Raw genomic sequence first — 144,179 nt, 5'->3', positions numbered from 1 at the left:
TTCTTCTCTTCAGTCTTGCTCCAAATTTTCTTAGTTTTCTCTTGAGCTTGCACAGATTGAACTTGAGTATTGATGTTCATTTGTTCCATTAATTTTGCAGTAGACTCAATGCTACTAGCCAATTCAATGGCCTTATCCAATGTCAAATTGTCAACTGTGAGGAGTTTTTCTTGAACCTATTTGTTGCTTGATTTTTCCAAGACTTGATCACAAGTGACTTTGTCTTCAAAAGTTTTAAATACGCACGTAGTAGCTAAAACCCTTAAGTCGCTAATGAAATTCTCGACTGTTTCCCCAGGAATTTGGTGCCTTTTATAAAATTTGTGACGTTCCATAATAACATTTCTTTTCTTTTTGAAATGTAGATTAAGCACTTTAATAGCTGATGCGTATACGTTAATGATGTCACCCTCTCCCATGACAGGTGCAACTGGGAGATGTTTCAAAATGTTCCTACCCTCTGTACCTAGAGAATGTCGTAAAATAGCATATTTTTTCTTTTGAGTAAATACTTCCCCTTCAATGGCTTCTAGATAAGCCTCAAAACCCTCTTTCCATTGTTCCCAATCGCTTTGTTCGCCCTAGGTTGGCAGGGTATGCCCAGACGTGAGTCCCTCGCTCACTTTGCCACTGGATTCAAGATAGCCTGGCTGATGAGGGTTATGAACCTGAAACCGATCCCAGGATGCTTGTTTCTGGTCCAGGGAAGATGTGGCTTGGCAGTTCGGGCTGGACTGTTCCCATGAGGCACTGGGTCAGACTGATTTGCATATGGCCATGTCTGAACTGGGGTGGTGGAGTGAGCTAAAGAATGATGATGGATTAAACCCAGATCAGTTGACTGGGGGTGAGTGTTTGATTTGCTCAAACGCTCTGTCCATCATCCCCTTTGGTATCGCTTTGTTCGCCCTAGGTTGGCAAGGTATGCCCAGGCGAGGGTCCATTGCTCACTTTGCCACTGGATTCAAGATAGCCTGGCTGATGAGGGTTATGAACCCAAAACCGGTCCCAGGATGCTTGTTTCCGGTCCAGGGAAGACATGGCTTGGCAGTTTGGGCTGGACTGTTCCGATGAGGCACAGGGTCAGACTGATTTGCATATGGCCATGTCTGAACTGGGTTTGTGGAGTGAGCTAAAGAATGATGATGGATTAAACCCAGATCAGTTGACTGTGGGTGAGTGTTTGATTTGCTCAAACGCTCTGTCCATCATCCCTTTGGTATCGCTTTGTTCGTCCTAGGTTGGCAGGGTATGCCCAGACGTGGGTCCCTCGCTCACTTTGCCACTGGATTCAAGATAGCCTGGCTGATGAGGGTTATGAACCTGAAACCGATCCCAGGATGCTTGTTTCTGGTCCAGGGAAGACGTGGCTTGGCAGTTCGGGCTGGACTGTTCCCATGAGGCACTGGGTCAGACTGATTTGCATATGGCCATGTCTGAACTGGGGTGGTGGAGTGAGCTAAAGAATGATGATGGATTAAACCCAGATCAGTTGACTGGGGATGAGTGTTTGATTTGCTCAAACGCTCTGTCCATCATCCCCTTTGGTATCGCTTTGTTCGCCCTAGGTTGGCAAGGTATGCCCAGGCGAGGGTCCATTGCTCACTTTGCCACTGGATTCAAGATAGCCTGGCTGATGAGGGTTATGAATCCAAAACCGGTCCCAGGATGCTTGTTTCCGGTCCAGGGAAGACATGGCTTGGCAGTTTGGGCTGGACTGTTCCCATGAGGCACAGGGTCAGACTGATTTGCATATGGCCATGTCTGAACTGGGTTTGTGGAGTGAGCTAAAGAATGATGATGGATTAAACCCAGATCAGTTGACTGTGGGTGAGTGTTTGATTTGCTCAAACGCTCTGTCCATCATCCCTTTGGTATCGCTTTGTTCGTCCTAGGTTGGCAGGGTATGCCCAGACATGGGTCCCTTGCTCACTTTGCCACTGGATTCAAGATAGCCTGGCTGATGAGGGTAATGAACCCGAAACCGGTCCCAGGATGCTTGCTTCCGGTCCAGGGAAGACATGGCTTGGCAGTTTTGGGCTGGACTGTTCCCATGAGGCACAGGGTCAGACTGATTTGCACATGGCCATGTCTGAACTGGGGTGGTGGAGTGAGCTAAAGCATAATGATGGATTAAACCCAGATCAGTTGACTGGGGGTGAGTGTTTGATTTGCTCAAACGCTCTGTCCATCATCCCCTTTGGTATCGCCCCAATCGATTGGAGGCAAGACAGGAGATGTTGAAAATCGAGCAGGAGGATTTAAAGATTGCTGCATTTTATATTGCAAGGATGAGAAAAAGTAATTTAGACACAGAAGCTGAAAGACTATTTTTGTTAATTGTTACTTAAAGGGCGTGCTTTTTTTTGTGTGCACCAAGAACATGTGAAGCGCTGTAAATAGCTGTTGTCAAAAGTGTGCCTATCACCGAGACAACTGGGATGAGAATAGGCAGTTAACGTTGAAAGGCATGGTTGTTGCCGCAATAGAGAATAGGCTAGCAGCAATAAAAGGCAAACGCTGATGTTGCTCAAAGAACATGCAAATAGTTGTAAATTGCTGCCGTCAAAAGTGTGCCTATCACTGAAACAACTATGATGGGACAGGCAAGTAGCATAGAAAGGCATGCCTATCGCCGCAACAGAGGATAGGCTAACAGCAATAAGAGGTGTGGCTTTCGCCACAACAACGCACAGGTACAGAAAGGCACAGTCTAATTCGACCATTCAAAGATGGAGGTCGTACGTCCTGCATGCATACGCCGTGCGCGCATTCCACAGTAGCGAGGGAGGCAGTGTGTAGCAACGTTGCGTTCCAGTGATGTGGAATACGCTGCCGAGTGCCCCAAAACTGCAACTTCCCTAAAATGGCACCACTCACCACGAGTGAGGACTGTACCCGGAACCAGGAGAATCCAAACCTTGGAAGAAGAGGGTGCAGAGATGCGCAGTAGCCGAGTGCAGATGCCGTAGAGTGCCGAAGGCATAGTCCCACTTCGGAAGGGACACCCTGCTGGTGAGTAGGGAAGATCTAGCGGTCCGATTCTTAGTCGTCGCCAATAAAAAGTTGAAGGAACGAAGGAACCAGGTTACCAAACAGGTATGTAGATGGTTTTATTCAAGAGCGTTAGTATACAACCAGCAGGGCCGCAGGGAAGCCAGTAACTGCCACTCTCAAGAAAACTAGGCATGATGCAAGGTCCACAAGATCATTCCATATTCCAATGATCATTCTTGTTCTCTTTTCCAGCTAAAGACCCAACACTATTTTACCTAGGGGCTGCTCTCGTCTAAGTTCTTGGTAGCTCTGTTCTTTTTTAATTGCTTCAATGAGTTTGTGAAGTGTTGATTGTGCCCTTCCTATTGTGGCTTGGAAGGCATTATGCCATCCTTCCCCACTGATGTTGGTGTTGGCTTTTTGAGTCACAGTACTAGCGTACACGTTCCATCAGGGTATTTTAAATTTTGGTTGTCTATGGTGCCCTGACCTATGTAACCTTCCCACACTGGTGTCTTCAAAGTAGTCTAGGAAGAGAGTTAATTTAGTTTCATTAGCTTGATAGAAAGGACTTTCTATAAGTAGGTTATAGTGATTGGCTACTTCAGTTGGTGGGACATAGGCCAGGACTATTACTTTTTTTAATTGATATGCAAAGTTGCTAGTTGTGGAATAATCTATGCTCAGAGTAGATTTCTGTAGGTGCCTCCATATACTCTGATTAAAATGGTAATACCAACCTTGTATTGCAGTATATGGGTATAATTTTAAGATGGATTGAATCATTGTCTGCTCAAAGTCAATTGTTATTCTTTGTTGACTGTAATTTTCTGTGAATTGTTTGACTATTATTAGGAGCTCTATATAAGTGTTGTTCCGTTTATTAGGCAGTAATGCATAAATAAAGGGGATATTTGCATCCTCATATTCGCAGTGGATGGTATACAGCTGGTAGAATGGCTTGGGGAAAACTTTAAATGTGCAATTCATCATCCATGTTTCACAGTTCTTAAGTTTCTGTAAATTTGTATTTGTTACAAAGATGATAGTGCTTTTTTCATGACTTTCATTGTCATAAATAAGGAATTTTTCCTCTGTCTGGGTGATAGTATACGCAGATAGTATTTGGATTTATCCAAATGTTTGGGGGATAGGTGGAGTTTGAGCTGTAGCTCTTTTAGTTTTTGCTATTAGTCTTTTCAAATTGGGGATGGACGGTAGTTGTCCTGTGATATGCTCTGGCACTCTAGTTAAAACATTCTTTAGTATTTGAGTGCTTGTTTGTTGGGAACTTCTTCTTGCTTACCTTATTGTCTCTATGGCATTTCTTACTTCATCTTCAGTTACTTTGGGTGGATGGTTGTGTTCTCTAACATTGACTACATTGGTATCTACTGTAGTGGCTCTCCCATAATAAGCAAAATATTTGCTACATTTCCAATGGGTTTTATTTTCAATAACTTTTTCTTGGTTATAATTGTAACGCATGTAGCAAAGTAGAAGATTACCCTTTCGCGACGTAATAAACATTGCTCCTTCTGCCATTTTTTTGTATATCTGTGAAGATATATAGATATATGTTTAATAATAATGCAATTTTGACTAATAAACATTTTAATATAATTAATATCATAGAAAATATACTTACATTAGTCTTGCTTTACTTTTCTTGATAGTATGTTTTGATGGTCGTTGTTTATTCACTGTTATATTTTCTGTTGGTATGAAAGCAAAATGTTTGTTATTAAAATGTTACATATCATTGATGTTGTTTGTTGTTGCAGTTTGTAGAAGCTGTAAAGAGAAAAGTATTTATTAGTTAAAATTGCACTTTTTTAAATGTATCTTTTATTCAATTTTTCTATTTGTTAGTTAATTTATATGCTTGCTTACTTTGATCTTTTTCGTAGTTGTTTGTTGTCACCATTGTTGGTGCAGTTGTAGTGAAGTGTAAGCTGTGAAACAAAAGAGGATGCAAAGAGAGCCTGCTCGAGCGCAACACAACCTACTATAGGTAATGAATTTTCGCATTATTTCACAAATGGACAAATGAACTTACTAAAAGTCAGCATTCATGTGCGCATTACGGACTCCAAGTCCCATCAAGCATCAGTAGGACTGTGCACTCAGCATACGCCCACTGTGGGGCTTGTAATAAAAGAAACCGGAAACGAAAAGTAATGCGTGTTTCGATTGTCATTTGTGCAGCCCAAGATGAAGGGGCTTGTTAACCCCGAAACGCGTCGGCACCTTTTAATGAAATGTGGAGCAGGAAGGCAGGCCGCAAGTCAGAGCCGGTGGGCAGAACGTTGCCGAGTGCACTCAGAATGCTAAGGGCAATTTGTTGATCTACATATTCCACACGGCGGCCCGGCCGTGCTGAGGGCACCATCACCTGCAGGAAGAGAATTTTACTTCCAGCTGGGCGAGGATGAAGTCTCCAACAATGTGGGATTCCGTGGCACAGCGTTCAATGCAAAGAGAGCCTGCTCGAGCACAACACAACCTACTATAGGTAATGAATAAAGCATTATTTGACAAATAGACAATTGAACTTAGTAAAAGTCAGCATTCATGTGTGCATTACGGACTCCAATTCCCATCAAGCATCAGTAGGACTGTGCACTCAGCATACGCCCACTGTGGGGCTTGTAATAAAAGAAACCGGAAACGAAAAGTAATGTGTGTTTCGATTGTCATTTGTGCAGCCCAAGATGAAGGGGCTTGTTAACCCCGAAACGCATCGGCACCTTTTAATGAAATGTGGAGCAGGAAGGCCGGCCGCAAGTCAGAGCCGGAGGGCAGAACGTTGTCGAGTGCACTCGGAATGCTAAGGGCAATTTGTTGATCTACATATTCCACACGGCGGCCCAGCCATGCTGAGGGCACCATCACCTGCAGGAAGAGATTTTTACTTCCAGCTGGGCGAGGCTGGAGTCTCCAACAATGTGGGATTCCGTGGCACAGCGTTCAATGCAAAGAGAGCCTTCTCGAGCGCAACACAACCTGCTATAGGTAATGAATAAAGCATTATTTGACAAATGACCAATTGAACTTACTAAAAGTCAGCATGCATGTGCGCATTACGGACTCCAAGTCCCATCAAGCGTCGGCACCTTTTAATGAAATGTGGAGCAGGAAGGCAGGCCGCAAGTCAGAGCCGGAGGGCAGAACGTTGTCGAGTGCACTCGGAATGCTAAGGGCAATTTGTTGATCTGTTTATTTAATTAGTTAACGTTTTCCATTGGTTTGTGTTCCTTTAGTTTAAATCTATTGGTCGAGATCGCTTTTTTGAATTTTTTAGCAGTTACCATAGTTAATTATATATAATGTTTATTTAATATATATATTTATGTTATTTATTGTTGTTATTTAAATATATTGGTAAATACATTTTTTTTCATACAATGCATTTTTATCGATGTTTGTGTAATTTATTTGTTATGTATAGGGTGTCGATATTTTTTAATACGATATTTTTTCAGCAATATTTCTGTAGGTCAAGGTTTTAGGAGTCGATATTGTATCAGTGGTCCGTTTAGATTACCATTGTGTCCCTGGAACTTGAACTGGACTAATAAGTAACCTGCCGACACTGCCCACGCTGGATTGCTTAGTGAGTTAGTGACAGGGCTACTGTCCACTTGATATTTCTTCCTCAGTGTAGTGAATTGAACTGAGTCCTTGCACTCGTGTATTAGAAATGCAAATCCTGCAGATCTTGGAAATCTTAGAATTCGTATTATGCTGCTCCTTCCGGGCTGAGAATACAAAGAAACCTTTGTATCATAACTAGAACAGAGGCGAGCTCTAGCTACAAGATAAAAACTATGTTTAAGGGCCAAAGTTCCAGCTCTTCAGTTTAATATGGATGCTTCAATTGCTCCAGATACTTTTCTGAGTAAAACTAACCAGATGATTGAAACCACAAGTTCTTGTCTTGTTACTCCCTTTAAGTCTGTCTGCTGAAATCAAATATACAGCCAGGTGCCAGAATCAGATATGTTGTATTTGAATCTGCAACAGAATGAAAGTATTACCATCAAAAACAACATCCAGAAGCAGGGTTGTGTACTGACCCTTACCTTGTTTATTATCAGGCATACTTGCCATCTGTTATGAAGCAATTGGTCAGTTTCCCATCTAAACTTGGCAGCCTCAATACAAATTGATGGACACAGATGATTATGTCCTCTTGGTACAAACTTAAATTGAGTTTCACCAAGTGGACCATTTCTGTATTGTTGGTCAATTAAATGAATTTCTAATGAGCAAGCAAAAGGGAATAATTACATGTGTGCGGGCATCACTCTTAAATAAAGCTGATGTTCTCAACTAAGAGAAGTAAACACAAAAAAAGTTGATAGCAGTGGCCTGGAGCTTTTATTAAGCTTTTGGTGGAACATAGATTGATCAATTGCGGAGAGTGCCATCTCAAAAGCTTTATTTATTTGTGAAGAGTTGCTGCTGGAATGTTACCAGATAAATTTGCCACCACTTTTTCAGACTAAAATATTCTAAATATAAGGTTGCTCCTCATATTCGCAGTGACTGTCATCTAAATTGTGTTACAGACCAGATGAAATATAGGGACTCCTTATTGCTCCCCATGGCGCGTTTTAAGTTGGGGGATTAACTCTCCTTGAATCCTGAGGGTCCCTGGGGTGCAACTAGTCCATCAGGTACCTCCAGTAATTGCCACGGAGCTGCATTGCAGAGTGTTGTAAAAAGGGGCGTGGCCTCTGAACACCTCTCTTTAATGCAGCTCTCTGGCGCATACTGGAGGTACCTGGTGGGCTAGTTGGCCCCCAGGGACCCTCAGGATTGAAGAGGAATTAATTCCCCCACTTAAAACGTGCCACAGGGCGTGTTTGAAGACATGTCATCTCAGGCCCTGCCCCCTTCCTTCACCATTGTGCAAACGTACCCCCTGGCGAGTTGTAAGGTGGGGAATTAATTCCCCTTCAATACTGAGGGTCCCTGAGGGCCAAAAAGCCCACCAAGTACCTCCAGTATGCGCCAGGGAGCTGCGTTGCAGAGAGGTGTTCAGAGGCCACGCCCCTTTTTTAACACCTCTCTGCAACACAGCTCTGTGGTATTTACTGGAGGTACCTAGTGGGATAATTTGACCCTAGGGACCCTCAGGATTCAAGGGGACTTAATTTTCCAACTTCAAACTGCCACAGAGCGCGTTTACACAGTGGGGAAGGGAGAGGACGGGGCCTGAGGTGAAGTGTGCAAACACACCCTGTGGTGTGTTTTAAGTTGGGGAAATAATTCCCCTTCAATCCTGAGGGCCACTGGGGGCCAACTAGCCCACCAGGTGCTTCCAGTAAGCACCACTGTGCTGCGTTGCAGAGAGGTGGTCCAGGCCATGCCAATTTTTACACCTCTCTGCAACAGCGCTTACTGGAGGTACCGGGTGGCCTAGTTTGACTCTAGGGACTCTCAGGATTCAAGGGGACTTTATCCACCAAATTAAAACGGCCACAGGCCGTGTTTGCACACGTCACCTCAGGCCCCCCCTCCCTTCACCAGTGTGCAAACGTGCCCTGTGGTGCGTTTTAAGAGGTAGTTTTAATCCCCCTGCCCGATTATGTACTAGGGTCTTAGAGAGGAGGCCATGGTAATCACAGGGGTACCGCAACGCATAGTGTTCCCTAGTGTATGTAGGTGTTTTCACTGTATTCTAAGTGTCTTTTAACATAGCACTGGCTCTAGGACTGGTTAGTCAGACTCAGTTACCACCAGTACCCGTCTGAAAAAGTTGAGGGTACAGGATGATTTTGCAACAAGGCTTCTTTCTGCTCCTCTGTTTGTTCTTTCTGCACGTCTTCCTTCTTTCTGCACTTTTCTTCGTCTTTGAGGACTTCTGTTGCTTCTTTCTGCATTTATTTTTTTTCTTTCTGTGCGTTTTTTCTTCTTTCTTCACATGTCCTATCTCTGTAGGCATAGTTAGAAACTAGCATTTAAAAAACCTTAAAAATTCAATTAAAAAACCATAGGTTTCAATCACGTTAAAGATAGAAATTAGCATTTAAAAAACCTTTGAAATTCACAGAAAAAACCATAGGTTTCAGGCACATTATAGTTAGAAATTAGCATTTAAAAAACCTTTCAAATTCAAGGAAAAAAACATAGGTTTCAGGCACGTTATAGTTAGGAATTAGCATTTAAAAAACCTTAGAAATTCACTGAAAAAACCATAGGTTTCAGGGGCGTTGTAGTTAGCTGGCCATTTCACTTGTACAAAACCCTAGAAATTCCCCCGTTATAGTTAGTTCAGCTAACTATAACTCGCGCGCCCGCAATGCACTGCTGATCATGTCACATATTACATCACTCATGACATGGTCAGTGACATCACTCATGACATCACTGATGACATCTCAAATGGCATCACTGATGACATCATCCTTGTGATAGAGTGGCAGACCTCCTCTTACCTTAATATAACCTTTGATACACACATTCAAAAATAGAAACTACAATTTTAAAAACAATGGACATACCAATACCAGTTACAACAACCTATTCAGTAATTCCAGATCTATATACACATACACTCATTCACCAACAGTCCTATACAGTCACTCATACATGTACTCACTCATCATATGTATTCATACACCTATACATACTGTTACACACCGCCACTCATCCATAGAGTTACTCACACACATAGTCACTCATGTTAACAAAGAATCAAACATCCATTTACTTGCATATACAGTTATACACACACTACCACACTTACTTCTACAGAAACTTACACATACTTACTCTTTTAAACAATCACTTATAGAAACAAATACTTATTCGTACAGGAAGTCTTCCAATCGCTCACTCTCACATATACTCACTTATATAAAGCAATACTCACATATACTAGTTAAATATATATGTAGTTACTCATAAAGACACTATTGAGACAGTCATTCACTCACTAACACACCCATACACACGCTCATCCACCTATACAGTCCTGCACACATACTGTCTTCAACACATACAAACAGTGACTCACTCATTCATGCATCTATGCACTAAGTAATACCCCCCACTGAACCATACAGACACTCAGACTCTCATATTGATACTCGAAAAACCAAGTAATAATAACCCATATATACGCTCATGTAGCTTCTCACCAACCCATGCAGTCACTTATACACAAAGTGAGAGACTGATACAGATATTTACATATTTAAACATTACTCACTAACCCACGTATTCACTAAGATACACTTCATCAGTCCGTTATACAATCAATTTTACAAAAAACAAATCATCCATTTAGACACTTATATACCCATTTATTCTTCCATCGACCTTGAGATATACATTTATAAAACATATTAAATTTTCAGAAAAACAAACATTCACTGGATGATGTCATCAGTGATGTCACTGACCATGTCATTAGTGATGTAATATGTGACGTCATCAGCAGTGCATTGCGGGTGTGCAAGTTATAGTTAGCTGGGGGAATTTCTAGGGTTTTGTACAAGTGAAATGTCCATCTAACTACAACGCCCCTGAAACCTATGGTTTTTTCAGTGAATTTCTAAGGTTTTTTAAATGCCAATTCCTAACTATAACGTGCATGAAACCTAGGGTTTTTTCAGTGAATTTCAAAGGTTTTTTAAATGCTAATTCCTATCTATAATTTATCTCTAAAGCTGCCCCAAGTCTAAAATTGAAGTAATATGGGAGTCTGATCTTCAGCATTCCTTGTCTTTAAGGGTCTGCGGTTCAATATGGAGCAAGATACGCCACACTTCGCCTAATACCAGCACAACACAAACACTTTACTTTTTTTAATAATAGGCTATATATTACCCCACTTTCAATGCAAGAGTTAGTTTAATCAAAAATTTTCAAATATGTGTTTGTCTTATAAAACCCTCCCTGGCACATATTTACATAGGTTTTTTCACTGGCCACCAACTGCTGCTTTCTGGTTGCAGGTCCATTTCTAATATTTGTTCTATTAACTTCCCCTGTGAGATCCAACTTATTGTTCTAGGAAGTTCCTCATGCTCTTGGCCAGTACACTCTAAATTAGGTAAATTTCTGGATCTGTCACTTGCTATTGCTTTTCAAGTTATTACATCAAACTGGAAAAATGCCAAGAATATCAATGTTAGTAGCTGGTGGAATCTTCTTTGTTCCCATCTTAGACTTGGTAGAGCATCAGCTACATTTACATTACAGGTGATATATAAAGACCTCTTTGGTCTCCATTTATTGGTTACTTAAACAAAAAGTCTAAACCATCCAATGAATCTACAATGGTTTTCCAGTTCCCATGACTGTTTTTTCTATTTCCTGTTTAATATCATACATAGTTAGTTTGCCATTGATATTGTATGTGACAAGTTGTTATATGATACGACATTACTATATGGAATAAGCCATTATATGATATAAGATTTATTACGTGATACATGTACAGATTTGTAATACATATTGTTTTATTCTTCCTTTTTACTTCTTCTCTCTCCCCCTTTTCCTCTCTCCTCTATCTTCTTCTGTTTATTCCTTCATCTTCTTTTTTTTTCCAAAATACAAAATACAAAAGAATGTGATATCATAAGTGTAGAATTATGATATGATATGAATAAGTTTACTGTACAATTTCCCGTTTGATATTTTATGTATCACTTATTTTTTGCCTTTCTGTTAATATTTTATCTTGTAACTTGGTTTTCCACTCTAATGTAACAGATAAGTCTGTACATTTGCATTTCACATTAATAAAGCATTTATTTAAAGAAAAACATACATTACTTCAATTACCATCATCTCCTAGATCAGGTTGTATGACGGTACAATGCAGGTAAATACATAGCATGCCTTTGCCACGCATTTTTTAGCATGCATGTTTTTATGGTGAATATGCATTTACAATGTATACCAATACCACACATTGTTTTAAGATTTAAAAACAATGTATTTGTAGGGGGAGACACTCCACCCCCCAACTTACCTTAAATGTGTGGTATTGGCATGAATTGTAAATGCTTATTTGCGGGTTAAAATGCGTGCTAAAAATGCATGGTAAAGGCACAACGAGGTAAACACCTCATTGCAAAGGCTGTTTCCTCTGGATCCTAACCTCTGCCACCCTATAGCAAGAAAGCCCTATAAACATAAACAACTGCCTTACTTAATCCATCTTTAGCAGGACGACTGATTACAGCTACATGCATCTTCATTTACCATCCAGTTCCAAAGAGGATCCCAGATCTTTACCCCCTCTGCCTCATCTTCCTCCCTTTGCATTTGAACAAACGTGACTTTATACAGTAAGATGGCAAGTACTGTGCTCTCCACTGATGATATGATGGGGGGCTGGGAGGAGGGTCCGGATTTAGTTATTTCCTTTCTATACAGTGTCTAGCCATAGCCATAGAGAAAAACAATGAGAACATAATATTTGACTTCAAAGTCATCTGGCTGTCACTAGCAATATTAGTTGGGGAGTGGCTTTAATTTGAGTATCCATAAAAATAGCTAAAAACTTCCCAATCTTTGTCCAAAATGGAATTAATGTAGTACATGAAACAAACATGTGCACATAATGCGTCACAGGGTTACCAGACCTTGGACGCTCAGAATTTGGGTGTCTTCCCAACTGTGTAATTTAATCAGGGTTTAGTGTGAATCATAAATTGTTTCAAATAATGAGTTTTTAGCCAACTGGATAATTATGCTTAATGTCCCATTGTAAATGATTAATTGAAATAAACAGTCCTATTGTTATTGTCCAGATTAGTTGCACATTTTCTACTTTCTACATCAATTTCTAATAAGCAAAATAGAGAATATAATAATCTAACTGTAGAACCCTTCTCAATTAGCATTGATGCCATTGTAGGGGCTTCCTTTACATTCATCTCTTTAAGGTAAATTTTCTGCCAAAAATGCCTGAACTATAGATATTTAAAAAGCAAATTGTTTCCATAGGTTAAACCTATCCTGGATAGTATGAAAAGGGCAAAGTTTACCATTTGCAATGATATCCCCCAGTTTCTTTATCCGAGACAGCTGCCATTCCTTAAAGTAGTTATTGTTGAAGACTGATGGTAACTGTTAGAAATTGGGTTTGTTGTTGGCAGAGGTATGCCCCCGTCCAAGTACGGACCACTATTATAGTAAGGGGCAATGTATAAAGTATTTGTGCAACACCTAATAGAGTAGTAGTGAAAATACCACACAAAAATAATCTACACCAAGTTAGAAAAATAGAGCTTACTTTAATGAACACCTCAAGACCGAAACAGAACTTGAGATAAGCATTTTTAAGGATAAAACTGCAAAATAGTGTTTATAAGCAATAAGTGCTTATGTGATTTATCTGGTCACTCTGGACTGGGACAAAGTCAAAAGTTCAGGCTGACTGTGATGGTGCGCAGGCCAGATACAGGAACCCATGAGGTCAGCTGAACAAAAGTACTAGTTGCGTCGACAAAGATGTGTGGTGCAGCCAAGTGATGCTTCAGTGTTCTACAGGAGCAGCACTTCATTCTCACATCCAAGACTGGATTGCCTCTACTTGACAGTGCAAGACTCACAGATGGCAGAGTCCAGGTTCTGTAGCACGGTAGTTGGAAATCTCTGATGTCGCTGAGACTTCAGAACAGGAGCCATCAGACAGGTCCTTTGAGTCACTTTGGTTCCAGGTTGGAGAGATGCAGGGACAATCATTCTCACTCCCAGACAAGAAGGTAGCAGGTCAGCACAGCAAAGTAAGGTCCAGCAGAGTAGCAGTCCAGCAGAGTGGCAGTCCTTGTACAGCACAGCAGTCCTTCTTCCTGGTAGACTATTCACAGGTCCAGAAGTGCAATTAAGTGGTGATGTCTGAGGTCCAGTATATATGATGGTGCCCTGGTTCTGGAAAGTGGGAGAAGCTTCTATACAGTGGCTTTGAAGTGCAGGGAATCCTCTTCCTCCCCTACCCTGGATCCAAGCTGGATGTAGTGATAATACGGAGGTGGTAGGCCTATTGTGAGGACACAGGGCACAGTCTATTCAGGTGCAAGTGTGGCTGTGCTTAGCTCCGCCCCATCAAGTCAGCTAATGGCTGATTAAAGTCCATGAAGTCACACCCATGCTCCCATTGTGTGAGGCTATCTAGAGGGGATGCACAATGCCCAGCTAACACCCAACCCAGAAATGTATTCAGAGACAGGCAGAAGGCACAGAATGGTTAAAGTAAGAACATACCAACTTTCTAAAAGTGGCATTTTCAGACTTGTAAATTAAAAATCCAGCTTTAGCATAAATTGTGGTTTTCAATTGTGAATCCAGACACATCAAACTCTAAATATCTATCTTTTTCCAGTTGGAAGTTATACTTGAAAAATGTAATAAGGTAATCCCAATGTTAACCTATTGGAGAGATATGCCTTGTAGTAGTGAAAAACTCATTTAAGAGCGTTTTGCTACCTGGACATGTAAAACTTAAAGGTACATATGGACAATATATAATGAGACCAAGCTTGTCCCACTGCTTTAAGTCAATTTTTGTCTTATAATAGTTTTGAGGAATGATTGGCCTCAGAGAAGTTGAAAAACGAGCCGCAAAATATGTGGCCACCAGAGTTTGTCTTTCATCAAACCACACAACACTATATTGCAGATTATCTGTGTTTTGCCTTAGTCTTAGCAATGCACTGTCTCAAACTGCATGACATCATTCTCAATCTTGTTAATAGCAGCTTTTGGTTTAGTGGTTAATATAGCAACAGCATCTGCATAGGCTAGTACTTTAGCTGCGTGGCTGGAATAGAAGGATCGTCTATTTTAGTATTTGATAATAGCTTTTGGAAAAAAAGTCCAAAATAAAATGAAAATAAAAGGGTGGAACAGGGACAACCCTGTTGTTTGCCCTATGAGATTAAAATGTCACTGGACTCCAGCCCCATTATCTGGAGCCTGGCTCTAAGATTCACATAGAGAGTCTGTATCTATTTAGTAAATCTTAAACCAAGTCCCATTGTACCCAGGAAACAGCATAAATAATCCCAAGATTCTCTATTGAAAGCTTTTTCTATATCAAACAGGAATATTGAAAGTGACATACTTTGTTTCTCTGCTACATCAAAGAGAGCAGTAGAGCAGATGGTATGATTACTAATTCCTCTTGCAGGCATGAATCAATGCTGCCACAGAGATACCAATTTTGTAATGATCCTACTTCTTGTGGCCATGATTTCAGAAGAAATGTTCACATTATTATTAATCAGGTACATTGGTCTCTGTGACCCAGTGTTATGTGAAGATTTCCCCTTCTTCTTAAAAATCACTGTATTTGACCACGATTGAGGCACTACCAGGATGTGCTGCGCTATACTGAACAGCATAACCGTTTTAGGAAATTCTAGTGGAATTCCATCCATCCCCACAACTTTGTTAATAGGCTGATTTTTAACAGCTACTGTGATTTCATATAAGGTCACTAACCCGTACAAAATTGTTCTTTGTCCATCAGCTAATACTTTAAGGTTTATGCCATCAAGGAAAGAACCACACATAATTTCTCTGGGTTTAATTTCTTCGACATAAAGAGTTAGATAAAAATCCGCAAACTCATTATCAAGTTCCATTTGCCCATATATCATCTACCCCTGTCAATTTGATATAGCAGCAATATTTCTCTTTGCTCCTCTTTGATGCATCATCAGAGCTAAAACTTTCCCAATGCTGTCACTATATTTATAATTCTCTAATGTTTATGCCTGATATTCAAGGGTCACCTTTTCCCCCCAAAAAACTGTCAATCTTAGCTTTCACCACTGCTATTTGTTGAAATGATTTGGTGTTATCACCTACCAGGTGTGATGTTGTGATTACGAGCTCTCTTTCTAATATAGCTAGTCCCTCTCGGTGTACCTGAAACGTGTGTAATTGTTGCTGTTCCCTATTGAAAGATTAGCTCAATGTCTTGCCCCTGATAACGGCTTTAAAAGCCTACCAGACCACTCCAAGTGAAGCGCTATCCCAATTTCATCTAAAGAACTCTAGGATCCATTGAGATACCTCTGGGTGCATCTGGTAATGTACCCCGAAATGGAGCAGCACCTGCAGGAGAGTTCGCTGCTGGAACACAAAAAGGTGATGTGCAAGCAAGTGCTGCAATGTGATTAGCTGGCAGTATAAAGACCAGGTCAGAGGCCAATTCCACTATTGTGAATTGGCCTACAGCATGCATGCATTCTGCTCCAGAAAATAGGAACTGACAAGAATGGAGTCCTATGATCACCCTTGAGTCAGGACAGCTGTCTAGAAGGCATCTTCTTTCTCCCCATTCAAGTTGTGGTCCACGTTCTTTGAACCCCATCTGACTGAATGATCATAAAAGAAACATTTTCCCATTATTTGGAAAAATCCAACCCAGTTTCGGAAAGATCTATAGAGTGTATTTGAAGTGTATCAATTTAACTGGCCAGCTGTGAATCAAATATTGCGATTATTAGTGCTGTATGAGGTAAGACTGGTGGAGATAGTGTCATCAAAGGACGAGCTGGTTAATACAGTTCCATAGGTAAGCCCAGTGAAAACTAATTGAACTAAGATTTTGATTTGCAAGCAAAATAATGGTGAAGAACTAGCTAGTTATATGGAAAGGCTTATGGATGTGTTTGAAAGGTATTTGGATATAGTCCAATGGATATAGCTCAGGAGACTGTTGGTGCTGCTTTTGTGCATGGAATATTAACAAATGTTAAGAATATTTTGACCACCATATGTATTAAGTGGCATATTAAGAAGCTAGCAGAATTGGTTTTAGTTGCCAATCACTGTGTAGATGTGCAGGGAGGAAAGAAAGAGAATGCTTAATGAAAATTAATGTCTTTGAAATTGAGAAATATGCAGCACATGAATTGAAAAGTGAGACAATGAGTGCCACAAGGGAGAATGCAAGGAAGAACAGGTGGCAGAACTGAAAGAGTAAATTGAAGGGGAGGAGCGTCTTGCTTTGCATGTGGTCAACAAAGGCATTGCAGGTGCAATTATCCCAATACTCCTTCCAATGCTCTCGGACCAAACTGGGTATCATCAAATTGCTCAGAATCCTTACACTAAATTTTAGGACAGCCCAAGAGGTTATAACTGTGCTATGAATACCCTAATCCCAGTAGATCAGGAGGGCCTGCATGTGAATTCAGGCATTGATGGCAAATATCCCAGTTGCCCTATTGACAAAGACACAAGTCGCTCGCCATTCAAAACCTCTGAATTCACTTTTTTACATCCCTCTGGAATCTCCATAGACACATTAGGTAATTCAAATCAGGGAGTTTTCCACCATGTGATCGACCCAGTGTAGAGTGCTGTGAAGGACCTGGTTCTAAGGTTGAATCCTTCTTTTCACCAGAAACTCTGTTCTGCTTTTCTCATGTTGACAGTGGCCAATGCAATTTACAACAATGCTAATAGTACAGGAGGCTAGACATTTTTTGTTGTTGCAATAATGATGAGAATATAATGTTTTAATTGACATTAAATTATTAACATTGCTACACTAACACTCTTTGGGTCACATTTACAAGAAAATCATGCAGCGTGGTGGGACAGATACATTTGCTTGCAGAGTTGCTTCATTTGCACAGGAATGCACTGTATGTACAACAATACAACACATTCCTGTATTCAACCCTGCACCAGCACAAAAAAAGCAGCCTAGCTTCAGCACAGGCACTCTTACACCATGGTGCAAGGGTGCCTGCGATGATTGTTGTTGTGCAGGAAGGGACGCCTTCCTGCACAAAAACATTAATCAGTGGTATGTGTGCTGCACAATGCCGTCAATCAATCAGAGCTTTTGTAGAGCGCACTATTCACCTCCGAGGGTCTCAAGGCGCTAAGGGGGGGTGCTGCTACTGCTCGAACAGCCAGGTCTTGAGAAGTCTCCCGAAGGTCAGCAGGTCCTGGGTCTGTCGCAGGTGGATGGGGAGGGTGTTCCATGTCTTGACGGCAAGGTGGGAAAATGATCTGCCACCGCCGGCCGTTCTGTGGGTCAGTGGAGCAAAGAAGGTGAGTCGTTTGTTGAGGTATGCTGGTCCGGCGTTGTGGAGTGCTTTGTGAGCGTGGGTGAGGAGCTTGAAGGTGATCCTCTTGTTGACAGGAAGCCAGTGCAGATCTCCAAGTTGGGCAGTGATGTGGCTGTGGCAGGGGATGTCAAGGATGAGGCGTGCGGAGTCGTTCTGTATACACTTGAGCCTTTTCTGGAGTTTGGCCGTGGTTCCTGCGTAGAGGGTGTTGCCGTAGTCCAGCCTGCTGCTGACGAGGGCCTGGGTGACCGTCCTTCTGGTTCCAGTGGGGATCCATCTGTAGATCTTGCGAAGCATGCGGAGTATGTTGAAGCAGGAGGAGGAGATGGCATTGACTTGCTGGGTCATTGATAGTGATGAGTCCAGGATGAACCCCAGGTTGCGTGCGTGGTCGGTGGGTGTCGGTAGAGCTCCCAGCATGACCGGCCACCAGGAGTCGTCCCAGGCAGTGGTGGTGGAGCCGAGGATGAGGACCTCCATCTTGTCTGAGTTCAGTTTCAGGTGCCTGTTCTTCATCCATTCGGTGACGGCCTTCATTCCCTCATGGAGGTTGGTTTTGGCAGTGACGGGGTCCTTGGTGAGGGAGAGGATCAGCTGGGTGTTGTCAGCGAATCGGCGTATGAGACGATATTGAGGATGTGCGCTCGGACGAGGTTGACGAGCAGTGCCATGTAGACATTAAAAAGGGTTGGGCTGAGGGATGATCTTTGGGTTACGCCGCAGGTGATCTTTGTGGCTTCAGATCGGAATGGGGGGAGGTGGACTCTCTGGGTTCTGCAGGTGAGGAAGGAGGTGCTCCAGTCCAGAGCTTTGTCGCAGATCCCTGCGTCATGGAGGCGTGTGTGTAGGGTGTGGTGGCAGATGGTGTCGAAGGCGGTCGAGAGGTCCAGAATGATGAGGACAGCTGTTTCGCCGCTGTCCAGCAGGGTCCTGATGTCATCGGTGGCGGCAATGAGGGCGCTTTTGGTGCTGTGGTTAATGCGGAATCTGGATTGGGACGAGTCCAGGGTGTTGTTCTCCTCAAGGAAGCGGGTCAGTTGCCTTTTGACAATCTTCTCAATGACTTTTGCAGGGAACGGGAGCAGGGAGATTGGCCAGAAGTTCTTGAGGTCCTTTGGGTCTGCCTTGTGTTTCTTGAGTAGGGCATTGATCTCAGCGTGTTTCCAGCTCTCCTGGAAGGTGGTGATCTCGAAAGAGCTGTTGAGGATCTTCCAGACTTGGGGTGTGATGATGGAGCTTGCTTTGTTGAAGATGTGGTGAGGGCAGGGGTCAGATGGTGAGCCGGAGCGGATGGTGTTCATCATTTTGATGGTGTCGTTGACGTGGCTCCAGGAGAGCAGGAGGCTGTTGTGGCTGGGGGGCGGTGAGTCAGTGGTGTCGGTGGCTTTCGGGGTGGTGTTTAAACTGTCATGGATGTCTGCGATCTTGCGATGAAAGAATTGGCTAGGAAGTCGCAGAGGTCGTGCGACGGCGGGATGTCGTTGAAGCTAGAGCTGGGGTTGACGAGTTCCTTCACGATGTTAAAGAGCTCTTTGCTGTTTTGCACGTTGTTGTTGATGCGTTCCTTGAAGGAGGTCCTTTTGGTGGTTCGAATGAGTTGGTGGTGCTTGCGGCTGGCGTTCTTGAGGGCTGCGTGGTTGGCCGGTGTCTGTTTGTGGTGCCACCTCTTCTTGAGTCTTCGGCAGGTCTGCTTGGATGCCTGGAGGTCGGTGGTGAACCAGCTGGCCCTTCTGTCGGTGCGTCTATTTGAGGGTTTCTTGATCGGGGCGAGAGTGTTTGCGCAGTAGTCAATTCATTGCCTGAGGTTGCGGGCGGCTGTGTCAGTGGAGTCGGTAGGTGGTGATTAGCTGGTCTTCGGTGACCTTGTTCCAGCTGTGGTGGGGGCTTTGTTGCGGGTGGTTGTGCGTGGAGTGTTTCTCGAAGGAGAAGTGGATGCAGTGGTGGTCAGTCCAGTGGAGTTCGGTGGTGTGGCTGAAGGTTACGTGGTTGCTGGTGGAAAAGATGGGGTCGAGCGTGTGTCTGGCAGAGTGGGTGGGTGTCGTGACGAGCTGTTTGAGTTCGAGGATGGCGAGGTTGTCGAGCAGGGTGGTGGAGTTGCTGTCGTTGGCGTTCTCGAGGTGGAAGTTCAGGTCTCCGAGGAGGATGTAGTCTGTTGATGCAAGGGCGTGCGTGCTGACGACCTCAGTGATGGAATCGCTCAACTGTGGCTGGGATCCGAGGGGTCTATAGACGAGGGTTCCTCGGAGGGTGGTGTTGGGATTGATGTGGATCTGGAAGTGCAGGTGTTTGGCGGCGCTGAGGGTGTTCTGTGGACGATGGCGATTCTTCCTCCCGGTCTGTTGATGCGGTCCCTGGGGGGGATCTTGTAACCGTCCGGGATGGCTATGGCAATGTTGGGTGCCGAGGAGGAGTTCATCCAGGTCTCCATCAGGAAGGCGACGTCTGGGGAGGGTGAGTCACGTAGGTCCCAGAGTTCTATGGCGTGCTTGTGGATGGAGCGGGTGTTGAGCAGTATGCATCTAAGATGGTTGCGACTTGCCCTGGTGGGGGGGGGGCAGGATGTGCAGGTGTTCGGTGGCTGGTGAAACTGCAGCTCCAGCAGGAGACGGGTCCGTGGGTGAGCTTCGGGGTGGCCTGAAAGCAGGTGGTTGATCAGCCGTTGTAGAGTTTGTGGAGGATGTTTGCGTCGTAGCGGTGTTGGGCGTAGTGGCACTCTCAGGGGCCAGGGGGTTTGGCACTGGGCGCAGTCCAGGCGCGGACAGACGCAGACGGGTTTGCCTTAGGTGCGCCTTCGGCGCGCGAGCGGCGCGGGCGCGCAGCGGCTGCCATTAAGAAGGGGAGGTGGAAGGGAGGAGCAGCTGGGAGGCTCATGGGAGGACGAATGGGTGAGCAAGGGGGAGGGGCCGTAGGGAACGCAGCCGCGGGAAGAGGCAAATGCCAAAAAATGCAACCAGAGAGCTACAGGGAAGAAAGGAGCGCAGAAAAGGCAGACAGAGTAGAAAAAAGCAGCAGACAAGATGAACGGGCAATTTAGGGAAAAACATAGAGCGCATGCACAGGAGGCACAAACTAGTGGCAGCAGCAGGAGCGGGACACAGGAACAGTCAGGTGGAGCTGTGTGGTGTGGGGAGCAACATGCCTGAAAACAGGGTCAAGGGTGGCTCTCTTCACCGCGCAGCAGCCGCCATTAAGAAGGGGAGGTGGGAACACACATAGAAAGAGCAAAAAACGAGGAGAAATAAAAGTATTTCTCCTCGTTGCGCCACTCTCATGCCTCCCCTGGGGACGCATATGTTTGTGGCACTGCCTCAGATTTACAGATCCTTGTAAATCTGGAGCAGTGTCAAAAAGCAATTGGTGTTGCGTGGGAATGCCCACAACAACACCCAATGCATGCCCCTCTGCCATAGAGAATTGTGTCGAGGAGGACCTTATTTACAAGGTGGCGTTAAGCCACGTAAAGTAGCTTAGCGCCATCTTGTAAATATGGAGCAGGGCACAGCACCACCAGAAGGTTGCAAAAAATGACGCTCCTGTGGCGCATAAATCTGCCCCTTAGAGAACTAAGGGTCATATTTATAAGGAGTTAACACCAGCATAGAGTCAATTTTTTGATGTTACAGCAGCTTTTTTTATTGCCAAATGTACAAGTTGTCACAAAGCCGAGTTTGCAGCATTTTTTCAGCATTAACATGAAATTTTCACTGCGCCATTTCAGTTAGCGTGACTTACCAAAAATTAGATGCAAGGTAGGCATCCACGAAAGAACTCCAGCAAGACATACAATCAGATGTTACAAGGATTTCCTTCTACCTCCTTAAAAAAGAAAGCTGCTGCTAAGTCACATTAGCAGCAGTTTCTTACCACTAAGAATTACCTGCTCTTAAAAATGATACTAACACACTTGCATAATACATTTATGAGGCTTTGGTGCAGGGCAGGGTTCAGTGCCTAAATATCGAGGGACAGAATATAGATTGCCCAATATATCGACTCAAAAATATCAAAGGACAGAATATAGAATGCCTATCTACAAAGAGGTAAGTACTAAAATATAGAGTACAAAATATAGAATGTTAAAATATAGTTAACTAAAATATCGAATTTTTTAAATGTATTAAAAATAATATAAAAGTAATTAAATAATAAACACATTTAAATAAAACATAGTTAAGATCATGTAAAAAAGCTTAAAATGTAAAAATAATAAATGTAATTTTGTTTTTTTAACACATATATTTACTTAATATTATTATAAAATAATTATTAAACTTAATTATGAAATATTTAAATTTAAATGATTACAAATATATTTACATATATATTTACATATATATTGGTGATATTGATACTCTCATCACCATGTTGGAACTCGGTCATGAAACTGATATAAATGTTGATACCAATACCAATCACCAACACCCACACAAGACCATATCTACTGAAGTCAGTCTTACTACCACTCAAACCTTAGAGGGTTTGGACCTCGTCACTGACTCTTCAGTGCATTCGGGTTTCAAACCCAAATCCACATTCTTACCTATGTTGCCCCACGATAACATTGACACTTTCCAAGATGTGGTTAGCAAGACCTTATGTACATACAGACATAAAAAGAACCGTCACTATAAACCCAATCTGTCATTCCAACAAAGATCACTACTTAAGTCACTTGGTGACGATACTAACATCATCATACGTCCAGCTGACAAGGGAGGGAATGTGGTGATCATGGACAGAGAGGATTATATAGCTGAGGCACAGAGACAACTATCTGACACCAGATACTACATACCCATTGATACTGCCACTTACAACAATAGCATCACTACCATCTGTGACATGCTTACTACCTGACAAGACAAGGGTATTTTAGAATGGGAGGAGTATTGTTTTCTAAAGAACGACCACCCCATTCTACCTGTCCTGTATCTGTTACCCAAGGTACACAAAAATCGTACGAAACCACCAGGGCGACCCATTGTGTCATCTAGGGGCTGTGTAACCAAACATTTGTCAAAATATGTTGATCATTTCCTTAGGGGTTTTGTCATCAACTTGCCTAGTTATGTCAGGGATACGAAGGACTTTCTAGGTAAGATTAACAATCTGCAGTTAGATGACAAATTTCTACTCATTACCCTAGACGTACAATCCCTATATACAATCATCGATCATAAACAAGGCCTTGCGGCATGTGAACACTTTCTTAACACCAGGCCCCTACATTATAGGGAACACAGTAAGATGATTTTGGGTATGATCTAATTTTGTCTGGCAAACAACATTTTTCTTTTTGACGGTACCCTTTACAGACAGACTACGGGTACCGCGATGGGTTCCTGCTTTGCGCCAAGTTTCGCGAATTTGTTCATGGGCCAGTGGGAAGAAGAGATATTCACCAATCCTATCCTTATCAAATACTTAGAACAAACAGTAATGTGGTTGAGATATATCGATGATTTGTTTCTTATTTGGAAGGGTACGGAAACTGAAGCCCTGGAATTTATTGACCATCTCAACACTAACAACTATAACATTGTCCTTACTAGTACCATCAGCAATAGTTCGGCTGAGTATCTCGATGTTAAACTCAATATTGAGGGCAAATCTATACTGACCACTCTATACAGAAAAGCCACAGCAGGTAACAGTATCCTACATGCTCTGAGCAACCACCCGGACACTCTTAAGTGGAGCATCCCCTACGGTGAGCTGCTCAGAGCAAAAAGGAACTGCAATACTGAAATAGCCTATCAGCTGGAGAGTGCTTGTATGTTGGAACGCTTCAGAGCCAGAGGTTATCCCAATTGGGTACTGAACAAAGCTAAAGGCAGAGCTGATATGGTAGATAGGGATGCCATCTTTTCCAATGTAACCACTACCACAGCTACAGATGACACTGAGACCAGGATTATTCTGACATATAGTGCTGATTCTCGGAAGATACAAGGTATTCTTAATAAGAATTGGGATATCCTTAAAGCAGATACGATCATTGGTGATCTTATTCCCAATAGACCCAGTGTTACTTACAGAAAGGGGAGAAATTTTAGGGATCATTTATTGCACAATGATGTCACCAGGTACCCCCAGAGACAGGAACATGGCCTGCAAGGATTCTTTCCATGCGGCCATTGTAAGGCCTGTAGAAACAGCCATTTCTGTAAGAAGGTCAATTGTAATGGGGTTTACAAGGAAATCACACAATTTCTCACCTGCAGCTCTACTTTTGTGATCTACGGGATTGAGCGTCCCTGCAGGCTGTGGTACATTGGCAGCACAACCCTCATGGCGAAGAAGCGGGTGTTGGAGCACTACCGTGCCATTACACACTCCGATGATAAATATGCTGTGGCTCGCCATTTTAATGAGAGGCATTTCTCCAATCCTGGTCTCCTGAGATTTTTCATTTTAGAACAAATTCTTAATAATCCCAGGGGTGGTGACAGAGTTTTGAAACTGAGACAGAGAGAATCCAAATACACCGTAGATTTTCAGACTAAACACCCCGGGGGATTAAATCAGGACGAGGAGATGGCGGTACATCTGAAATAATGCTTCACCTCAGATGTTCTTCCTGCCATCCTATGGTTCTAACATATTCTAACATATTCTCTCTACCAATTGGGATCTCATTTGATGTGTTCTTTTATCTATTGTATTTGATTTACTGACATTGTGATCTTGAATGTATTAGGACTAGACTTGTTGTTGTCTGCTCTTCGTCTTCTTCCTCCATGTAAATTAACACATTAGGATCAGAAACAGTAGCACTGTTGTTTGATGATTTGCTAATCTGTTATTTTAATATATTAAGAGCTGTCTTTTGTTTCTTTTCATTTACAGGAGGGAAGGAAGGAGCCCAACCATCAACGAGCACTATCACGGGCATCCTACCCATTCCCCCGCTTTTTCACTTTATATGGATGAAGTTTCCTGTTGTTGGGGTATGGTTATTTGTTATATACACACTGATGTCAACGTTTCCAGCGGACATTCTGTCGTAATTGGGTATTGGCGCATTGGCACTTGCCATGTTTTGTCTTTAAATGCTCCTACAGGTTGGTTTTACTAGTTTGTGCTATTTTAGACATAAAGCACAGGTGACACTTATATTCACTTTTACACTTTTGCGCACACCAGTATACACAGTGACTTTAGCCGTATTTACGTTGACTCCGTCCTGTATACTCTGCAGTGAATTGCCTATACAAGATGTCCGCCCTACTATGCTATACAGTATGTTGTCCCTCCTCTATCCTGAAATCATTGTTCATGCACTTTGTTTCTTGACTAGATCAGGTCTCTATAATTTTCTTGGGGTAATGTGTATTTAAACACTTTTTGCCAATGATTTTAAACAGACAACTCGTTTCTTTCTGGGCTCACCGGCACTTGCCTTTACGTTCAAAATGATGTATGGATTTTGTCCGGTTTTATCTCAGGATCATGCCTGTACATTTACCACGTTCGAACATGTGGGTGCAATACTGTTTACAGTTTATATTCTTGTGGTATTTTACCTGTGCTCACATGTATATACGTTGTGATCCACGAGTGTGTTGCCATTGCAAGATGTCTGCCAGGTTGACTACACGACCAGTGTAACATATTATGTTGTCCCTCTTTACTTTTTACCCCTCGAAAAAACTTTATCCATTGCTCACTCACTGTTGTTTCCTTACGTGATCAAGACTCTGCAACGAGTTGAAACGCGTTGTGAGGAATAAACACCTCTTTTCGACACTTTCCCGGATCCTGTCTTTTTCTTGGTGACTGAGAGCGCATCATTGGATTTTGTGGGGACATTTACGAGCCGGCGTGCTCCGCCGGCATTTGCGCCACCTCTCTTGGGTCAAGCAATCCAGAAGGAGCGATCTTTGTGTTACATATATATAAATAAACCTATTATCTAAATATTAAAATAAATACTTTATAATAATTTAAATAATTAAAGTAATACTTTTTATGTTAATTAATAATTTACACTACATTAAATATAACAAAATTAAAAACTTTACATAGCTAAGGGAATAAAATTAGAATGCATTCCTACTCTTTTCCCCAGGACTGGCGCACGATGGAGTGCCATGTGTCAATGCAGGCACCCTTGCATTATGGTGCAAGGGTGCCTCCTTTGCGGGGCTGATTGATTTCGTGCAGAAATCAATCAATCAATCAATCAGGGGTTTATTTAGCTCAGCTACTCATCTGTGAAGATCTCAAGGTGCTAGGGGGGGGGGGGGGGTTGCTGATCTGCCTGAGTCTGGAGGTTTAGTCAAAGAGCCAGGTCTTGAGGTCCTCCATGAATTTGGGATGGGATGGATGGGCAGAGTGTTCCAGTTGTTCTGGTCTTGTGGATCTGTGGGAAGGAGACCAGGGAGAGTTGGGCAGAGCGAAGTTGTCTGGCGGGTGTGTGGAAATCGAGGTGGTGGTCCAGATATTCTGATCTTGCATTGTGAAGAGCCTTGTAGGTGTGTGTAAGGAGCTTGAAGGTGATTCTCTTGTTGATTGGAAGCCAGTCGAGTTGTTGGAGGTGTTGTGTCATGTGGCTGCGACAGGGGATGTTGAGGACCAGTCTGACTGTGGCATTTTTGGACGTTCTGTAGCTTCCTGAGCTGTTTCAGGGTGACACCGGCATAGAGTGCGTTCCAGTAGTCGAGTCTGATGGTGATGAGTGCATGGGGGACCCTCTTTCTGGATTCGGTGGGGATCCATCTGAATTACTTTTGAAGCAGGCGGAGTGTGTGGAAGCAGGATGAGGATACTGTGTTGATTTGTGGGGTTCATTGTGAGCGTGGAGTCCAGTATGATGCTAAGGTTGCGTGCGTGGTCCGTAGGGGTGGAAGGGGTTCCAACTGCAGCAGGCCTCCAGGAGTTATCCCAGGCTGAGTAGGTGGATCCCAGGATGAGTACTTCAGACTTGTTTGAGTTGAGCATGAAGCAGCTGTCTTTCATCCAGTTAGCGACAGCCTCCATGCCATAGTGAAAGTTGTGAAAGGTGGATTCGTTGGTGAGGGCAATGATCAGCTGGGTGCCATCTGTGTAGGGGACGAATTTGAGCCCATGGTTTCTGATGATGGCTTCAAGGAGAGCCATGTAGACGTTGAAGAGGGTTGGGCTCAGGGGGGAGCCCTGGGGCACTCCACAGCTGATCTCTGTATGTTCTGATAGGAACTGGGGTAGTCTGACTCGCTGTGTTTGGCCACTCAGAAAGGCTTGGATCCAGTCCAGTGCCTTGTCACAGATGCTGGCCTCGTGGAGTCTCGTGATTAGGATGCGGCGGGAGACTGTCTTGAAGATGGTTGAGAGGTCCAGTAGGATGAGGACTGTGGTTTTGCCCCAGTCGAGGAGGGAGCAGATGTCGTCGGTGATGGTGAGGAGTGTGGTCTCGGTACTGTGGTTGCTTCAGTAGCTGGATTGGGAGGTGCCCAGGACGTGGTTCTCTTCGATGAACTTGGAGAGTTGGGTTCGGATGGCCTTCTCGATGACCTTGGCTGGGAAGGAGGGAGAGGGGTCTGAAGTTCTTGAGGTTTGTCGGGTCGGCGGAAGGTTTCTTCAGCAGGGGTTTGATCTCAGCGTGTATCTAGTCATCAAAAGAAGGTGGCGATTTTGATGGAGCAGTTGATGGTGTGGAGAAGCTGGGGGGCAATGGAGGCAGCTGCTCAATGGAAGATGTGGTACTGGCAGGGATTCGATGGTGCTCCTGAGTGGATGCTCTTCATAGTTTAGAGTGTGTCATCTGTGGTGAGTCCAGTTGAGCATGATCTGTTGGGGTGCGGTGTGGTTGCATGTGGTGGTGGCAGACATAGTGGCAGGGTCTTGGGTGTCGAAGCTGTCGCAGATCTACCTGATCTTGCGGTGGAAGAAATTTCTGAGTTTGTTGCAGAGGTCCTGGGAGGGTGGGGAATCTGCAGTATCACTGTTGGACCTGGAGAACTCCTTGATGATGGCAAAGAGTTCTTTGCTGTTGTGAGCATTGGCGTTGATTCTGTCTTGGAAGGCCATTTTCTTTGTGGTTTTGAGGAGAATGTGGTGTGCGTTGATGGCGGATTTGTAGGTTGCGTGTGTTACCTGGGGATTTGTTGTTTCACCATCTCTTCTTGAGTTGTCTGCAGGTGCGAGTGGACTCGGGGAGGGCAGGAATGAAGCAGCTGGCTTTCTTGGAGTGTTTCTCACCTGGTGTCTTCTTGAGGGTTGCCAGATTGTTGGCGCAGTTGGAGATCTATTTGTGAAGGTTGCAAGCTGCGGGGTTGGCGTCTGTTGGTGTTGGCGGAGTGGTTGTGCTGAGGAAGTCAATGAGATGTTCTTTGGTGGCCTTGTTCCATCTCCGACTGGGGGGCGATGAGTATGCAGTGGTATTCAGTGGGTGTGGATGGCACAATCAAAAGTGAGGCATCACTGTTTTTCCACAGTGATGCACCACTTTTCATAAATGAGGCCCTAAATATGCATTTCCCCGTCCCCAAGGACTCTGGCTGGTCATCCTGGCTGTTCGGAGTGTTGGGGAGGGTTGTTGACCGGTGCTGACCTTGGTCCTGGCTGCTCCATTCTGCATTCCAGTGTTTTAATTTTTTTTGCCTTAGAGGGGTATTTGTAAGCACTTTTTGCTGCTACACGCTGAAAAGCGATGTTCGGCTGACTAGCATGAATTGTTTTGCAGCTAATTGGCCGGCCGGCACTTTTTTCACATTAGGTGTATTTTTCTATCGCCTTGATGCTAGAGTAAGGTACATTTTTCCCGGCTGCTAACTGATCCTAACGCCATGTAGCGATGTATTGTAAATACGTCGCAAACAGCGCGTTAGGATTAAACCTGGGCAAAGCACTACGCTACGCTCGCGTAGTTTGCGAAGTTCGCGTTACTTCGCACTACGCGAACTGCACGTAGCACAGTGCGAACACGCGTAGCGTAGTGTTGCGTAGTGCTGCGGTCATTTTTTGCTTGCTCGCGGTCCTCAACGTCAAGTTGGCGACCGCGAGCAAGCAAAATGACATCCCGGCGAGACTTTTTCCTTGTTCGCGATCAGCAACTTCAAGTTGGCGATCGCGAGCATGGAAAATAAACCTCCCGGCGAGATTCCCAACGCCAGGAGGTCAGGTTTCTCATTGCGAGTGGTCGCGTATGCTCGCGACCGCTCGCGATGAGAAACTACCAGTTCGCGTTGAGAAAGCTGAAGCTCGAGTAAAAATCTACTCGAGCAGCAGAAAACTACAGCTCGCACTGTGCAAGATGCCATTTTCAATGATTGCACAGTGCCGGTTGCTTGTCCGCACTGTGCAATCATTGAAAACGACATCTGGCACAGTGCGAACCAGGTACTACGCAGTTCGCGAAGTGCTACGCGTAGCTCGCGTAGTGCGAACTTCACTTTGCGTAGCTTCGCGAAGTGCTACTTCGCGAACTACGCCCAGGCCTAGTTAGGATTTGGCGATCGGCAGCAGAAAAAAACTGCTGCTAAGCAGCATGAAAGCTGCTTAGTGGCAATTCTTGTAAATATACCCCTAATAGTTGCAATGTGCGCGGTGCTGATCACTAGGAAAACTCGGAAGGTTTGTACGGTGAGCCAGTGTCTGTTTGAGAATCTAATACTATACAATCTCTTCATTGCATGAGAGCTATTTTTACCCATTGCATGGTCCTCATTAGAAATGATCTCCAAAATGATTAAGGATGTTTCGCTGTTTTTCAGGTTTTCGGCTGATTCATCCTAAAGACAGCGCCTGTAGGAGAGTGCCTGCGCTAAAATATCGGCACACAATTGGAGTCTGATTCCAACAGAAATAAATGACAGATAAATCCCAAAGCGCAGGCCCTAAACTCATTTTTGAAGGTTCTAGGAGCTCATGAAGATGCAAAAGAAATGTAAAAATTCCATCTCGGACAGGCATGGAGAAAGTGAAGGAGTGATAGAAAACTCCCTGAAGGTTTTCACCACTAAGCACATCTCTCTAGCCTAGGGATAATTTAAACATGCAGTTTCTTCCTTCTACCTGGAATTTATGCCTCGCGATGGTGTTAATTTGGGCTAGTAAATCCGTTTTGCACACACTTTTTTTTCTAACAGCTTAGTTCTGCTGATACGTTCTTCTGAGCAACAGTGCTATTTGTAGCAATGTAAATGCTGTAAGAAGCTAGTCTTTGGTTTCTTAGGTACAAGAATAGCGAGGACATAATGTAACAGTTTCACAGTAAAGTTGCTAAAATGGCTACATTAGCACCTTAACAGTACTGCAGCATCCTAATGCACTCCTAAATGACCTTTTACTGCTTCGGTAAGGTGATAATCATTTTCTCAATAAGAAAAGGCTCCTAATGTTTCCGCCCACTGTTTGAGAGGTCTCTGTGCTGATTTTATATTCCTTCGAAATGATCAGTGCAAAGCTACCTGCTCTATATTTTTTGTTGCCTTGTTTTCTTTCACTGAAAAAAATCAGATGGTATCCCTGTACTAAAGCTTGTGTGAACCAAAACTCTGATGGGGATTTCTGATAAATTGCATTGGTTATTTAGCAGTCTCATCTAAAGATATGTATTATCTAATTGCCGATAAATCTAGATATTGAACCCCACCTCTAGTGTCCTTTTACCATTTATTTTCGCGTGTCACTCATGTCAAATATTTTGATGATACGTCTTCATGTTATTTATTGTATCAATCATTTTTTGAGCGATGGGGGTGTGGCCTGGAAGATGGTCCCCTATCATCTCTCTACGCCGGATTCGCCGGCCCACTTTCTAATCCGGCATTGATCCTCTGCCCACCGTGGAATCCACAACATCAGGGCTTTAAGTGGGCCGGATCTCACAGGTGATGAGCACCGATTGTTATTTATAGGGGAGCTCGAAACGGGCCTCTATCAGGCTCTGTTTTGTGCCCTGGCATTGGCGACCGTTTATTTTCTGGACTGCAGTGACAGCATGCACCTCAATGTGCGCGTGCTAACACTGCTCACTTCTCACTAGTCGAGAACTTACGGCATGACGTCATGCCAGGTGAGCGTTGTAGGGAAGGGAAATCCTTTAAAGAGAGTAATTTTATCTCTGGATTTCACTTCCCTTTTTGAAACACAAGAGCAGCAACGTGATCCTGGTGTCACCAGAGCCTTAAGTGGAAGCTTTTTCAATATTATATTCAAGCCATAGTTGCTTCTTATTTCTCTTATGCAACTAACAACCATTGACAAAGCCAATAGTCGTGACTTTTTTTTTTTTTTAAGTCCTCATACGCCATTATATGTGTCCAGAATCAGCTTTTTCTCTTTCCGCGGCCTCCCTCTCGATAGATTAGCGCCAACAGTTTGCAGATTCTGATCTCGTCCTCCTGATTAGTCAGTTCAGTTTTTCTAACTGGATGACCCTTAAAACTGATCACAGAGATAGATACAACTGTGCAAAGGCATAATCATTGGACAGATAGGTCTCTGTAGTCACAGCTTATCAAGCCAGCCCATACATGGCAACCAGAAATCTTTCTTCCTTTTCCAGGTGGCCCTATCTAGTTTTATTGTATATTTAATCGTGTTTACCCAATCTAAAATAGTCGGGGAGATATTCTTAAGCCAGCATTTTTCAGATTTCTCTGCGAGCAAGTAGAATTAAATAAAAAGACAATTTGCTTACATCTCGAGGTAGCGACTCATAATTCGTAAAAATTCCAAAAAATACCAAAGTTATGCTCACCTGGATGTTGAAACATAGCTTTCATACCCGCCATGACCGATCCCCAAAATGTATGTAGCATTGGGCACCTTAAAAACATGTGGATGTTGTCAGCTTTTTCCTGCTGACACTTCGGGCATCAAGGAATAGGTCCCCTCGAAAATTTGGACAACCTGAGAGGGGACCAGTAAACTCTGTGAAGAGAGAAGAGATGATTCCTCTTTAAATTGGCAGCTGACACTGTAGAGTGTAATAAATCCTAAGATACTTGCCAATTTTCTTCTGGGCTGTGATCCGACAAGCAGTCTCCCCAAAGCTGGAATGGTAAGGTGAAATCCCCGTCCGCCATATCTATCATCATCCAGTAAAAATGCGCTATCTTTTTCTTGTTCCGTGTTCTCATGAGTAGTGCTTTCTTCAGATCGTTTGAGATGCCTGCCACTGTGCCAATTGCCTGACTCCAACTACTTATTTGTAGATATTTAAATTTTTATACTTTGCAGTTCGTAATATTATTCAGCTCTTCCCATGATAGCAGGGAGCCCTCCGGCATTCGTTGCGCCCATCATTCCAACCCCGCCAATTTCAGCGGAGTTGCCAATGCATCTTTAGTCTACTCCGGTGATCCTGGGGATTCCTATATAGGAGCCAAGGCACTGTAGTAACTAATTTTCGAGATCTTTCTGACTTTATACCAAATAGTCGCAATATCTCTTAGTGTCTTTAAGCGGACCTTCTTGAAGAAGCGTGGGTCTCCAAACTTACACAAGAAAGCTTGATCACCTCCTTTTATATCCCATAGCATTACTTTAAACATTTTACCTATGTCTGAGTCATCTGGCTGGTTCAGGAGCATTTTCCATGCCCTTGTTAAGAAAACCCATGCATAGAGAATTAGGTCTGGTGCGCATAGTCCCCCTTTATTTTTCTTCCTTCGTAATTTTTTCCACGAAATTCTTTTGCCCGTAAAGGCCCAAATAAAGGAATTCATTTTGGCTTGTGTTTTCCTGAAAGCCTCCTCCTTAAATGCTAATGGAATATGTTGAAATAGGAATGTGAGTTTAGGTAAAAGCATCATTTTTTCTAGGTTGACTCTACCTATTAATGTCAAAGGGAGAAACGCCCAATTTTTTAGAGAGTCAGCTATTTCTTTATCTATTCTACGTAAGTTTATATCGGGGATATGATCAATGTTTTGTGTGACTCTGATGCCCAAATACCTCATCTCATTTTCAAAATAGGGAGATGAACATTCATGTTCCATACCATGCACTCAGTTTTTCACTGGTTGATCTCGTAACCTGAAATATGTCCAAATTGTGAGGCTATGTTATATATTATTGGGATAGCTGCTGCGGCATCTGACGTGCATATCATCATATCGTTAGCGTAAAGGGATACTTCCTTTTCCCAATTTCTAAACTTAAAGGGAGTTATACTGATTTGCTTTCTAATCCTCTCCGCTAATGGCTCTATGTAGAGATTAAAAAGCAGCAGTGACAAGGGACACCCCTGCCTTGTCCCTCTTTTGATAGTTACAGCCGCCGACAAATTGCCATTTACCAGAATTCTGGCTATGGGCTTTTGATATATTGATAAGATTGTTCTGCAAAAGTTTTCACCCAGATTGCATCTGTCTAAAACCTGAGCTAAGTACTGCCAATTCACACGATCAAATGCCTTTGTGGCATCTAGAGTGATAATGGCCAGAGGCTATTTATGCAATGTCGCTATATCTCTGGCCCCAACCAGATTGAATGTCAAGTCCTGAATGCTCCTGCCTTTGACAAAGCCTTTTTGGTCTTTGTGTAGTACATCTCCTATGACCCCATTTAATCTCTGCTAAAATCTTGGCAACAATCTTATAGTCAAGATTAAGCAGAGAGAGATAGGCCTATATGAATCGCATTGGTTTGGTGACTTAGATGGCTTTAAAATCAAGACCACCGTTGCTTCATTCCATGAGGGGGGCACCTTCCCTCCGTTTTCAAAAATATGGGAAAATAGTTTATGCATCACAGGGACAAGGTCTCCCGTTAGAGCTCTATACAACTCGGCTGGCAGCCCATCCGGTCCGGGTGCCTTGCCCTTTTTTCCAAACTCGAGTTTCATTGCGTGCGCTGCATCGCATTTTGCGATGCAGCGCGCGCAAAGGAATTCATTTTATTTATTTAAATGTGTACTTACCTCCGTTCATCCATATTCCGATGTTTACATTTCCCCACCCTGCCGCTCCCCCGCAACGCCTCACTGCCCACCGAACTCCCTCCACGGACCGCTACTGTTTAAAGGCCATTGGTCAAGCCAGGAGTGGATCAAGTTCTCTTGTGGAATTAAATCTTCCCTATAGACCTGTTCAAAGTGCTTAAAAAACGCTTCTTCAATATCTCTAGAGTTATCCAATAGCTTACCGGAGGACCCATATAATAATTCTCTTATATTGATTTTACTCAGGTCCTGTTTAGGTTTCCAGGCTAGGAGCTTACCACTGGATTCCCCATATTCAAATTGGGCCATATTGCTGGCCTCCCACCTTTTCCTCAACCAGGAGTCTAGCACCCCTGTCAATTCTAGTTTACATGATGATAGAGTCCTGACTTGTTGTAGGTATGATGTTACTTGCTGTAACATATATCTGGATGCAATGACAGAAATAGCAAAATACAAGTCGGGCAGCAAACTATGCTAAACACAGATTTTTAGCTTACGTGTTTTTAATCCACTGCCTTAATTACATTGTCCACACCCCTTTGAGAGACACCCATCCCCAGTGTTTTCATCCCACTTAAAGCCCTGCAAAACCAGGGGACGAGTCAGGGGTACACGCAGGAGGACAGCGTCCACACACTATTTTCACAGGGTGAACACCGTCCACCGTGCCAGGAATTTAGGCCCCACTGAATAATGTGCTGAACTCGTCAAAACACCAGGACACTTTCAGCAGTGCCTGCACTTGTCTGCTTTCCACCTGTAACAAGCAACAACGTGCAGGCTGAGACGGGGCTTTCTTATTGAAGACTCCTGCTGGGTCCATAACAAAGGCCGAATTTGAGGGTTCATCAGGCCTCCTTTTGTTCGAGTCCCTGGGCTGGGAGCAGTCAGGAGCCTCACACATTATGCAAATGGAGTGGAGGGGAAACAAAGGCTCACACTTTGTTAGCACTTCACACATGCTTGAGAGGCTACTTTTCACTTTGTTCAGTCCCTGTTTAGGAGATATGCATGCATTGTAAGAATGTCATATGTGTTGGTCTTTCCCAGTATTTACACAAGACAAATTGCATTTATATAGTGCTTGCTTCCCCTGAGAAGGCGTTGAAATAATTTAAATACGACTATTTTTCCTTGTAAAGCCCTACTCATCCCAATGCAGAGTGTCAGAGCGCTTTTCATCAGACATGCATATTACATATACAATCCAATCCAAAAAGCTTTATTCAACAGTTATGTCATAAAAGCACAATACATAAAAATGGAAATATTTCTTAACGTAGTACATAATGACTAAGAGAAGTTAAAACTTTGTTAAGAATATTTGTAGGCTGGTGCGATCAATAGTAAAACACGTACAATACAGTTAAAAAGACTAAAACGGATAAAAACAGATTCAATTCATGAGACTTGGAAAAACATTGATACCTAAATCAACCTTTGGGTGCTGAAGACATATAAAAATATACTATTCTTTAATGCGATAAGTGTTAAATAAGTAGCCAACTTCATTTACACAGGCGCGCAATATAGCAATAAAGATTCATCAGTTTGCTGGGAGTATGTGTGATCTAATAAACCACATCTATCTCAGAAACTTAGCTATTGCAATGGCAATGCAGGGTGATGTATCTGTGCGCAACATTCACTGCACTTTCTTGTAGCCAGTAACCTGCAAATTGGCGTAAGCCACGCTCGACGCATATGCTGGGCAGACAAACAATATGTGGGCCAGAGACTCTGATTGGGCCTGACAAGAAGGATACGTGCTGTTGCCTGATGCTGCCCATTTTGCTGTGTAAGATCTTATTGGCAGTGAGCCCACCCTAAATTGGAAGTACAACTTCCGAACGTGTGGTTCAAGTATTAGGTCTCAATAATGCTCCAAACTTGGCCGGGGTTTAGCTTCTAAGAACCGTCCCATCAGTGAAGACCTGTCACTGTTTCTGAGTGTATTGTGAAACACTGAGTCCCAATATTTCTCCCATAAACTATCCTTTGGAGGGAATGGGGCACTCAATGGATTTTCCCACAGGGTAGACATGCCAATGCTTACTAGGGAGGCTCTTAGCTCACGCAACCATCTAATTTTGTGGGAGCAGTCCGCCATAATTAAATCTTTGAGACCTGCAGCATATGTTGCCAGTTCTGGCATGCACCAGATACTTCGCGAGTATAGGATGGGACGTAACCTGGATATGTCAGCCAGTGCTTTTTTACCTAGATCGTATAACAAAGGACGCAATGGGGTGCTTTGCAGGAGGCCGGTGATGTTTCGTAAGAACCTATTTTCTGCAACAGTTAGTTGGGAAAGATTCTCGTACCCCCAGAGCTCCACCGCATATAGAGCGGAGCTTACAACTTTCATGCTGCAAATCTGCAGCACCGGACTAACTGGCTTGGTGAGTGAGGTGTTGAACTCAGTTTGTAAGGTGCCTGATAGTTGCCGATGTTTCAATGTGGCCATGTCAATATGGTGATTCCACCTCATGTTGTTTTGCAAAATAACTTCCAAATATGTGAAGGCGCTAACTTGTTCCAGAGGTCGATTATTCATAAGTATGCCTCCTCTGAATGCTCTATGCTGGTTTAAGGTCATGAATTTAGTTTTAGATACGTTAATTTCCAAGCCCCGAAGAAGACAGAATTCCTCAAAAAGTAACAAAGCACGCTGAAGACCGGTAGGGCTTTTTGAAATAATTAGCATGTCATCAGTGAACATTAAAATAGGGATTTTTACACCTGCTAAAACTGGGGCAGCTTTAGGGGCAGACATTAAAAACTAAGCGATCCCATTGATGAAAAGGTAGAATAAAGTAGGGGCCATTACGCAGACTTGGCGCACTCCTTTCTCTATAGGAAAGGGGTTGGTGACGTTTCCCTGAGAGCCCCACTGTATTTGGGCAAAATTACCCTCGTAGAGGCGAGCAATAAGGGGAATGAAATTCTAGTGACATCCCCAAATCCTGCAACACTATCCAAAGTTTACTGCGGGAAACAAGATCTAATGCTGACTTTAGGTCGACAAAGGCAGCATACAAGCTGCCCTTGCCTAAGACCACAGTCCGCCAATGTATTAATATGAACTGGTGCTGGTATGATCCTGGAAACCCGCCTGTAGTGGAGATAGGATGCCCTGCTCGTCTATCCAGTCTTGGACCTTATTTAATACCAACCGTCCCATCAGCTTTTGCATAGAATCTATTAGGCTGATGGGCCTATAGTTGCCCGGAAGGGATTTTCCCATTTTTGGTACACGGGGATGATCTCGGCCCCTTTCCAGGAGTTAGGGACTGGAGCATCTTGGACGATTGCATTTGCCAGTAGCAAGATGTACCAGCCCCATTTGGGCTTGTCGTGGAGGAAGATGTCAGCCGGGATGCCATCTAGGCCTGGTGCTTTTCCCCATTACTGCCCCTAGGGCAGCATAGACATCGGCCAGGACAAAGGCTGTGTATTGATAATACAAATGGGGTGGCTCAAAGAGATCTCCCTCATCTGTGCTACGTGCATATTGGGGTTTAAAATGACTGACCCATTGATCCTGGGCTACGTAATTTTGTGGCTGTAATGGCTGTCCCCCCCTGTTCAATTTGACTATGTTCCAAAACTGTTTGGAACTGTTGCTGGCACATGCCAGTCTAAGATCCTGCAATCTACTTTCATACCATTGCTTCTTGGCCTTTTCCTGGGTCCTCCTGTAGTTTCTCCTGGTTGACCGTACATTACCTGGGTCCCCAGCTTTGATCGCTTCCCCCAGCACTCTACATGCCAATTTACATTCCTCGTTAAACCATTGGCAAGATTTCTTTTGTTGGGTGCTCTTGGCCCTACATTGCTTGAAGAAATAAGGGCGTAAGTGGGCAAAGAATTTATTATGAGTGGCAATTATAACCTTAGGGAAGTCGGGGTTAATAGAACAGGCCTCTAGCTTGGCTAACAGATCAGGCTTCTCTAATATCTTTACCCATTTTAGTCACCGCATATCGTTTGTGGGGGCCAAATCAAGAGTGATAAGTTGAATAACTGGCTGTGTAGGTTCCCTCTGTGCTTGTAGGTCTAGAGTCGAGCATAGGGGGTTATGATCACTCTCTAGGCGGTCCCTCAAGATCATATCCCAAAGGGTGTGCCATAGCTTTAGATTTATTAATAAATAATCTATACGGCTTGTGCTGTGGCCATTGTTGAATGTGTTCGCCCCACGTCTGTCGGAGAGGGTTCTCCCATTTGCCGCCCATAGCCGTTTTTCTCAGACAAATGGATTTAATTTGAATTGCCACATCTGACCATTTCTTAATAGGTGTTAATTCCAATCTTGGGATGCCCCACTGGGCATCTTCCTCTCCTGCTAGATCATGCTCCTCATTTCCAAGGGGCTCAAAGGTTGAATTAAAGTCTCCCACAACCAACACTAGGGAATCACAGGAATGCAGGTCTAGGAGATTGTCGAGCTAAAACTTCTGACTTCTTTCCCCCGATTATTCCAGATAGATCTGGATGGTCTGGCAGGTTATAAAACCTGTTGCTACAGGGAAAGAAGGCCAGAGTTTCTCGGGAGTCTGATTGGAACTGGGAAACACCCTCTACTACATCACTTGCCTCTGGTTCTCGCAAAGGTTCGGGGGAAGAGATCCTGCTAACTGGGTTTTTAAACATGTCTTGTATGCACCCTTTACATGGTTTAGTACTTGAGTCCGGCTGCGTGCAATTCCTGGGTGTCGTATCAGAGAGTGAGGAATCCAAAAGGCCCTCGCATTTGGATAATAAGCTGTCTATTCTATCCATAACACCACACCCAGAATCACCTGGGCCTTTCCCTTTTCCCTTTTTCACCTTCTGTATTTTTTGACCGTCACCCATGCCTCCCTCTCTTTTCCCATTCTAGCCCCAAGGATGACAATTAAAATAATATACGTAACACACTGTCTTAAAGTCTGCAAAGATTGCGCCAATGTTCAGTGGTCAATGTCCTAAATGGACTTTAACGACAATAATTGACCCTTGACTGCAGAACTGCCTGTGCAAGATTGAAAACTGCCAAATGACCACCTGTGCAAGGGTCCAGAAGTGCAGATGTCAAAGGGATTGCCCAGCTCAGCATGCTCTGGGCTCAGACGGGCACAGACGGGTCCGTCCGCGAACGTCCTGCACTGCGGGAGGGCTGAGATGTTTTTATAGCGACTCCAGGCACAGCTGTGGCTCGTTGGCGGCAGGCAGGAAGCCGCAAAGGATGCTGGGACCTGTAGTCCTGGGCCCCAGCAAAACGGCAGGCAGTGTCCAAGCAGAGCGTCCCGCGCTGCGGGAGGGCCGAGATGTTTTTATAGTGCCTCCAGGTGCAGCTGTGGATCGTTGGTGGCAGGCAGGAAGCCACAAAGGATGATGGGATCCGTAGTCCTGGTCCCCAGTGAAATGGCAGGCAGTGTCCAAAGAGAGCGTCAATTTTTTTTATACGTTTGTAAATTAATGTACACGATGTGTTACATAAAACTGTGGGATTACAAGGTGTAGAAGTCACATATCATCTTTCATAGCTCACTGTGCTATTATCCTCGCAAAGTGCTCCAACATACACATGATAGACCTGCCAATCATTTATGTGAAGGCTTAAGATCTGATCTAATGCCACTTCTTGTGATGCCAGTTCCTTTAAAGTCGTGACTTCTGATGCCCCTTTCAGGGATGTCAATTCCTGTGATGCCACTTCCGGTGAAGTCAATTCCTGTGATGTCACGCGCTGTGATGTCACGCAATGTGATGTCGCGCACCTTTTTGCATTTGTCACGGACCTAACTAGGTTAGTTCCCACACTTCTGTTTTTAGGACATGTGTCCAGTGCAAAACATTAAAGCTGTGTGCAGATAATTATGGCTGAAAGGCAGGTGCTTCAACTAGAGGTTTTCAGGGCTGAGTTTGGCAAAAACACATTACATAACTCACAGGCCTGGGAGGCATTGGTGATGCAGTGGAGTGGCAGTCGAGGGCCCAGGTGGAGCCGCTGCATTCACTGGCTGCTGGCTCACGGAGACTGACTCCCGCCCAGAGAGCTCCAGATACAGGAACACTCAGTGGGTCTGTCGGGGCGAGATCAGGTGCCATGATCGAGTCCACGGTGCGGCTGGGCCCCAAATTTGTGTCATTCAGAAGAAAGGAAGACTGCCCTGTCATACCATTGAGGCCATGAGAGAATGAAGAGTAGATTTGGAGAGAGCGGTGTCTCCCTCCCACGTTTCTGTGAATCTGTGCCCCCAGGGAGGTCGGGTGAGATTCTGCCTTTAAGGTGAGGCAGCCGGGGAGCCATGAGGCCATGTGGCTGAATCGGCTGTGACTAACAGAGAGGGGAGAGGCCTATTCATACAGCTAGAGAGGATCCTTGGAGTGGTGGACACCTGTGGTGAGGTGCTGAGAGAGAGCAGCAGAGCAGTGAAGGGCTCAGGTGCATGTCATAAACCTCACCACAGCAAAGTGTGTACATAACATGGGAGAAAGCACCCCCTTTCAGCACCTGCACGAGGCCTAGAAGACAAATTCTACAATTGCCTCTCGGGGAGCCCGAGTGGAGACCTATAATTTAGCACTGACCTAGTTACACAGAGTAACTTGGAGACTAAACGTTTTGGGGGCCCCGGTGGGCTTTTTGAGATGCTTTTTTGTGGCCCTGCCAGTGTGGAAGACTCACGCTGGCAGCAATCATTTACAACCCGGGCCTGCCCAAGTGACTGCCTGTCCTAACTGGCAGCAGAAGACTGTGGGACTGTCATTGGCAGCTCTGGCACCGGAAGAGTGCATTGACTGAGAGCAAGCGAGGTGAGGCCATGGCATTACTTCAATAATCCTGCATGAGGAATGTGATAGTGCGTGAACGTAGTGATCCTCTCGCACCAACCGCCCCTATTGGTACCTACCCGACTGGCAGAGCCACTGGAGATACACCGGGACACTTTCACTAATCCATCACCCTGAGTAAATCAGATTGTGAGGCCGTAGAGAAAAGCAGAGGGTTGGGTATGGGCCTTGCCCCAGGAGACCTTTCGGGGTTGGAGACACTGGTGCATGTCATCGGCTTCTGATCGCGAGCCCCTCGCTGGATATATTGCTTCACAGGTACGCCTGTGCATCAGTTTATCATGGCCAAAGACAAATAGGCCAAGCTGCAGAAAGTAAGGTAAAATTGACAAATATACCAAAACGGTGTGCCCCCAGAATAGTGTGAATGAAGACACCAGATGACGCAGCACTCCTACAAGACATAAATGCCTCAAGCGACACCCTAGAAGGGAGAATAAGTGAAGTTCGTTCGGAAGTTACTTCAACCCAATAAAACCTCCGAAATGTCTCTGAGAGAACGACACAGACTGAGGGAAGAATATCTGAAGTGGAGGATGTGACACGGGCCCTCCGTGAAGAGGTCACAGAACTGTGAACCACCCTGAAAGATGTGACCTGGACATTGAATGATGCCGCAAATCACACGTGAAGTAACTACCTACGATTTGTTGGTTTTCTAAAGGGAATAGAAGGCTCAGATGCATTCCTGGAACAATGGTTAGAAGACTCTATTCCTGATTTGCGACTCTCCATATACTTTGTAATTGAGCAAGCCCATAAAGCGTTGGCCGCCAATCCACCCATGGGTGCCCCGCCTCAACCCCCAAATACCCACTTTCTGAAATACTAGGATCAGGACTCTATCCTGCAAGAGGTGAGACGCATGGGAGAAGTATGATATCTCCAAACCAAAATTATGGTCTTCCCTGATTACTCGCGGGAAGTACAAGAGCAAAGTCGCGCCTTCGACTCAGTGAAGATCAAACTCTGAGTAATGAATGTTAAATACATGTTACTCTTCCCTGCCAAACTTAAGGTCGTCTTCAAGGGAGACGCCCTCTTCTTACTGATACCAGAGGAGGCCTGGAATTGGGTGGAGAAACGCCCCACATTTGAACAGACAGGAAACTCGAGACAATGGTCATTGGCAGGGCGCACATCCCAAAAACCTGAGGGAGAATACAAGATGCTGCAAGACCACTACAAGTAATAAGAGAAAAGGTACTGCCATACCGGCGAAGCATCTATCCCCAAAGTCTGGATTATCGGCCGCCGCAGAGAGTGATATGGCTGGAAAAATGAGACGGAAATCACAAAATAGACACCCAGGAGATATTATCACAGATATGTTGGATCATGAACATTCCACAGATTCTGAAAACTACCATCTATTGTTAATATTGTTTGCAAACGTGGAAGCTGAACGCCAGACATCTTCAGTACCCACCCCAAATATAGGCACACCACAAAATGAGGAGGTGAACTGACTAAGCAAACGGGCCCGGAGAGGTGGACCTCCTGGGCTGCTCCCCACCTGGACCTGTACCTGCAAGGGTGAATATTTTGGTCATTTCATTTTTTGGTTTGTATTTCCCTCACACTGTCCAGAATTAAGTGAGAGATTATAGCAGTTTAAGGGAGGGAAGGTTGACTGAAAGAGGGAAGGGGAGGGTGACAGACCTCTCTGATCCACCTACAACACAGTTGTCACGTGACGAGAATTGCATGGGGAGTCGAGGGGAGTGGGGGGTGGCTGGTAAATGGTTAAGTTTAATGTTTGGGTGGGGGGTAAGTTACTGGAATATATGGTGCAGAAAAGACAGAGGTGTAGTCAAAGAAGTGGAGACTAATAGGGCATGGGGACCATACTATTGCATCACAAAGATGACCGGGGTTGATATGACTAATTACAAGAGATACTCAATACTATCATGGAATGTTAACCTATTGGGTAACAAGATTAAGCGAAGGTTTCGTGGCTGCATATATCTAGAGGTTAAAACCAGACGTGGTCCTACTGCAAGAGACCCACCTGCGGAGCTTCCACTGGAGTTTCTTGGATAAAGGGGCCTATACCACACTGGCCCATGTGGGATTCATATCAGACTCCCAATGAGTAGCAATACTGATGAGGAAATCGCCCCCGTTTAAGATAGAGAGAACACAGGTTACTCTAATGCAAAATATGTGGCAGTCACAGGCCTCTGGGGACGTAGACACATGACCCTGATCAGCGTCTATGCACCCCCATGACTGCAGAAACAGACGGTGGACTGAGTTGCAGGGATACTATTGGAGAAAAAAAACTCTGCTAAACATATAATTAGGGGAGACTTTAATGATGTAGTAGACTTAAACTTAGACCATACTAGCCCAACTTCAAATAAACAAGGGGAGGCAACACTGGCAGGTTTTATGACAACCCTGGGTTTATCAGACTTATGGTGATGCCAACACCCACAAGCCTAGAGATACTCATATTTCTCAGGTGCTCACATGGTTTTCTCCAGGTAGGATTATTTGTTGTCCCCAGCAGGGGAAGTGTAGGAATTAGAGGGGGCAGAATACGTAGCCAGGGGCCACTCAGATCATTCCCCATTATGTCCTACAATAGGAACCCTCCAGCGTAAGTCTGGGATAGAGAGCACACATAACGCCTGGGAGCTACGGGATGAAATGGTGGCACGGGAGGTCAGGATAGTTACAAAACTATATTTTACAGAAAATATGGACTTCGTGTCCTCTGCAATCACATTATGGGAGGCATATATAACAGTTTTGAGAGAAAGAGCACACAACATCATTGTCCATATAAATGTGCAGGAAACTAGGGAAATAGATGTACTAGAGGAGAAGCTTACACAGATGGAAAGACAACCTGATGCATGACTGATCCTGCTGTGCTCCGTAACATCGCTATACTCCATAAGGAATATCAGGCATTGGCCCACCACAAAGCCAGGACCACAATATAGGCCACACGGCTGTGTCTTTATGACATTAGTGACAAAACAGGGAGACTGCTGGCATGGCTCAGCAAAAGGGAGGTAGAGTCAAGATGGGTTCACAAAATAAATGCCGAAAATGGCCACACATATTTCGCTACCGGAGACATTGCTATTGAGCTTGCTAGATACTATACCACCTTCTACAGCAATACTGGAAATATGGAGAAAACTGCCACTGACATTGATGAGCAGAGTCACCATATATAAAATGGTAACATTGCCAAAACTTCTATATATCCTCCAAAATACCTACTATAAGGTCCCACAGGATTTTTTTAAACTAAATTAGAGGGGGGAGTCGGAACCCTAATCTGAAATGGGGGACAACTGAAAATAGCACCGGGCACATACAGAGAAAACAAATAATGGGGGCATTACCTTACCAGACATGAAAGCTTATTATTGGGTGGCTCACCTTATAGAAGTCAATTACTGGGTATACCTACCAGGAGACCAACTTACATATGCCCTTAAAAGGACACAATTCCAAACTTATCCTCACACACACTATCTATCTGGTGGGAAAGGGGTATAGAAATTGTTGGCGGCAACCCAGGTCACCATAGACACCTGGAAGGGAGGAGAAAGGTGGATGAAATGGGATCTGAAGATTATGGGTGAAACCTTCCCCTGTGGACAGGAATGCATCCGTGAGCGCTAAGGAAGCTGAAGGGCTTTAAGATCTGAGATATCCTGGGAATTTCAAAACTGGGAGATATCCTAGGACAGAGTGTATTAATCCCATTTGGTTCCCTTCAAAAAGAATACTAATTTATTACTATACAATTTTACAAATATCTCTAACTTCATCATGCTTGGACAGACGAGGGCCTAGACATGGGAAAAATACCAGATTATGCACCACTAGAGGGGCAATTAATTATGGAAGAAATTGAAGAGAAGGTGGTGTCTTGAACATACAAAACAATACACAATAACAGGTCCTATACCTTAACAAAATCAAGGACCCGATGGGAAAACAAAGTGGGAGAACTTGAGGGCCCAGATTGGGAGGCTGCATAAATGCACCCCAGAGAAGTCACAATTAAACCTAGACTTCGATTGATTCATCGTACAATTCTTTATAGGATTTATTATGATAGAGCATGACTGCATAGCTTTGGTAGGGCTAACTGCGGTAATGCTATTAGTCTGTATTAGTGGGTTTCTCTACATGGAACTTATTATCTTAGCATCCTAGAATGTATGAAGAGTCTATCTTGGTTGCCTAGTACTGGAAGTCAGTTGCTGCTGGCTTCCCTGTGGCTGGACATTGTTATATCCTCTACTTGAAATAGGGAAAACCTGTTCATCTGTCAAACTGCTTGTTATTACTTCTTCACACTGGGGACTAGGATGGGATACGAACCCACGCGTGCAAAGCACAATGGATTAGCATACACAAGCGAACCTCACCTGAGGCCTTAGGTACCAAAACCACCGGAGCCAACCATTCGCTGGCCTCAGTTTCACCAATAATACCTTCTTTCTTTAATTTCTCAAGTTCATTAAGCATAGACTCTTTCATGGCTAAAGGTACACTACGTACTTTACATGTAACAGGTTGAGAATCAGGCTTTAGTACAATATTGTGAGTTTAGCCTGAGAGACAACCCAATTTCTCACAAAATACTTCCTTGAATTCTGAACGTAGAGCACAACTTGAGTCACTCATATTTGGAACAATACTAGTGTTCAATTCACTAACTTTAGAAATGACGTTTGTCCAACTCTCGTTTGAAACAGATTTTGAAGAAGCAGATTGTGGAGAGAGGTCGCTGAGTACTATACATGGATCACCACCAGGGACAAGAGATATACCTAGATCAGCTTGGTGGAACCAACTGATTATGCTGTCACCCCTACAAGAAATGTATATCTTCCTGCAGTCAAATGCCCTTTGTATTCAATATTTCCCATGAAGTAGCCAAACAATTGTATGGGTTGGCCACCATAGTTTAAGGGTTTGATATCTGGCTTGTAAATAGTAACTTTCCTACATAGATTTAAATAAAAAAATTCTTGGTAATGAGAGAGATTTTGGCTCCAGAGTCAAATAGCATCTTAATGTTGCAATCATTTACCAAGACCATATCAATGGGACCTTTACACTTGTTCTTGTTCATTGATGTAATGATCTCCCCACAGTGTAGTTCATTGTCATCAGAGTCACTCCCGCTCTCTATCAAAACTTCTTTGACCCGTCTATTAGATTGGTTCTTTTTAGCTCTACAGGCTTTAGTAAAATGACCCACGTTTCCACAATATTTGCACTTGGATGTGAGGACAGGACAAGATTTGTCATTGACAAGATGATCTGACATATTACAACTATAGCATTTTATCTTTGTGTTTGTTTTGGATTGAGAGTTGGAAAAGTGAGTAGTGTGAGTAATTTACTCACCCATCTGTCTTTGCTGCAAGGCAGAAACTGAGTCATTTTGTCATACACTTTGGGACTGGCCCCATATTAGCACGATATTGGAACACTATAATTACAGAACTTAATGGGGTCTTGGGAGTAAATATACCAGCTGACCCTAAATACATCCTCCTGGGTATCCCTACTCAGATAAATAGCCTCAGTGCCAAACTCTTATTTAGGAACTTAAGTCTGGCGGTGGCCAAAAGAGTTGTGGCTAAACATTGGGGTGCCCAAGCCCCTCCCCACACACTCCTAGCATGTAAAACTGCCCTGGATCTCTACATGGCAGCTGAAAAGGCTACATATATGGCCAGAAGATGTCCTAGAAAGTATAACAAGGTCTGGAATCCCTGTATAAGACACTATGGTATTGACCTAGGTAATGGAGTGGACCAATCCCAAACTATACAACCCGCCCCAGATCATATGCCAACATGTCTTCTTATCACAGTTCATCAAATGTCTATTCTTGATTATGTATAGTGTTACTAATGTTTTGGATGCTCATATATTTCCCAATAGTTGCCTATGTTTCTCTGGTGAATCCACATGCTTGTTGTTTTGCTGCAAAATTTCAATAAAAATATTTTAACATTATTTTGGCGACGAGCGGACATACTCATGCATATTTTATGGATCATTGGTAAAGCAACCGAGAGAAAAGACAAGAAACAAAGAAACTACAAGAAACTAAAGAAACTACAAAAGAATGGAGTTCCAGGCAAGCTAGCCCCACCAGTCTCCTTGTCAACGGACAGCTCCACCCACCTGTGTCATTGCCAACTGTCACTACAGCCTGGAAATACTCCTCTGGATCTACAGAAAGGTTTTAGTGAGTTGGAGGTGTAGTTACACTACAGCCACATGTAGGTGTTACAGCCACATCGTTTTCTACAAAAAGGTTTGGTGAGTTGGAGGTGTAGTTACACTACAGCCACATGTAGGTGTTCCAGGCATATCGTTTCCTACAAAAAGGTTCAGTGAGTTGGAGGTGTAGTTACTCTACTGCCACGTGTAGGTGTTCTAGCCACATTGAGTTCTACAATAAGATTTGGAGACCACATGGTGTTTATGAAAAAGTCACCTCTATTACAGTCAACTTTTGGGATAATTTTTTTTTAATTTGCTTCATGATCTTTGTGTCTGCCCAGGATCAACAAGTCTCGATCCATGTGGGTAAGTGGATTGTCCCTCGCCACGTTAATTGGTTGCGCCTCAAGTCAATATTTTCATTGCTTTTGGAGTATTTGATATACCCCTTTACCATGTAGAGCTATGCACAATTATGGAATTTTCACGACGTCGTGCACAGGTGATGCCTTCATTTGGCTTCATCGTCATGTGTAATGTGGAATACAAGTCTCTTCTAATGAGTATTTGGTCTGCGTCTACAAGGTTTCATTGGCATCCTTTACAACTACATGATAACATACATTCACAACTGCATGGTTTCGCTGCCCAGAGGCTTCAGGGGGGCAACAGAGGTGAGACACTTTTCGTCCTTTCTTTGTTCTTTGCAACTGAGACTTGTCCATAAATGGCAGTTAAGCCGCTGTTTTGCTTTTTGAAGGAGGCACGAGCTGTGCCTAGCGCACGCTATGTTCGTGTAAGCGTGCGCATCCTTACCTGCACCTATAGTCCCGATCCTCCATGTTCCCTGTGTTCTGCTGCCTCTGGACGCCGCATGCACAGACATGCCATGATCCACCCGGCGCAGCGCCAACAGCGTGCTGTCATCTTATGCTTGGCTGTCACACTTAAAGTTTTATGGTGCTCTTCCTTTGTTACTACCAACCACATTAGTTAAAACTTTATTTCATGAAGCAAAAACAAACAACTTGTAGTCCGAGGACAACGCAGTGTTTAATGGCCTGAACAAGATGAGGAATCATCGACGTGGGATTCTTTTGGAGGCATGCTCTGTTTCATGTATGTCGGAATTAATGCTACATTAGGTTCTGTATTGTTATGTCCACCTTTTTCTCACCGGAGCCAGTCAATTGTTATCTGCATATTTGGTTTTGTGTATGATAAGCCACCCACTTCGCAAAGACCATGGGTAACGCCTCGCTACACAAGTTATGGTGCATTTTCGTGAAGATCCACTTTTGGTGCACATAGTTTGACTATTGTTTCACCTGCAAATCTACAGATACTGCTGTGCCCTGTGCCATTTACATGCTAAGTATAGAATATGGGTTTGACATTGCTCTGGGGCTCTTAACTTCAGCTTACAAATCTGTAATGTGTTTATTTATGGCAATCGAATTGTTCAAGCCATGACTCTACGTTTTCCATTTGTATCATTAACATGTTTCAGGTGGCATGCACTGTACCTCTGTGCACAGAGTAGCACTACTCTGGTTGGTTTTGTCTATCTTTCTAAAGCCCATTGTCTGTAGATAATTTGTGTGAGACATCGCTCACAGGTGTTGTAAAGACAAGTCTAGCAATTGGTTTGGTGTTGTTTTGTCTTTGTTTCCCTTTTGCATGGGAAGCTCTGACCTAGCACAACTCGGGTGAGAGGTCGCTCACTGGCGTGAGATTTAGTTTAACAAGGGAATTTATTTTTAGCTGTTTTGCAAACTTATAGTAGAAGTTTATGTTTGCTTTAGTGATGCCACAGTTTAGGTTCCCTTACGTAAGGGACGTCCTAGTATTCTTATGGGTGGTCATCACAGTTGATCCCTTACAGGAGGGATGGGTTTGGGCTACAGTCCCGCCTTTACATTTTACAGTGTTACATTACATTTTGGTGCCTCTACGTGGGGGTATGATCATGGGTTAGTTCCCATATTTAAGTGTTATTGAGATTAACCATTACACAGGGTTGGGTTGTGGGTGTTAACCTCACTTACATGTACAAAGGCACATCCCTACATAGGGTGTGTGTTACAGGTGCTAGCCCCATACACTGGTGTATTTCCATGGGTCACTGTCCCATACTCTTGTTAGTTCCCTTGCTGTTGGGATCTGTGTCGCGGGCAGTTTTGCCCTTTGCGTTACTCTACATGATCTTAGCTGGGATTGGTGTTGCGTGGTGTTTTGCCCTTTGCGTTACTCTACATAATGTTACAATTTGTTTATGCTTCAAACATTTTAAATAATGTTTCATGGGGAATATTCTTACTTATGTATGTTGTATTTTATCCCCCCTTTCTTGTTTTATTGTTCACTCTCTCGTGATGTTTTGCTTTTTGTTGCATCCCTGAGTTTCGAACACAACTGCTTTTATGTGCATAGTTCTTTCCCTGAAGTAGTGTTACTTTTTTGCTTTATTTTAAAAGGAAAGGGATAATGTTGTATCCTCTATATTGCATTTATATGTAAACCAGCCTAGGTCCTCCTAGCTGCTCAGCCACAGTGCGAGTTGGTTACGGAATGTTGGTGTGACTGTGATGAATGGAATGCCTGGGTGCCTGAGTGGATGAGTGTTGTCAGTTAGAGATGGGCTGAGCAGCTAGGCAGGCTGCTCTTGGTGGGGCTGGTACTTGACCAGAGCTGGCTGGTGTTAAGATTGTTGCCACTTGGACATGGATCTAATAAAGAAGCCTTTGAAACGCAACATGGCTGTCTGTGTCTACTGGTGCAGGGTACAACATTATTTAAAAGAAAAAATAATAATGTTTTGAGGGCATGAATTTCCAGTTCATTATTAGCAATAATTCATAGAGTTTTTCTTACAGTAAAGGATTGTTCTGTATTCATGTTCAATAGGGCCCATTGCATGCTGTGTATAAAACTATACATTCGTCAAAAAACGTTTTTGTATGTTTGCGTTGTACACTGTAGCAGAATACTGTCAACTTAGAGTCATACCCCAGTGTAAATGAAAAAAGTTGAGGGGAGCTTGACAATATATTTATTTATGAATTACAGCATCTTAAAATGTGTCAGTCAAGTCCATAAACATGTTAGATACTTTATTGTTTTATATTTTTTTTACTTTGCCCTGAACATGTTTTTTCGAACATTCCTACCTTATGCACACAACGCATGTGAAAATTGATTTTTAATGCATTCCACAATGTGTTACAAACAAATTGAATTTGTAGGTACAACATGGTTATACTGAAAAGTTCTATAGGAAGATTTGCAAATGTTTGTGAATCGACTGTAAATTCACTATATTTGAATGGGATTTACTGTCCACTCTGTTAAACTCATGGATACAGCCATTTGCACACAATCTAGCATAGAAATTATGAATTTAAGATGTTAAATTATTAATGAGAGATGTATTGCTGTTGTAATGTAGCTCGCACAGCCATTTGGTTGGGGAAATTCTCATTAACACACAGTGACACTATGTGGTAAATGTTGCACTCTCACAAAACAAGTTCCACCTCTACATGGACATTTAGCTTACAATGTTATCATTATTATTCATTTCTACCTCACAACTAGCAACTTGTAACCTGGAAATTGTCTTCTGGGTCCATGTTAGGAAGAGCTGTTCTGGTTCTGGAGGGAAGTGTAAATCACTTTAAAACATAGCAAATTAACTCCAATGCTTGGTCTTCCTACAGCAGTCTTTATCTAGTGTTTGGGAAAGCTAAATATCTTGCATGTAGAATGGTCAAATGGGATTTGTTACATATAATTCACTCCCTAAAAGCCACTTCTAATAAAGATGACGTCTTATTTTTATCCTTCACTAAAGCTCTCTCTGTGGACACTCTCTCCACCTTCTCACCGTTGGCAGTGCCTCCCTCACTTAAGCATCTTCCCAGAAGCTCTCAAGACAGGTCAGACTAACCCGCTCCTAAAGAAACCTACACTAGACCCTAAGAACCTGTCCAACTATCAGTCCATCACTCACCAACTATTTATCAGCAAGATAATTTAAAAACCAATTAATGTTCAACTCCACATCCTTCAACCCATGTGACCATTTAACCCTCATATGCAACCTAGAGACTTGAATGAGATCCGGAAGCAATATACGCCACAGATTATCCTCCTACCTTTCCAACTGACACCAATTTGTTCACTTGATCACCTCCAGGACCCAAAAGATCCCCAGTACCTGCGAAGTCCCCTAGGCTTCGTTAATGTCACCTGTCATATTTGGCCTCTATATGAAACCTCTTGGTGCTCTACTCACAGATAACAGCATCACGATTTACCAGTATGCTGATGATACACAACTCTATCAGAAATTCTTCTCTACTTTAGACATCCAATGCCTCAAACACTGCCAGGACATTATTGAGACCTATATGTCTAGCATCTACCTGATGTTCAACCCAACTAAGACTGAATTGCTTTTATTTACCAAGAACAACAAACAAGAAAATGTACAATCCTGGATCAATGCCATGAACCTTCATGGTTTCGAACCCCAACCTTCACCTGTTTCCAAATCTCTTGAACTCACCCTCAAAACTAACCTCATCCTCAGGGAATACATTGCCAAACATACAGACACATTAGTACTAGCTCTCTCTGCTCTAAAGAGCGTGAAACCTTCCCTTCTAGAAAGTGACTTCATAACTGCTGTTCAAGTCCTCATACTCTTGTATCTAGATAGTAAAAAAACCCAGCTCTATGGCCTTCCAGTCTGAATAGAGCTTAAGAGCATCTTATACACTGCAGCATGTCTTATCCAGGGCCAGAAGAAATATGATCGCATCACCCTCATCCTGGTGGAATTCGATTGGCTCTCCATTGCCAGACTGCACCATCTTTAAAGCAAATCAAATTATTTACACATTCATCACAACTAGTGCATTTGCTTATCATGCAGACAAGCTCTCTGTATCTAGTGGTTGTTGGCACTCTCACAGCAGGACACTATCAAATTACTGCCTAAGAAGTGTAGAAATGAAAAAACAATGCAGCAGGCCTTTTCCAGATATGCACATAGAATCTCGAACAAAATCAACCTATCAATCAGGACTGCCTGAATGCTGCTCAAATGTAGGAAAGAGTTGAAGCCTCACCTCTTTAAAAAACACAACATCATCATCCATGTATTAACCATCCAAAACTCAGGGGTGTGGCCGAGCACCATGATGGCCGCTTGACTGTGAAGCTCCAGAGCTGCCAGCAACTACATGCATGCTTCCGTTGCTACACCGGTGTCCTAGTGGCAATAGCTGGGAGTATAGGTGCCCCTGGATTGCGGTGCAGTCCGAGCCTCATGACAGTTGCTTGTGACCAACATGAAAGGTGCGGCGGCCCGTGCTGCGTGCGGCCTGACGCAGCCCTCAGAGACCCCGCAATGACAGGGGTTGCACATGTGCCGGGCAATGGTACGGACCCGGGAGACCTGGAGGGCTCATGAGTGGACGGGATTACTGACCCATTGACCGCGCTGCTCCAATCGGAGGGGGTTGCGGTGAGTTCCCTTTTTTGCATATATACTCCCACACTGTATCGTAGCCCTTTTGAGCTACGACCATATCTTGGCCATGCTTCGGACCATGCTTCAGGTGTTACTGCTGCACAAGGGGAACCCTGCGTATGATTGAGCAAAGGGGGCTCCTGTTTCCCTCTCTCACATAGGAGGAGCTGACCAGTGCTATGGTCTGGGGCCTGGGAGCAGTGAGATTGTGTGGGGCCTGACAGCTGCGGTGTGAATTGCTGCTCCCAGACGCAAGGCACTCACAGCCTGCACCCTGCTGTGCTTCCCTGGTTGTTGCTGCTTGCGGTGGGGCCTGGGGCTGTCCACAGCCTCACAAGATCCGTGTCACATCCCCCTACCACAACTTCAACTGCATAAATCGCTTAACAATGTGGCATAATCTTACCCCGACCAATTAGGCTGGCTCCCACAAAATAGTGTCACAGAGCCTAGAGATGGGACACAGCAATTCCAAACAGCGTCAATTCACGTTGGACGCAACCAAGACCCCTCGCAGCGAGGAGAATGCCGCTGACCGCGGCCCCCGCAGGGTGCCACTAGAGCGGTCGGTGCCCTAGTGTCACCTGGGCACCGATCACCCCTCCCTGCCCCCTCCTGGGGGGCAGGGACTCCGGCCGGTGTCCCCCTCCTCTCTTTCCTGCCCGGAAGTGACGCGAGGGGCGTCACTTCCGGGGCTCCTCTGGGCGTGGGGGGAGGCTATATAGCCCTCCCCCACCATGCCGGCGACCTCTTGTCGCCCCGCACGCCTCATGGACACACCGTCCCCGGGAGGGTCCCTCTTTCCGCTGCCCGTCTCGCGGTTTAAGTTGTTCGACCATTGCTGCTGAGGTCGAGCCTGGGACCATGAGGTTAGTCAAGTGACTCTCCCACCCTCCGGGTTCCGTGGGCAAGGGCCCCGGGCGGGATCTGGCACCCGTATTTGCGCTCCTTGTCCGCCCCCCCCCGCCTTCAAGGCAGGGTCCACTGCGGTAGGCTCGAGGTCGCCAGTGAGTGGGATGGTGACCGGAGCGGGTGGGGTTTAGACATGGCCTAGAGGCGGCTGTCGCGCATGGCCTGCACGGCGATCGCACGGCATGAGCGTCCTTTGGTTGTTTAGAGGGAACCCCCCCCCCGTGGGTTTCGCGCGAGGGGGGGAGAGTAGCCGAGCAAGCGGGGCGGGGATTCCATGAGGGCAAGACGCGGGCTCGGACGTGCTTGGAGGGGTTTCCCTCCCCCTCCAACGGACGGAGGGGGAGTAAGTGGAGGATGTGGGGAAAGGGCTAGAGCGCTCCACCTCTAAAGCAGGGGAACTGCATTTGAGTCTCGGCAGAGACGCTCGCATCATCGGCTGAATTCTTACCACCCCGTCCTACCGTGTGGCATTGCTCGCAAGGGGGCCGGGTTTCTGCCCATCTGCTCACATCCACTCCGGGGCCACGCAGTCAGGTCCAGGACCGGCGCGCACGGTAAGCCCCGTCCGGCCGAGGCAGAGGGAGCTGCCCACTGGCCAGACTGAGCAGGAGGGCTGGGGGTCGACAGCCCATCCACGCTTTTCGTGCCCGCCCTGCACTCCCTATGCACTCAGTTGCCTCCATAACGACACACTATAGTTGTCGTAACTTTTAGGGAGTGGCTAACCCTCTTTCAATTTTGTCACACGTTAAGGTATGGCAAGGTAAAATAGAAAAGTGTGAACTTCCCAAAGCTCGCAATTTGAAGAAATTCTGTAAGTTGTTATAGTACCTGTGATAGTGCGGTCGGTAGAGCGTGAGCGTCCTAACCTCTAGGTCGGGGGTTCGAGCCTCAGGTCGTGCATAGCAGACTCTTTTCTATGTCTCTGATGTAGTGTAGGCTGGGTGTCAGCACATTTCTTCACGTCACCCCTCTTCCACCCTTCCAGGCCAGGCGTTGAGAGGTAACACAGTTCGAGCGTAGCCAGTAGCTCAGCTTGTTAAAGCGTGGTGCTAATAACACCAGGATCGCGGGTTCGATCACGTACGGGCCAATTTGCTTTTGCAGAGGCATTGTTTTGAGGAGCAGCTGGTCTGCGTTTGCAAAGTTTCGACTTACTTTAACGGAAAAGCGCGCGCTTCTCGAAGATAGGTCACGGCAAATTCTGGGGTTGCAGCCCAAGCTCACCCATATGTGTTTCCTTTCTTTAAGCGCGTGCTGTTTACTCCTGGGTGCTCTGAGGGCCATGACACCCACGTCAAAACATTGCACTTCCGGCCAATATCCGATGCAGCAAGTGTACTCGATGCCCAAATTGGTGATAGCATAGAGATGTGTAACATGGGTTTTTCATACAAGACAATTACGATTATTACTCGACGTGTGCTCCGGGGTTGTCTGTCAATGTGACTATATTCTCAAGGCTTCCCGGTGGAGGCGTTCTTTCGGCATTGCCAGCACGATAAATGTATAAACTAGAATGCCAGGGAGAGGAGCTGGCCTAACAGAGGGCGCCCGACCTCGGACGTAGGGAACTGGATTCGAGCCTCAGTAATCACGTGGAATATCATGTGGTAGAAGATAAGAGGATGTTCCAAAATTTCAAGAATAGTCCATGTAATTCGGGTAGAATGCGGGCCCCGGGGGAAGAGAGGTCAGCGGACTAGTCTTCCCCCGGGGATTTCGCGCATTGAAGGACAGGGGAGGAAGGGGTGGGATAAGGGGTGGGGTCGTCAGGCAGGGGTTAAAAGGGGGAGGAAGGGGAAGTCCTTCCTCTTCCTTTCCCCAGCGCCTCAGGGTGGGTTTAGTTAGTGGAGCTTTGGGGTTTTTTCGTTGTCGCGGTGATACGCGAGGCCGGTTCGGGAGTCGGTGGCGTTTGGCGGACACGGCGACGAGCGGAGGAACGGTGAGCGGGGGCGCGGTTGTGGAGGTTGGTGGAGCGGCATTTGAGGCGGCCTCGTCAGGCGACGGTGGGCGGCCTGTGTGCGGCGGGGGAGTCGGCGGGGGCGGGCTGGTGTGGACGGCGGAGCTTGTGCGGCGATGGAAGGGGGTGGGGGCCAGGTGCCTGACGACGCGGCGGTGCGCGCGGCTCTACAGCTTTTGGGACGCGCTGGGAGGTCGGATTTATTGCGGCCGGGGGTGCTGGACCAGGCATGGGTGGGGATGGCGAGGACACCGTGTTCGGCGTCCGCGGGGGTGGCGGCGGCCGTGGCAGCCTGCATGGAGGAGCCGCCTCCCAAAAAACACGCGGCGGGCGCGCGGGGGGGAGTAAGAAGGCGGGGCCTGTGGGGAAACCCGGTGACCGGCGTCTGAGCCTCCCGGTGTTGGGGTCCGTGCAGGGGGTGTCTGAGGGGGGGGCGGGGGGGAAGGTACGTGCTGACACAGGAGGGGCTGGAGGTGCTGTGGGGGTGCTTGAGGGGTGGGCGCGGCAGTATGGGGGGGGACGGGGCCGGCTGGTAGTGGGGGGGCTCGTGCCTGGTGGATTACAGCGAGGACAGTGACCAGGAGGGGGACTGTGAGGAGCCGGTGGGTGAGGACTTTGCCCTGTATCTCTCTGGGAGTGAGTCGGTTGGGGGTGAGGGTGGTGGGTGGGGGGACCGGTCGCAGGACGCATCAGGTGGTGGCAAGGGGAAGGGCGGGGGCGGGGGGGCAAAGGCAAGGGCCCGGCTAAAGGGGTGGGGGGGCGCGGTGCGGGGCGGGGGGCTCCCGGCCCCTCTGGGGGTGCGGGGCATGGCCGCGGGTCTAAGGTGGCGGGTGCGGAGGTACGGTGGGAAGACCGGTGGGCGGAGATGTCGCTAGAGGAGCGGATACGGGAACAGCGCAGGATGATTGAGGAGACGGAGCGCCGGTGGGACGAAATGTGCGCGGCCAGGGAGGGGGTGCCCTCGGGGGGGGGCGGGCGGTGGGCCGGGTGGCGGCGCGTGGGGGGGCACGGGCCCGGCAGAGGGGCGCGGGCGATGGGTATGGGTTGATGAGGCAGGGACGGACTTGACGTCTCAGAGACCTGGTGGCGCTGGGGCCCCCTCGGACTATGTCGGTCCCGGGGGGGGGATCCAAACCAGCGCAGTTTGCTGGTAGAGGCCGGGGTGGGCCGGCGGGGCGCATGACGGCCTCCAGACGCCGGGTCGAAGCAGTAGGGGGGTCCGCGGCGGCCTGCCCTCCATCAAGGGAGCGGGCATCATCGGCGCCGGAGTATGAATTTGTGCAAGGAGAGGAAGGCAAAGGTGTGAAGCGAGTGGTGCGTGAGGTGCGGATGGAGCCCGGTGAGCATGTCTTGGACGAAGAGCTGGATTACGAGTCGGAGAGCGAGGAGTTGGAGGAAGGTGAAGTGCGTGAGGTGAAAGGGACGGAGACAACGCGGAAGTTTGGTGTTTTACAGGCCAACAAAGCCAGCTGCAGCAAGGCGCCAGCGGCGAAAGTGTCAGCCCCGGGTCTCGGCGGGCGGGCGCAGGAGGTGTCTCGCACTCTGACAGGTGAGAGCGCATGGTGGGGGGTGCGGGATGGGGGTGCCGGGCTGGGGCGCCGGAAGTCCTGCAGGTCTGTGGGGGTGGGTGATGGATCGGTGAGGGTTGCGGGAGAGGCGGCGCAGCCGAAGGTGCCGGCTAAGGCGGCGGCCCCGGAGGAGGATGAGAAGCGGCTTGTTGGAGCCGGTGTTCAGACGGACAAGGAGGGGGAGAAGGAGGGGGAGAAGGAAGGGGGAGACAAGCATAAGAAGAAATTGCCTTATATGGGTTTGGCGATGCCGTTGGGGTCGCATTTGTCCGAAAAGACGAGGGGTAGGATTTGGAAACATGAGTATGTGGACGTTTTCAAACTGTTGCACCGGGAAATCCAGGCGAAGGAGGGGTCTAAGGAGGAAGAGTGGGAGTTGACGCGGCGTCCGCGGGTGCCGGTGAATATGGAGAATTGGACGTCGGCTTTCTTGATTTATGCAAGCATCTATTGTGAGAAGCATCAGGATAGGGCGATTGCGTTATTCAAATACATGGATATCATACGTAAAGCGCAGATGCACTTTGGGGGTTTCGCCTGGCTCAGTTACGATGAGGAATTTCGGGCTCGGATCAGCGTCAATCCTGACAAGCCCTGGGGTGAGGTAGATCAGGAGTTGTGGGTGCAGTGGATGTCTTCCACGCAGTCCTCTGCGTCCACGCACACGGCTAGTGGGCTTCCGGTGGCCTATCGGCCTTTTCAGTCACGTCCCGCCTCGGGGGGGCGGGAGGGGGAGTCGGTGGAGCCGGGGGTGCGGGTGGGCAGGCTGCCGCTGCAGGCGCAACAGGACAGCCCGCTAAGAGTGGGGGAGCCACCACAGGGGCCTGTTGGAATTTCAACAAGGGGTTTTGCACCCGACACCCCTGCAGGTTTAAACATGAGTGTTCTAAGTGCGGAGGCCGACACCCGGTCACGCAATGTTTCACGTTGGCCACTCCATCCGAGCAGTGGCGGGTCACCAAGGGCAGGGGCAGGCTGGGCCAAAGGGCTCCTACGCCAGTTAGTGTGGAGGCCATGGGTCCTTGGCTCTCCCGCTACCCCGATCGGGAAGCGGCTTTGAAGCTGTACTGGGGATTCACTGAAGGGTTCCGAGTGGGGTACCAGGGGCCGCGGGAGAGCAGATGGGCGGAGAATTTGAGGTCGGCGAAGGAGTTGCCGGGGGTGGTGGAGGCTAAATTGCGTAAGGAGGTGCTGGAAGGTCGAATTGTCGGCCCGTTTGACACGTGGCCGCTGCCTGAACTCATCATATCCCCCTTGGGGGTGGTTCCGAAAAAGGAACCGGGGGAGTTTCGTTTGATTCACCATTTGTCATGGCCTGAGGGGTGGTCTGTGAATGATTTCACCGCGGAGGAGGATTCTCGGGTGCTGTATGCGTCGGTGGATGATGCGATTGGGTTGGTGCGGAGGTGTGGGCGGGGGGTGGAACTGGCTAAGTGCAACATCAAGTCGGCGTTTCGCCTCCTGCCCATTCACCCGGCGGATTTTTCGTTGCTGGGCATGCAGTTTGGGGGGGCCATCTTTGTGGACAAGGTTTTGCCCATGGGGTGTGCGGTCTCCTGCGCTCTGTTCGAGACTTTCAGTTCTTTTCTGCAATGGGCCTTCACTGACAGGGCGGGGCACCGGCTGGTGTCCCACTACTTGGATGATTTTTTGTTCCTCGGCCGGGGACGGTCGGGGGAGTGCGGGGAAGCTTTGCGGCACTTTCAGAGGATGGCGGGGGAGTTTGGGGTGCCGTTGGCGCCGGAGAAGACGGCTGGGCCCAGTTGTTGTCTGGCGTTTCTGGGAATCGAGTTGGACTCGGTGGAGTGGATGGCGCGCCTTCCCCAGCAAAAGGCGGAGGAGATGCAGGACTGTTTGAGCCAGGTTGTTTTGCAGCAGAAGATCGATTTGAGGTCCATCCAGTGGTTGTTGGGCTTGCTGAATTTTGCTTGTCGCGTGGTGCGGGCGGGCAGGACGTTTTGCAGGCGATTGGGGCTGGCCATGTCAGGGGCGGTGTTGCCTCACCATCGGGTGCGGATTTCGGTGGGTGTTCGTGCGGATCTGCGAGTGTGGCAGGGGTTCTTGAGTGACTTCAATGGGGTCTCCTTGGATTTCGCGGATGACAACATGGTATGGCAGGTGCAGATTTTTTCGGATGCGGCTGGGGCGCGCGGCTTTGGTGTGTTTTGGGACGGTCGGTGGTGTGCGGAGCAGTGGCCGGCGCACTGGTTGACACAGGGCAGGAGTATTGCGTTTTTGGAGTTCTTTCCGCTGTTGGTTGCGCTGCAGGTGTGGGGGCAGGAATTCCGGAACTGGTTGGTGCTTTTTCATGTGGACAACCGGACGGTGGTGGATTTGGTGAACCATCAGAGGGCAAGGGACCTGCGGGTGCTGCGCTTGCTGCGAAGTTTCATGCTGCTGTGCTTGCGTTTCAATGCGCTGTTTCGCGCAAAGCATGTGCCGGGCGCAAGCAATGACATTGCGGATGCATTGTCTCGTTCGCAGTGGCAGCGTTTCCGAAGGTTGGCGCCCGGAGCACCTTTGTCAAGACCAAGGTGCCGGAGGGTATCTGGAGCTGGGGGGAGTGAGAGTGGTGAATCTGGTGGAGAAGTCTGTTGCTGAGTCCACGCGGCAGACCTATCGTTTGGCATGGGTGGAGTTGGGTGTGTTCTTGGGTTGGTCACAGGATGCGTGGCGGATGTCTCAACGGGAGTGTGAGGAAGGGGTAATGCGGTATGTGTTGCACTGCATGGACAGGGGACTGTCGTCGGTGACGATTGCAGGAAAATTGGCGGGGATTTCTTTCTATGAGATGATTTATTTGGGTTTCGATCCAGCCAGGAGTGAGTTGCTGAGCAGGATGCTGAAGGGCTGGAGCAGGGAGCGGGGAGGGCGGGGGGGGGGCGCCTGTGCGCGAGGCAATTACTTTCGAGTTGCTGGTGCATATATTGGCGGAGTTAGGTTCTCTTTGTTACGACATGGCTGAGTTGGCTTTGTTCCGTTTATGCATGACGTGGATGTTCTTTGGAGCTTTCCGGGTTTCGGAATTGTTGGGGGGTAGGGGGGTGCTGGGGATGAGGTTTGAGGATGTGCGGTTGGATGGGGTACGCCTGGGGATATGGCTGGGGCGCTCCAAGACGGATCAGGCTGGAAGAGGCACGTGGTGTGGCTGAGCGAGTCGGGGGAGTTGGGAGTTTGCCCGGTGCGAGAGTGGAGCAGTTTTTGTGGGCAGAGCGGCCGGAGGGCGGGGGAGATTTTCTGTCATGCCTCCGGGAAGAGGGTCACGGCGTTCCAGCTGCTGGCGGTGTTGCGCATGGCATTGCGGCGCCTAGGCAGGGACCAGGCTGGGTATGGGACCCATTCCTTTCGGATCGGCGCGGCGACGGCGGCGGCGCTGCTGGGTTGGTCCTGGGATAAGATCAGGAAGATTGGTAGATGGCGGTCGCGCTGCTGCGAGCGGTACGTTAGGAAGTAGGGCGGGGGGGGGGGGGCGCAGCGGCTGTGTGAGCGTGTTGTGCTGCTTTCTTGTTCTAACGCTCCCCTTTTTCTTTGTAGGTTGTGTTGGGGGTCCAGGAGCCAAGACGGTTACCTGGATAGTTGGACATTCATTTGTGCATTGGGCCGCTAAGTTTTCTGACAGGCAGGTGTACGGGCGTAACCTGGGCCTGAGAAGCAGCAGTCATGGGGTGTTTTGGTGGGGTAGGAGTGGGATGCGCTGGGGGGAACTGTTGCCTTGGCTCACGAAGAAAGTATCGCAGCAAGGGTGTCCAGATTTGCTCGTTATCCACCTGGGAGAGAATGATCTGGTGCGGCAATCGGCGGTGTCATTGATTTATTTGATGCAACGGGACTTGGAAGCGATGAAACGCAATCTGGCTGGCGCCTGTATTGTGTGGACAGAATTCATTCCTCGAAGGATTTGGAGGGGGGCATTGAAGCCCGCTGCGGTGGAGCGAGCTCGCAGGAAATTGAATAGGGCGATGAGAGTTTTCTGTGAGAATTGTGGGATCAAGGTGCTGGCGCACCCTGGTCTGCGGCTCGAGGAGCCCCTGCTTTTTAGGGACGATGGCGTGCACCTTTCGCACATGGGAAACGCTTACTATATGATGGAGATGAGGGATCTTATCAGTGGGTTGTGGAATGAGTCGATCTGGTGTCTGCGGGGGTGAGGGCGAAAGGTGCACTTGTGCGGGGTGGGGCAGGTAACCGCCCTCCGGGGGTTCCCTGGTTGGCGGATTGGGGAGGGGGGAGGAGTCCATGACGGGCATACTCACCCTTCCGGGGAGGGGGATACTGGGGAAACGTGGGGGTGCGTCAGACCAGTGTACGACGAATGGAGATGATGGTGGAGTTTTTGGAAGAGAATGAGGAAACGAATGGAAGTGAGAAGGTTGCGGTGTGAAGTGGGGATGGAGTAGTTGGAGTCTTGGAGAGTATGGGATAATGAGGAGTGTTGTTGTTGGGGATTGTTGGGGATTTGTGTTATGTTTTGGTTATGATTGTCCAACCCTGTCCTAATAAATGGCCTTTTACGCTAAAGTACCTTGCGTGGACTGATTATTGCGCGATGCGGGCCCCGGGGGAAGAGAGGTCAGCGGACTAGTCTTCCCCCGGGGATTTCGCGCATTGAAGGACAGGGGAGGAAGGGGTGGGATAAGGGGTGGGGTCGTCAGGCAGGGGTTAAAAGGGGGAGGAAGAGGAAGTCCTTCCTCTTCCTTTCCCCAGCGCCTCAGGGTGGGTTTAGTTAGTGGAGCTTTGGCCACCCGCCCACCCTACAATCACGTAACTAGTTGGTGATGTTACGTTAGCAGCGTGCCAGTTTAGGACGGGTTGTGTGTGTGTGGGACAGATTGGGGAGGGGGGAGGAGTCCATGACGGGCATACTCACCCTTCTGGGGAGGGGGATACTGGGGAAACGTGGGGGTGCGTCAGACCAGTGTACGACGAATGGAGATGGTGGTGGAGTTTTTGGAAGAGAATGAGGAAACGAATGGAAGTGAGAAGGTTGCGGTGTGAAGTGGGGATGGAGTAGTTGGAGTCTTGGAGAGTATGGGATAGTGAGGAGTGTTGTTGTTGGGGATTGTTGGGGATTTGTGTTATGTTTTGGTTATGATTGTCCAACCCTGTCCTAATAAATGGCCTTTTACGCTAAAGTACCTTGCGTGGACTGATTATTGCGCGATAACAGACGGGGTGAAACCCTCCCTTCAGGGTCTAGCAGACGCAGCAGATATCAACCCATCTCGGTGTTTTGCAGCTCCTGAGCAAAGCTCCTTGTAGCTCCTTCTGGAGGGCAGGAAAGACAACATCCCAATTTTAGCTCTGTCAGGACCGCACCTTCCCATGAATAAACACCCTTTGAGTATCCGAGTGTTGACACGCAGCCTGAAACAGGCATAAGGGAGTGAATTAAATAATTTTTGTGCTGAAACAAAAGGTGGACGTGTAGCAAGGTACGGATCGACATCTGAGCGAACAAAGGGTCTCCTCGCTGGTGGCGGCAGGTAAACAGGACAAAAGAATTGGCACCTTTACTCCCTCAGCTAGGATAATGGGACAATACCTAAAGGGGACGGTACAGTCACGTGGTGGGAGCCCTCAAACGGAACCTTTTCACAGCACGCGTGGTCTCCTGATTTAGCATTCGTTCCCTATGAATATTATGTCGGCCGACACTGCGCACCTGCTAGCAACAAGGACGGACACCCTCCCAGTGTAGCTGAGGGGGGTGGAAAACCGGGACATGAGTGGGTTGGTAGTCTTCGACTCCTGTACAATCGACCCCTTGTGTGCAAGGGTGGATACCCTGAGTCGGGCAGTATTTAGCACATCTTGGTAATTTCTGAGAGTGTTCTTAATCCCACCTTTTATCACATTTGGGAACATCAAACTTACCAGGATTTACTAAAGAAATGATTGCGGTAATTAGTGTAACTTGTCGCACTGTGCTGTTGGGCATACTGACTCCGGTGCCCGGTTGTGCAATATAAGGTGGTCACGTACGTTAGCGCGCCAATACCGTCGGTGCCCCGGGAAAATCTCTTATCTCCCTTGCCCAGGTGCCAGGCAATGCGGCGGGCAAGACAAGTGTGCAGGTCCAGCCCTTCAATCATTGTGCTAGAGCAGTGTGCAGCTAATGCCAAGCGTTAGGGCAGTCTCAGGGCCCTGCACCGATGTTGTGAATTTTCAGTGACTGCCACCACGGGGTAGCATGCGCATGTGCGGCCTAAGCAAGGACCCATGGCACTGCCCACCTATGTTATACCCTGCAGCAAGTTTACCTGGTTACAACTTGACTGGGAGGGGTGCGGTTGGGGGCTCCGCAACGGTTTCCTTTCACTGGCACCCAGCCTGCCTGCCTCTAGGGCGCTATCCATTGGAGAGATGTCCACACCAACAGGTATCGATCAGGTTAGTAGGCAGTTATCCCCGATGCCTGCGGCACAAGCCACGCTCACAGTGCCATGGGCCGGGCATAGCTGGGATGTCCACCTGCACATGCTCAGGGTCAAGAGCAGGGATGCCACTCCGCTTGGTTGCACAGCAAGAGCTAGGCGTGGGGCAAACGGAGGTGGCCACCAAAGGGTGGGCAGGCATATAGTGGCACACTTGGCTGCAGCGGGCCGACAGGGGGCTAGGGAAGTTTCCGGGAGGGTCTCTGCCTTCAAAGGCCAAGGTGAAGATCCAAGGAGGACAGACAGAATACTAGGAATATCACCTCCCTCTCCGTGCCTGACAACCTGTGGGTCCTCTGGCTTCGGAACTGGTGCTCATGCCAAACGCTCGGATACCCGACGTCTCGGTCATAGATATAAAACTCTATAAGAATCAAAGATAAATATCCTTAGCCAGCCATGAGGGCGTGCTAGGATCCAGCTGCCACATGAAAGGCAGAGGTAGCACGGAGGGGACACATGCTACAGATAAAATGCAGGTTTTATTGTTGGGCGCGTTTAATAGGGCATTTGGAAGGTTTGAGGTCAGGTATACCAACTCGTGCACGACAGCACATGCGGCGATAGTAGCAGCCGCCCTTGGTAGACACTTAATTGAGGGCCCCTGTTTGGAGCAGCGCTGGGTCGGTCCAGTCCAGCTCTGCCATGCCCGCGGTGGGATAGTTACTGACAGTGCACGCGCACACTCTGCCAATTCCCAAATGAGATTGCACACAATATTCGGGGACGGTGGCTTGTTTTCATCGCAGTCACACAGCGGCATCTCACTATTGTTACTGTAATAATAGGTGACCCTACCACCTAGCATATCGGGGTTTATGTTTTATAAAGTAACCATCAGGGATGCTGTAAGGGGGGCACATGGCCCAAGCAGCGCATGGTGTAGCTCGGCAGGCATGCATCTGGGGTCAATAACCGGAGCGCTGTGGGTCGGTAGTGCGACCATGGATGTTAGTTTTGTTCCCACAGGTGGCGTGGACTAAAAAGGGAACTAGTTCTTGGTGGGCACCAATTTGATAAGGGACTGTGTCCTTTGCAAGCACATGGAGTCGGCTAACCGGCGGTGGCTAACATACAACCAATGGACCATTTACAAATGTGGGCAATTCCAAATGTCGTTTGCATGAGTACTCAGGTAGTAGTGGTGGTGTTACTATGACTGGCAGCACGGCTGGAGCACAATTGCCAGGTGTTCCTGAGAACTGCCTTGCGGTATGTAGTGCGCACGCATGCAGATTCTAGTTTTGCGCAACACAGGGTGTCACTATGTATGGGTCGCAACGAGCAGCCCGAGGTCAGAGAAGGTGTTTTAACCGGCCTTCATCTGGCTTTGCTACGTCTGCCTGGGGATTACGGGACAGGGTGCCCAGGTGGGGGCTAATCAAGATATCAGTGAAGGGTTTAATTATTGATGCCATAAACCAATTTACTACCAGGGTACCAGTAAGCGATAAGATCACTGGGGGTAGTCACCCACAATTTGGCTGCACACGAATGAATAATGCCTTCATTCACCAATTTCAATAACGGGCATCGCTCCACCCTTCCCAGCGAAGTAGAACTAAGCGGGTAGTTATGTCCTTTGACTTGGAGAGGCGATGCTTTCAATGCTTTTCTCCATAGAACTATCCTCGCTAACCTTGTGCAATTAGTTTAGATGGTGATTTTGTTTCAAATCCAACAATATTTAACTGCCTATCGGGTGACTCGCTGCCACGGACCCTTGTGCAAGCCCGTCCCAGGGCACCCGAGCTAATCGTGGTCCATGTAGGTTCAATTGTTTCAATATCAGTTATGCCTGGGCATCGACACAATTGGTGTAGCAAGTGTTCACCCAGCTGGTCATTGTTCCCTGCCCTATACTAGCGCTTGTGCATGTCAGTGGGGACAAGGGGGGGGGGTGCCCGAGTGAGATCCGCCTTCCCTTTAGGTATTGGGTTTTGAAGTAGGCAGGATCTGCACTTTTCTCCTGGCTGGGCATCCCCCGGCAACAATGGGCAGGTTTCAGGTTGCTTCAGTAAGACATATGCACACGCGATTCGGCCAGGGCAGCAGGGTGGAGGTGGTAGTTGTCATCTGACAAGTGTGCGGCGGTGCAGGAAAAGTTTGGTAAACAGGAAAAGGGCAAAGTTTGGTAACCAGGAAAAGGGCAAGTAGTTGCACAGAATGTTCCCCTCTGGCTCCCACAGTCTTGCCGGCCCCCTGGGTTATCCTGCCATGGGCTAGAATCTGAGATTTGTAGGGGCAACTCCTGCCACCAGTGTCCCAAATACGTTGAAGGTCAATGCTGGGGTACATGTGCTATGAAGGGCACGATTAATACTTGGAATTTCCCTAAGTTTTAGGGTCAAATTAGGTGGGAGCATTACTTCTACAATCCTTAGGAAGCATTCAGCTTCCCCCCATTCCAAGTAAGGGCATTTGGCGATAGACAAGTAACAGCAAGTGGGTAACAGACACCGGCTGGGCAGCGACACCGTGCCCCGGGGGCATGCGCGCTTCACAAACAGCTGGAACTAGAAGAGTGAAAATTTGCAAAAACCAGTAGTCAGGTTGAAGATGTGTGTCTCTTGCCTTACAGCTGTGCGAAGCCAGTATCACTTCGAGGTATGCTAGGTGAAAACTGCGCTTCTTGAGGTTATCATGACCTAGGCATCTTGTAGGTATCTACCAGTGGATCCACTGATACGGTGCTGCAGATAACATGAAACTGGGATCTGTGATTCCCACAGGGTCGCGAGCTTGGGCACCCAGGGTCAGTGAGGGTTAGCAGGCATTGGCAACTGCGACCCACCGGCAGTTAAGCAAGCGAGGTGCACTGCAGAATGTTTCATGACATAAAAGGTGAGGTGTCGCCAATAGCGGGCATAATAAATGCAGGGTCAAACCAGATTTCACAACAATAAGGCGTTCACCAGGGTTAGCTTCCAAAGGGGTCTATGCAATTGTCTTGCCAACAGGGGGAGGTAAGTGCACCCCAGTGCACTTATTTCACTAAGCCACTTTACTAAATGGCCAGGATCCGGCGCCAATCGCAAACGCCCCGCACGGTCAGCTAGAGTACTTATGCTTGGTGGGGAAGTTGGGAAGCTGGTATGCCAGGGGGTTTTTCTCCACAGAAGGAGCTGAACGGGCATAATTCCCATAAGGAATAAGGGATACATTGCAGGGCATGAGGGTCCCTTGCCCAGGGCCACACTTTTTCAGTAATGAACACTCCTGCGTGGCAAGATGTACCAAACAAAGTGACTGGCAAAGGTTAAAGAGAATCCCTCTCACCAGAATAGCCAGAGCAGCCAGAGCAGACTGTCGGGTGGGGGAGTGGTCACCTAGCTAGCGGGCTGCTGTCCCTTAGATGGGCACGCAGGTTTCAGGCGCACCCGGTGCTAGGAGAATGGCAGCTAGGTATGTTCAGCACATAGACGGGGCCTTTCGAGCCTGGGGGACGGCGGTCACCCCGCCCAGAGCTGGCTCGGGGCTGAGGCAAGTGAAGCGGGAAGAGGTGTGGCGCCGTGGCCAGGGCAACTGGCTCCAGAATCTGGGGATCACGGTTCGTGTCCCCGCGCCTGCGGCAGATTAGCCTAGCACCATGTGACTCGGGGCGATAGCTTGCTTAATCTTTCCGATGGGCCACAGCGCCTAGAGACCCTTACGGGTGATGGTTCGCGCTTTACAAACATGGATTATTCTTAGCGGAACTTTCACGCATGGGGGTGATTTGCCCTTGGCACAACTCCCCAGGCCTGACAGGCCTCTTGTTTCAGCAGACACTATCTGACCCAGGATAGCGTCAAGGGCTTGGGATGTCGATGGGGCCATCTATAACCAGCAGGGACGGTTCTCTTTTATCTGGAGTACAGGAAGCTCCAGACAGGAGAGGTGGCAGGTAAGACTATAGCTGTGTGGGTGGGGGCTCTGGTGGCGACGGTGGCCGCCTCCAGAGCTGTGGCGGAGTTACAGGACGATCTGAAAGCAGGCCGGTACCAAGGGTACCTCTGCGCGGCACCATAGGGGGTGCCAGAGCCAAATCCGAGGAGCCTCATAGGAGGGTCCCGGAAGCCGTGTCGGTGCCCCGCTAGTCCTTTGGGCAGTTGTGGGCCTGAACAACCGGGGGGTTTGCTATGCTACGCTCCGCCCCGGGAAGGGACGTGAGTAGAAGTTACCAATGGTCACCTGATCCTGGAAGAGAATCACTTGGACGGCAGCAAAGGCGGGGTTCGCCCCAGCGCTGCCCGGCTCATCAGGCGGGCAGGTGGCCCAGTTGGTTGCCTGCCCTTGGATCGCCCGTAAGATAACCCACCTATTACATAACGGTGTATGTAATAAACCTGCAGCATTTTGTATCTAATCAAACAGTCTGAGTGTGTGTTATTATTGGGTAATGTATTTTGTTGGAGGGGGGACTGAGGGGTGCCAATGGCGATACTATGCCGCTGACCGCGGCCCCCGCAGGGGGCCACTAGAGCGGTCGGCGTCCTAGTGTCGCCTGGGCACCGGTCACTCCTCCCCGCCCCCTCCTGGGGGGCAGGGACTCCGGCCGGTGTCCCCCTCCTCTCTTTCCTGCCCGGAAGTGATACGAGGGGCGTCACTTCCGGGGCTACTCTGGGCGTAGGGTGAGGCTATATAGCCCTCCCCCACCATGCCGGCGACCTCTTGTCGCCCCGCACGCCTCATCCCTCCCTACCGCTTACCCGGCGTGGTTGGCAGGCGGGGGTGAGAATATTCTAATATTTCCTGTTTTCGCTGCAGGCGAAGTTACAGGGCGATCTGGAAAAAGGCCGGTACCAAGGGTACCTCTGCGCGGCACCATAGGGGGTGCCAGAGCCAAATCCGAGGAGCCTCATGGGAGGGTCCCGGAAGCCGTGTCGGCGCCCCGCTAGTCCTTTGGGCGGTTGTGGGCCTGAACAACCGGGGGGTTTGCTATGCTACGCTCCGGCCCGGGAAGGGGCGTGAGTAGAAGTTACCAACGGTCATGTGATCCTGGAAGAGAATCACTTGGACGGCAGCAAAGGCGGGGTTTGCCCCAGCGCTGCCCGGCTCATCAGGCGGGCAGGCGGCCCAGTTGGTTGCCTGCCCTTGGATCGCCCGTAAGATAACCCACCTATTACATAACGGTGTATGTAATAAACCTGCAGCATTTTGTACCCAATCAAACAAAGAATATTGAGCCTGGAGGACGCACAACCCAACACCATTATGAGACTTGACCGAGCTGAGCATCTTCTCAAGGAAGTGCCCTTTAAAGCTGAGGCTTTGGCGGCAGGGTGACGCCAGAATAACATCCTAATTGCAGATGAGGCGGAATCGACCAACACAGGTCCCAAGAATGCCCATGTGGAGTGGCTCCTCACTAAGCTATTTGAAATGGAGGCATTCTCCTCGACCTTTTCACTGTTCAGAGGGGCCCAAGACCAGCGCATGGCACACCTCCACGATTAATAATCGCCCACTTGCTTAATTATCATGACCTTGATGCTGCCCTGCATTTGGCCCGCGACAAAGGAACCATCACATACCAAGGGATGGTGCTGTCCTTCATCCCAGACTTCACGCCCTGCTATGCTATATCCGGCGCATCTTCGCATCCAGATGAATGGTAAATCGCATGTTTTTTTGACACACGAGTGGAGGCCTCAGACTTCTGAAAGCAGCACAGATCGGAGCGTAACACCGGTGCCTAGTGTGGCAAGGCGGCATCCTCTCCATCCAAAATAGTGGATCCGTGACCGCGGTTTTGTTGGCTTTTTCTCTACTTTTCACATTGGTGCCTCAGACACTCTGAACCTCGACCCCCGGATTGTCCTTGACTAACGATTTCTCAGTTGTTACTGGCTGGGCCCTTGGGGATGCACCCTCAATTAACAATCTCTTATTGGCTGCACTATGATTAGACAAAACACATAAACTCTGCATTGCTGGTGCTCCTCTGTAAGCATTGACTACCCCCTAGGAGTTCTCCTAAAGTTTGTATTAGCAGTTATTATCTGGGGTTGATGGAGGGATTCACCAGATATTTATTGTTTTTGTTCCAATGTTAACCGGGGGAGGGGATTTATGTTTCAAGTTGTTTTTTTATCATTCCGCCTACACAGGGGATTATGTGTACTTTTGAACGTACATGCATGTATCCTTTATGCTATCGAATATCTATATTTCTTTTATGGTTTAAAGGACCTTGTTAAATGGCAGTACTGGGAAACCATTCAAATGTATCACGTGGAATGTAAGGGGGCTCTCAAATCCCTGAAAAGGGCAGCAGATACTAGCTCACCTGGTCAGACATTACGTTCAAGTAGCATACTTACAGGAGACTCATTATGCACCGCACACTGTAAATCGCTTCACAGCACAGTGGGGAGATAACTGCTTTTTTGCCAACTACAGTACCTTTTCTAGAGGGGTTTGCATCCTCATCCACAGATCGGTTTCTTTCAAAATGCGTAAGGTTGTTGCTGACCCTGATAGTCGGTAGCTCTTGGTGGCTGGAGATCTGGGATCTGAGTCCCTTATATTGGTCAATGTATATGCTCCGAATATCGACTGAACTGATTTCTTTCCCACCATTATGGCACACATCACCCAGCTATCAGCAGACACGATATTGATGGGGGCAATTTCAATCTTACGCTTGACCCACAGTTAGACACAACAGGCACAGGCCAGATTACAAACCAACACTCAGTGAGTGCACTCACCTCCGTTATGCAAACTTTTCTTTTGGTGGATGTCTGGTGTGCCCGTAACCCTGCGATACAAAAGGGGGTGGTGATGGACGGAGCATCAGAACCAATCAAACACTCACACCCAGTCAACAGATCTGAGTTTGATCCATCACCGTTCTTTAGCCCACTCTGCCACCCCAGTTCAGACATGGCCATATGCAAATCAGTCTGACCCTGTGCCTCATGGGAACAGTCCAGCCCGAACTGCCAAGCCATGCCTTCCCTGGACTGGAAACAAGCTTCCTAGGACCGGTTTCTGGCATTTCAGCCGTCTTCAGCTAGGCTTGCTTGAATCCAGTGGCAAAGTGAGCAAGGGACTCACGTCTGGGCATACCCTGCCAACTTAGAGCGAACAAAGCAAAACCAAAGGGGATGATGGACGGAGTGTTGAAAATTGCAAGCACTCACCCCCAGTCAACTGATCTGGGTTTAATCCTTCATAATTCTTTAGATCACTCCGCCACCCCAGTTCAGACATGACCATATGCAAATCAGTCTGACCAGGTGGCTCATGGGAACAGTCCAACCCGAACTGCCAAGCCAAGTCTTCCCTGGACCGGAAACAAGCATCCTGGGACTGGTTTCTGGCTAATCAGCCGTCATCATCAGCCAGGCTAGCTTGAATTCAGTGGCAAAGTGAGCAAGGGACCCACGTCTGGGCACACCCTGCCAACTTAGAGCGAACAAAGCAAAACCAAAGAGGATGATGGACGGAGTGTTGAACATTGCAAGCACTCACCCCCAGTCTACTGATCTGGGTTTAATCCATCATCATTCTTTAGCTCACTCCGCCACCCCAGTTCAGAAATGGCCAAATGCAAATCGGTCTCACCCTATGCCTCATGGGAACAGCCCAGCCCAAACTGCAAAGCCATGTCTTCCCTGGACCTGAAACAAGCATCCTGGGACCGGTTTTTGGCTAATCAGCCAGGCTAGCTTGAATCCAGTGGCAAAGTGAGCAAGGGAACTGGGGTGGCGGAGTGAGCTAAAGAATGATGATGGATTAAACCCAGATCAGTTGACTGGGGGTGAGTGCTTGCAATGTTCAACACTCCGTTGATCATCCCCTTTGGTTTTGCGTTGGACGCAGAGAAAGCATTCGACTCGCTGGAGTGGATGTTTCTACATGCCACGCTGCGAAAATTGGAAATTCCTGCAAGCATTTGGGAGCTTGTTTAACTTCTATATACAGGTCCATTGGCCCGGCTGAGAGTAGACGACAGTTTGACTGAGCAATTTGCACTGTCAACCGGGGCTCCAGACCTGTATTGCCCCTATCGCCCATATTGTTTTTATTGCCATGGATCCACTTGTGCAGCACTTCCAGGAGCAACATCTGCAATCTGCAGCGGGTTGACATTCCATTGCGGCCCATTGCTGGCCTCCTTTAATGCTGATGACATACTGCTGTTTGTCCGGGACCCTACTTTTAACCTTTCTCCTGGCTCACTATAAATTGGAACAAATCAGAAATTACAGAGTTCCTGTTGCATTGGTGTACGATCCCCCCAATATCTGGCGTTTTATTACATCGTGGTGCTCCAGAGGTAGTTTGTCTCGATTGAGGGCCAGCTATAGATAAATTGGGGGCACAAATAGAATTCTGGATTAAGCTTCTTCTTTCAATTGCCGTCAAAATTGCCATTATCAAAATGGTGGTACTGCCTTGATTCCTCTATTTGTTTCTAAACATTCCCATTGTCTTTACAGCTAAGTTTTTTGACTCGCTCTGAGCATGCTAATAGGATTGGTTTGGGCTGACAGACAACCACGTATCTGCTGGCGGACATTAACTATGCCATATCAACAAGGGGGTTTTGGTGTCCTAGACTTTTACCTATACTATCTACTCGCACAAATACACTACGCATATTTTTGGTATCACCCTGATGCTAGGCTATAATGTCTGAAGCCAGAAAGGTCACAGGCCCGCCCATACCTGCTGTCCTCAAACATCCCTAAATGCCTTCCCAGGACACCACCTGAGATATAAATGCTGCAAACTACCTAAGTTACAACGCTACTTGAACGCCGAGTCTCTCTATTCCTCCCATATACCACTGTGTGATAATCCATGGCTACCCCCTACTACTGTCTGAAACCAAAACTAATAAAGCTATTTTTGATTTGATTTGATTTACTGAAACACTTACTAAACGTACCCTAATGAAATATAACTTGTGTACACTGGGAGATCTTTTCCACAATGGCCAGCTACGAACTGTGTTTTGAATGCGGACAACAGTGATAGATTCACTGTGTCCTTTCTGAGATTCTGTTTCTGTAAATAATTTAGCCTTGGTTAAGGCTGGACAGGCCTTTTTATGCTTTGGATGTACACACTATTCACTGCCCTCCCTCCATCGCTCACCCTCACTTTTGCACACTGCTGCACCTACTGCTCCCTTCTTCCCTTCTGGGGCACATATGCACAACTTTATTGATAAATGTGCTGTGTTTTGAACATGATGAAATATATGTCCAACTTGATTAAATAGTTTCCACATGTATAAATATTGTTTGTAATTGATTGATCAGGTGATGTTGATATCTATGTAACATTGTGTTTCCACTGTGGCCAGCCCCTTTTTTTGTACCCAGCTACGAACTGTGGCGGACTTACTGACGGTGCAGGATGAGCCTTATATGGACAGATTTGCTTTACATAGGTTGATTAACTCAATGCACGCAATGCTCCTAACCCGCAAATTTTGTAATTTTTATAATTTTGTATACCCCCCCATTCTGCATGTTTATATTAATCTGAATAATTAACTAATAGTAATTTTATTAATTTGTTTGCAGTGAAAGACTTATCAATCATATTAACAAAAGAATTACATGTGGGAATTGCACTTTGCATGGCTAAATTAATTGTAAACTAACATATGTACGCATACTAATAATAGAAAATTAGAATATTGCATGATGTATGTTGCTTTTGTGATGTAATTGTAAATTGTGCTTTATCGAGTGAGTATAAACGCTTTGGATGTTGCTTTCTGCTAGATAAGTATTTACACATAAGGGTATTAGCGAGGGATTAACATTTTATTAGTCATTTCTATTTTTTAATTACGTTTTTGTGTTTGTTTTGCTTAAGTTGTCCATTTCGGCATAGTCAAAATGGCTGAATGAGGCGTTGAACGTGACTGCTCCTGACAACACGAGATTCTGGGTGAAGTGCGCATGCGTCACTGCCAGCAACAGTGGCCTAGTCCTGACCCCAGGAGCTGATGTTCTAGTCAAGGTCGCTCCGGGAGCTTCGCCAACGATAAAACAAAGGACTGTCTTAAAACCGGAACCAGCAAGTGCGATGACTTCATTTTGCGGACTATGTGAGAACTTTAATGGATGACCCCAAGACTACCAATCAGAACTTTCCAAACCCCCTATCTTGATACATTTTGACATTCATTTTATTATAAAAGTAGGTAGGGAAATGAACTAAAAAAAAATCTTCTTCTTTGACGAACTCGATTTCCTGACGTTATGCTGACGGAGAGGATGGTGACACTGCTGGACAGCTGTTATCCTGAATCTTTAAGAGACTGAATTGCGGCCTGACTTTGATGAAATTTAAAGGTTTTTCCACGACTTGACTGACTTAGAGGACGAATTTTAGCCAGATTAGGTAAATATGATGTTCTGCGGTTCTAGTGATGATTTCTAACAATTTGAATTTTTTTTAGATAAATGATATTTGATTAATTGACAAATGTGTTGTGTCGATTATTTGAAGAAGAAAAACTAGGATAAAGAGTAAAGCATAGATAAATGAATTTGATCACTAAAACCATATATAACAACTAATTGTTTCATCTCCTAATGAGGGGAATATCTCAGGGTTGGAGTCAATGCATTTAGGGTTAGGTAAAGATATTCCTTTCATGTCAGCGTTTGGAAGCTTATTCCTCTAGGGAAGCAGATCAACGGAGTGTGAGTGTTGGTGTTATGGGCCCCACCAATGAATGTATTTGAGTGAATTTACTATTGAGGTATTTGGTCTGTGCCGAAGGAGGAATTTGATGTTCCACGCTGCAACAGTTTTTCTGGTAGCAGAGTTATGGTTTTTATTGTTTTGGTTTGGTGATTATAGCTTGTAAATTGCTTATTGATTATTGGTTATTGATATTGGTTTATATACTAACACTCTATGTGAGTCGTGTTGAGTTATATGTTGTTTGCACGGCTTCTGGGATGTAGGAAGTCGGAAGTTTGTAACGGTTCCGTAGTAGAGCAGAGGTAAGCGCTGTTCTCGGGAAAGACGGAATTGTTGTTGCCCTGTAGGTACACAGGGAGAAACGTGTAACGATTGAAGTTACACGACGCATTGTCTGGGTTCGATTCGGTGATGTCGCCGTGTGTTGCCATTAGAGACATTTTCGTGTGAGAGAAGTGTGTATGATAGTGAAGGTTACCTGTGAAATTTTGGTCTTAGGTACCAGGAGTCCAAACGGCATTCCGATACCGCTTATCACTGGAAAGGTAACAGGTGTTCTCTGAGCTTGCTAGAAGGACAAAGTAGAGGGAAGCACTGCTTTGTTAACGTATGTCATAATTCTGTAGTAGGACAGACTGTTCGCTGTTCTCAGGAAAGACAGGATTCTGTGTGAATGTACCACATTTTTCTGGTGTGAACGTGCGTGAATGTAAAGGCATTCGGGTTAATTGTGAAACTCTAGTTTTATTTCTCAGGAGCATTGGGTCTCCAACTATGTGTCTTAATTCTGGAGAAACGGTTAGCTAATGCTTGATAGAAGGGTAAGGTAGAGGGATGTGCTACTTTATCAACGGAAGTAACGATTCTGTAGTAGGGCAGAGGTAAGCGCTGCTCTCGGGAAAGACGGAATTCTCATGAGAAAGGTCTATTGCTATTCCTTGGTTAGCGAAGCGGACAATGGTGGTGTTTATATGTTGTTACTAACAGAAGTGTAAAATTTGAAACCAAAACTTACCGAGCGGATTTTGTGAAGGAGGGGTGGACAGGAGCAGGAGCTGCCGCAGCGGCTGCTGCCGTCAGAACGACCGCGCTAGGATTGAACAGTCGATCAGACACGTAAGACGCTCCGGATTGGTGCTTAGTGTGCGCCGCGCTAGGAGTGGAGAAGTACAGGGTGACGTAGATGCTCCGTATTGGTGCGTTAGTGTGAGTCGCGCTGGGATTGGAGAATTGTAAGAGTGACATAGACACTCCGGATTGGTGCGTTAGTGTGAGTCGCGCTACGGTTGGACAGAATAGTGGTACAGTTGTAAGGAGAGACTAGTGATACACGAAAGACCGGAAAATGTATTACGATCCACCAGAAAACGAGAAAAAGTCTTGGTTTGGTAGAATTAAGAAATGGTTTAAAAAGGACAAACCAATTGTAACTAGGGAAGGACAGTTACTTCCTCTACCGAAAACCCCTGCATCCTTTATGGTTGCGAAATATGGATATCACACTTGTATTTGGTTAGATATCTGGGTCAAGTATACCGAAAAGGACAGAGTATTGGCTTTTCCAGAACATGGTTCATTTAATTTGGCTGTTTTGAGAAATTTGAGAGAGAAAAATATGAATTTAGAGCCAAGACCTAGACCGACCCAATTCGAAGCATTGATGGAGTGGGAAGATGAGATGCATGACCGAGAAAGACAGAGAAACGGTAGAGGATATAGATGCATGTTTGGCAGATCATACGGACATGAGACGCATGATGATCGAATGAGAAGGTGGCGGAATGCGAGTATGACTGAGGGTTTGTTTCCCGTAAGAACTGCAGGAGAGAATGAAGGAAGAAAGTGTGTAGAAAAGAGGCATAATGTGGAATTGAAAGGGTATGGAGTGAATGAATCAGAGGATGATGTTCTTGATGATATGTTCTATAAGAATCCACCTCCATATCGACCAGAACCAGAAATATTAACCACAAGTGCCCCAATGAAAGAAACAGTACGAATCATAAAATTGGAACCAGAGTTCCAAGATTTGGGAAGAAACAATTCCATTAGAGAGATAGAGAAGAAGTCGGGAGACAAAGTAAATGATGAAAATTCAGCAGAACTAGCGAAAACGACCCTAGAATTAACCGAGAAAATAAGAGAATTGACTAAGAATCTGGAAGCGGTAATCATTCCAGTAACGATAGGTCCTGTAATGCCTATTTTTGATAAACAGAAAGATAGCGAACATTCTTTGACGGTCCCTTATAAAAGTAGTAAACCGGCTGCACAACCAAGAATGAGAATCCATGGAGACAGACAATGAGTATGATTGAACTAAATTTTGCAAATAACCCGTTCGTAGGTCAAAACTGTGCAGAAAAGCGTATGACAATAGTGGAGTCAATGTCAGAAACACAAAAGGATTTTGGACAAGGAAATGTAGAAAAGCCAGTAGGACCATCTACAGAGGAATTAAGTGAATGGTTGAGAAGCTTGCAAAAGAAAGACAAAGAATCTCAGTCAATAGATGTGGCCAAACTACGACTGGTACTGGAAGAATTAATAGTAGGAACTATCCCTACGGAGAAGTTAAAAACTTACCAAGATGAGGAGTTGTTATTTCAATGTAAAAGCGTAACATGGAGAGCAAAAAGTCTCCATGAAAGATTAGAAGAAGTGGCAAATGAAATGGGTATTGATATTGAAAAGGTAAAAGCACTACAGAAACCCTATCGAGTAGATTTCACTGAAAAAGACATTGAAAACATGAATACCACCGGATGAATAGGTCAGATTAAAGAGATAATCATTTTTTTGAGAAAATGGGGAGATGTGGACAAATGGAAAAGCAGATGGTATCGTAAACAAGATGAAGTTTCAGACAAAACGTTTTCAGCATTCCCTGTGAGAGAGAAAGAGAAGGTTGTGACAGAATGCCCTATGAGAGAGATTCCAGGAGGAGGATATGTACATGTCCCATGGACTAGACAGGATATTTTGTCATTTACGAATTACTTCCCTCGACTACGTGAAAAACCCATCGAGTGGTACAGACAGGTGGATAGATTTGTAAAATTATCCAAAGTATTGTGGATTGATCTAAATAGCTTGTTTGATATAATAGTACCAGCAGATTTATGGACAGGGTGCAAAATCATGATAGATTGGCCGACACAGGAATACCCAAGGGATCCAAAAACAGGGGCTCCAGACCCCGAGGTAATGAAGAAATATGAACAGGTTATGGCATTTTTGAAAAGCAAGGTACCCCCTAAAGAGACAGACAGGGTAAAAATTGACAGAACACATCAGGAAAGCAAAAAGTCAGTACATGCCTATTATGAGAGGTTAATTTTAGCCTTTAAACAATTCAGTGGAGATGAAAATCTAAGTGACAAGGATTTGAGTCATTTCGTATACAGATTTGTATATGGTCTTTGTCCCGAAATTAGTGAGATGATAAAACAGCGTACCGTAGATTGGCAAAATAAGAAAATAGATGAAGTATTGAGACATGCTAAATATTTCAGTGATGAAATTGAAGCAAAACAGCGGAAATTAAAAGAAAAGGCTATGTGGGCACAAGTAAAGGTAGCAGAGAGACAGGAAGCTCAATTAGTGGAACAAGCTGGGTCAAGAAAAAAATTTAATCCTGGGAAAAATAAAGGGAATATCGAGGAAGCTAAAAAGAAATTTCCATGTCATAATTGCGGTAGGATAGGGCATTGGAAATCCGAGTGTAAATTTCCTCCGAGTACTAACGATGAAAATGCATCATTGAATCCACAGGTGCAGAATGGGGTGAGTGGTCAACAGCAACAACAACAGCAGGTTGTAACACAACAGAATCAGGTGCCAAAACCATCTTTTCCACAGAACAAAAATTGCCAGAAGTATAGTAAAGAGAATGGATTCTACAACGAAGAACAGGTAAATAAGCCGCCACGTGCCAGCGCTGCTTCGCAGTATTGGCTGCAACGCGATGAAAGCGATTCAGAAGAGGGTTATTGACGGTGCCGAAGGGAGGAAGAAGAGTGCGTGCTTGGCAAAAACTCTAGAAGTAGACCAGACAGGCCCATTTGTAGATGGAAAAGTTAATAATGAAAATATTACTTTCCTAGTTGATACTGGTGCTACTCGATCAACTGTTAGATCAGATGATGTCAAGAATCTTCCTCTCTCGGATGAAACGATCCAAGTAGTTGGTGTATCCAACAGACAGATTAAAAATTACCTTACAGAACCAGTGAAAGTTAGTATAGGGAAATTTTCTGAAATGCACCGGTTTGTCGTGTGCAACACCAGTCCTGTGAACTTGTTAGGTAGAGATTTATTGTGCAAGATGAACTGCACCATATTTTGTACTCCAGATGGAATAGCCTTTGAAACACCAGATGATGATGTGCTGTATAAAATGACAATGGCAAACAGGGAGAAGGAGGTTACAGGAGCCTATGCTGTATTTAACCCTGACGAATTACCAAAAGAATTAAAACAATCTGTTAAGGCAGAAGTTTGGGATTTCACTGGAGTAGGTGTAGGATTGATGAGAAATGTAGATCCAGTAAACATAACTGTAAAAGAAGGAGTAAGTGACCCAAATATCCCACAATATAAGTTGACACCTGAAATAATTGAAGAAGGTACTCCTGTGATTGAGAAAATGATCAAACAAGGAATTTTGAGAGAAATAATGAGTAGCCCATGCAATTCACCAATAATGGGACTGAAGAAGCCTAGTGGGAAGTTCAGGATAATGCTAGATCTGAGAAAGATAAACAAAATTGTTGTACCATGTTGTCCCATTGTACCGAATCCATCTGTGATTTTATATCAGATCCCTCATAACGCAGAATGGTATACAGTGATTGATCTGTGCCATGCTTTCTTTTCCATCCCATTACACCATGACAGTCAGCAGATTTTTGCATTTCGTTTCGGTGAGCGTAATTTGGCGTGGTGCCGAATTCCACAGGGGTATACAGAAAGCCCCTCAATATTTAATCAGTTATTGAAGAAGTCTTTGGAAAGTCTAGAAATGCCTGAAAATTCTGTATTGGTACAATACATCGATGACCTGCTTGTGGCATCACAAACTCCTGAAGCTTGTGAGGTAGACACAGTAGCCTTGCTGAATCACTTGGCAGATAGAGGACTAAAAGTGTCACCATCAAAATTACAATTTTGTAAGAAGGAAGTACAATATTTAGGACATAACATTGAGAAAGGACAAAGAAAATAACCATAGACAGAATCAGAATTATAAAAAGAATGAGTCCACCAATGACCCAAAGAGAAGTGAGAATGTTTCTGGGAATGGTTGGATATTGTCGTCAGTGGATAAGCAATTTTTCATTGATTGCAAAACCTTTGGTACGATTGACAAGAAGTGATGTGAGAGATCCAATTGATTTGAATAAAGAAGAATTGACAGCATTCAAAAGATTGAGAGAGGGATTATGTGAAGCGCCTGCATTAGGAATGCCTGATTATGAAAAAGAGTTTGAGTTGTATTGCAGTGAGAGAAATGGATGTGCACTCTCTGTTCTAGTACAGAAGCATGGAAAACTGAGGAAACCAATTGCGTATTTTTTATCCATGTTGGACCCAGTAGCTGTAGCCATTCCTGGGTGTTTGAAAGCAGTAGCTGCTACATGTCGAAGTTTGGAACAGAGTGAAGGAATTGTGATGGGATATCTGGTGAAAGTGTTTGTACCTCATGATGCGGCGATCCTTTTAACAAGGAGTCGTACTCAGTATATGACGCACAGCCGACTGACTAAGTATGAAAAGGTCATATTGGGTGCAACAAATGTGAGTCTTGTGAGATGTGTGAATGTGAATCCTTCAACATTGTTGCCAGATGCAGAGAATGTGGAAGTAAGAGATGAAGCAGATCATGACTGTTTGGATGTACTTGATTTCTGTACAAAACCACGACCTGACATAAAAGATGAACCCTTACCAGAAAGCGATTTTGTTATGTTTGTTGATGGATCTTGTTTGAGGACAGATGATGGAGTGCTGAGTGCAGCGTATGCGGTATGTACAGTTGCAGCAGTGATGGAAGCATCCTATTTGAAAGGAGTAAGATCGGCCCAAGTAGCGGAACTGACAAGAGCATGCAAGATCGGGAAAAGTGTGAGAGTGACTGGGATAACTGATAGCCAGTACTGCTATGGGGTAGTCCACGACTTCGGCCAAATATCACTGCAGAGAGGTTTCCTAAACCTCAAGTGGAACTCCCATTAAGAATGCTGAAGTGGTTGGAAAGTTGCTTGAGGCGATACAGCTGCCGAGGCAATTGGCTGTGGTAAAAATGTGCTGCCCATAGCCGCAGTGGTGATTACATTGCCACTGGTAACAATTTTGCAAATGATATGGCGCAATAATGTGCACGAAATCAGAATTCAATCAATCGGGCAAAGGAAAAGGAGTTGATTTCTTGTTTTCCAATGTTTACTAACACTGTGGAAACATGGGAAGAAGTAAGACAATTGCAGGAAGAAGCAGGAGAGGAAGAAATAAAACAGTGGGTAAAAGCAGGATGTGAACCAAGAGAGAAGGATCATGTGTGGGTCTATCGAGATGGAAGACCAGTTATGCCTGATAGCATGATGTCTGCCATGGCACGGATGTATCATGGACAGGGACATATAGGGAGAGACGCCATGATTAGGTCCTTCAAACAAACTTGGTATAATGCAAAATTTAGACTTGTAGCAGAAAGTCTTTGTCAGAGATGCCTAATTTGTCAGCAATACAATCCAGGAAGAAAGACAGTAGTAAGTCTAGGAACAATAGGTCGAGAAGGAGGGCCTTTTACCAGAATGCAAGTGGATTTCATTGAGATGCCTCCTTGTAGCAGGTTGAGGTATGTTTTGGTTATGGTATGTCTATTTTCCAGGTGGGTGGAGGCGTTCCCAACAAGAAGAAATGATGGAATGACAGTGGCAAAATTACTCTTGAGGGAATTTATCCCTAGATTTGGGTTCCCAGTAACAATTGAATCAGACAGAAGAGGACATATTCATAATGAGATCATAAAACTGATATGTGAAGCATTGAATGTATGACAAAAACTGCATTGTGCCTATCGACCTGAGGCTTCTGGTGTAGTAGAATAAATGAATGGTACTATCAAAAACAGAATAGGGAAAATGTGTTTAGCCACTGGTATGAAATGGCCCGATGTCTTGCCTCTGGTACTCATGACTATTAGATCAATTCCAGACAGAACTACTGGTTTGAGTCCACATGAAATTATCATTGGACGAGCCATGAGACATGTATTTATACCAGTCAACAAGCTGATGACTATAACAGATGACATGGTGTTGGAATACTGTAAAAGCCTGGCTGACGCAGTTTATTCTGTGTTTCATCAGGTTGGAGCGGATGCCACCACTCTTGAAAAGAAGCCAGCCCATGATCTAAGCCCAGGGGACTGGGTAGAGATAAAAGTCCACAGAAGAAGAAACTGTTTGGTTCCCAGGTGGGGAAAACCAAGACAAGTCATCTTGACCCCAACAACAGCTGTGAAGTGTGCTGGATTGAAGAACTGGATCCATGCAAGTCATACTTTGAGAATTCCAAACCCAGTTGACAGCAAAGAGAAGGAGTATTTTGGCGAATCAGAATCCAGTACTGAGTCGGATGACGGAGAGTCCAAAGAAAAGGAAAACCCTGAAAGGGGGGAAACAGAGCCGAGTTTAACTTTGGTCCCCAGCAGTAATTCCCTGAGGAGAAGGTTACAGATTTCTGATACCAGTTCAGACTCAGAGACAGAACAAAGAGCACACTCTTCCAGGAAAGAACAGGGGAAGAACAAAGAAAAGGACAGTGTAGAGACGATAAAAGAAATTCATGAGAAGGAAGTGCCAGATGAAAGATTGAGAGAAATTCCACCTGAAAAAACACCTTTAAATGGACAGGTGCCAGATACAGAGAGAGAGGGAAAGATTATTGTGGAAGACCCCCGAGGAGGTGTAGGGAACTCCAACATCCAGTTAGAAGCAGGGACAAGTAGTCAGCAGGAAGATTGCGTGCCGGAGATTCGAGGAGGGACAGAAGTAGGGAAAACAAAAGAAGTGGTGGAAAAATAAACTGTTGAGAGTAAAAAGCAAGTTGAAACAGAGTCAGAGGAAAGCGAATATGAAATACCAGAAGGCCGAGTTCTGAGAAAGAGAGCTTGGAGGACTGAAAAGAATGATAAAGGGAGTAAATTGAAAAGAGCGGCAAAGGACGAGGTTTGGCCGAATAAAATACAAAGATTGAGATATCGATTGACACGTGTAAATTCGCCAAGGGCTGAACAGGTGAATGAAGTGACGAGTCAGGAAAAATCGGAAGGAGAAGAAACAACAGTGGTTAAAGAAAGCAAAAGAACAAGGAAACCTAACCAGAAGTATAAATCACCGGAATGGACATATGTGGCCCTGCCTGAAGTAAAAGAAGAGGCGGATAGCCAAGGAAATCCAGAGGTTGTTGTACCAGAAGTGGTTGAGGAAGACGAAGAATCGGAAATCCTGAGAGTTATCTTGTCCGATATTGGAGAAGAAGCGGATGTTCAGGAAAATCTGTATGCTGAAAACGAAGGAAAAGTGAAAGATGATGAGATGCCAAACTGAATGAGACAAGAAAATTACTGATGGAAAGACAATAAAATACTGAAAAAGACAAAAACTGGTAGAACCACGTAGGTGCTTAGAGCCTTGGGTTAGAAACTAGTTGTGAAGTAGAAGAGGCTAAGTCAAAAGACACGGCTCATTTTAGCTAAGATGGCAAACATAGAAAGTAGCAAAAGTAGATGTACCTTCTTTAGAAGATGGTGCAAAATGTGTTGTTGTTACACAGGATTATTAATGCTTCTTTGGAGTATACTTGCTCAACTAATTTCATTTAAAGTTACTATAGATACATTAGAAGGACATAGTGATAACATAACTAATATAGAGAAGATTCAAAAGGTAGCTCCAACTAGAATAGATAGAAACTATTTGCATAAAGACAGGTCTATAACAGATTTTTCTAATAATGTGTTTTCAAAATTGTTGTATGAATATGTAAAAACAATGAACGTAAGGGATTGCTACGTATGTATGCAGTTACCTGCATCTGTATCTGAAGGAGTGACTTATCATCACCTTCCAGTAACATATGGAATAACATGTATTGTGATAGCTAGTTTATTTGATCAAACAGGTAAATTAGAGTATTATTTTTCAGATGTAGCTACTATATTTTCACAAGTACCAGCAATTAACAAACTAAACAAGGTAAAACCTGCAAAGGTATCAGGTGAATTTCTCTTGGAGACTAAAGAACTAACATTAGAATACATATTTAGAAATAACTTGACTTGCAGTTTAAAGAAAGAGGAGAAGACATTTTTAGATATGGTTGAAGAAAGGAAATTGAAAATGCAAAGAAAGGCTTCGGAAGGGAAAGTGGAGAAAACAGTTTGGGATGTAGAAATGGGGAAACACTTGAAAGGGGAAACGAGTCCAACTATGGCTTTAGATTGGCCTCAGAAAGGGAAATTGTGTGTAAGAAGGAATCAAACAGCGTATGATAATTATTTTGTAGGTAATAGTGAGTGCCATGATACATACCGAATCATGGGAGGATGGGGATTTAAAGGTGGAAGGGATCCAGTCTTTCCAGGACTGTATTTTATTTGTGGGAACAGGGCATATTGTCGTTTGCCAGACCATTGGTATGGCACATGTTATGTTGGCCTGGTTTTTCCAAAGATTTTTCATATGGATTGAGGAGAAGATGGTGTACATAGCTTAGATAATTATTTAGCACGTAGTAAGAGAGAATCTTGGACAGAAATTGTGGGTGACATTTTTGGAGCACTGATACCCGCAGTGGGAATATCTCTGAATGCAAACAAGATTAGAAGACTTTCAACAGTAGTGGATCGCTTGTCCACATGCACTGCTGGAGGGTTCTTATTGGTAAATACTGAAATGGTTGCCATGCGTGCTATGGTAATGCAAAATCGACTTGCCCTTGACATTTTATTGGCAAAAGAGGGTGGAGTCTGTGGAATGCTAAAAGTTCAACATTGTTGTACTTACATTCCTGAAGAAAGTAGAGATTTGAAAATTTATATTAAGAATATTACAGAATTGCCTGACGAAATTGTACCACTGGAGGTTGAAGGTGTTTGGGAAAAGATTGGTAAGAAGATATCAGCTATTAAAGACTTTGTAGTAAAATTAGGTAGTACATTTATTGGTAAGATATTATTTCCATTAACATGTGTGATTTTCTTAGTATTAATAATTAGACTAGGATGTATTTGTAGTAAAAAGAATAAAAAACAGAAAAGATTAAAAATAGAAAACTTAAGGAGAAGAGATAAGAAACAAGACAGAGAATTTGAAGAAATAGAATTAGAAGAAATCAAGGAGAGTATGTATAAAACAGCAAAAAGAGATGAGACAGGAGAAACTGAAATATGAATGAAACAAGAAATCAATTTGAAATTCCGTAAAAGGGGATACAAAATGTTTTGTTGGTGTGGTGATATAATCACCAAAGGGGGGATTGCTGGAGCGGGTAGTACAAAATATTGTATACCCCCCCATTCTGCATATTTATATTAATCTGAATAATTAACTAATAGTAATTTTATTAATTTGTTTGCAGTGAAAGACTTATCAATCATATTAACAAAAGAATTACACTTGGGAATTGCACTTTGCATGGCTAAATTAATTGTAAACTAACTTATGTACGCATTCTAATAATAGAAAATTTGAATATTGCATGATATATGTTGCTTTAGTGATGTAATTTTAAATTGTGCTTTATTGAGTGAGTATAAACGCTTTGGATGTTGCTTTCTGCTAGATAAGTATTTACACATAAGGGTATTAGCGAGAGATTAACATTTTATTAGTCATTTCTATGTTTTAATTACGTTTCTGTGTTTGTTTTGCTTAAGTTGTTCATTTCGACCTAGTCAAAATGGCTGAACGAGACGTTGAACGTGACTGCTCCTGACAACACGAGGTTCTGGGTGAAGTGCGCATGCGTCACCGCCAGCAACAGTGGCCTAGTCCTGACCCCAGGAGCTGATGTTCTATTCAAGGTCGCTCCGGGAGCTTCGCCAACGATAAAACAAAGGACTGTCTTAAAACCGGAACCAGCAAGTGCGATGACTTCATTTTGCAGACTATGTGAGAACTTTAATGAATGACCCCAATACTACCAATCAGAACTTTCCAAAACCCCGATCTTGATACATTTTGACATTAATTTCATTATAAAAGTAGGTAGGGAAATGAACTAAAAAAAACTCTTCTTCTCTGACGAACTCGATTCCCTGACGTTATGCTGACGGAGAGGACGGTGACACTGCTGGACAGCTGTTATCCTGAATCTTTGAGAGACTGAATTGCGGCCTGACTTTGATGAAATTTAAAGGTTTTTCCACGACTTGACTGACTTAGAGGATGACTTTTAGCCAGATTAGGTAAATATGATGTTCTGCGGTTCTAGTGATGATTTCTAACAATTTGCTATTTTTTTAGATAAATGATATTTGACTAATTGACAAATGTGTTGTGTCGATTATTTGAAGAAGAAAAACTAGGATAAAGAGTAATGAATAGATAAATGAATTTGATCACTAAAACCATATATAACAACTAAATGATTCATCTCCTAATGAGGGGAATATCTCAGGGTTGGAGTCAACGCATTTAGGGTTAGGTAAAGATATTCCTTTCATGTCAGCGTTTGGAAGCTTATTCCTCTAGGGAAGCTGATCAACGGAGTGTGAGTGTTGGTGTTATGGGCCCCACCAATGAATGTATTTGAGTGAATTTACTATTGAGGTATTTGGTCTGTGCCGAAGTAGGAATTTGATGTTCCACGCTGCAACACCTTATATGGACAGATTTGTTTTACATACATTGATTAACTCAATGCACGCAATGCTCCTAACCCGCCCTGGAGGAGCCTGCAGATTTCACCCCTCTTACACTGACTATTACATTAGCGAGCGTGTTGCACCTTGTCTCCCGCCTCTATTATCTATCATTCTCGCTTCAACCGGTGGTCAGAATAGGGGCCCAGGCGGCATGAGAAAAAGATTTGGGTTTCCCTTGCCAGTTCAGACATGGCATTACTGCTGTGAGCAAACATGTTACATATCAGGCTACCAACGCCATAAGTTAATATATTTTAAACATCTTCACAGAGCTTATGTTACACCATGCCTGCTGGCGAAGATAGACCCTAGCAGGTCACCTGGATGCTCTAGATGCGTAACAGATAATGCTGACTTTTCACATCAGCATGGAGATCTCCAAATTTACAGTGGTAAACATTATGGAGCTGTCAGGCCTGCATCTCCTGAAAAATTGGGCAGCCAACTCCAACTTCTCCGCAGTGCATTCCCTCTCCTTGGACAGAAGAAAACAGGTGTGAACACACAACCGCTAATCTTAGATGCATTTAATAAGATGTCACTGGACACTGCACAATTCCAATGCACAAAACCAACTCACCAATCAGGTAACAAGATCCTCATGTATCCTGAATATGTTTCAAGAGACCCCCAAGACATTTTAAACACAGGAAACATCTTAAACTACTGGAAAGTCATGCACCCCTGGTTCATCTTATTAGCATGGACATACTATCCATAGCATTCCTTCCGCCAAGAGGACAGCGATCTGAGGAACGAAACCATAATAACACTTTCCACACCTAATCAAGCGACCCAAATATGGCATGAAAAGGACTGAAGATCTCCAGCACAGTTCTGCGATCCCATTACAACAGCTAATTATAACAGAGGCTGCTCAAAATAAACTTTCTTGATCTTGAGAAATGCTACAGGTGGTAGCAGCCTGTCCAAAGAAACAACCACAAGACTGGAAATTATGCCAGGGAGCCCTGATAGACTGGACCAAGCCTGTAATACCGTACCAGACTTGAAGATGCCAACAGCCTTAACCAGACAAACAGGAAAATGACCCCACACTTGTCTAGACTCCTTGGCTCACACACTGGATTAAAAGTATGCTCTTGGAATGCAAGAGGTATGAGCAGCCAAATCAATGATGCAAAAGTGGTTACATACTGGCAAAACTTTAATGTAATTATGCTGCAGGAAACATGGAGCACCACTTCAATTTTCTTGACTGGGTACCTGGAGTTCAACACGGCAGCAATAAAAACAGAAGAAAAACACAGACTCAAAAGCCGGCTGGCTATTTACATCGCTGCAGACTTGGATATTATCATAGAAGAAATCAACTTTCATAAACAATGGATCAAAGCTGTACTTGTTCACAACTGGGTGTGTGACCTTTAGGCACCTGTCATATTAATACACATTTACATTCCTCCACATCCTCACTCCAAACGTGAGATCATACCCAAGCTGGAGTCAATAATAACAGTTCTAAGCAAAATGCATGGTGAGGATCACATGATCTTATCCAGCAACTTTAACTCAAACTTATTGATAAATAGCCAAGGAGACAAGACCATACTGCTGCAAGACGACCTCTGGCACATCTCCGATCAAGTGATCCCTTCCGCCAAGAGGCATGATGGTTTTGGGGAAAAGATTTTGGAAGTATACTTGCAAGCCAACCTTAGATCACTGAATGGAAGAACGAACGAGGATCAGTCTCTGGCACCAACTTACACTGCCTTGAATTCATGCTTGATTATAGATTACACCTTTATGAGCCTTCCCTTGTTTGGATAGTTGGTGCTCACCCAGAAAGCTATCATAACCAACAAATTCTGCAATTAAGTAATAAATGCGCGCTGCGAACCAAAAGCCTCGAATCGGGATCTGCAACACCAACCACTAACCTAAAGAGACTAAAATGGAAGAGTGTTTCTGCAAAAGTTTTTGAGTAGAATTGCAGACAGATCATCGAAAATCTGGCCTGAAGTGGCTTGAGCCCAAGTACAGATTGGGAACTGGTAGCTAAAAATTTGATTGAGGAGTTCCCCTCCCAACCCCAGAGAGTGCAGGCTCTCACGCAAAACAAACGATTTTCCTCCAGGGTTCCGCCTCATGTAAGGGACATTAAAAAGGAACTATACAAACTGTTCAAAACCCTTAGAAGCAAACCAACTGAGATGGGCCTAGCTTCAAAAATCTGGATCACCAAGAAGCTGTACAAGAAGGAAATTTGAGCACTCAGGTGCACTGCACATCACAATGTCTGGGACACCCTCCTCTTTTCAAGTAAATCAAGAAATGTGAAAACGTTCTGGGAGATTGTGAATAATTGCCAACAAGTTCTCCCAGTTGCAAACTATGCAAACATTGCTGCGCACCAATGGAAAGACTCTGGGCTATGTGTACGAAAGGTTTTTGCATTTGCAAATAGTCCGAATTGGTATTTGCAAATGCAAAAGCCCCTTTTGGATTTTACGAAAGACAATTTGGCCAGTCCAAATTGCGCTTCCTTATTTATTTAGGAGTTTTATATAGCGCTGGCTGGACCCGGGGGTATCAGAGCGCTTTACAGCATATACAATTATGAGCGAATAGACGGTACAGGTAATAGGTAGAGCAAGAGGGATCACGCAGGGTGGGGAACAGGTACATAAGCAAAGGGGAGGGGGATGCAATACAAACCAGACGATCATCCTAGCGTATTCATTGTTCAATTGGTTCGTACAAAGAAAGTTTTCATAATCCATGAAAGTGACATCGGTCCCACATTAAGGTACGGTGGGGCGTTGGCTGAGGAACATCCTATGCTCTATCGGTTCGTTCGAGAGCGGTCGAGGAAGAGGGCTTTGAGTAGTGTCTTGAATTTTGGAAACGAGGGGGTTGTTCTGATGTGGGGGGGGATGGAGTTCCAGATTTTAGGTGCGTTTCCAGCAAATGATTTGGCTGCGGTTTTCTGCTTGCGAGTTTTTGGCGGGATGAGTAGTAAAGAGTTAGAGCTCCTGAGGTTTCTGGACTGGCCGGCCCTTTTAAGTTTGGCGGGCAGGTATTCCGGTTTGCCTGTGTGTAGAACTCTGTGCGTGATGCAGGCTGTTCTAAAGCTGGCTCGCAACTCAACTGGGAGCCATTTAAGTTCTTGGAGAGCGAGAGAGATGTGTTCGAATTTCTTAGTACCCGTAACCATTCTGGCAGCTGCATTGAAGGTTGTCTTCAGTGGGGCGAGGAGAGATTTTGCTGTCCCTGTCAGGGTCTACGTAGTAATGACAGGTTCTTGCTTGGAGGGAAATCTTTGCAGCTGCACAATCGCTTCTAAGATGGCCGCTTGAAACTCACACGTTAAAGCGCATGCTTTTGCTGAAACTAAACCATGCAACTTTATTAAAATGCTAATGCGAAAGATTTTTATAAGTAACTGGGATTAGAGTGGAGATAGGTAGTATATAGTGAAATCATTTTATTTTGATTTCTAACATGTTTCTTTGACTCTTTCTATTTAGTTCGTATTTGGGCCTCAGAGCAATACTAAAGTCTATATACCATGTGATACCCTACGCACACTCGTAACCCACCAGGAACCATGATGATGTTCTTGAACCTCAGCCAAGGCCACAATCACAACATGTCCTGAGAAAGCAGTAGACATCCTGAATGATGAATGAGAAAATTCTATTCTTTTTATTGATAAAAGATGTGAAATACGGGTGGGAAATAAAGCTGGGGAAAATAAATTAAGGGGCGGGAACGCTGAACAATAGACTAAAGAAAATTATTAAAACTTAGCATGGTGTGATGATCATCCCCCCTTTCCTGCCCAATCAGAATTAGGAGTTTCATACATCTGAAACATTTAGGGGTGGTACATTCCATTAGAAAGGTATAATTGAGGTAGTTTAGTTAGTTAGAGAGACCGTGAATACCAAAAATAAAACATCAACAGGATGCCTCTCGTCCTACTGAGGGTAGAGAACATTGTGCTGAGATCACTACTAATCATTTGTAAGGCAGGCAAAAATGGAGTATTGGAAATAAAAACAATATCACATGTTTGATGATGGTTTTAAATAAAAGTGTTCCTTTTATGTAGGATTCATTCTCATTTTGTGATCAAAAATATATATCATGAACAACTTTTTTTCACAATGGTTTAATGTGGTTTCATTAAACAAACTTGATAAGAAGTGAAATGTATATGAAAAGACTATAAATAGATTAGTGATTTATTCTACCTCTTTTCTCAGCAGTGCCTGCCTGTGGAGTATCACCAACATCTGTTCTAGATGAACGTCGGTGTGTGCACCTAAGGCTTGAGACTTCAGGCACAGAGAGGGCACTTAAGCTTGATGCCTCTACACTATCACCTAATCCTACTACTGCAGGCTGATATTACAACTGTTACCTATCTGAGTTCGAATGTTGGCAGTCAGCTTAGATAAACTGCTAGTTGCCTGGACAAGACTGTTGATGGATCGGCTTAATGCATCACGCCTCACCATGTGCTGGTAATGCCCATGCCTTTCTGTTGAATGGCCCTGTCACCTTGTTGTAGCAAGTCTATTGAATCAGTGAGTCTTGCATAGTTGTTATTCCTCGTGATCTGACCATCCTCAACTGTTTTCCTAAGACTGTCTTGCCCATTCAGCAATTGTGAAATTTTGCGATCGATACATGTACGGAAACGTGGACCAAACCCACCTCCGGCCCTGACATCGCCAATGCCATCCCCGACAGATAAAAGATTCAGAGGAAGGACCATCCTAACCGCCCATGAGGAGGGCTTGCCATCGCACACTAGAAATCCCTCTGATTCACCACCTCCAGCTACAGACCGCCCACCACCGAACAGCTCCATTTCCAGATCCAGACCAGCCCCAGAACGACCCTACGAGGAACCCTCACCTACAGACCTCCCAGACCTCGAATCGTGTTCACCACTACCATTGCCGACCTCATCGCGCCCCACGCCATGGCCTCCATGGACTACATACTCATCGGAGACCTCAACTTCCACCTCGACAACCTCAGCGACCCCAACTCTGCCACCCTACTGGGCAACATCGCCAACCTCAGACTGAAACAACTTATTACCACTCCCAACCCCGAAGCAAGACACACCCTCAGCCCCATCTTCGCAGGAGGTAACAACATCTACTTCAGCCACACCACACAACCCCACTGGATGGATCACCACTGCGTGCACTTCCATGTCAACAAACCCACCTCCCCCAAACCTTCACCCAACCCTCTGCAAAGGCACTGGAGCAAGGTCACCGAGGAGCAGCTCAACGCCACCCTCAACCGTAATGCCCCCCTCGACCGACACCAACCTCGCAGCCAAAGAACTCCACAGATGGATCACCAACTGCGCAGACGAGCTTGCACCCCTACGTAACCCAGACAGACAGACAGCACCCCAGAAAGGCCACCTGGTTCACAGCCAACCTCCAAGAATCCAGACGCACCTGCAGACGTCTCGAGAAGAATTGGAGAAACAGCAAATCCTCAGAAGACCGCACCACCTACAAAAACGCCATGACAGAATACCACCAATGCATCAGATCCACCAAAAGGACCTTCATGCAGTGGCGGCTGGTGACATTTGAAAGTGGTGTGCCGTAAACGTTGGGCATGATTTTCATATAGCAAGCAATGTGAACAAGTTCTATCGACAAACCTGGGGTCCAGGGGGAGTCAGTCTCCTGAGAAAGAAATGAAAAAATGATTGGCAAATGGCGCATTTTAAAGCAAATGAATGTTGCGATAAAGCAAGGCTTATAAAGTAGTGGGAACGTATAGTCTTGAAATATTAAACACATTAAAACTGCCTCATATCTTCTTGCATTAATTTGTTCAATAGTTACTGTAATGTGTAAATTGTTCTGCATGACAACTTTAGCCCTTTACAATGTATGCTTGCCCAGTGTTTTGCACTGCATGCAGCATTAATTTTGGAAAAATATGCTCTAACCAGACTTCGAGAAGCACCCACAGATGCTAGCTGTAACCAGTCATATAGAAATATGTGCTGACAGGTCTTTAAGTGAGATACAAAAAGTGTGTCATTCCCATAGTGTGCCTTTAGACCGGTATTTTGGTTTCTCACTGAGATGTAATTTTATCCAGAAAATGGCACAGCAACTGACATAGGTCTAAAGACTGTCAATATGATTGGCTTTGTTACAGGGTGTTAGCTGTTTAAGATAACTTAGTAACAACAATAATCTCTTACAAATAATTAACATTGGAAATGTTTAAATTCTGAAATAGTGAGTCTGTGAATTAAATAGCATTGAGGCCTGTGGAAGGAGTTTTGGCCTTCAATTATGTGTGCTTTATGTTAGATATGTATCCTCTTTTTCTCTGCATATCTGGTCCATCAGTACATCTTAAACCCCCTCTCTTTCCTCTTCAGCATCCTCTTTTCACTCTTCTCCAAATGTCCTTCCTCGTATCTCTGTCACTTCACCGCCCCCAACATTCACTACACTCCCTCAAATTTAAGCACTTTAATTTCTCTTACTTTTGCTCGGCAAATATTTTGACATCAGTGTACCCTCTTCACCCACATATCCACAGAATTTCAGTCGAAAATGGAGTACACAAACATTGTTGTGTATGCTCTGCAAAGAGGCCAACCCACTAAAAGGCCCTTTGTTTGGCTTTAGCCTTAGCGCCTAGGCGCTCAATCAAAGTCCCTCATAAACACCTGCATGGCTCGACTTTCAAAGTATGCACAGACAAAACTACAGATAAACAACATTATAAAATAGCTAACTCGTGGGGAGTGCAAGATTTAGTAAAGCATGTAAAATAAGAGAAACTAAGTCGCTGAAATGCATTCCCTCGACGTTTTTAACATTCATTGCTTGCAAGTCAATCCATGTTATGCCAGTTGTAACACCATACATCAGGAAACTGGCCACCGCAAGCACGTGCTACACAGTAAGCACATATCGCTCACTTTGGGCCTGACTCCGATATTTGGATCCATTTCACAAGGGAACAAGAGCAAACCCTGTTCCTTATTTGGATCCATTTCACAAGGGAGCAAATGCCGCAGCTCCACTTCTAAAGGAGCGAGCAATGTGCAGCAACGGCCTTGGATGTCACAATGGGGGAGGTTAGAGTAATGAGGGGACTCAGCACAATATACAGCACACAGCATTAGCTTGCAATCACTTACCATTACCAAGATCCAGGCACCAGATCAGAAGTGCTTGCATCCACTCTAACGTATGACAAAAGGGTGGGATCTACGTCTTTGAATGACAGACGTCTGAAATCATGCAGGGATGAAGTCTCCTACACCCGAAACCATGACGCTTATTGTGTCACTGGCCTACAGTGTGCATGCAACCAGAGACCCCAATGGCAATGAAGGGCTTTAAAACAGAAAGCCCTGCCTCGTGCGTCACGTTAAGAAAGTTGATTTACTGCCTGTCTTCCGTCTCCTGCTTCAGAGAGAGGCAGGGCAGGCAGCCTGAAACAGACAACCCGGACTTAAATACATCAATTTATTTAGAGATACAACCTTATCTCTAAATTAATTTGATCTATTTTATATTTTTAATGTAAATGTGTAGGAATTTTCATAGGGGCGCAGCCCCACAGCCCTAATGAAGAAACCACCCCTACCTTCATCCAGAACAAGATCCTCACCAACTCCAGCAACTCAAAGGAACTGTTCAGCATCATTCAGGATTTCACCGAACCCCCCAGTGAAACCACGGACATCACCCCCTCCCAGGACCTCTGCAACAAGCTTGTCTCCTACTTCCATCTGAAAATAAGTGCCTCTATGACAACTTCAACAACCAGACACCTGACCCCGAAACCACTCCCTCCTCCAGCAACACCAGCCAGCCCATCATCTCCTCCTGGACCCCAGTCCCCACCAAAGTCACTGTATCGATCATGAAAGGCATTCACTCAGGAGCTCCCATGGATCCCTCCAAACCTCTTCCACAGAGGCACCAACGCACCATCAACGCCACCTTCGATACGGGTACCTTCCTGGATGACTGGAAATATGCAGAAGTCAGGCCCCTAATCAGAAAGCCCTCAGAACTACCGGCCCACAGCACTGAGACCACTCTACTCGCCGCTACAGACTGATCCTACTCGACCTCTCTGCAGCGTTCAACGCCGTTTCCTACCGCACACTCACTGCCAGACTCCACGACGCCGGCATACAGGAAACAGCCCTCGACTGGCTCACCAGCAGAACCCAAAGAATCAGACTGCCACTCTTCCTTTCCGAACCCACAGAAATCAACTGTGGAGTACCCTGAGGATCGTCGCTCAGCCCTACGCTCTTCAACATCTACATGGCCTCCCTCACCACCATCGTAACACATCACAAACTCAGCATAGTATCCTACACCGATGACACCCAGCTCATCCTCTCCCTCACCAAGGACCCCATCATCACCAGAGTCAACTTCCAGGAAGGAATGAAGGACGTCGCATCCTGGATGAGCAGCAGCTGCCTAAAGCTCAACTCGGAGAAGACAGAGGTCCTCGTCCTCGGACCCTCCCCCTCCTGATGGGACAACACCTGGTGGCTCACTACCCATGGCAGCCCCCCACGCCCATGGACCACGCCCATAACCTTGGCATCATGCTCGACTCCTCCTTCTCCATGACCCCACAGGTCAACTCGGTCACCTCCACCTGTTTCAACACCCTCTGCATCCTTTGGAAGACCTTCAAATGGATCTCCCTCAAATCAAGGAAGACGGTCATCCACGCACTCATAACTAGCAGACTGGGCTACGGAAACGCCCTCTACACCAGGATCAACAAGTCACTGCTCACAAACTCCAGACCATACAGAACACCGCAGACAGACTTGGCATCCATCAACACGTACACATCACCCAACACCAGCGAAACCTCCACTGGCTCCCCATCGAGAAGAGAGTAACTTTCGAGATACTCACCCACGCCTACAAATGCCTCGATAACACCGGACCCCAATATCTCAACGATAGAATCTCCTTCCACGTACCCAAGAGAAACCTCCAATCTGCCAAACTCGCCCTCAACAAATGCCTGCGCATCTGCAGAGCAAGAACGGGTGGAAGAACCTTCTCCTACATCGCAGCCAAGACCTGGAACAAACTCCCGATCGACCTCAGATGCACCCCCTCCCTGCACATCTTCAGGGAGACCCTCAAGACCTAGCTCTTCGACTGATCTTGGCTGCCACCCCCCTTCAAGGCCTTGAGACCCTCATGGGTAAGAAGCACGCTTCAATATTCTCTGATTGAATGATTGATTGCTGATTTACATTTTTAATATCTTTGGTCTCCAGCCGCCGCACTGAAAGTATCGAGTTCTCTAACCCGCCAAACAATTGAGATGTCTCAGAAGCACTTTCTGCAGCAATGAGACCAGCATTATGAGTGGCTGTGGCATGACGATGCCTCTCCAAAGCCCTGAAACGCATCGCCCTGCCTCTCAAAGGTGTTGCAGTGCTTTCCCTGCCTGTGGTTGGTTTATATCCGATATATGGGAAATTAGAGAGTGGTGACACTGCAGCTCTTCTTCTGGTTGCTCTGTCTGTGTAGCAGGTATGCCTGTGGATTGCTCAATTTCACAAGGACTTTTATCAGTCCCATATTGGTCTGTGTCAGCTCTCTCTGTTATGATACATCTCTTAAAAATATATAGTTGTAATTTAGTGTACTGGTTTTTCTTTACATTAAAATTGAACATTTTATGAAACTTTAAGTTTACTTGTCTCATTATTGGCTACATTTAATGAAAATGTTTTTGGTAGCAAACTATTTTACTAGTGCTTCTCTACATAGGATAAATTAATGAAAATTGTTACTTCCATAATGCATTAGAAATTTGAAGCAAAGATTAGAATACAGTGACTCTTCCAACATACATTGTTGAAATATGTTTGTTTCTTATACTATTAACGAAATTCTAATGAAATCTTACCTTTCAATGTAGATGGTGGAATGGAGGTATCTATGTTGGACATCCCAACAAAACTCTCTGACTGAATTGTTGCCTTAATCATTGTTTCCATGGGTGTTGTTGGTGACTGCTGAGATGGTCCTCCGCCTGTCCCACTTGCCTCTGCCATCCGACTTGCTACCTTCTCTTTCAAATGCGATCTTAAGACATACCATCTTCTGATTTACGGGATGGTACGTTGCCTCACCCCAAGGGAATTGATTTTCTCCAGGATGTTGTTTTTGTTTTTTGTGATTCTGGCACAGCGAATGAGCTCTTAACAAACAGCTCCTCATTATCGCCAACACATTCCTCAGTGAGGACGTCCAGCTCCTTTTCTGAGAACTTGAGCTTGCTCTCTCTAGCTGAAAGGTCTTTGTCTGCTTCTTCCCTGAACATATTTGTAATTTTATGCAGCCAAAGAATCCCACAAGGGCCCACAGATGTACCCCTGCAACAGCACTCTCTTCATCTGTATTACAGAACACTAGGAGTGGCATGCATTTGGACACTTCCTAGTAGTAATGTCATCATTCTGTTCCCATAAAGCGACTTTTACTAGTTCCAATTTCCTAATACAGATTCGGTGATTTTGGGATTCCCTATTAGGAAATCGCAAAATAGAGAATGCGCCTCTTTTCAGAACGCAAATTGTGGAAACTGAACTCATAAATTTCCAGTAGCAATTTCCAAATAATGATTCTGATTGAATCACTATGTGGAAACTGCTCAGCTAAACTTACGTACACCTGGCCCTATATCACCACAGCCCAAAGCATAAATGCAATGGCTTTTCAAAGTCTTCCTGTAGCAGGAAATCATTGATGATGAAAACTCTGCAGAAAATAGTTCATCCAACTGCGCAAAGTACAGAGTATATAGCAGGAGGAATCACTGGGGTTGAAACTGGCACAGAAACAGGACTACTAAATCAGCGGAGTACAGTTTCTTGTGCCCTCCCCCCCCAATTCGCTGAATCAATAGGCTAATCCTGCAATCAGGTTCTAGACATTATCGCCTGGGGCGGAAGAGAAGGTGCCCCAAGAACAAACGACCTACTGCAACAACTGTTTAAAGATAACCCGCAATACTGGGCCTCCCTACTAACCCCATTGTTTAATCACTGCATTACCACAGAACAAATTCCTGAGTCATAGAGAGGGGCAATAATTCACCTCATGTACAAAGGAGGGAAGCCCTCTGAACCAGGAAATTGTAGACAAATCTCCCTGTTGGACAATAAAGCTAAATACTAGGACATGGGCAGATGACAATAACATTGTTTTCCCTCACCAAGCAAGATTTAGAAAGGGGTGGGGGACCACTACAAACCTTCTTGCACTGACATCACTAGTGGATAAAACAACCATAAACAAATCCTTGTTGTTTTCTTGTTTTGTGGACTTAAAACCTGCTTTCGATTCAGTTCCACACAACATATTATGGCAGAAGCTTGTGGCAAGGAACATTCCATCCCATCTATTAAAAAACATTGTTAATCTGTACTCAAACACCTGGCTTCAAGTTAAACTGGGGATGGCAGATATGTGTCACGAAAAATACAGACATCAACAGGACTCAAGCAAGGCTGCGTTCTTGCTCCCCTTTTTCTTTTACATTTTCCTTGCAGATCTTTCTATGGCCCTTGGGGAAGGAAACGCACATGCTACCAAACTAAGAGATAAAACAATCTGCTGCCTATTCTATACAGATGACACCCTCCTACTATCCAGCACCAGACTGAGGCTACAGCTGCTTTTCAACTCACTCCACTCCTATACAAATCAAAATGGGCTCACCATGAACCTTGTGAAAACAATGATAATGATCATAGGCAGAAATAAAATTAAACCATCCTGGTGGTGGTCAGTACCTCTGTGAAATGGATGTATGTGGGCATGATTGTGAACAACCGCAGATCCTTTCAACCACACAAAGAGGCCCTAAAGTCAAATCAAAAACAAAAATTGATGGACAGAATGCAGAACAATGTGGTACATTCACCCCAGTACAGAGATCTGGGCCTAAATCCATTGTTTTCTTGCTCACCATGCCATTCCAGTTTGGACCCAGCCATGTGCAAATCAGTCTTGACCCTGCGCCCAATGGGAACAGTCCAGCCCGAACTGCCAGGCTAGGTCCTCCCTGGACTGGAAACAAGCATCCTAGGACCGGTTTCGGGCTTGCAGCCCTCATCAGCCAGGATAGCTTGATTCCAGTGGCATGGAGAGCACGGGACCCACGTGTGGGCATACCCGTCCCACTCTGGGTGACAAGTGCAAAAACAACAATTGATGGACAGAATGCAGAACAATGTCGTACATTCACCCCAGTACAGAGATCTGGGCCTAAATCCATCGTTTTTTTGCTCACCATGCCATTCCAGTTTGGACCCAGCCATGTGCAAATCAGTCTTGACCCTGCACCCAATGGGAACAGTCCAGCCCGAACTGCCAGGCCAGGTCCTCCCTGGACTGGAAACAAGCATCCTAGGACCTATTTCGGGCTTTCAGCCCTCATCAGCCAGGATAACTTGATTCCAGTGGCATGGAGAGCATGGGACCCACGTCTGGGCATACCCGTCCCACTCGGGGTGACAAATGCAAAAACAACAATTGTTGTTCATCATTTGTTTGCTGTAACACCTAAAGTCATATCAGCCACACTGTCACATTCATTCCTGAAGCTCTCCATAAATCTCCACAGACCCTCACTTGACCCTCTAATGGAGGTGATCCATGCCAAGCTGGCACCAGCCATAGCTTATGGTTCATAGGTCATGCAGGGCAGTGGCTTGTTGGACAAAATAGTAGGGAGCATTTATAAAAGGTTCCCCCACCTACCAAAAAACACCTCTCCAGTGTAAAACAGGCTTGAATTCAGCCTGTATAGTCAAGTCCTGAAAAGACAAGCTGCCTTCCTGAAAATATGTTTCAAGCTTCATACATCAAGCACTGATACATTAGAGAACCAACTATGGATAGAGATATCTAAATCGGCCAACCACATCGCAACCCGGGTTTATCTGGAACAATCATTCAAGAACCTACAGGTGGCTGCACTGTGGGCACCTCCACTTTCTTTGCTAACTTCAAAAGGATAATCACCAAACTGCCACACCAGATATCATGGTTAGCCGACAAACAAACAATTGCTTCACACTCGCACGCCTGATCAGTTCCAGGAAGCTATACCAAATTTCAACTGCATCTGGTCACAAACATTTGCATATCAACACATGTCAGACAACAACTTGTTTGATGCAGGCTAGGAGGGCTACCAACTTTGGAATGTATACCTGTACAAAGATGAAAAAGTCCAAATAACCTATGCAGGCTTTGCTTTTCGTGCAAGAAAACATTTGTGTACATTATCTGTATCTGCCTGCCCTGCCTTGCTGAAGGAAAGACAGGCTCTTTCAAAACCACAGTTCGTGGCATTGAGAATCCACTCCTGCAGACCTGCTGTAATCACCTGTATCTCTGCTGAACATCCCATCCTGGCAGGGAGATTCGTGAAATGTATGCAGGCGTTTGAGAGAACATTGAACAACTCAATCCATTTTGATGAATGCATCCAACAGGCATTTTCCGGCTGCACACCCCTACTACGGAGTCTGTACTTGCTCCGCCCCAAATGGACTGTGCTCTGGTTTGCTTCTTAAGTAGTCGTATGTACTACAATAGGCATTATTGCATTCAATAAATGCATCATGAAATGTGCCTGTGATTCACAGTGCAGTATTCTAGAAAGCATCCAACTCTTTGCATGCACACTTGCGGGTTCAACCTTTATGTTTTGTTTTAGTGAGGCTCGTGTTCGTGATGAGCAACTGCTGAGTGAAAAGCTTAAACATCCACGGACTTTTTGCCTGGATGTATTTCGAATCATCTCCAGTTTCCCTGATTCTTTTCAAACTCGACATAGGGCACAACTTTGGTGTGTTGTTTTAAGGCGAATTATTCACTTAACCTCATCTCAGAGATTCCACTTATCTGAGCCTTCTTGACAAGTGCAGATCCTTCTGGCAGCCTCCACTCAGAGGGGGACACCTAGGAATTATTACCACTTGCTTGGCTGTCATTTGTCCTGAGGAAGACCCACTATGACACCATACTAACGCATTATCAGGGTCGAAACTTCGATTATGATACGTGGCTCAATCTTTACAAATCTCTTGGTGTATACTAATGAGCAGCCCCGCCATAAGCAGAGATATTGGCTTTGTTGTTTTTCTGACCATTCTTCAACCTGTATATACTTATATATAGCTTCACTCTTGTATATTTGCACTACACCACCAGCACTGGGCACCCATTGTCACTTTGAAACACTTGTCAAGGTGAAACCTTGACCTCTGGGCCAAGGCCAGCACCCTCCCCCCCCCCAGTAGCTCCGCCTTACTGATCACCACGCCAGCACCGCACAGAGACATTCGGCCGAGCAGGGTTTCGAGCCAGCAGCCCGTCCCAGCGCCTCAGGTTGCCTGTGTGCCATCCGTCATCTCCCGCGCCCTCTGTTCAATCCCTCTGCTGCCCCTGCTGAACTCTGTTTTCCTTCTGTTTCATTTAATTAATTCTCCCCTCGCTACTGTTTAATTTTATTCCCCCTCGCTACTGCCCCTTTTTTCTCGCCCCTGCTGACCCTGCGGCCCCGCCCTCTACTCAGCTCCGCTCCCGCCTCCTGACCTCTGCTCCCACCCCCCTCCCCTACTTATGGTGACCATTTTGCAGTCGCGCCTAAGGCAATCCCGTCTGCGCCCGTCCGGGCCTGGACCACGCCCAGCGCCAGAACCCCTGGCCCCCGTGAGCGCCACAACAACCGACGCCGCTACGACGCCAACACCCTCCACGCATTCAATGCCGGCCGATCCTCCACCTGCTTCCAGGCTACCCCGAAGCTCACCCACAGACCCTTCACCTGCCGAAACTGCAGCTACACCAGCCAGCACAAACCTGCACGTCCTGCCCATCCCTCCAAAGCAGGCCACAACCATCTCAGATGCATACTATTCAACACCAGCTCAGTCCACAAGCACGATGTCGAACTCTGGGACCTTCTCGACTCATCCTCCCCGGACGTCGCCTTACTGATGGAAACCTGGATGACTCCTCGGCACCCGACATAGCCATAGCCATCCTGACGGCTACAAGATCACCTGCAGGGACCGAAACAACAAACCAGGAGGAGGAATCGCCTTCGTCTACAGGAACACCATCAGAATTTTGACCAACACTGAAGACTCCCTCAGCATGGCCGAACACCGATCCACATCGATCACAACACCACCCTCAGAGGAACCCTCATCTACAGAACCCTGGGACCCCGACCGCAGTTCAGCGACTCCATCTCCAACCTCATCAGCACGCACGCCCTCGCCTTCACAGACTACATCCTTCTCGGAGACCTGAACTTCCACCTCAAGAACGCCAACGACAGCAACTCCACAACCCTGATTGACAACCTCGCCAACCTCAGACTCAAACAGCTCGTCATGACACCCACCCACTTTGCTGGACATTCACTCGACCCCATCTTCTCCGCCAGCAACCACATCACCTTCAGCCACACCACCGAACTCCACTGGACCAACCACCACTGCATCCACTTCTCCTTCGAGAAACACACCGCCACAACCAACCGCAACAAATCCCACACTGCAGCTGGAACAAAATCACCGAAGACCAGCTTATCACCACCCTCGCCCGAGACCCTCCATCCGAGCCCACTGACACCAACACGCGGCCCACAGCTTCAGACAATGGATCGACGACTGCGCCAACACCCTCACCCCAATCAGGAAACCCTCTAACAGGCGCACAGACATGAGAGCCATATGGTTCAACGCCGACCTCCAAACTTCCAAGCAAAACTGCCGAAGACTCGAGAAGCAGTGGCGCCATGACCAGACACCAGACAACCACGTAGCCCTCAAGAACGCCAGACACAAGCACCACCAACTCATTTGATCTGCCAAAAGGACCTCCTTCAAGGAACGCATCGACAACAACGCACACAACAGCAAAGAGCTCTTCAACATCGTGAAAGAACTCGCCACCCCAGCTCCAGCTCGACTGAGATGTTGCCGTCGCAAGAACTCTGCGACTCCCTGACCACCTTCTTCCACCACAAGATCGCAGACATCCACGACAGCTTTGACACCCAGACATCGATGACAGACGCCAATACCCCTGACCCAACGCCCACCAAACACACCGACCTCCTGCTCTCCTGGAACAACATCAACAATGCAGACAACATCAAATTCATGAACACCATCCACTCCGGCACAACCTCCGACCCCTGCCCCCACCACATCATCAACAAAGCAAGCCCCATCATCGCTCCCCAACTCCGGAAGATCATCAACAGCTCCTTCGAGACCGCTACCTTCCCGGAGAGCTGGAAACACGTCGAGATCAACGCCCTACTAAAGAAACCCAAGGCGGACCCAAAGGACCTCAAGAACTTTCGACCCATCTCCCTGCTCCCGTTCCCGGCGAAAGTCATTGAGAAAACCGCCAACAGACAACTGACCCACTTCCTCAAGGAGAACAATATCCTGGATTCCTCCCAATCCGGTTTCCGCAGCAATCACAGCACCGAAACCGCCCTCATCACCGCCACCGATGACATAAGGGCCCTGCTAAACAACGACGAAACTCCGGCTCTCATCCTGCTGGACCGCTCAGCCGCCTTCGACATCGTCTGCCACCACACCCTGCGCACATGCCTCCACGACGCAGGGATCCATGACAAAACCCTGAACTGGATCACCTCCTTCCTCTCCGGCAGAACCCATAGAGTCTGCCTCCCCCTTTCCGATCCGAAGCCACCAGGATCACCTGCGGCGTACCACAAGGATCATCCCCCAGCACAAACCTTTCCAATATCAACATGGCACCACTCGCCAACATCGTCCGATCGCACCACCTCAACATCATCTCGTACGCCAATGACACCCAGCTGATTCTCTCCCTCACCAAGGACCCGAACACCGACAAATCCAACCTCCACGAGGGAATAAAGGCCATCGCAGAGTAGATGAAGACCAGTCGCCTGAAACTGAACTCTGACAAGACGGAGGTCCTCATCCTCGGCTCCACCCCCTCTGCATGGGACGACTCCTGGTGGCCGGCCACTCTGGGAGCTGCCCCGACACCAACCAACCACGCACGCACGCAACCTGGGGTTCACCCTGGACTCAACGCTCTCTATGACCCAGCAAGTCAACACTGTCTCCTCCTGCTTCAACACCCTCCACATGATCCGCAAGATCTACAGATGGATCCCCACCAAAACTAGAAGGACGGTCACCCCAGCCCTCGTCAGCAGCAGGCTAGACTACGGCAATGCCCTCTACGCGGGAACCATGGTCAAACTCCAGAAAAGACTTCAACGCATACAAAACGCCTCCGCACGCCTCATCCTCGGAATCCCTCACCACAGCCACATCACCTAAAAGACCTGCACTGGCTCCCGGTCAACAAGAGGATCACCTTCAAGCTCCTCACCCACGCTCACAAAGCACTCCACAATGCCAGACCAGCATACCTCAATGAACGACTCACCTTCTACACCCCGAACTGCCATCTTCGCTCCACTGACCTCACCCTCGCCACCGTCCCACGCATCAGCCGAACGACCACCGGCGGCAGATCTTTCTCCCACGTCGCCGCCAAGACATGGAACACCCTCCCCATCCACCTGCGGCAGACACAGGACCTATTGAACTTCAGGAGACTCCTCAAGACCTGGCTGTTCGATTAGTAGCTGCTTGTCCCCCACCCCCTCTAGCGCCTTGAGACCCTCACGGGTGAGTAGCGCGCTCTACAAATGGATTGATTGATTGATTGATTGTCACTTTACAATTGTGCCTCACCTTAACTGGCCCTTGAAAAATGTATTTTCAATATGTGTTGAAAAAAACTCTAAAATATCAAATAATAATAATTTTTGCAAGCAATTTGGAATTTCTTGTTGTACTGTTGTGTTCCAATATTCACTTTGTTGCGGGCTGTGATTTAGACCACCTTTACTCTCCGGCATATTGGTTACGCAGAGAGTCATAAAATATTGGTAACAATATTCGTCTTTGTTTGCAATGTCATTGTTTTCTCCCTGACAGAACTACTGTAGCTTTACTTATACTTACCCAGGTTCTGAGGGACACAGTGTTCCCCCATTGTATCTATACAACTTGATTAGCAATGCAGCAGTCTAGTTAGTGTCCTATCTACTGAATGAACACAGGGTTTTTATTTTACCAAAGCTAGTGTAATGTGCCAGTGACTTGCAATTTAGCTATTCAGACATCACTTTATTTACCTTGTGCACTGTGGTGTTAATTGAAAGTAATATGAACTGTGCCAAAGAATCTCAAATCTGCTGCTTAGGCAGACCTCCATGCTTTGCGTGCACATTGTGGGAATTAACTTCACCTCAGCAAGGTGTTTTGCCTGTGCATCGTAACACCACAGTTCAGACAGCACTTTATTTATTGTTGGCACATCTGGGGGGTCAATCTCTGATCAGTGAGGCCCTTGAAATAAGCATGTAATCTCTGAGGTTTTAGGCAAGACGGCACTTTTACTCTAGATTTTTAGAGCCACGTTATGGGGCTTTGTGTGGCTTCAAATATTTTTCTTAATGTTTGTTCTTGCACCACGTTGCATGGTGCAAGAGCGATGCAAACAGCCTCATAAATAGGCCGGTCTAGGGCATATTTATGAATATTGTGGCACAGGGCAATGCAGCAAGTCATCTTGCTGCACTGCCCTGCCCTGCGTCACAGGGAAATGGCAGGAATGCACCGTATTGATACAATACAGTGCATTCCTGTTCTTTTCCCTTGCGCTCTCACTGCTTTGGGAGCCTAGCGCCAATGCAGACACCTTTGCACCATGGTGCAAGGGTGCCTGTGTTGTAGGCAGGATTATTTTTGTGCAGGAAGGGCCACCTTCCAGCACAAAAGCAATCATGAGAGGCTTTTTCCTCTTTCAAATGTGCTGCAGAATACAGCACACATAGAAAGAGGGAAAAACGAGGAGAAATAAAGATATTTATCCTCATTACTTCTCTCCTGGGGAGGCGTATCTTTTTGGTGCATTCCCAGGTTTACCAGGCTTGTTAAATCTGGGAACATGTCAAAAACCATGGGAGTTGCATGGGAAACATGCATGAAATGCAGAGTAATGCATCACAACGATTTGCGCTGTGTTGCATTACTCCAGAAGTTTGAAGTCATTCAAAGCCACACAAAGTGGCTTTGCGTGGTTTCGAAAATCTGTCTTAAGGTTTGCGTCACTCTTGCACCACGTTGCATGGTGCAAGAGCGACGCAAAGAGGGTCATACATTTGGCCTCCTGCATCTTGATTTTTTAGTAAAAACCCTGCGAAGCTGGGGTGGACGCTTTGTATGTAGATGCCCGTGCGCAATATTTTATGTCTTTAGTCTATTTTTCGGATTTCTTTTCATGGAAGACTGCCCAACCAAACCATGGAGCCTTCAGAGAAGTATCACTTGGATCATCTTAAATGAGGGGTCTTTTTGAACTTTTAAATATTTAGTTATACTTAGCTGACTAAAAATATCAGCACCAAACAGGCAACATTAACTGTATTTGTCAGTTTCATTTTCGAATCCATTAGAAAAGCATGTCGTGGTAGTTTAACAGCAGATTTTACATTTCACTTGAACTTAACTGGAGGCAGCTCTACTGTGAGTGCGCAGAGCAGGAGAGCTGCCTGTCACCTCGTCGTTATTTCTCGTCTCATATAACTAGTTTTGACATAGATTATTGAATTTAAAAGACCTATGCTTTTCCAGGGTGTGCCAAGAGGAGCTCCGCGGTCTTGCTAAGTGCAGACAGGTGAGTGGCAAAAGGTTTTCCATCAAGCTCTAATAGGTTTAAAACCCTAAGTGCTCTGGGACTTCCCACTCCCAGCCTGCAGAAAGGAATAGTAATGGATTTACTGAAAGGCGCAGCTATATCTATTGCAAAAGATGTTTTTTGCAAAGAAATTGTGAGAATATGCCCATGGAGAGGATTGGAGCACTTGAGCCACCTAGAAGCAGGAGTTCCTAATTCAGTGCTATTAGTGCAATCACATCTAATGTTCGCAGATATGTTTTCTGCAGGTGGAGGCAGAACAGACGGGTTTGAGCAACTGCGCAATGAAAGTGAACGAAATGTACAAGCCTAGGTCTGTGTATTGTGGAGACGTACGACTTTTTTGGCTATTTTTTGATATTTTCAGATTTTATACAAATAAATAGAACACTTTCACTCACGTTTCGTGCGTACTGCTATTCTTCCAAACCTCATGTGCTCAGAGCGCTCAGGAATGTCTGCATACCTAAGTATGTGGGGTGGTTTTCTCATGAAAAGCGTTTTTCCACATGAAATCTTCTTTTACTTGACGTTTCCTGTGAAACTGGGGGATGGATTTACATGCACGTTTGCACTATTTTCTGCAGTTCTTACACTGGGTCATTATGGACTGCTTCTGAGCGGTGAGGATGTATGTGGGAAGCGCATTACAAATGTTTATCATTACCCATAAAGTTACAACTCGCGTTTGCATGGACCTTGGAAAACAGGGCAAGTATTAAAAAACTGCATTCTTGGGAGAATTTTCACATTCAAAGGCAACAACGTTGTAGATAAAACAAATATCTGCTGTAGAAAAATAATTGGTAATTCGTCCCAGTACTATTAATTCATACCATGAGGGTGCTTCCTCGAGTAACTATAACTTGTGACCTAAAGTAACCATGCACAGATTTGCCGCCAATGTCATTTCAGATGTTGTAGTGATGCTATCAATGATGTAATAGAACATGTCATGAGTGATGTAATATGTGAGGTAATAAGCAGTGCATGATGAGGGTGCAACATATAGTTATTTCAGGTCATGAGTTATGGTTACTTGATATAACTATAACTGGGGAATTTCAATGGTTTTGTTTGTTTAAAATGGTATATTTTAACTGACATTTTTACCTAACTATTGTCAAAGTCCACTCATCTGAGTGGCCAGGTTTGCAGGAATGAAGATTCCACCCAAGCCCTCATTCGGTCAACCCTCAACACTTGAAGGACAAGACGAGTGTTGGCCACTGGCATAACAAAACTTGAGGTGGCCCCTCAGAGCTTGGGGGCTACGGGGGCCTGTGTTACGCCACTGGTATTGGTGGTTCACCTTCCAGGGTAAAGAGGGTGACGGGGGAGAGAGAGAGAGGGAGGGAGAAGTAGAGGGGGAGGGGCAGGGGGAGGTGGAGGGGGAGAGTCAGGGGCAGAGAGAGAGGGAGAGAGAGAAAGAGAGAGACTGGCTCATGACCTCTGAGTTATTCAGAGCAAGGGTTTCTCGGGTTTTCAAGTACTCAACGTGTATATCAGCTCTCAGCCTGCGTTCATCCGACTCGTTGTATTTCAGCACTACATATGCACGAAGAGAAATAATTTGAAATCATAATCCAGTACAACCATACATACATTGACTGCCTCCTTACAACATTGATTGTGAAGTTATTCTGTATGCACTCATCCTTGAGATTTATGAACCTTGTCTGTACTTTCTCTGTTACAGGTATGAATATATGCACTTCAGGATATCTCTTCAACTGAAAAATTCTGAACATATCTCAAAAAGCCTTACAATGTCTGCTTGAAAAGTTAATGCTTCCACTTTTGCTTACGATAATTCATCTGAATTTGGAGAGCACCTCGGTCAATAGTCTGTAAGCATATAGTCAGTTATAATCTGTACCATCCCTAAATGCGCAATGTTAATTTACTGTCTTTTGGTTCAGTGCACTGACCTTGTTGAGTGTTATGCACAGGCAGCAGGCCTTCTCTGGGGTTGAACCACAGTGACAAGAATTCACCACGTCATTTTCTATCCTTGCGAGGATGCAGCAATGCCGGGATTCAGCTAAGCCTGGGCAAAGCACTACGCTACGCTCGCGTAGTTTGCGAAGTTTGCGCTACTTCACACTACGTGAATTGCACGTAGCACAGTGCAAACATGCGTAGCGTTGCGTAGTGCAGATGTCATTTTTTGCTTGCTCGTGGTCCTCAACATCAAGTTGGTGACCGCGAGCAAGCAAAATGACATCCCGGTGAGACTTTTTCCTTGTTCGCGATCAGCAACATTAAGTTGCCGATCGTGAGCGTGGAAAATAAACATCCCAGCGAGATTCTCAACGCGAGGAGGTCAGGTTTCTCATTGCGAGTGGTCGCGTATGCTTGCGACCGCTCACGATGAGAAACTACCAGTCCGCGTTGAGAAAGCTGCCGCTCGAGTAAAAATCTACTCGAGCGGCAGAAAACTACAGCTCACACTGTGCAAGATGACGTCTTCAATGATTGCACAGTGCCGGATGCTTGTCCGCACTGTGCTATCATTGAAAACGGCATCTTGCACAGTGCGAACAGGGTACTACGCAGTTCGCGAAGTGCTACGCGTAGCTCGCGTAGTGTGAAGTGCACTTTGCGTAGCTTCGCGTAGTGCTACTTCGCGAACTACGCCCAGGGTTAGATTCAGCGCTGCAAGAGTCAGGAAGAACTCCTCATCTGGAACATGGGCTGGAACTCAGGAGACTCTGGAGATCGAGTAAGTACAGGAAATGCGAGAGAGGGAGCGGGAGACATGATGTTCTCTCTGCAAAGTCGGTAAGCCAAGCAAAGGTTTAAAAACTGGGCTCTGTTGTTATAGACCACGCCCAAAAATGGCCATCAAATCTCACAGGTACTCAAGATCTCGCAGGATTTCAAGCCAAGTTCAAAACCGTGTGATCTACAACATTCTGCTGGGAGGAGGCCTTTAGTCTTTGTGAGGAGACATGTTGGAAGTGATATAGACAGCTTGTACAGAGATGGGGTGACAAGGAGCAAAAGGAATGACACATACAGAGGGGCACACAGTTCATTAAAATGGTGCGCCTTGGCAAGGTGATATGCATTGGGTTCTCTGGGATTCACGAGCGGGTACAGCATACGAGGTGGCTAAGGCTCTTGGGCGTTCACAGCATAATACTAATGCTGAGTGTTTCCTAACCACTATAATGTCCCTTTAACATTTGTTTTTTCCGTGAATTCCAACCCTTTTTTTAATGCAAAGTAAGACATTATTCCCGCCCTATACCCCTACAAATCCAACAACCAGCTACTACATTATAAATTGATAATTCAATTAAAAACAATTACACATTCATTCAATTAATAAAAACAATATTTATTACTATATTAAAGTAAACACTATTAAATACATTTTCGAAAATAAATTGACCAGAAAAGATATTGTTACCTTACATATTCTAATCCACAATATTTTAGTAGTCCCAATAATTTTAGAGGACATTCAAGTCACACAGTATATATTTTTTTATATATGTGTCATTCACCGCACTCAAGGCTTCCATGGTGGTGAAGCATGCAGCAACAATCCAAAGGATTTAGATCTTACTAGCATTGAGCTTTGAGTGATGACTGTTCATCTCATCATTTATTGTGACTAAGAAACTACCAGGTATTGAAATGTCATTATCTGATTTGAGGATGGTATGGGTATCATGAATATAGTTTTAGACAGACTAAATGATTTAATCACGTAAGGGAGTATTCTGATATTAACAGTGAATTGAATGAAAGCAATGACTTATCCTGTGGAATGTCAGAAGTGAAGGGATGCTGTGAAGATGTGCCATAGTAGGCACATTCTTGTCAAAGTTAGAGAGGAATGAAGAGGGCCTTGTCTTAAATATCAGTAGCATGTAGGACTGTGAAGGACAACATTGAAGCATAGTGGCATTTCTAGTATTGTAACGGTGTCATGGACACTCACTTTCTTGTGCTTGGAAGTGCAATACTTCTAATTGCTTCCTGGTTGCTGGTGGGTGCAATCAAAAGCAGGGAAGGCTGGCAGTGTGCACATAGTGTTGGTGCCACTTGAAGAGATGCTCCCTTCCTTCTCACGACAAGCTACGTGAAATGTTTGACTTCAGGGAGGGAAACTACATGTCCCATGAAGTCGCAGGAATCTCAAGAGTTTCAGTTTGTGGTGGCCATTTTGAAGCTACAGAGTATAATTTCCTTATAGTCCAGATGGTCCTTGCTAGGATCTTGTTGACAGAGTGTTAAACAGTCACAGACTATTGGTTTCCTTGAAAGACTATGAGAGACGGCACTGGATTTAGAGAAGTATTCTACAAAACTATTTGTGCTTAACCATTTGAAGATATATTTCCAAACACGTTCGAGGGTTATACAACTTTTGAAGATTAAGAATGTCTATATTGTGCACTGTTTGATTCTTCTGTAGGAAGCAAAAAAGATCCTTATCTGTCTACAGACTTCAATTATTTTTCGCTTGAAACTAATGTTAAGAAAGTGACAAAGGAAGGGAAAGTGAGTGTTTGTAGTCAGGTGAACTTTATTATACTAATGTACATGTATTACATTGCAGTTTATGAACCTCTCACTTTGTACATAATTCAAATAACAGATCATGTTCATGTAACACTAGAAGTAGTTGTTTGCAGTGAGAAACACATAATAGGCCTGCATGCTCCTCACTATAATTTCATATTTAGACAGAGAATTTCTTCAGTCCTCACAGAGTTGTTTATACAGAAATAACTTAAAAGTACATCTTATATAATTCATTAGTAATCAGGTGCTGTAGCAAGGTTAAAGACTTTCGCTTGTCTTTAGGTGTACATTCTCTTCTATTGAAGACAGTGCTCATCATTATGACCAAGCAGACTAGCAATATTTAGTGTGTCTGTTTTTCCTCTTATTCCATTTTGCTTTTCCCAGGTCCATCGATAACCAACATATAATTCTGTTTATAGTTGCCAGTGGGTTCGGAGAAGTGTGGTAACACATATCATTCCAGTTGAATCTCCATTGCAAGGTTAGTGTTTTTTGACAGTAGCCAGCCGATCTATTCCCATCAACCTAGGTCTTGAGATCATCCAAGTTAGCAAAATTAGAGGACTTGGTCCCACAGAGCTTTGCATCGGGTGAAGGTTGTGAATTTAAAGTGGATTATGCTGCCCTTTATGTCAACTTGCCCAAGATGAACTCTTGACAACAAAATCTATGGTTTCCCAGGTTTTTAGTATTGCAATCATTTTTCATCACATTTTTTTGATCAAATTACTCCCATACTTGCACATCTAACCCCAACAAGGTTATCCAAATACCCCTTACTAGATAACACACCACCCACATTAGGCCATCTTTAACCCATGATCATCAATGCACATTCAGCAATAAATCATGCTCTGACATCACTGACATCATCACTCTCCACAGCCTATATGCTCATTTCATCACTGAAACCTAGTTTATGGCCTCCTTAACACACAGTCTTGATGCCCATATCCCCTCTGGATACAGCATCCATCCTACACAAGTCAATGCGGTCTTCAACATGGCCACACCTAAGTCTTTGGAGCTCCTCTCCTTGCACTTTCCTCTCTCAGCCTGTAAAACAACCATCTTTCATCTCATTCCCAGACCACCCAAATCCCACAAAGATTGAAAAGAAGAAATAGCAGACTCCATTACCTCTGCTGCAATCCAACAATCCCATCCCACAATTCTCTGATCCTTTAAACTGCCCAGTGACTCCAGCACCAATGCAATGAAGGAAGCCCTCAACTCTCTACGTAATACCCTATTCATCAGTTAAACACCGTGTTGTGGGTCTATCCAGCAGAGACTTGTGAAGAGCTTGACTGGTGAGCTCCTGGGTTGCAGCCAGTCATTGTCACTAAAGTGGAGAATTTGCAGCACTGCTGAAGTGTGCACATGAAATTTCTCCTTTGACTCTGCTGATGCAGTCGTGGCACTTGCCCGAGCAATCTGCACTGCAGAACAAGAGACTGGTGCTGAACTGTGGCACTCGGAAACAATAACAGGAGTAAGGCCGTTAACCCAGGTGAGACCAGGCGTAGTATGCAACAAACAATAGTGTCTCTACTATCATGTTGTGGTCTCCCTTCCCTTGCTTCCCTTCCTGATTGTGATTTATCTCATTGGCTTCATTTGTCCTGTTTGTAAATATTTTCCAGTTGAGACACTGAACTGTGGCACTCATCATTGTTCCTGAAGTGACCTTGTTATCCCAGCTGCGGCACTAGCCTGTGTGTGAGAAAAGTAGTCTATGCCACTGAACCCTGTGAAACTGTGGCCCTTGCTCCAAGAATCCACAAATGGACTATTATTGTGGTTAGCCCTGGCACTTGCTAATCATGTGCTGTGCAGAGTACGCTACAGAAAATAGAACTGCTACTTCAAGGCACTTGTCAACGTTTGCCAAGAATTTCAGGGGCTGCCTGTGGTACTATGCCGGAAGTCTTCTCGAACAGACAATTACCATTTCCCCAATGCACCCTGAAGAAACTCAGCCAACAAACCTGGAACAGCACCCAACCTCAGCAACCACCAGCTAACCTACAAAGATTTAATCACGCCTCCAGCCACCTCCAGCAACATCATCCCCTCCCAAGACCTCTGAAACAAACTCTCAGAATTCTTCTGTAACAAAATTACTTCAACCCTCAACCGGACCTTCTTACTTTTGCAACTCAACTTCCCATTTTGGCCATTGAACGTACCCTGACCTAGTGGTCTGCCATCAATACTGTTGAGCTTGCTGTTACCTTGATGACTATCCACTGGGGGGCTCCATCTGATCCTTGCCCACCATGCCTTCACCAAAGGATCCCTACCAATCAGTGTAGCAATACCACCCATTCTCAATGCAATCATCGACTCAGCCACATTCCCGGATGACACCTGAAAACATACCACAACCATGACCCTGCTCAAAAAACCATTGGCGGACCCATACATGTTTTCTAACTACAGACCCATCTCTCTCATACTATACAAAGCACAGTTCTTAGAGAACTAATCAACCATAGCCTCATTGCCCACCTAAGCAACAACCAGCTCTTCAATGTCACACAGTTTAGGTTCAGGCCCAACCACAGTACAGAAACAGCACTCATTGCCACCACAGATAACATCTGCATGATCCTTAACAATGGAGACACAGCAGCTCTCATTCTCTGGACCCTCTGCAGCATTTGACACAGACTCCCAACCCATCCTTTTCAGGTGTCCACGATTTGCATCCAAGAAGCCTCCCTCCACTGAACTCCTTCTTAACAGATAGGACAAAAGGTGTCAGACTGGCACCTTACTCCTTTGAAGCCCAGAAGCTCATCTGTGGAGTCCCTCAAGGTTCATAGCTCAGCCCCACCCTCTCCAACTGATACATGATCCCTCTGTTCAATGTCATCTGCGCACACAACATCAACATCCTCTCCTAGGCAGACAGCACATGACTGATACTATCCCTCTCGGAAAAAAAAACCAACACAAGAAACAAGTTCACCGCCTGCATCACCGAAGTGACTAACTGGACAGAACAGGACGTGGAACAAGCCATCGAAAACCACTGCAAGATATCGACATGGACAGATATGTTGTATATGAGATTGGCGGTAACATGAGAGATCTGGAGGGCTGCACAGCCTGGAACTCGGATTTTGAGCATATTATGTAAGACTCTTGCACAATTGGGACCACAAGAGGTTTCAAATTTAGCAATTATTGCCATTATACTTCCTGATCCACAGAACAAATACATTATAGGACTTTATTGAAGGGTAGCATGCCGATTGAACAGCAACGTGAAGTCCATCAGCATTTGCATTTACAGCCATATGCTCCAAATAGATAGGGGAGCAATAAATAATAAAGCTTTGCATTAACCCTTAAAGCTCAAGTGGGTTAGACCAGCTTTGTCGGTCTTCAGTGTGTCTCACCGATGAAATTAGTTGGTAAACACTGCATAATCGTTTAGAGGGATAAAAATGTTTGATGTTGTCCTGAAGAAGGTGGTTCTATTCTGTCAACCCACCGAAACGTGTCGACGCTCTCTTCCCTGTTAAATTTGAGGATCAATGAGCCAAATGCCAAAATATGCTCAGATAACATACCTTTTCTATTGATTCTACTCAAATTAATAAACTTTTAATGACAAATGTGTATGTCTTATGTGTTATGTGTTGTCTCTCTTGATATAGTGTATTTGTGATATGTTGTGCAATATATTTAATTGCTGGATTTTTAAACAGTTTTTAAAACATATGAATTTTATATAAATTGTATAAACTGTTTTATTTGGAGTTATATATTAAATACCAATTGTTAAAAATTGTCTTTGGGTCCCTTTGAAGACGAGTGTGGAGGCATGTATGAGCCTTGAAAGAAGTGTAGTATGGAATGTTTGAATGAAATGAATTGATTTCTCCAAGGGATATTAGATTGTCGACAATTAAGTTGTACATGGAACCCTGTCTCTTGGAGTAGCAGGGCCCCTCTCTTTTATATTGAGATAACTGGATGAAAGCCAACTGTCTCAAGCTCAACACAGACAAGACAGAAGTAGTGATCTTCAGAAAGAACACAACAACATGAGACTCCAACTGGTGGTGGCTAAACTCAAACCTACACACAGAACCTACGCCAGGAACCTCGGAATAATCATTGACAGCAAACTGGACATGATTGCACAAGTCATCTCCGTCACTGCATCTTGCTCCCCCCCCTGAAGATGCTGAGGAAGATCTTCAAATGCCTCCCAAGCAACACAAGAAAAACTGCCACTCATGTCCTTATCACCAGCAAGTTGGACTATGGGAACATCGTCTACAACTGTATCACCAAGAAACGCACTAGAAGACTACAGACCATCCAGAACTCTGCAGCCAGACTCATCCTCAACCACACACACAGAATTCACATTCCAAAACACCTCAAGGAACTACTCCAATACACAAACGCACTCAACTCGAAATCCTCACCCACACATTCAAGGCAGTCTACAACTCAGGCCCCACCTATTTGAACAGTTGCGTCTCCGTCCACCAACCGTCCAGACATCTGTGCTCCGCAGGAGTCCTACTTGCCAACATCCCATGCATACACAGAACTAGATCAGAAGAACAAGCGTACTCCTACATCTCTTTTAAAGCATGGAATGACCTCCCTCTCTACATCAGAGCCTCCTCCTCTCTTCTTGAATTCAGCAGGAAGCTGAAGACCAAGCTTTCAGTAACTAAACTACCATAAGTAGGGCTAGGCACACACACCTACTCAGCATCAGGATACCCTTGCGGTTGATTGTGAGTTTTACAAATATACACAACTTATCAACACTAGTCTAGAGAAGGGAGGTACAACTGCATTCCAGGTGCCCTCAAGCCGTCGCTACAAACTGCCAAGAAAAGGGTGTCATGAAGTACACGTCTGCCCACTAGAAGCAGAGCAGCTGACTCACCTGACCGCAGCCCATGCACTCTCTCCCAATTAAGAGAGTAACTGTTACTGTGCAGGAGGCCGAACCGAGTCCAATGGTGAAACCTAATTAAGGGAGAAAGACTGAATGCCTGCTATTACCGCATAAGACTACTAACAAAAGGAGAACACTGTATCTGCACTGTGATCCACACCTGAGCGACCCTAGAATAAGGGAGGTGTAAGGGGGCAGAAAGAGAGAGACGATACTCATCTGAAAGTAATAGCCTGGTATCTGAACTACTGGTGTCTTGTAATTTTTTGTGATAATGTGTTTTATTGAGTGTTACTGTGTACTTTTCTTTTTAAGGAAGATGAGCAGTGGGCTGGCCAATCAAGGTATTGCACTGTTGGGTGTTTATTGAGTGCTGAGACAATTGTATCCCCACTGAAAACTCCAGGAGAAAACTAGGACTGCTTGACATCACTAACACTGATAGTCAAGTACTGGAGTGGTTGCACTTGATCCAGTCCGCATACCCAAGGCAGATCCCAGGATATCAGAGACAAACAGCCCAAGACCCCATGGTTGTGGTCCCACAAATGGGATCTAGGACCATGCCAAGACCAGTAGAAGAGCTTCAATTTTATCAGATTAGAGACTAAACACTACAGCTAGGAGAAAAAAAGAGAACAAACCTTCTCAGTCTCTACGCCCAGGATCTGGAACAACATCCCTTCTAACATCAGAACAGCAGAAATCCTCTTGCAATGTAGGAAGTCATTGAAAACCTACCTCTTCAAGGTACACTACTGCAGATTTACAAACTTCTAACTCCTTCCACTGCCTCTACTTCCCCACTCTATCCCCTTCCTTCTATGGATCTGGCTCTTGCTCCTTGTACAGAGCCCAGTTGCTAGCCAGCTAGATTTGCATTTTAGAAATCCCAAAACATACAAAGACATGTAAAACTGTTAAAATGGTTATTCTCCCAAATGTTTTATGTCTTTTCCATTCTATCCCCGGGGTGTTGCTCTTGTATTTTTCCACACTGATTCCATCATTGGCAGCTTTATAAAAGAGTTTATCGACCATCACAATTTTGGAATTGACAATTTTAAAAGGTTACTGGCTGCCCATGGATGTCATTTTAGGAAACAAAAGGTGGCAGCTGCGACCATTGGCCTTATCACTTGAGACCCCTGGCTCTGCCTTCACAACCCGAGTCTCAGAGGAAGCAAAATCAGTGCCAAGAGCTTTGCAGCTGTGCCACAATCTTATTTTCTGCCCATTTTCATTATACTAATAGTGAATAATATTCTAGTATTCACTATTAGTACAATACAAAATGGAGCACACTTAACTGGAATGGAATTTTGGTGGCTGCTGTGGTAAGTCAAAATGGTTTGAAATTTACATTGTGTGCGTGCTTGTGGCTGAGAGTGTGTTTACGTGAGAGAGTACATGTATGTGTGAGCATGTGTGTCTCTATGTGTAAGAGTGTGTGTGTGAGTAAAAGTGAGTGAGAGGTAACGAGTGAGATTGAGTTTCAGTAAGTATGAGTGAGATTAAGAATTAATGCAAGTAAGTGAGTGAGAATAAATAACAATGACCGTAAGTGGGTGCTAGAGACTGTGAGTGAAAAAGTGTGACTGAGAATGATTGAGAGTGATTAAGAGAATGAATGTGATGCGAGTAAGAATGTGATGTGATACTTGCGAGTTGTTTGTTGGCCTGGGCATACTGAAAGTAATTAATATCTTATAGAGACACCCAGGACAAAATAATAACACTGACATAATTGAGGCAATTCCTAGCATAACAGACACCTGTGACAAAATACTGGCACACTATATGCAATTCTTGCATAAACCACACCAATGATAATATACTGGTACTCACATACTAAGGTAATATGCAGCATATCAGCCACCAGTGGAAAAATACTGGTATACTTGAGGAAAATCTTGGCAAGTGGATGTGTGGGTTGTACACTTGCACATTGGGTGCCATGGGTGGGTGTGGGTTTCTCTAATTTTTGACATGAGTAACCTATGGTATATTGAGGTAAACACTGCAAAATTATGGCACTGGCATATGTTATGTAGATTTTGATACAAGGGCCACCCACAACATATGGGGGCACCCATTTCAAAATGCTAGCACTGCCACAATACAGGTAAGGTGTTTATATATGGGGGCATCTGTAGAACAGTTTGGGAAAATAAGCCATCTCCTGTGGAACGTCAGTTTCATTGGCTTGGCACACCATGCAAGGATGGACAATTTACTGACCTTCGGTAATGCTTTACCTAGTAGAGACATAATCTAATTGCAGATTTCTTGCCTTGGAATATCCCAGGCATTAGGCTGGATCCGGAAGACTTTTGCTTGTGCAATATCCATGTGCGCCGGTAGGTGGCTTCGGTCGGCTCCGCGTGGCATCATTGGCATCATCTGCACGGGAGGTGATGACCGTGTCACCTATATAGGTGCCACCTCGGGCACACTGACTTTTCACAACTTTCCACGCGAGTAGCCCGGAGCCATTAAGTGCACTGAACAACTAGGGCCCTGAAAGGGATCAGCCCTGATCCTAAAAACCTGTGCGCAGTGCGGGGAGGATGGGTGAGTCAGTAATGAATCTGCAGCTAGATTTTGTCTCTACTACATAAGACGTTACCAAAGGTAAGTAACTTGTCCATCCGATAGAGACATCTACCCACAGATTCCTTACCTTAAGAATAGATAACCAAGCAGTACCATCCCCGGAGGAGGGACTGTGGCCAATTTTAGACCTGGAAGTCATGCAGGACAGAGCAGCCAAAAAGGTCATCCTTGCAGACTTGACTGTCCAGGCAGTGGTGCTTAGTGAACGTGTGCAGTGAGAGCCACGTTCCTGCCTGACAAATATTAAGGACTGGAACACCATGTTGCAACGCTGTGGACGCAGGCTTAGCTCTGGTGGAATGAGCTCTTAAGCCTACAGGAGGTAGTTTCTTGGACAGAGTGTAGCAAATGTTGATGCAGAGGATGACCCATCGCAAAATAGTCCTCTTCAGCACTGCACGACCTTTCTTTGATCCAACGTACCCCACGAATAGTTGGTCATCCACCCGGAACTCTTTAGTGCTTTCAAGGTAGAACACCAACGCTCTTTTTGGGTTCAGACATTGTAGCCACTCCTCCTCTTTAGAAGAGCACATAGGAGCATAGAAAGTGGGCATGGTGACTGATTGCCCCACGTGGAATGGTGCTACAACTTTCTGTAAGAAAGAGGCCCTAGTGCGAAGCCCCAGTTTAGATGGTCAGGTAACCAGGCTTGGATGACAGAGCCTGCAATTCTCTCACTCTCCTGGCAGAAGCTATTGCCACTAAAAGGCTGTTTTGATGTAAAGCAGCCGGAGGGGGCTGTTGTGAAGAGGTTCGAATGGAGTGCACATCAAGAAGAAGAGAACCAAAATTAGGTCCCACTGAGGTATGATGAAGGGGACAGGTGGGAGCCCCTGTACAGGCCCCTTAAGAAATCTATTCACAATAGGGGATTTAAATAAAGAGGGATAGCCTGGCAGCCTCAAGAAGGCAGACAAAGCCGAACGATACCCTTTAAGAGTGCCAAGAGCAGAGTGCTGCTGAGCAAAGATCAAAATAAAGAGAAGGACTTGAGAGAGGGAATCAGAAAGAGGGTCAACAGAAGATTTGCACACCTGATCTGCGTAGATGAGTTGCGACCACTGCCATCAACTTGGTGAACACCCGAGGGGTGCTGGTAAGGACAAAAGGAAGCACTGTGAACTGAAAGAGCTCATGGCCTACTCTGAACCGCAGGTAGCGCCGATAGGCAGGCAGGACGAGAATATGAAAATAGGTGTCTTGAAAGTCCAATGCCACTATCCAGTCTACAGGGTCTAGGACAGACAAGACCTGAGCCAGAGGGAGCATTTTGAACTTCTCCTTTTTCAGGAAGAAGCTGAGGGCTCACACATTTAGGATTGAACAAATAACCGTGTTCTTTTTTTGGAACTGAAATTAGCAGGAATAGAAACCTTACTACAGCCGACTTCTGGCACCGGAACCCTCTCTATGGCTCTCTTAGCCAAGAGAGTCCTGACTTCCTCCTGAAGCAAGTTCAAGTGGTCCTCCATCAGCCGGTCTTAAGTCGGAGGCATGGATGGAGATATTATCTTGAAGTGGAGGGAGTAGCCCATTTGGACTTTCAGAAGAACCCGCGTGTTTGTTCTGTTGTTTTACCAGTGGTGGAGGTGATGGCTTATCCTGCTACCAACCAGCTGCCATGATGTTTAAGGGCCAGACTAAGAAGGTTTAGAGGCTGCATGGGGAGGAGTGGACTGACTGGATCTCTGGCCACCTGAACCATGGGATCAAAAGGAGCCACACCTACTGTTGTGCGGAGTTTTCTGAACTTGTGCGGTCTTGTGGGTAGGATATATTTCTTGTGTGGCTGAAAAGGGGTGAAAAGCAGACGGGGACAGGCAGGTACTGAGAGACTCAAAGACATAGCTGTAGCCCTTGAGTCTTTAAAGTGCTCCAGAGCTGTGTCTGCCTGGTCTCCAAAGAGTTGGCTACCATCAAAGGGCATGTCCAAGAGAGAAGCCTGTGCATCCTCATTCAGGCGTGGCATATAACGGCAACTGTCTATGCATTATTCTGCCCAGTGAGTCTGTGGTGTCATGCCCACAATGACTACTGAACTATGTTGCATCTGTCCCATCTGACACCACTTGGAAGAGAATGGCCCGGGCCTCCTCCTGGACCTCTGGCAGCCCCTGCTCAACCACTTCCCACAAGGAGTAAGCGTAACGGCCCAATAGGCCTGCAGTGTGCATCGACCGTAACGCAAGGCTAGCGGAAGAAAGAAATCTCCTTGCCCCAACTACGGGGGTGCGGAGGGAAATGCACCCTGTGAGGTAGAGTCCTGGACCACTAAACTCTAGGGGGGAGATTGGTTGGCAAGGAATTTCAGGTCACCCAGAGCATGGCGATGATGGCGGGCAACTGTCCCATTCACAGGAGACAACGTACTGGGCTTGGACCAGGTTCCCAGAAGGACATAAGTCAAGGTTTCATTGAAAGGCTGAAGGGGTTCCATGGAGAAGACACTCAGCTGCAGGACCTCTATCAAGTTTTTTGCATTGACCTCCACCGATGGGAGCTGAAGGTCCAGGACCTCATCTGCCCTTCTCACCACCATAGCATATGAAACTCCCTCCTCCGTAGCCATGGCAGGGGAGAAAGCAGGCCAGATTCTGGGGAGATATTCAGGTCACTGGCCTCACCCAATTCCTCATACCAGTCCATTTTGTGCTACGGCTGGTCTTGTAAAGAGTCCAGCGACCCCTCCCAATTGTCTTCCACTACTAGCCCCATAAAAGAAGGCTGTAGAATTGACCTAGGACCCGATAGGTTCTGATCAGGGTTGTCGGGGATGAGAATAGGGCTGTCACCACTGGGGAGTTCCAGCGGCACCAGGAGTCTTGGCACGGGGGTTGGCACAGGGAAGGTCACAGGGGAATGACCGGCACTGGTCAGGATCAGCCACTGTATCCATTGGGTGGTATTGATGCCGGGAATACAGCTGCCAGCATGGAACCTGATGTAGACCCTCCTGAGCCACCGCGCCCTAAGGCATACCGGGAGGGTCAGGTTGCCCAAATATGAGGCACATGGCTTCATAAAAGTCTTTTAGCTGGGTGGGGATCCCTCCACTACCTGGAAAGGCACGGAAGCGTAGAGCTGACCCAGATGCAGGTTCCGCAGAACAAGGCCTAGGGCGTTGAGGCTCCTTCATCACATCATCCGATAGACGGAGGAACATTGAAGCACCCTTCGACTTCTTTTGCTTCTTATGCCTCTTACCTGACCGACTTGACTACTTAAAGTGGGAGGACAAGTACTTAGGAACTTAGGACTCCTGGCGGGACTCCTGTAAGCCGTGCGAGGGCCTGCCGCTTGACCGAGAACGAGGCCTCTAGGGCGAACGTCTTGGAGTCGAAAACAACTTCGAGGCATGGTCACTCTCCAGGCACCATAGAAAACTAAGTGTGGCTCCATCCCTGACATGGCCTGAGAACAGGCGTGGCACGGTTTGAATCCAGACGTCTTCTTCAACATCGAGGAAAAACCTACATCAAAATTGTTTGACAAAATGTCAAAAGAAGCCTTTCAAAAAGTGACAGAGGGCAGTTCTCTTCATGGATCTGCACTAGCTAGCCGGCGCAAAAAGAAAATAACTGACGTCAGAGGTGGCACCCATATCAGTGACACGGATGTCACTTCCGGCCATGGACGGTAGCGATGACGCCATGTGGAGCCGACTGATGCCACCTACCATCACAGCAAGGATATTGCTCGAGCATAAGACTTCCAGATCCAGCCTGACGCCTGGGATCTTCTAAGATAAGGAATCTGCAGCTAGATATCACTATCAGATTTAATATTTAATAAATGGCCTTTTAGCTCCTTAGGCATTTTAGCAAATTTATGTGAAGATTTCGCTCTAAAGTGCCCTATTTCACCCCATTTTGTTGAAATTTTTCACTTCCTCACTTCAAATCAAGGCAAGTATTATCTCACAGAACTTTCAAAGTGGAAGTCAGCACCATAATGTAGGCGGTATCTGGTTCTTATTTTGTAATAGAATGAGTGCTGGCAGTTAAAGCTCTGCTCAGGTGCTCGTGGCTAGTGATTTTTAAACATCAACAGGTTGACTACTAGGGCTGTGTAGTCTTGAATCAACCTCATGGCTCATTTATCCATCATTAGACGCTCCCTGCCCCTTTATCTCACTTTATCTCCGGGTCCTGCTTTCTCCCTTTGCAACGGTTTTACTGGCTTTCTCTTCCTCCTTTGCCCTTTGTGTGTTTTTCCCTTTCTTGCTCACGTTCAGTGTCTGATGAGGAAAAATCAATGTCAGTCCACACAAATGAGTGCTGGTGAGCCCCACTTGCAACCATCGCTCAAATTAAGCACCCGTAGACAGTTGTCTGTGTTACATTGTTAGACTAATCATGCAGTTATTGTGGAACTTCAGTTATGTGAATCGTTGTAATGTTAGGGTCACGTGACATGCTTTCCTGGAAAAAAATCCGAGTTAAGGGACATATGATGTCACTTCCTATCATGCCTTCAAAGTCAAAGGGTATGTGATGTAACTTCTTCTACCAACGGCATTTTGGAGAATCCACACCCATGTGGCTGCCTCCCGACTTCCACTTTTATTTTTAAAACATTTTGAAAAATGAAAATGAAATGAAAAATGAATTTATACAGCGCGGTTGCTGCCCTGGGGCGTCCAAGCGCTAGAGGAACCAGATGGGGGGGTTTAGTGAGGATAGCAGAACTGGGAGGAGGGAGGAGGGGCTGAATAGTTACCGAGATTTAGACAGATTTAAACAGATGTGTTTTTAGTTGTTTACGAAAGGAGGCGAGATTGGGGTTGGATCTCAGGTGAAGGGGAAGGGAGTTCCAGATTTTTGAAGCGTTGAAGGTGAACATTCTTCCACCTGCTCTAGTCCTTTTAATTCTGGGAACCGTTGCCTTGAACGCATGACTAGAGCGTAGGTTTCTGTCTGGATGATATTGGCTGACTAGGCTACGCACGATTTTGGGGCCCGAGTCCCAGAAGGCCTGGTGGGCAATGCACATTACTTTGAAAGAGACTCTTTTTCGTACTGGTAGCCAATGAAGGCTGGTCAGTGCCTCCCTAACTGAGGTTCTACCGGGGATTTGCAGTAAGGTACGGGCCGCGCAGTTCTGTACCAGCTGCAGTCTGTTCAATGTGTACTCTGGGGCTCCCAGGTAAAGGGCGTTGTTCGAGTCCAGACGTGACTGTATTATGCCCTGTATGGCTATTTGTTTTGCCTCCATTGGGAGCAGGGGGAGAACCTTCTTCAATGTCCGAAGAAGTCCAAAGCAGGTGGCAGAAAGCTTTGTGGCCTGGGTGTTAAAAGAGAGATTCCTGTCCAGCCACACCCCTAGGCTTTTGATGTTATCCTTCGAAACCGGGGGGGGGCCTAGACAGGTGGGCCATAATGACTTGAAGAGGGTCGGGTCAGCCGGGCCCAGGAGCATAAGCTCCGTTTTGTCCCCATTGAGTTTTAGCGATGACAGGGTCATCCAGGACTTCACCTCCTCCAGGCATTTTGTTAGACCCCCTGACAGAGGATGTTGGGCTTCCTGCGCTAGGGAGACCACCAGCTGTGTGTCGTCCGCATAGGATATGATCTTAACTCCATACGGACGAACTACCTCAGCCAGTGGTCTCATATAGATATTAAAAAGCGCAGGGCTAAGAGAGGAGCCCTGGGGGACTCCACACTATAGTTACATACATGAATCACATTTTCTGAGCATACACCAGTCTTGTCTGTCACATCAGGCTTCGGGGTCCTAGGTTATGTTTCCTGAGCCCTACCACTTAAACGGAGTCACATTTAAAGTAAATTAAGATAGGAATGTACATATGGCATGCATGGTAAATTTTCAAAAATTCACAGACATATATATCGCACGGCCAAGAATTACTATTACCGGACATTTTTCCTGACAATTTATGCGATATATATTTTTTTGCGACATGGCCTCACAAGACTTGGGCCAGTTGTTTAATTGTAGTATATTGAGTACATCCAGGGACATTCAGACTGAACGTGCCCTGCATAGTGGCCTTTTTTATTTTAGTATTTGCATATACATTTTCTGCAGATAGTAACGATCTAAACATGTACAATATAAGATTCCTTGCTGGAAATGTTGTTCCAGCTAGAAAGCATTCGCTCTAGCTCAGAGATTCTCGTGACTGCCAATTTACAGCTTCAACATTTCTGAACTGTACAGATGGTATATTTATACGCCTGTCAGGCTATATAAATGGAAATGCAAAAATAATTCTAATTTCCCCACATGGGGCGAAGCGACTGCAGATGATCTGCATATGTTTCCTCTATTTAAAAAATTGGATAGGGTTTTGTCACCATCACTCATACACTGAGTCGCGTAATACTACACAGTTAATTAATGGAAGGGTCACATTTTGAGTTATGCTTTATTTTAATAGCTTCTGCCCGACTTGTTATTACCAAGCATTGGCTGGACCCTGGAGCCCCCTGTCTGGAACACTGGTGGGCTGGCCTGTGTAGCATAAATGAAATGGAAATAGCTATTATTGGAGTAGGGCAGAAGTGAGAAGCATATGGCCCTGCCAGGTGGGGTTATTCATTAATTGCGCGAATATGCTTGATAGATGTTAATTAATCTGGGCATACATGAACGGAGATACTGAATGCCGATTTATAATGTTACCATTTATAATGTTTATTTTAATTTTTTGCTTATTTTCGTTACCTGCGTTATAATCCTAATATGTCAATATTTCTGTACATGTATGATATGTTTTGTCTCTGATTAGCCCGTTTTTTGACTCCTTAGGTAATTCACAACTCTGACAATTTTTTGAAAATAAACATGGTCTCTTGGCTCTTCTTCACAAAAACAAACAAATCTGACTCACCACTTTTGTCATTGCTTCACTGAATGCCAGCTCTATATTCATCATTAGGCTGTTAACTACGAAGGTAGATCAGATTTATGTAGGATTTTTTCTGATAGGTGGCTCTGTATTCCCGGCTAAATATCTCTAGTGCCCTGTCCAGCTCAACTTAACTCAAGGCATCATTAAAAACGTGTATAAACATCTTACTGATCATGCTGAATGATAACAAGGGATCTTGTCAATCAGATATACAGGGGTGGGTTAAATCTAATGCATTTAAATTGCAGGCTGTTTAGAAATGGGGGTCTCTAGTTGGCAGAGGTAGGTACCTTTGACCAAGTAGGGACCCTTCTTCCTAGTGAGGGTAAGGGGGATACACTTCTAAAAATAACCCCTGCTCACCCCCTTGGTAGCTTGGCACGAGCAGTCAGGCTTATCTCAGAAGTAGTGTGTAAAGTATTTGTGCACACATACAGTAATACAGTGAAAACACTACAAATGGACAACACAAGAGTATAAAAATAAGAAATCTTTCTCTAAACCAAACAAGACCAAAATGACAAAAATTCACAATACAGTAATAAAAATATGACTTTCAAAAGGTAGAAACAGTTCTGTCAATAGCAAATTATAGATGCGACACTTCCAACACAAAGTACCTTGGAGGCCTCAAAATCAAAAGCAAGAACAACCTCAGGGAAGGTGATGTGTTGGTTCCTTATGTGCAGGGAAGGTGACGCGTCTCTTCCTTACTCCAGGGGAGGTCAAGCGTTTGTTACTTACTGAAGGGGAGATGATGCGTCGGTTTCTTACTACATGGGAAGGTGATGCATTGGTTTCTCACTACAGCCTGGTGTCCTTGTAGACTTGGCGCCCCGGTGCGATGCGTGAGGATCGGGGATGCGTTGGTTCTCGATGGGGTGGTGGCAACAGAGCTTGTGTTGATTTCTTCAGCCGTGGTCCCACAATGCGTTGGATCTTGCAGCCACACAGCAGGCCCTGCGTCGGAATCAGTGCGGTGATTTCAGCCTGCGTAAATTGATGCACTCGATGCAGCCTGCAACGATCTTTGCGCTGCGGGCAGGCGCTGGGTCCGTTTCTTTGGCGATGTGACAGAAACAGTTAGGGATGCATCATGCTTCTCCTCCTTGCATTCCTTTTCCAGCTCCCAATAGCAGAAACAACCTCCAGAGGCCCAGAACAGCAGCAGGCACCTCTTGGCAGGTCAGAACCCTCAGCTAGGGAGTTCAGGGGATTTCAGGGTAAAGTCTTTGTATCCTGAGACTTCAAAAACAGGAGGCAAGCTCTACTTTAAATCCTTGTAGATCTTTCTCAAGCAGGAGACATAGCACACAGCAAAGTCCTTGTCCTTTCCTTGGCAGAAACAACCACTGCGGGCCAACCCCAGACAGGACACAGCAAAGGGGCAGTGTACTTCTCCTCAGTTTCTCGAGCACTTCTCCTTGGCAAAGGTTCCTCTTGAATTCCAGAGTAATCTAAAGTTCAGGGGTCTGGGCCCCACTCATTATATAGCACAAAATCCTATGTTCTCTAGTGGCAGAGAAACCAGTTATTTCCTCTCTGGTGAAGCTTGCAGGCAGGAGGTGGGGACAGCATTGTCCAAGGCAGACCAGGCGCATTCAGGTGTGAAAGAAATCTCCTCCCCCTACTGTCTACGCATACCAGGTCTATTCAGCCCAGCCCTGACTCACCCTGGAAAGGCAGGACACAACTCACCCCCGCAAGTGGGTGTCTGAACAGCATGCACATCCCCAGCCCCTGTACCTTCAAAGCCAGACAGTCAATACACAACCTAGCAGAGGCGCACAGGTGGCAGGCACCACGCAGTGCCTGCCATGCAGATGCAGTGCAGGGAAATGCAGGGGGTACCATGGGTACCCCCCCAGTGCAGCAACACCCCCCTAACAAGGGGGGCCCGCAACAGGCCCCCAAACCCAATCCCCGCCAGCCTTTCCCCACCCACAGCCTAATTTGGTGGACGGTGCCTGCTAGGCACCGCCACCCTTTTTAGTGGCCCTGCACCATCCGCCAAGCAATCGGTGCGATTGCCTTTGGCGGTGAAGCAGTGGACGGACTTTGCGTCCGCCGCGGTACCCACCACCATCCTAATTGGGCAGTGGGTAATACGCATAGTGATGGCGGAAGGACCACCACCGCCGGCCCACCGCCGGCCGGTAATCATTCAGGGCTGCATCCCAATCCACAGTTATTTTACACACCATGCCACCTCAGTTTGAACCCAGCCATATGCAAATCAGTCTTGACCCTGCTCCAATGGGAAGATTCCAGTCTGAACTGTCAGGTCAGGTCCTCCCTGAACTGGAAAACCAGCAACCCAGGACCAGTTTCTGCCTGATTACAGCTCACCAGCCAGGTTTAACTTGGTTATAGTAGCACAGTGTCCATGGGATCCGCGCATGGGCATACCCTTCACAATCAAAAGTTAGCACACAATAAATGTCATAAGATAACAATGTGTTAGTCAATGGGAGAGATAGGCCTCACAACAGTGAAAACATGGCTTTATGAGGTTTTCACTGTCAGGACAAGTTAAACTTAAGTACACATGCCCACTTTTTTAAAAATGCATTGTACCCTGCCCTATGAGCCTTCAGGGCCCACCTTATGGGTGACTTGTAATTATTAAAAAGAAAGGTTAGGCCTGGCAAAAGGTTGATTTTGCGAGGTTGAAATGGCAGTTTGAAACTGAAATAAAGGCTGCAATGCCAGGCCTGAGACATGTTTTAGAAGGCTACTTTAGTGGGTGGCACAAGGAGTGCTGCAGGCCCACTAGTATCATTTAATGTACTGGCCCTGGGCACACGTAGAACCATTTAAAAATTAATAAGGGCTTACAAGTAAATAAAATGTACCAATCAAGTAGATGGCAATTGTACAATGCTTTTAGAGGGAGAGAAAGAGAGAGAGCACAAACACTTTACCACTGGTTAGCAGGGGAAAGTTCACAGACTACTACTGCTAGCAAAAACAGGTTCAGCAACGGAAGGTACAATCTGGGGAGACCCTGCAGGAAGGCAGGAACACAGGCATATCACCATTCAGTGCAAAAAGTGTTGCACAAACTGTCAACACAGCAATATTTTGTTAAACAACTGTCTTCATCACTTAACAGCTTCTGTGTCCGGTTTCAAGTTTTTCATCTCTTGTGAGGGCATGTGGCTGCGACGACTACTGGAGCTGAAGTGCTTTGATACGGGGACTGCTGGCATAGTAGCTGTTGAATGTTAACATTTGCAAGCACACAAGATGTTAAGCACTAATCAGGGCTCTTGCGCTGGCTGATGTGTTTTAGCCACCCTTTTACCCTATCTCTAACACAGCTAATCTCAAGTGTCCCTGTAGGACTTTCCATTTCAATTCCTATGCAACAGTGCTACAGGTCCATGGAACTTGCTCATTGGTGGGAGCAGCTCTGATTTGTGTGCATTATTTGTACAAAGCAAACACAAGGAGATGATGGACGAGAGCTGAAACTTTTCAGACACTCACCTCCAGTCTCTATTAGATCTGGGTTGAATCCATCATCGTTCTTTAGCTCACTTCGCCACCCTAGTTCAGACCGAGCCATATGCAAATCAGTCTTGACCCTGTTCGTCATGGGAACAGTCCAACCTGAAATGCCAATCCAGGTCTTACCTGGAACGGAAACAAGCATCCTGGTACTGGTTTCTGGGTTACACCCCACATCAGCCAGACTAGCCTGAATCCAGTGGCAAAGTGAGCAAGGAAACCCATGTCTGGGCATACCCTGCCAATGGCTGTATGGCGTAATCCTGCATGCGTTCAGCACGCATGCCTTTACAATGCCAGTATTAGAATGAACACGTTGTTATGATGCATTCCTTTAGCACGCAAGTTGTTACAATGACTTGTCTTAGGGGGGTGCTGGATTTTGGAATAGTATCATTTACTATTCCAACTCTAGTCTGCACAACAGTAGGGAAGGTGTTAGATTTAATATCCAACACAACTCCACCATTGCTCCCCTAAAGCAAGTCATTGTAACGACTTGCGTGTTAACAAGTCTGTGGTAGTGACACCTTTGTTCTATTGCCGGAGTTGTAAAGGCACAGCATGATTCCAGCTTCATAATAGAGGATTCTTCCCCCTGCCAACTAAGGTGAACAAAGCAAACACAAGGGGATGATGAACGGAGCACTGAAACTTTTCAGACACTCACCTCCAGTCACTATTAGATCTGGGTTGAATCTATCATCATTCTTTAGCTCACTTTGCCACCCCAGTTCACACCGAGTCATATGCAAATCAGTCTTGACTCTGTGCTTCATGGGTACAGTCCAGCCCGAACTGCAAGCCAGGTCTTCTCTGGGCCAGAAACAAGCATCCTGGGACCGGTTTTCGGGGTAACCCCTCTCATCAGCCAGGCTAGCTTGAATCCAGCGGCAAAGTGAGTAAGTCAGCATTATTTTTACCTCATGCCAGGTATTTCTTTCCGATTTACAGTAGACAACTTTTAGCCTCAGAGATCACCACTGTACACATCTACGGCCCTACAGAAGTATTTCTCACCAGAGCCAAGGAGTATGCCAACGCCTCGTCAGATGAGACAATGGCGGAGGATCAGAAACGTTCAGTTTCAAGGAAAAGTAGGGTGTAATGTCAGACATCAAAATTTAAAATCCCCTCTGTGAAAGTGAGCTATTGCATAATTTAAGTGCAATTATAAAAGAACCACAAAGAAGACAGCAAATTAATTGTAACATTTGTCTTCCGGTGCTTTTGCACCTGATTTTATTTGTTGCACTGCAGGTCCTCGTCTTTTATTCCCCTACTTAAAACTGAATTACGAGGGAGTAGTTTCTGGGTTTCTATGTAATCAGGAAAGCAAGCAACACATTGTCCCTTAATATTGATTCAAGGTGGAGAATGATTCTCCAGTACAAGGGCTGCTAATGCAATTATATTGATTTTTCTCTTTTTCTTACAACTGCTATTTATCCAAAACAACCTGTTATGCTAAAGAATCTTATCTGATGTTAAGAAACAAAATGTTCCATTAGTGTGTACAATAAGTGCACTTTTTCATAAAGTATGTCAAAGTATGACACTTATCTTCAATTCTTTCTATTTTTTGCACAGAGCTGCACTTGAGTCTGAGCAGAGCAATGATTATAGAAAACGCAAGATAAATACCAATTCAGTACAATACGGTAAAATAAAATCCATGACACAATCCCTCACCAGCTGTTGAGCGTCACCCTCCAATCGTCAGTAAACTCTATACGTTTACAGAACGCTTTCATCACATTTTAGGTGAGCACGCACCCATAGTATGCCTTACATGCTCACAATGAGAGACTAGTGGTGCGGAAAGGATCCCATTTGGACTGGCGCTCTACGTATGAACAAAAATGTAGACAGGGGTGTAGCTTGGTCAGTAAGACAGAGTGGGTTTATATTTTTCGACAAGCACGCTGGCGTATCAAGTGAATCATTATATGAGAAGCAGTAAGAGGGAGGCTCAAAGGCCGGTTGAAAGGGGAAAGAGTGCAGATTGTAATGGAGTACTTAAAACACAGGCCCATTGGGGCACCGGAACGTCACTTTTTTGACATTCCGGTGACCTGGCATATTAACATGGCTTTGTAAATAAGTGCCTCTATCACACAGAACACTGCGTGAACGGGGCGTTCCATGGGAGTTGTTGTGGGTCTTCCCACACAACCCCATGTAATCTGACACATTCCTAGATTTATGTGAAATCGCAAACCTGGGAAGTGTCAGAATGTAACACCATCTCAGGGGTGGCATTAGGGAGGCACAACAAAGAGAAATGTTTTCTCAGCACACATAGAAAGAGGAAATCTCCTGAATTGATTGATTTTGAACAGGAAGGTGCCCCTTCCTGCACAAAATCAATCAGACCCGCAAAGCAAGCACCTGCCTGTGTTGGCGAATGGCAGCCCATTGTGCGCCGGTGCTGGGGAAAAGGAGAGGAATACACCATATCTCATAGATACAACATATTCCCAGGGCCGGACTGGCCGTAGCGGGCACCGGGCAATACCCCGTTGCGCCGCACCGGTGGGGGCCGGTTTTGAGCCCCTGGGGGCCGTTTTTGTTACAGGGGCCGATTTTGCGGCAATCGGTCCTGTAACAAAATCGGCCAAAAACCGGCCCTGGCAAAGAGCTCGGCGGCAACCCCAAGCCCCGGGGGGGGCTGGCCAAGCACTTTGCTAGGGCCGGTTTTGGTTCCCAGTCCGGCCCTGCATATTCCTACCCTTTTTTTTTTACGTAGGGCAGCTTCTCCTAAGTCTCTTGCGACGCTGCCCTACGTCAAAACCTCATAAATGAGGCCCACAGTATTTTGCTGAATAAGCATGTTTTAACACCTTAAAATCAGAGACAAGCGTGAGAGTGTGTTTTTGTCTGAGCATTTAAAAATCCCAGGTGATATCTGACAGACACCTTACCATACCCGACTGAAGGCTCCTATACCCAACTATTTATTAAATAATATATTTATTGGGGGGTGGGGTAGCACTGCAAACACTCCCCCCAAAGCTACGCCCCTGAATATAGGTTATGATCTTACACTCGGCATTAAGGTTCAAGTCTAAGGTCGCACCACAGTCACACTTGTTGGTGCGCAGGTGCACATACTTCTGCTTGTAAACATGACTGACTTAAAGTTAATGACTGTCCTTGGAGTAACATCTGTTACTTAGCAGAGAACCTCCACAGAACCAGAGAGCTCATTCTTCATTTTTATCCAAAAGGAAAATATTTCTGCAAGCCTTCTCTCCAATTCGACTCAGAGCAGGGACCTCTCGTCCCATCTGACACAGGACTGCTTCTGAATTTTAAGGGCAGACACCTAGGCCCCCATTACGAGTGGCCCAATGTTTTCCGAACCCCATTAGCACAGGAATCAGAGTTACGAGTTTTTGAGGTAGTTACCACATTCCTTGCAATTTTCCCCTTGGTACATTTCAGCAGGTGAAACCTGCCGAATTTTGTAGGGGGGAAATGCCCTATAAACCTGTACATGCAAATTTTGGAGCACAAAGCACCGAAATCCGCATGCTATGCCCCGTTGTAAATGGCACAACTTGTAATAACCGATAATTATCACACCTTTATATAACAATCCCCGTGACATTGGATTGTAAAAGGTGCAGTAATAATCGCCTTTCCAGCCGGGCATTCGTTATGAGGGTCTTAGTTAAAAAACACAAGCCCTACTATCCAGTGAACTAACTTTTCCCTGTGACAAGGTCCTTTAGGTAGAGTTCACTTTGTAGGACAGTGAGGCCAGGGTCCATTCCATATTTTCGGAACAGCCACTCAGGGGCAGCGCTTCCATAGGTACAGCAAGTGCAGTGTCACTGGACACTACAGGGGCCAAATGAACCCTGATTATTGCCATATTTTATAAGTCTAACAGTAGCCCGGGAGCCCATTTCCATCCATGCTCCAGGGCCCATGACACGCCGGCTACGCTACTGCAGCCACTCGCTCTGGCTCACAGTCCCATTCGGATTCCACTGGGCACGATTCACAAACCTCTTAATCCTAAATTGATGGACAAGTGCTCCATTTATGCCTGTCAGCTGTCCACGAAAGAGTACACTTCATGGATAAATGGTTTTTACTACTGCGTAAGCACATGGCACCCCTGTGTGCAATTACATAGTATTAAACCCCACTGAAGGGGTTGGGGAGTGGGCAGATCAAGGCGTGCTTTGCCACGAGAGTGGGGGAGCTCATAAACGCTGCAGTTTGTTGGCATTTACAGACTCTTCCATTTCCCACAATGAAAATGGCCAGAGATTTACTCGAGCAAACAGCTGGAGTAGGCTCTTTTTCTAGGGGAAAAAGGGGAACGGAACAAACTAATAAATTAAATTGTGGAGGAATAGGAGAATGAGTTTCTCCATGGAAGATTGTTTTTCTTGTGAATAAAAAAAATTAACAAATTAAATGTACACCTGTGTGGAAAGTGTGCTATTCTTACAGTGTTTGCATACATTAGGGAACCTGGAACAGTAGCTCTGGGCAGCTCTGTGAAAGTGTCATGGGGTGGTCAAGAAAATGCAAAGCACAGGATGGTAAATGTGGGGTATTCCCATATATTTGAAACACCTTTCTCATGTTTATCTGTACTTTCAAACATTCACTTAAATCAGTGATACTCAAAGTACGGCCCGGGGCCACTTGAGGCCCTCTTGACCTTTACATGCGCCCCCCTAGTGAACAGCAGCACTAGCAAAGGTTGGTGGAATTGGGAGTATTTATACAGGATGTTATAGAAAAAGTGTCAGAAGGTGAGTTCACTTTTGTGAGTACAATATTTGTAGTGAAGAAGGACAAAGGCTGGCTCCTGGTAATACATTTAAGATATGTAAATGGTTTCCTCGTGGATAGGCATTTTAAAATTGAAACAATCCATCTTTTAAGAGATATTTGGCAGATGAAGGATTTAATGGTGTAGTTGGATGTAAAAACAGCTTACTTTACAATTGCAATGTCCAACAACAGTCACAAATATCTGCAATTCAGGTGGGCAGGAGTCCTATACCAGTTTACTTGTCTTCCCTTTGGGCTGGTCTTGGATCCTTAGTGTTTTACACAGTTTTACGTCCAGTGGGTGCGTATCTCAGAGAGAGGGGAATAAGATTAATAATGTACTTAGACATTTATTTTTATTATGTCATAAAATCGAGAGGAGTTGAAGATTAATTTATTATCGTTGGTGATGAATATTTTCGAATCTCTTTCTGATAAACATGGAGAAGTCTGTGATTTAATTTCTTTGATTTCAGATGAATACTGTTCAGGCAATTCCGAATTTGTCATAGTAGAAGGTAACAAAAATAAAGACAGAGGTGAAAGATGTTTTGGAGAAGAATTTTGTGTCATTGGGGACTGTAGCAAGAAATATAGGTTGCTTTTCTTCTTCCATTCAAGTGGTGTTTACAGGTCCTTTTCATTCCAGAGCTTTGTAGAGATTGAAAGCTGATAGTAGGAATAAGGCTTTGTGGTATGGAGATTGGATTTTTCTTTCATTGGAAGCAAAGGAAGAGTTAAGTTGGTGGCTAAACAATTTAGATGCTTGGAATGACCAAGCAATTTTTGGAATCCAGATGGATTTTGTATTGGAGACTGATGCAAGTCTGACAGGTGGCAAATGGTGTTTGGAGGAGAAGTTGGGTCACATATATGGATTGAAGATTAGAGCTGGTCTATTTGCATTGAAATGTTTTGCAGGAATGTTAAGGAATTGCAGAGTCTTGTTCAAGATGGACAATGTTTCTGCAATGCATTATATCAACATGTTATCTGGGAGCAAACCAGGAATCTGATGAGTTGGCCAAAGAGATTTGGAGTTTCTATCTAGAAATATATTTGAGAGAGGAGTATTTTCGGGGATTGAGCAATGCAACAGCGGAATGGAATTCAAGATATTGAAGTGATTACAGCCTTTGGAAGCTGTCATATTTTTCAGAGGTTGCAGGAGATTTGGGGTCCTTTGGAGGTGGATTTGTTTGCATCAAGGCTACTCAATTAGTTGAATTTGTATTTCAGTAGGAGACTGGATCACAAGCAGAGGCAGGATGCTTTCCAGTAGGATAGAGGAATCTTAGAGGGAAGCTTTTCCACCTTTTGCGGTGATTCAGAGAGTACTACTAATGATGAGGAGACAAAAATGCCAGATAGTTCTAACAACACCTTTTTGGATGGCTCAACCTTGGTTTCCGGGGTTTTCTGAGTTGGTAATGGAGTAGCCATTTTTAATTCAAATTTCAAGAGGCTTTCTTTTGGGTCTGGAAGGAGAAGATCATGCATTGGTGATTGAAGAGGTTTTTAACTTTCTTGCTTGGATGATTTTAGGGGAGGAGAGCTGTTTAAATGCCTTTCAGAAAAGGCTCAGTAATTACTCAGAAATTCTTAGGCCACAAGTACAAGGAAGTCATATGTTGGAGTTTTGATGGGCTGGGTGTGTTGATGCCTGGAGGGAAATCTGAATCCTGCCAACGCATCACTTGTAGAGTTTGCATTTATTTTGTCATATTTGTATGACAAAGTTTTGAGTTATAGAGCTATACATTGACTATAAATTGTTAGAGGTCAGTGTTGGTAGCTGCACATGGTTCTATTAATAGTGTTTTAATTGAAAGAGATGTTTTAGTCTGCAAAGTTAGGAAGAACAATAATTTGCACAGAAATCCCAGCCTAAAGTACAATAATTTTCTGGGATGTGAAATTGGAGAATTGGCCCTCAGGTAGATGCTTTATAGATATTTTGTTTAATGTCATGCCTGAGAGTTCCTGATGTTAATGCTATGGAGGTAAGTAATCAACTGTATAACCCAGATGGGGTTCTGTTTCAGTTTTCTCAGAGAACTAAGACAATTTCATCTTTTAGTTTTTAATCCTCAGTTTGACAAGCATCCTAAGTTATGTGTGGTGAAATGTTTGAAAGAATATGAGAATAGAATGAAAATTTTCCATAGCAATGTGGTGAATCAGTTGTTGTTGCCTTATGTAATACCTTATATTCCTGTAAGTGCGTTTTTTTAACAAGGTTTATTTAAAACCTGTGGAGCAAGGAATTCTGTAGCTATTCTTCAATTTGAACATGCATAATGCTAACCTCCGGTCTTGGTAGGGAAATGTAGATTCTCCAAATGATGTGATAGGAGAATATAGACTTCATTTAAGACACAGAGGCTAGCATTGTAGCACTCTTCTAACCCTTGGGAAAGGCTTGTAAGATTTCAATTATTGGTGTTATTTTTGAATAGTTCACAAAGAATGCTGTTTTGTTGTATTTAAAACATAATTGTGTTTACCTTTGTGTTTTTTGATAGACACTCAATAAATCCAAGAGAAGATTTGAGAGTTGGAAGATTTGCTATGTTATGTTAATGTTTACATTTGAATATGAATGTGGATTACAGCCCTGGTGCAGATGTAAAGAGGAAGATGGCTGGTGTGCTGAAGCTTATAAGGACCGGAGTTCTAGAATATTGAGTGAGTTTTATATATTTGATTTAAATAGCTGCCATGGAGTAGCGATTAAAGGGTCATGCATAATGCTAGCCTACATGTCTATAATGTAAGTCAGATTCTCCTTTCACAACAGTTGGATAAGCTACATTCTCTGCAATGTGGAGACAGCCCAGTGTTAGAATTGTAATCACTTACATTTTCGCCTCTAAAGTTTGAAACTGAAAAAGAGTGTACACGCATGTACCTTGGAGTTCTATAAATCAAATCAAGAGTCATGTATCTCTACTGTGTGTGGTGATGTAACTACATCTATTGAGATCTACTGCTTGTTGTGAAGAGGGCCTCTGGTCTCTCAGTAAATGATTCACACAATATCCGGATGCACAGGTGCACACCTATGCATTTGAACTAGGGCAAACTTAGCAAACCTATTCAGGATCATAAAGCTAACCTGAGCAACACAAACAATATTCCAAACTCTGCCTGGGCTCAGCTGTTGCTCTCATCAATAATTTTGAGATGGAATGCTTGATGAGGTAGTGAGGACAACATGCAGTAAGGAGTCACATAAAGCAATGAGGGGACACTGCTGAATTTAAATTGTAGTGTAGTCCCAACAGTACCCTGTCATGCAGGACCTACGCTGTTTATGGGTTAACATATACTGTGGGTCTGGTGGCAGACTGACTCCATACACCCCTGCCGTATATGTTAGCCTATGGTTTGCATTAGCTAGCTCGCAGTGCCACTAGAATCTCCTGTTATCAGAGAGATTCATTTTTGGCAACCTCAGAACACAATAACCTCAGACTCGTGGACACAATATACTACTTTTCAATCAGTCACTCATGCTTGCTTGTTTTGCTCTCCGAGAGATACAGAGAAGAAACAGTCGAGCGTTTTTACAATAAGAATGTATTGTACCATAGTTCTTCTCATGTGCAGCTAGTATTAAACCTTGCCTACGATCCATATTTGGTATTACTCTATCCCCCACTCCAGGACTTTGAGCATATGGAATGTTTAGTGCATCTAACTTGTAGGAATATTTGAGTGGAAACATTTTAGGTACTGCCGGGCTGCCTTTGCGTGCTGCATTGACAGCTACCATTATATCTCCGTCTATTCTCGTTTATGAACGAGTCAGAACAGATACGGAAGCTGTGCGTACAGCCCCCTTTGCGGCTTCATCAGCCAATGAATTCCCTTCAACGCGAACGCCATCACGTTGATGACTCAGCGTATGGATCACGTAAGTCCTTGGTAGCTCGGATTTCAATTCCGCTACCTGTTCCCATAGCATTTTGTGCTTAATTGTGCCACCTTTTGTGTCCTTAAACCCGTTTTGTTCCCAATGTACTCATTGTATGACTGTAGACAGTAAAAGGAATCACAGACGATTAGTGAGGGGAATTCGTGATCCGTATTTTTGAGTGCAAGTATTAGTACTTTTAATTCTGCAAACTGAGCCGTGCAGTCTCCTAGAGATTGCGTTTTTGTGCAACTAGGATGGAACTTACCATCACACATGCGACCTTTAACGATAGCACATGCTCAAAAATATTGTTGTTTACTTCCTATGGCCGGTTGCGCAGATCCGTCAGTGTATATAATATATTCATACTGTTCAAGAGGCAAGATTTCATTTGGTAGATGATATTCTTGTTCGTATTGCAGGAATGCTTGTGTTTTTAAACTTGGATCAAATCTGTATTCAACGTCTGTTGCAGTAAGAGAATTAGCCCATTGTATCCACCTTGGATGTAAAGCTTTTGCATTTGGGATACTGGCCTTTGTAATAGCTTCTAAAGTCGGGACTGGAGTTACGAAAATGATGCGTTTCCCCTGAGCAGTGCTCTTTCTCTTGCTGCAGCAGTCTGAACTGCTGTCAGGATTTTATCTGTTGAAGTGAAACGCATTTCTGCATTTGTGTATAGGTGTGATTTGTAAGTGATTGGTACAGTTTCTTCTTCATTAAAGGTCAAATACGTGGACCCGCATTGACCCGCAATTATTCGGATCACTAAGTGGCATACATTTACGCGTGTTTGTAAGTGTTTGAAAGCAATCGTGTCCTCCTGTAGTAATCAAAGAATATTAGTATGTTCTTGTGTCCAATCTCTGGATGAAAAGTCAGGTTTTATTAAGTCATAGAAAGGTTTTACCCTTTGTGCGTAATCTAAAATGTATGTTCTGCTGAAACTTCGGAATCCTAGTATTGATTGTAAATTTTCCAATGATTTTGGAGGTTGGAGCAGCGCACACTTTTCTAAAAAGTTAGCTGCCATACTTTTGCCTTCACTTGACAACTCATTTCCCAAAAATAGGACATTGAGGTAGGCTATTTTCGACTTTATAAAGTTGAACTTGTAGCCTTCTGCGGCAAATCCTACAATAATGGTGATTACCCTGGTCAAGTGCCTTTCTAAGTCGTCATCTGTCAGATAATTATCATCCACATAGGACAACGCATCTTCATCAAATTTTTGAAGTAACTCTGTTACTCTTGCTGAAAATACACCTGGGCTGTTTTTATACCCTTGTGCTAGATAACAGAATTGTCGCTGGAACCCTAACGCACTGAAGGCGGTCAGATACCTGCTTTCCGGCTCTATATTTTGGCAGAAAAATACATTTGAGATATCAAGTGTGGTTTTGTATTTTTTGCGCACAATATTATTCATTAATGCGGCACTATGTGCATTTTGGACAGCAAATGTCTTTGTGCATGAGTTTAAATGTCTGTAATCTAAAACTAGATGATATGCATTGTCTGGTTTAGAGACTGGAAAAAAAAGGATTGTTCATTGAAGAGGTACACTTTTCACCTACCCCTGGTATTCAAGTTGATCTAAGATCTCCCTGACCTTTTTTTTAGTTTCTTGCTTTATTGGATATTGCCTCTGAGCATTTGGTGAAACTTTTAACAGGATCATGTGGTAGGTTGAGTTCTCATCCCACCCTGCGTGATTTTTATACAACGCTGGAGCTTGGGCTACTGCCCACTCCTGTGCATGTATATGTTTTAGGTGAATGGGAACGTAGTTGGAAAATGCAGGAAAAATTATAGTTTCTCCCCTGGGGCACTCCATAACGAATGCAGGCGGCCAATCTTGTTCTGCTAACAGGATATCATAACCAGATGAGAAGTTTTTCCAAAAAAGAGCTTTTATTTTCCTGGGTTTGTCCCCCTCCAGCCATAGTGTTACTTCATATAATTTATGTGGGACGCTCACCCTGGTCTCTGGTGTTTCCACTGTGATCTATTCATTCAACTCCCCTGTCACCAGAAATTACTTCAGGCGAGCTATTGTTACTTCTGTTGCGCTGTCTAGCATCGTCAGAGCTCATTCCCCATTCAGAAGTTGTGTCCTCAGATTTCTGGGCATGTCTGATTTTCAGACCAGCAACTTTCTTTTTCTTAAATTGAGGTTTTGGATTTTGCTTATCTTCTTTTTTAGAAGTAAAGTCTTGAGCACACTGCTTGTCCCTGGACTGTGTGCGCCTCTCTCTGTGTTCTGACCGTCCTTCTCTATCGGAGCCTTTCTTCGAGCCCTGAAAGGAACGAGAGGAATGTGTATCAGTATCCTGATACCTGTCAGGTTTTCTAATATTGTCCCTATTCCTAAGGTTGTACCTCTTTTCAGATGGCATTTATTTAACACTCGTAGCATAGGTGTACTCGCCGCTGCTACTTCATTGTCCAGAATCCTATGGGGCTACTTGCTAGTATGACGAGCGGTGTGCGACCCACTTAATGGTTGAATTTAAAGCTCCCTCGAGCGATTGGCTGACGAGTCAGGATCCCGCACCTGCGCGCCGTGAAAGGTATTTAACCTTGTATATTTGGCAGTCTACCGGCACCCCACATACAGACCTGCTCCCTGTTGACGAGAGGCAACTACCCCGAAACACGTGTCCAGGGATGGCATTTATTTAACACTCGTAGCATAGGTGTACTCGCCGCTGCTACTTCATTGTCCAGAATCCTATGGGGCTACTTGCTAGTATGACGAGCGGTGTGCGACCCACTTAATGGTTGAATTTAAAGCTCCCTCGAGCGATTGGCTGATGAGTCAGGATCCCGCACCCGCGCGCCGTGAAAGGTATTTAACCCTGTATATTTGGCAGTCTACCGGCACCCCACATACAGACCTGCTCCCTGTTGACGAGAGGCAACTACCTCGAAACACATGTCCAGGGATGGCATTTATTTAACACTCGTAGCATAGGTGTACTCGCCGCTGCTACTTCATTGTCCAGAATCCTATGGGGCTACTTGCTAGTATGACGAGCGGTGTGCGACCCACTTAATGGTTAAGTTTAAAGCTCCCTCGAGCGATTGGCTGACGAGTCAGGATCCCGCACCCGCGCGCCATGAAAGGTATTTAACCTTGTATATTTGGCAGTCTACCGGCACCCCACATACAGACCTGCTCCCTGTTGACGAGAGGCAACTACCTCGAAACACGTGTCCAGGGATGGCATTTATTTAACACTCGTAGCATAGGTGTACTCGCCGCTGCTACTTCATTGTCCAGAATCCTATGGGGCTACTTGCTAGTATGACGAGCGGTGTGCGACCCACTTAATGGTTGAATTTAAAGCTCCCTCGAGCGATTGGCTGACGAGTCAGAATCCCGCACCCGCGCGCCGTGAAAGGTATTTAACCTTGTATATTTGGCAGTCTACCGGCACCCCACATACAGACCTGCTCTCTGTTGACGAGAGGCAACTACCTCGAAACACGTGTCCAGGGATGGCATTTATTTAACACTCGTAGCATAGGTGTACTCGCCGCTGCTACTTCATTGTCCAGAATCCTATGGGGCTACTTGCTAGTATGACGAGCGGTGTGCGACCCACTTAATGGTTGAATTTAAAGCTCCCTCGAGCGATTGGCTGACGAGTCAGGATCCCGCACCCGCGCGCCATGAAAGGTATTTAACCTTGTATATTTGGCAGTCTACCGGCACCCCACATACAGACCTGCTCCCTGTTGACGAGAGGCAACTACCTCGAAACACGTGTCCAGGGATGGCATTTATTTAACACTTGTAGCATAGGTGTACTCGCCGCTGCTACTTCATTGTCCAGAATCCTATGGGGCTACTTGCTAGTATGACGAGCGGTGTGCGACCCACTTAATGGTTGAATTTAAAGCTCCCTCAAGCGATTGGCTGACGAGTCAGGATCCCGCACCCGCGCGCCGTGAAAGGTATTTAACCTTGTATATTTGGCAGTCTACCGGCACCCCACATACAGACCTGCTCCCTGTTGACGAGAGGCAACTACCTCGAAACACGTGTCCAGGGATGGCATTTATTTAACACTCGTAGCATAGGTGTACTCGCCGCTGCTACTTCATTGTCCAGAATCCTATGGGGCTACTTGCTAGTATGACGAGCGGTGTGCGACCCACTTAATGGTTGAATTTAAAGCTCCCTCGGGCGATTGGCTGACGAGTCAGGATCCCGCACCCGCGCGCCGTGAAAGGTATTTAACCTTGTATATTTGGCAGTCTACCGGCACCCCACATACAGACCTGCTCCCTGTTGACGAGAGGCAACTACCTCGAAACACGTGTCCAGGGATGGCATTTATTTAACACTCGTAGCATAGGTGTACTCGCCGCTGCTACTTCATTGTCCAGAATCCTATGGGGCTACTTGCTAGTATGATGAGCGGTGTGCGACCCACTTAATGGTTGAATTTAAAGCTCCCTCGAGCGATTGGCTGACGAGTCAGGATCCCGCACCCGCGCGCCGTGAAAGGTATTTAACCTTGTATATTTGGCAGTCTACCGGCACCCCACATACAGACCTGCTCCCTGTTGACGAGAGGCAACTACCTCGAAACACGTGTCCAGGGATGGCATTTATTTAACACTCGTAGCATAGGTGTACTCGCCGCTGCTACTTCATTGTCCAGAATCCTATGGGGCTACTTGCTAGTATGACGAGCGGTGTGCGACCCACTTAATAGTTGAATTTAAAGCTCCCTCGAGCGATTGGCTGACGAGTCAGGATCCCGCACCCGCGCGCCGTGAAAGGTATTTAACCTTGTATATTTGGCAGTCTAGACGGCACCCCACATACAGACCTGCTCCCTGTTGACGAGAGGCAACTACCTCGAAACACGTGTCCAGGGATGGCATTTATTTAACACTCGTAGAATAGTTGTACTCGCCGCTGCTACTTCATTGTCCAGAATCCTATGGGGTTACTTGCTAGTTTGACGAGCGGTGTGCGACCCACTTAATGGTCTCTTTTCAGAGTGCTCCCGTTGAGGAGACCTACCTCGGGACGGAGATCTCTTGTCTTTAGAGTTTTCTTTTTATCCCACTTCTTTTTAGTAGAAGTGCATGTCTGTTTAAAAGTGTCCTTTTCAGGACTGCCCTGTAGTTGAGGTTTCAATGCTTTTTCCCCAAACTATCCCTGCCTAATTCTGCATGTGCAGTGTCAATTATTTTGGGTAGTTCACTCTCCTGTTCTAATGGAGAGAACTCCCTTAGGCATTGGTGGATTGCCACTGATGCTGCTTCCCCTTTAATTTTAGCTAGTATTATGGCTGATACCTGGTCATAGTTGTTTAATAACTTCAACCCTAAGTTCAGGGCAGGTTCTGCTCCATAGTCGTTTTGTATTTGTCTTAATACATCTGGTACTACTGCTAATGAAGGAATACCATGTGTTCTGGTATATATGGCCCCTGAAAGCAAACAATAGTTAAACATACAATGAATATAGCCAAGATTGGTACTATATTATAGCCAATGTCCAGCCGGACACGGCAACTTTAATAAGTAGATATAGTTAGCAGTGATCCAAAGAATGTAAGCAGAGTCTTAGTGGGACACAAGCCTGTATCCTGAGACTTACATATCGTGAGGACAATAAATGTGGAACACATTCAGGCAATTACAATGATGTTTCGGTTTTAGAAAATAATGAGTAGTGAAACATCTAATACATATAGTGCCACCTTCACAATACGTTATATCCAGAAATTTGAATGTGTAAGGTGGACAACAAAGTCGACGACGTTTCGATCCTTATCAGGGGAATTTAGGATCATCATCAGGACTAATCAATTAAATTGCCCATATTCAAATGCCTTGTGAAATCACTTAAGGCAACGGAGGGGGCGCCGCGTCTTGGGCGGGTACCGGGTTCGTAAATTTCAGAAGGACGCATATGGGAGGTACAATGCCTGGGAAAAATTGAACTCCGGAAAGGGGGACACGGTAAAGGTTCGTCTCAAAGTGATTGGAGAAACGAATTCCGTGGCCATGCGAATGACAGCGCGTTCGGAAAAATGCCGGATCGACTGTGTCACAGTGTCCGAACGCGCAGTCCTTCATGATAACAGATCCTCGGAGTTTTTTGCGCACCATTATAAAACAGTTTATGGGGTTCCGAAAGATTCCCAAGCCGCATGGGCCGCGGAACTTCTCGCCACTATAGAAGTGAAGGGTCTCTCTGAGCAAGATAGGGTGGCATTGGAGGCTGATCTCTCTACTGATGAAATTCATAAGGCAATACAAGATATTCGCACTGGCAAAGCGGCGGGCCCGAATGGACTCCCGATTGAACTAATCAAACCAATGGCTTCCATACTAGCCCCTCATTTACTTAATCTTTATAATGAAAGCTACGAACGCGCCCTCCTCCCAGAAGACATCCGAGAGGCCGCTATAGTGGTCATTCATAAACCCGGCAAGCCGGTGGATGAGTGTCATTCATATAGGCCTATCTCTTTAATTGCAATAGAGGCGAAAATCTTGGCCAAGCTACTGGCAAACCGTCTGCTTCCCTACCTAACAGACTTGATCCATCCGGATCAATCTGGATTCATGCCGGGACGGAATACGGCGCGCAATCAGCGCAGGGTGAATGGGGCCATTGGTCGTGTACACTGGAGGAGGAGGCTATATTACTAGCACTTGACGCGCAAATGGCGTTTGATACCATAGCGTGGGAGTACCTATTTGCGGTTCTCGACTGAATGGGGTTTGGCCCCAAATTCAAGGGATGGGTTCATTTGTTATATTCACAACCCAGGGCTCACGTCTCAGTGAATAATCACCGCTCCACCTCCTTCCCCCTCTGTCGGGGCACTAGACAGGGATGTCGCCTGTCGCCACTCCTCTTCACCATGGTTCTCGAGCCATTGGCGGTATGGATAAGGGGAGACCCGGGAACTAGAGGCATGAGATGGACGAATGATCACGAAGATCGAATATCACTGTATGCAGATGATATTTTACTCCACCTTGCTTCCCCAGCACACTCACTATGTCGGGTACTCTATATCTTTCATATCTTCGGGGCTCACTCG

Source organism: Triturus cristatus, chromosome 2_1 (genome assembly GCF_964204655.1).
Source record: "Triturus cristatus chromosome 2_1, aTriCri1.1, whole genome shotgun sequence".
Classification (NCBI taxonomy): Eukaryota; Metazoa; Chordata; class Amphibia; order Caudata; family Salamandridae; genus Triturus; species Triturus cristatus.
This window is presented reverse-complemented; position numbering follows the sequence as displayed.